The 114,457-nt window shown below is 47.6% G+C and overlaps 3 protein-coding genes and 1 long non-coding RNA gene across 8 annotated transcripts; 3 read left to right on the top strand and 1 right to left on the bottom strand.

Annotated features, from left to right (window-relative positions):
• Positions 1-19,688: 19,688 nt before the first annotated feature.
• LOC120941786 (tyrosinase-like) lies at positions 19,689-55,741 on the top strand. Its single transcript, XM_040355470.1, has 5 exons — positions 19,689-19,729; positions 30,167-30,958; positions 36,184-36,397; positions 41,869-42,007; positions 51,827-55,741. Exons 2-5 carry the CDS (start codon positions 30,173-30,175, stop codon positions 52,005-52,007), a joined length of 1,320 nt encoding a protein of 439 aa, XP_040211404.1. The 5' UTR covers positions 19,689-19,729; positions 30,167-30,172; the 3' UTR covers positions 52,008-55,741.
• LOC120941785 lies at positions 52,359-55,741 on the top strand. 2 transcript variants are annotated; one of them, XM_040355469.1, is made up of 2 exons: positions 52,359-53,455; positions 53,547-55,741. In XM_040355469.1, exons 1-2 carry the CDS (start codon positions 52,385-52,387, stop codon positions 53,763-53,765), a joined length of 1,290 nt encoding a protein of 429 aa, XP_040211403.1. In that variant the 5' UTR covers positions 52,359-52,384; the 3' UTR covers positions 53,766-55,741. The 2 variants fall into 2 exon arrangements, with proteins under 2 accessions (XP_040211403.1, XP_040211400.1); XM_040355466.1 differs by having other exon boundaries at positions 52,359-52,989; positions 53,235-55,741.
• Positions 55,742-86,500: 30,759 nt separating this feature from the next.
• Positions 86,501-91,704, top strand: LOC120941787. Its single transcript, XM_040355471.1, has 5 exons — positions 86,501-86,887; positions 87,120-87,289; positions 87,424-87,492; positions 89,067-89,126; positions 91,036-91,704. Exons 1-5 carry the CDS (start codon positions 86,646-86,648, stop codon positions 91,410-91,412), a joined length of 918 nt encoding a protein of 305 aa, XP_040211405.1. The 5' UTR covers positions 86,501-86,645; the 3' UTR covers positions 91,413-91,704.
• LOC120941788 lies at positions 86,959-95,210 on the bottom strand. Of its 4 annotated transcripts, XR_005749601.1 has the most exons (7): positions 94,234-95,210; positions 94,037-94,144; positions 93,485-93,642; positions 90,577-90,699; positions 90,056-90,127; positions 89,033-89,139; positions 86,959-87,283 (listed from the first exon to the last, which is right to left on the bottom strand). It is a non-coding gene; the product is annotated as an uncharacterized LOC120941788 (long non-coding RNA). The 4 variants fall into 4 exon arrangements; XR_005749599.1 differs by having other exon boundaries at positions 94,037-95,210; XR_005749602.1 differs by lacking the exon at positions 90,577-90,699 and having other exon boundaries at positions 94,037-95,210.
• Between the last annotated feature and the right edge of the window lie 19,247 nt (positions 95,211-114,457).

A 114,457-nucleotide genomic window follows, 5' to 3' on the forward strand; every position in this document is an offset into this window, starting at 1 on the left:
CTTCTTCACCTCCATCTTCACCTCCTTCTTCACCTCCTTCTTCACCTCCTTCTTCACCTCCATCTTCACCTCCTTCTCCACCTCCTTCTTCACCTCCATCTTCACCTCCATCTTCACCTCCTTCTTCACCTCCTTCTTCACCTCCATCTTCACCTCCATCTTCACCTCCTTCTTCACCTCCATATTCACCTCCTTCTTCACCTCCTTCTTCACCTCCATATTCACCTCCTTCTTCACCTCCTTCTTCACCTCCTTCTTCACCTCCATCTTCTCTTCCATCTTCACCTCCATCTTCACCTCCTTCTTCACTTCCATCTTCACCTCCTTCTTCACCTCCTTCTTCACCTCCATCTTCACTTCCATCTTCACCTCCATCTTCACCTCCTTCTTCACCTCCATCTTCACCTCCATCTTCACCTCCATCTCCACCTCCTTCTTCACCTCCATCTTCACTTCCATCTTCACCTCCTTCTTCACCTCCATCTTCACTTCCATCTTCACCTCCTTCTTCACCTCCTTCTTCACCTCCATCTTCACTTCCATCTTCACCTCCTTCTTCACCTCCTTCTTCACCTCCATCTTCACTTCCATCTTCACCTCCTTCTTCACCTCCTTCTTCACCTCCATCTTCACCTCCTTCTTCACCTCCATCTTCACCTCCATCTTCCTCTTCACCTCCATCTTCACCTCCTTCTTCACCTCCATCTTCACCTCCTTCTTCACCTCCATCTCCACCTCCATCTTCACTTCCATCTTCACCTCCATCTTCACCTCCATTTTCACCTCCATCTCCACCATGGTGAAATATCCATTACTTTCCTAGAATGAGGAACATTCTTCACGTTCTCCAAGAATCCAACCAAGAACAGCAAGAGTGGCCAGATAGATAGACTCTTGTCCGCGGATTGCTGGTGGTCTGAAGACTCTATGATGGACATCATTATTCTCAGATCAAAAAAACACAATCCTCTTCTCTCTGAAATACAATGTCTGTACTTTGCTAACAGAATAAAAATACAAATGAATGTGTTGCAGAAGTTTATAATTTTACAATACAGACGTCTCATGGCAGCAGATTGTATTCCTTTCATCCATTTCCTCTACGTGTGACATATAGTTATTCCTATGCAGGGTCTGGGGCCTTCATAACATTTCCTTAATACTCTCATTAGGACCAAATCTACATTTCCGGTGATACAGAAACCAATTGTCCAAACCATTCCTAAAAACCGCGCCTGCATGGAAGACTTGGATGTTGTGGGATAAGCCTAACCCATAAAATAACATAAGGGGGACTTGATGCCCTTAATGCAGTTATGTATTCATTGTGTACAAAATATTCATTAAAAATCATGAAAAGTATTTTTGAATGTGTAACTATCTAAATGTGGCGACGTTTCCACCTCTTATATTTATCAAATAACCCAAGGCTGGGGGTGGGAGAGTCACCAAGATGGACCAGGGGGAGGAGCTGAGGGGGAGATTATTTACAAATAACAGAACTCCATATATGTCATAAAATAATGTTTGTATCTCTAATCAGAGATTTTTAAGGGCTGATCAGTGAATTGTGGGGATTATCTAGAGGATTGTTTGGATAATAATATGTCATTTTTCCATTTGTATAGAATTCAGAATTAATTCAAATTTTCCAATGCTGAAGTCCCATTACCACATCATTGGGAGAAAATATTGAAACAAAACTTTCAATTCAGATTCATGAAAACGTATTCAAAAATAAATTTTCTGCGACCTTCTTATAAAATATATTAAATCTGAAGCAGATTTACCAAAAATAGAAGATCTTCAAAAATCAAACTACGTATTCAAGGCAAGGCCTGGTCCCTAGAGGAGAGACACCACCTGGAAATAACCCGAGCAGCACACGCTCATAGGGGTCTGTAACAGAACCCCCACAATCCGGGGAACACAACCCATACGAATTCCCCCATTAACGAGACACACAGCTCTCTATGAAGTTCAAGCAGGTCTGACAATCTTTATTGAGAAAGCAGGCTCTTATATACACAAAAAGAATACTGCAGTAGCCAAATGAACAATGACCCAACTCCACCCACAACATCATACAATGCTTACCTAATGAGCCCCAATACACATCTTTTAGTAGACATCCTGACTCTGACTCTGGCTCTGACCTAATTTACATGAGCTAATTAACTACAGCTAATAATTCAACCACCTGACCTTTAGGCTGTCTGTTAACTCACAATACACATTTATCACATTAGCAGACTTAATTACCACAATAGACAATATAATGCAATTACAGCAAGCTTTATAGTACACTACAGCCAACACACAATACAGGGTCAATTAGCACAAGCTACAATGAAAGGTCCTTAGAAGCCATCCTAGATTCATTTACATCACAACAGACGGACAGGTGGGCTGCAGTCCAAGACATATTCTGCATGTCCATTATTTTCTGGTTCAATCTGTGCCCAAAAGTGACTCCCTTTACAGGGTCTATGTATAAACATCCACTCTGTGATTGGCTCATCATTTGTGCCAACAGGACGAATAATACCCACAATGCTTGTAATGTCTCCTAGATTCTTTCCTTCTTTTCACTAAGCAAGTGTAATATTCCTTACCATTCAATTCTAAGAGAAGATTGAATATCGAGTGAAGCACAAGCTACTGACATGGCTCCACATAGGTAACAGATAACAAACAGAGTATACTGGGCCAGATGATTTGAAGGGTCCAAAGATAGGTCTTGATCTCTATGCGTTTTACCAAAAATGTCCTCTTCAGAATTCCAACTTTTGTCCAGAAAAAAAATCACAATTACTTACTGGGACGAACCTATAAATTAACATGAGCTAATTAACGAATTCCTTAAAGCAGCCGATGTGACTCCCTAACTACAATACACATTGTAACGGCACCCAAAATGGGTAAGGGGTTAAAGCTGTTTATGATATTCCCTTTCCGAACACAAGGCAGCTACCGACACTCCACAGTCAGGCAAACGAACCCCATAAGTATTCCCCCCCCCCATTAACGAGACACACAGCTCGGTTTGAGGTTCAAAACAGGGAATGCCTTTAATGAGAAATACAGGCTCTTATATACAATTCAGGATACCACAGGAGATATGGCCCGGATCCACCCACAACATCACACAATGGTTACCTAATAACCCCCCCAATACACATCATCCTCAATACATCTCTTAGCAGACATCCTGGCTCCAGGGCCTGACCTAATTTACATGAACTAATTAACTACAGCTAATGACTCTGAAGCCTGACCTTTAGGCTATCTGTTAACTTACAATACACATTATCACAGTAGCAGAATTAATTACCACAATAGACAATAGAATGCAATCACACCCCACCTCATCACAGCAAGCTTTATAGTACACAACAGCCAACACACAATATATATACAATATACAGTATACAATGTATTCCGCATTAAATCTGACTAGCACAGATCATAGTGGGGTTTTCATTCACCCTGTGCCCCTATTAGAGACACAGGGTGATCTACACATAAGAGGCATCGAAGAAGCTGAAACAGGAGTATCTCATACTTTCTTAGAGCTTCTGGGTCCCACGGGCCCTTCCGTTACATCTATCCCCTTTTGGCAGGAGACTAACACAGGAGGAGACCCCAGACGGGTTGACTCCGAAGTTAGTCCATAGTTCTATTCCTCTAATGCTGGTATCCACACAGTACAAATAAATTGCTCTAAACAGCATTACTCACCCAGCCAACCTCTGCCTCTCTCAGAGAACATACCGGCCGCTGGGGAGAGGCCTGGACTGGCCCTTCTCCCTGGAGTCCTTTCAGCCGCTGGAGAGAAGGCAGGGTGACTGGGCTCAGTCCATCATGCTGTTGGGGATCTGGGCCAACTGGCCCCCATCCCTGGGGTATACAAGTGGAGACTGAAGTCCCATCTACTTGTGGTAGGTGAAAATCCCTCGGTGCTTGCAAAGCATGTTATGGATTATCCATGGACTCAATGTCATCAGTTACTCCTTCCCTAGCCCCACCATCATGCACGGAGGAGTCCCCCAAACTGTTCAACCACAGTGTAGGGTACAGTGTAGGGATGCGCAGCGTTTTGAAAGCTCCGATGATGGTACCCAGGTTGAGGAAGGCAGTAACATGAGCCCAGAGAGAGGGGGTGCCCAAGAAGGACAAGAAACTGGCAGTCATGTTCCCCCAGCTGCAGAATACTGCCAGGTTTGCTCCAGTGACGAGGAGGGAGGGGATGATGAGGTCACTGACTCTAAGTGGATGCCTGATAATAGAGAGGAGGAGGAGGAGGCACATCTCCAACAAGGCAGGATGCCCTCCAGGGGCCAGCTTAAGGGTTAGGCTCTGACTCTGCGCGTTTTTTCAAAAGTTCTTTGGTGTGGGCCTTTTTTGAGACGTGTGCAGCAGATTGCACCGTTGCTGTTTGCAACATATGTCTGAAGCTTATCAAGCGTGGGCAAAACAACAGCCTCTTGGGAACCACATGCTTGACCAGACATATGTTGAGCTCCCATGCAGTATGTTGGCAACAGTACTTAAAAGACCCACACCAAAGAATAAGGCAGACCTCTCCTTGCTCCTCATCAGCTGGGATCTCCAACCCCACTATACCTTCAGTCCTCTCAGAAACCTGCACTGAGAGGAATGAAGGTGTAGAATTAGGTGTGCCAAGTACTTGCGGGCAATCTGCTATCACTACACCAACGTCCAATTGTAGCAGGCAAATTTCCCTACCCCAGTTGCTAAACCGTCAAAAGAAATTCAGTCCCAGCCATCCACATGCCCAGTAGTTGAATGCTAGCTTAGCTAAATTGCTAGCACTCCAACTGCTGCCTTTTCAGCTGGTAGGCTCTGCCCCCTTTCGTGAATTTGTGGAATGTGCGGTACCTCAGTGGCAGGCTCCCAAGCGCAAGGCAATTCCGGCTTTCCGGCATGTGGAAGGCAATGTCTTGGCCTCGTTGGACAGGGCAGTCAGCAGTAAGGTGCAAATAACCACTGACTCATGGTCCAGCAGGCATGGACAGGAACGTTACCTTTCTTTCACGTTGCATTGGATAACTCTGCTGGCAGTTGGGAAGGATGCAGGACAGGGTGCAATATTGTTGGAGCTTGTTCCACCACCACGCCTCCAAAATGCAGGTAGTGGTGATTCTGCCACACCTCTCTCCTCCACCTCCTCTTTTTCTTCCTCTATGGCCTCTTCCTGTGTAGATTTGTCCTCGGAACCAGTGGTGCTCTGTAGGCATTCTAGGGGCTACGCAAGCACTCAGGCAAAAAGATGCTATGCGGTGCTTGAGTTAGTCTGCTTAGGGGAGAGGAGCCACACGGTCACAGAGATTCTGTCAGCTCTGCAGGGGCATGCTCAGAGGTGGTTGACGCCACGCCAGCTTCAGCCAGGAATGGTGGTTTGCGACAATGGCCACCAACCTCCTCTCCACCCTCCGACAGGGACACTTGACCCATGTGCCCTGTTTGGCTCACGACCTTAATTTGGTGGTGCAGAGGTTCTTGTGCAGGTATCCAGGCTTACAGGATCTCCTGAGGCAGGCCAAGAAAGTCTGTGAGAATTCCTGCCAGTCATATAATGCCAATGCTTGGCTGGCTCCAAAAGGAATGCAACCTGCCCAAGAACCACTTCATCTGTGACATGCCCACCCACCAGGTGGAACCCAACATTGGCAATGCTGCAGTGGCTGTACACGCAGCAGAGGGCCATCAATGAGTACCTGTGCGAGTACAGCACCAGGAGACAGGGTCAGGGGAGCTTGTTTTTTTTCGCTAAGCCAGTGGCTCATGATCAAGGATGCGTGCACTGTCCTGTCACCATTTGAGGAGGCCACGAGGATAGTGAGCAGTGACAGTGCATGCATCAGTGATACTGTCCCTCTTGTCTTCCTGTTGGAGCACACACTGCAGGGAATAATGGACAGGGCCCTTGAGGCAGAACAGAGGGAGGAACAGGAGGACTTCATTACCTCTCAAGGCCCACTTTATCCAGACAGTATTCCTGCGGGCCCTCCGATCTCACAGGAAGAGGAGGAGTATGAGGATTGTGTCTGTAACGTACCTGGTGTGTAGAGTTTGATGCAGGGTAGCCTCTCTTACGACTCTGGTTCACGAACCACCAAATGTGGGAACAGCGGACTCGGAGCACAGAGGGGTAGGAGTGCCGAGGTGATGATGGGTAGTTGCAGAAGGACGAATACCTCTGGTGAGTAGATGCTGAACACAGAAGCGGAGGATGGGTCAGCGACCCGCACGGGATCTGCAACTACAGCAGCACATGCAGGAAACAGTTCAGATATAGCAGAGTCAGACAAGCCGGGTCATAACAGGTAAGCGTGCAGGAAGATGGCTGAAGAATAGTCGGTAAAACAAGCAGGTGGATCTGGCAACAGTGAAGTCAAGCAAGCGGATGGTCAAACGGAGCCGGGTCTGGATTGGAGAGGTTCGGGTAGTCAGGCAAGCCGGGTTCAGGTTTCAAACAGGTATTCAAGCAGGATAAACAGGTAACAGGTCTCAGGTATGATCTGGTCAATACTGCAGATCAGGCAGCGAAGACACTGTGCTGCTGAGGAGTTTAAATAGGGCAGCCTGCTGTTAATCACTGAAATCAGTCTGCACCATTAACCCTTAAGTGGCAGATCCATGACAGTGTCAGCATGGAGGTGGAGGACTCCGGACCGAAACCTACGCTGCATGGCCTCCCTGATTCTGCAAAGCCTGCGAAAGGACCCTTGGATTCATGGTATCAAGGAGAGGGACGATTACTGGCTGGCAACCCTTCTTGATCCACATTACAAGGGTAAGGTTGCGGAACTTACCTAGCCGTTGCAGAGGGAGCAGAGGATGAAACTTCTTCAGGAGGCCTTGCAGAAAGGTCTGTGCAATGCATTCCCAGAACCTGGGGGATTACCAAATCCTGGTCCTGGACAACGTGTTGCTGAGGCTTCAGTCAGTCACAGTGGAGAAGGTGGCCATCTGACCGATGTGTTCAGACAATTTTTTTGTCCGCAGCCCCAAGGTATGACCGGTTCCAGCAACCATTGCCAGCGTCTGGTTTACATGGTGCAGGAATACCTAGGGGAAAGATCAGACTTGGATACCTTTCCCACCGAAAATCCTCTGGGTAACTGGGTCTTGAGGATGGATCACTGGCCAGAGCTTGCACAGTACGCAATTAAGCTACTGGCCAATCCTGAATCCAGTGTTCTTTCGAAACGCACATTCAGTGCTGCTGGAGGCTTTGTACCCGATCACAGAATGCACCTGTTCACAGACTCGGTTGATCGGCTCACCTTCATAAAATTTATCAGTCTTGGATCACCAGCTACCGAGCACCTGATGTTGATGTAACAGATGATTTTTTTTATAAATGTCAGATCCCTTGAAGACTGCCTATGTTGATGCTGTGTGACTATCCTTTTATGCTGAGTGACTATCCTATTCTTCCTCAATGTTCATGTTGATAGCTTGTAAGAACATTTTTGGTTCTGGGCACCAGTGGAGAAGGCCCAATTTTTCTGCCCCTGTTTAACAGGGGTGTGTAATTACATTTTTTGCTGTAATATTTCGCTGCAGGGCTCGTGTTGCTGCGCTCAACTATAGTATCTGAGATGGGTTGTAGTGTTGTGGCACCAGCACCAGTGCCTAAGTCCCAATTTTTCTGCCCCTGTTTAACTGGGGCGTGTAATTAAGAGTTTTGCTGTAATATTTCGCAGCAGGGCTTGTTCCTCTGCTCAACAAGAGTATCTGGGGGAGATTCAGATAGAGATACGACGGCGTATTTCCTGATACGCCGTCGTATCTCTGAGATCCGACGGTCGGATCTATGCGACTGATTCATAGAATCAGTTACGCATAGATCTCCCTAAGATCTGCCAGGTGTAAGTGACTTACACCGTCGGATCTTAGGCTGCAATCTCCCGCTGGCCGCTAGGTGGCATTTCGTGTTTTACTCACGACAAATATGCAAATGAGGAGATCCGCCGATTTAGAAACGAACGCCCGCCCGTCGCTTTTTTTTTACGTCGTTTGCGTTCGGCTTTTTTTTCCGGCGGATAGTTACCCCTGCTATATGGGGCGTATCCTATGTTAAGTATGGCCGTCGTTCCCGCGCCGAGTTTTGAATTTTTACATTGTTTGCGTAAGTCGTTCGCGAATACGGATGGACGTAATTTACGTTCACGCCAAAACCAATGACGTCCTAGCGACGTCATTGGAAGCAATGCATGCCGGGAAAATTTGAGGACGGCGCATGCGCAGTTAAATGGGCGCGGGGACGCGCCTGATTTAAATACTACACTCCCCCTAGCCGCGGAATTCGAATTCCGCTGGGGGATTTACGATACGCCGCCGCAAGTTTTGAGGTAAGTGCTTTCTGAATACAGCACTAGCCTCACAAACTTGCGCCGGCGGATCGTAAATCAGATAGATTATGCGGATCTAAAGAACCGCTAATCTATCTGAATCTACCCCTGTAAATTTAACTAAACTGACTAGCCTGCCTGCTCTATCTATCTATCTAGTAAAAAAGATACTGGCCCGGATTCAGAAACGAGATACAACGGCGTATCTCCTGATACGCCGTCGTATCTCTGAGTGCGGGCCGTCGTATCTATGCGCCTGATTCATAGAATCAGTTACGCATAGATTTCCCTAAGATCCGACTGGTGTAAGTGTCTTACACCGTCGTATCTTAGGCTGCATATTTACGCTGACCGCTAGGGGCGCTTCCCTAGACTTCCGCATAGAATATGCAAATTAGGTAGTTGCGCTGATTCAGAAACCAACGTCCACCTGGCGCATTTTTTTTACGTTGTTTGCGTTAGGCTTTTTCTGGCGTAAAGTTACCCCTGCTATATGAGCGGTATATGCGGCGTATCCTATGTTAAGTATGGCCGTCGTTCCTGCACCGAGTTTTGAAAATTTTACGTTGTTTGCGTAAGTTACGTTCACGTCGATACCAATGAGGCTTTGCGGCGTAATTTCGAGAATGCGCACTGTGATTTTTTCACGAACGGCGCATGCGCCGTTCACAAAAAACGTCAAATACGCGGGGTCAAGTGAAATTTAAATAAAACACGCCCCCAACATCCCCTATTGAATTAGGCGGGCTTACGCCGCCACACATACGTTACGCCGCCGTAACTAAGGGCGCAAGTTCTTTCTGCATACGGAACTTGCGCCCAAAGTTACGGCGGCAGAAAGATCCGGTGATCTTTCTGAATCCGGGCCACTGTCTCTCTCTCTCTCTCTATAGGACTGATCTTCTCATTAGCAACGCCGCAACACACTACACGAGGCCGACTGGCAGGCGGCCTTTTATAGTGTGGGGCGTGTGCTAAAGCCCTGAGCCATAATTGGCCAAAGCCACCCTGGCTTTGGCCAATTATGGCTCTCCGTTTTTTGCACGCTGTGATTGGCCAAGTATGTGGGTCACAGTGCATGCTTGGCCAATCATCAGCGCGCAATGCCGCAGTGAATTATGGGCCGTGACGTGTCACTCGAATTTGGCGCGAATGACCCGTTTTGTTTGAATTTCGACGAATAATCGAACAGGCAATATTCTAGTCGAACATGGGTTTGAGTTGAACGCGAAGCTCATCCCTAGGTGTGGGGCAGAGGTCTTTGACCCTCTGTCTGGTGGCCAGCGCTTTAGCTGGAGGAGTCTCTAGTAACTCCACAGATGCCGCTGTTGGTGATGGGCAGAGCCCAGTGAAGTGTGGCCCTGATACCAGCTCTCCTGCTGGAGGCTCATCAGGTTGTTCTTCCTCAGTAGAACAGTCTATCAAATCCCCAATCTCTATAACTGGTGTCTGGGGATAGAGATTTACCATCTCCTGTCCGTAGAACGAAGAAGAGGTTACTGGTGCTGGGCAGAGCTCAATGATGTCTGGCCCGAAACGCGTCAGTGTTGTGATCTCTTTGGTTAACCGGAAGTGACGATTGTGCTCCATGGACTGCTGAGGTGTCAGGAAATAGATCGGGAATGGCTGCTGTACACAGACGTCTCTGTCTACTATCTCCGGTGACCGGGTGAATAACGCTTGCACTTGCACTTTATTACGGTACGTATATATTGTATGGGGGTTTTGGGCGATAATAAAACTTTTTGAATCAGTATCATGCTATGTGGACAATTCATTTTTTCACATGAGTTTACTGGATCCCTAACAAACGTCAGTAAAGTTTGGTGGAAGGTCAGCTGGAGCGGGGGAGGATCAGGCTTTGATGTGAGGCGTATTATACTCATAATTGTGGTGAGCGCGTCGCCAAAGGGGCGTTTTTCCTCGTGGTGAAGCGTTTGGTGATTGGTGGTCCACTCAAAATCAATCACAACACAAAGCCACAATTGAACTCCTTTATTTTTCCTTTATGAGCTACAGAAGAAAACTTGCCAATTTGGATCCTTTGACAAGAGCGCTGCTACAATATTTATCAAGATATTTTATTTAGGAGTGTTTTTTAACCACTTAAGCCCCGGACCTTTAGGCAGCTTAATGCCCAGGCCAGGTTTTGCGATTCGGCCCTGCGTCGCTTTAACTGACAATTGCACGGTCGTGCGACGTGGCTCCCAAACAAAATTGGCGTCCTTTTTTCCCCACAAATAGAGCTTTCTTTTGGTGGTATTTGATCACCTCTGTGGTTTTTATTTTTTGCTCTATAAACAAAAATAAAGCGACAATTTTGAAAAAAATTCAATATTTTTTACTTTTTGCTATAATAAATATCAGTTTAGGTCGATACGTATTCTACGTATTCTTCGACCTATTTTTAGTAAAAAAAATCGCAATAAGCGTTTATCGATTGGTTTGCGCAAAATGTATAGCTTTTATAAAATAGGGGATATTTTTATTGCATTTTTATAATTTTTTTTTTTTTTTACTACTAATGGCGGCGATCAGCGGACACTTCAGACAATTTTGACACATTTTTGGGACCATTGTCATTTTCACAGCAAAAAATGCATTTAAATTGCATTGTTTATTGTGAAAATGACAGTTGCAGTTTGGGAGTTAACCACAGGGGGCGCTGTAGGAGTTAGGGTTCACCTAGTGTGTGTTTACAACCCCCCTCTCTGTCAGCCCACCCCTCCTCTATCAGCCCATCCTCCCTTTGTCAGCCCACCCCCTCTCTGTCAGCCACAGCAGGGAGCCAGGCTAGCCACCTGCAGCAGGGTGCATTGTGCCAGCCACCCACCGACCCACAGCAGGGAGCCAGGCCGGACACCCACCCACCCACAGCAGGGAGCACCTTGCAAGCCAGCCACTGACCCACAGCATGGAGCCAGACCAGCCACCCACAGCAGGGTGCACCGTGCAAGCCAGCCACTGACCCACAGCAGGGAGCCAGGCCAGCCACCCACAGCAGGGTGCACCGTGCAAGCCAGCCACTGACCCACAGCAGGGAGCCAGGCCAGCCACCCAACCACAGCAGGGAGCACCATGCAAGCCAGCCACTGACCCACAGCAGGGAGCCAGGCCAGACACCAACAGGTGCCAGCTAGCCACCCACAGGAACCAGCCACAGAGGATGTGGAAGCCAGCCACAGCTACAGCACCCACAGTTAAGGTAAGAGTAGCGCTACAATTTTATTTCTACTTTGTGAGAGGTTGGGCAGGGGTGAGAGTCATGGCACACAGAGGGGGTCCCATTAGACTCTGTTGTAGTCTTTAATGGGGCCTAGAGGGGACACTTTCTAATAGACTGTCCATGGGACACTGTTAGAAAAAGACCCCCTCCAGGTCCCATTAGATTCTGCTGTTAAACATTTTTTTTTTTTAAGGTAGTACTTTGTACAAATTGAAGTCCAACATGCCTGTCTGCCTGATGCCATTGCCAAAAGCCCCCTCCTGCTGCGGCCTGCAATAATTTGATCAATAACAGAGCTTCATGATCTATACCCTCAGGGCTTTCAGCATGTAGGGGGTTAAATGATTAATCCAGTGTAATGCATCCTTCAGGGCTTTCAGCATGTAAGGGGTTAAATGATTAATCCTGCAATAATTTAACCCCTTACATGCTGAAGGCCCTGAAGGATGCATTACACTGGATTAATCATTTAACCCCCTACATGCTGAAAGCCCTGAGAGGGATACATTACATAGGATTAAGGATGAGCTCCAGAGTGTTCGCACAGTGCACGTGCAGAGCCCATTTTGTTCAATACCCTTTTGCACATTTTATTTATGTTCAGTAGCTCTTTCTACAGTAGCTCTTTTTCAGGGTACTTTCTAAGGGTATTTTCATGTTCAGTATTGGGGGGGGGGGGGAGCACCGGCGCCTAATAGAGTACCGGCACCTCTTTTGGCCCACTTAAAGCACTGAGCTCCGGGGAGCGATCGCGACGGAGCGGCTATAAACAAATAGCCGCGCCGTCGTCCCGGATCGCTCCCCGAGGAAACCCGTCCGCCGCATGTACCGGGGGGGGGGGGGTCCCGATCAGACCCCCGACCCGCGGAAAGGCAAGGACGTACATGTACGCCCATTTGCCTGTACGTGCCATATTGTGGACGTACATATACATGCGGGCGTCGGGAAGTGGTTAATATTGTTTTTCTCCAATATATGATTTTCTTCACAGCAGCTGCTGTTTTATGTGATTTTACGATGAGTATTGTATTTTTATATTTATTTATGGCACATCATATTGCATAAAGATCCTGATTGCTTATTCCTGAGCGGTCTTTACATTGGAGGGTTGTTTAAGCATTTTTTACCATATAAAAGGCTTTGTCTAGAAGACTAGCAGTATCTACTGTATGTGTAGCACTACCCCCAAAGGAGCGGCTGGATTGTTTTGGGCGGCATGTTACCTCGTGTTTCTCTGATGTCCAGGGGTGTTTGGTGAAAGTTGTAGTAACGGAATGTCCACGATAGGTGTCTTTTCTGTGCTCTTTATTACCCAGCCGGGGGAAAACAATAAAACTTGGTGAAGAGTAGAGGTTTAGAAGAAATGAAGATAGCAGATCCAGATGTCAGTAATAGGGAAACAGTCCGGCTCCCACGTGTAATGTCTCTTTCACCACTCCAGCCTGAGTGGGTACAGTGCACCCGGACAGGCCCCTCCCACTGACCCGGACAGGCCCCTCCCACTGACCCGGACAGGCCCCTCCCACTGACCCAGACAGGCCTCTCCCCCCCGGCCTGGCAGCCAGAATGTCACTCAAACCTTAGGAAAAAGTCTCTGCCACAGACCCTCCAGCGGGGATAATCCTCCTTAGCAGACTTGGCACCTGGATCTCCTTCAGGTAGTTTTGAATTAGGGTCCCGACCCGACTGACAGGCGGCCAACATCCAGCCTCCCAGTGTCCGGTTCCTCTGGTCCCTGATAGATAGTCAGGCCCCTATCGGAACACCAGCCTCTCTTGTTACTCCTCAGGCAGACTCTCCACCGTACGCCCTCCTCCAACTGGACGGACAGCCCAGGACCTCCTTAGGTGGGACCCAGTCAATTACTGAGTCCCCAAGCGGCAGATCAATTGCTCCGGGCCAACGTGGTCTCGAAGCCAGGATCCTTGCGTTGAATGCGCACCCCGGCCCGGAAGGCCATTTGCTGGGGCGGCGTAAAGTGGTTACCCTAAAGGTGAGCGCCACATGAGGAGAGCCCAGGAAGATGGCGTCTGCCTCATAAATACTCTCTCCCAGCATGCACAGCAAAGCCAACCCCCTCTGATAGGCTGCTGGGCAAGAGCACCCAATCCTTGACTCCACTGCTGCCACCTGAATGCTACCTGCCCTGACCTTGGCCTGTCTCTGGACTTTTACACAAAAGAGGGTCGCACTGGGACTTTAAATGAAGTGGTCACAGTTAGCCACTAAGTAACAAGAGTAGTAGCAGTATAAATATTTATTAAAAATAGATGTACATACATAAATATTGTAACATAATAGCTCAGCCAATGGATCAGCGCATGAAGAAGAAGAAGAAGATAAAATAAATAAAATTGATACAGACGTAATACATGAAGTTTATACATATGCAGGCATCAGAATAACCCGACGCACGTTTCTCGATATCAATGCTCGCTCATCGGGGTGGATGTATATATATCACAGTGGTGAATGTATAAACAATGGTAGAAGGGGCCAAACAAAGTCTCTGGACTTTGTTCTGCCTTCTGTCCCTCTGTTTGATCTGGCCAACCTCTGCCTGTATCCTGACAATTCCCTCTGCCGTCTATGTCTGTACCCGACTGTCTGTTGCTGACCTAGCTTGTCTGACTTCACATTCAGTCTCTCGCCTGGCCTGCCTGTGCCTGCCTTGCTCTTGCTGGAGCTTCCTCTACTGTGGGCCATCCGGTCTTCCTGCTCTTGCTATCAGCTGCTGTCTACTGCTGTCTGCTGCCCACCAGCCCAGGGCCTGCTGTTCCTGCTGTTATCTGCGGTTCCAGATATCTGGCCCACGCACCTGCTTCGCATCAATACTTCCAGCAGAAGACTACACAGGCACTCATTCCTCACCGCACTCTCGTGGCCATTGTCGCCTTGCTCTCGCTGGAGCTTCCTCTACTGTGGGCCATCCGGTCTTCCTTCTCCTGCTATCAGCTGCTGTCTACTGCTGTCTGCTGCCCACCAGCCCAGGGCCTGCTGTTCCTGCTGTTATCTGCGGTTCCAGATATCTGGCCCACGCACCTGCTTCGCATCAATACTTCCAGCAGAAGACTACACAGGCACTCATTCCTCACCGCACTCTCGTGGCCATTGTCGCCTTGCTCTCGCTGGAGCTTCCTCTACTGTGGGCCATCTGGTCTTCCTTCTCCTGCTATCAGCTGCTGTCTACTGCTGTCTGCTGCCCACCAGCCCAGGGCCTGCTGTTCCTGCTGTTATCTGCAGTTCCATATATCTGGCCCACGCACCTGCTTCGCATCAATACTTCCAGCAGAAGACTACACAGGCACTCATTCCTCACCGCACTCTCGTGGCCATTGTCGCCTTGCTCTCGCTGGAGCTTCCTCTACTGTGGGCCATCCGGTCTTCCTTCTCCTGCTATCAGCTGCTGTCTACTGCTGTCTGCTGCCCACCAGCCCAGGGCCTGCTGTTCTTGCTGACATCTGCTAGTTCCAGATATCTGGCCCACGCACCTGCTTCGCATCAATACTTCCAACAGAAGACTACACAGGCACTCATTCCTCACCGCACTCTCGTGACCATTGTCGCCTTGCTCTCGCTGGAGCTTCCTCTACTGTGGGCCATCCGGTCTTCCTTCTCCTGCTATCAGCTGCTGTCTACTGCTGTCTGCTGCCCACCAGCCCAGGGCCTGCTGTTCCTGCTGACATGTGCAGTTCCAGATATCTGGCCCACGCACCTGCTTCGCATCAATACTTCCAGCAGAAGACTACACAGGCACTCATTCCTCACCGCACTCTCGTGGCCATTGTCGCCTTGCTCTCGCTGGAGCTTCCTCTACTGTGGGCCATCCGGTCTTCCTGCTCCTGCTATCAGCTGCTGTCTACTGCTGTCTGCTGCCCACCAGCCCAGGGCCTGCTGTTCCTGCTGTTATCTGCGGTTCCAGATATCTGGCCCACGCACCTGCTTCGCATCAATACTTCCAGCAGAAGACTACACGGGCACTCATTCCTCACCGCACTCTCGTGACCATTGTCGCCTTGCTCTCACTGGAGCTTCCTCTACTGAATGAATGAATGAATGAAAAAATTTATATAGCGCGGCACATGCGAACTGAATCGCCTCTGGGCGCTTGTTGTTTGTGTCTCATGCCTATCAGAAAAGCAGGGTTTTGATCTGCCTTCTGAAGGACAGGTGGTTTTGCTCCAACCGAATGCTGGTTGGTAAAGCATTCCAAAGCCTGGGGCCCTGGAAAGCAAACCTTCTTTCTCCTTTGGACTTGTATTTGGTTTTAGGAACCTTGACCAGATTTTGGTCGGTGGATCGCAGAATGCGGTTGCAATTGTGCGGTTTGATCTTGTCGCATAGATATCTAGGAGCCTTCCCATGGATGCACTTATGTGTCAGGCAGAGTGCTTTAAATGCAATTCTGTCTTTCACTGGCAGCCAGTGAAGGGATCTCAATGAAGGTGAGATTGATTCCCAAGATTTTTTCCCAGTCACCAGTCTAGCGGCCGTATTCTGTACGACTTGAAGACGAGCGATTTGGTACTTGGGTAGCCCGAGATAAAGGGCATTTGCATAGTCCAGTCTGGAATTCACGATTGTTCCCACCACGACTGCTACGTCTTCTTTGGGGATAAATGGAATCAGTCTGCGTAGTAGGCGCATCAAATGGTGCGCCCCGCTGACTACTGACCCTATTTGTGCGTCCATTGTCATGAAGGTGTCAAACGTGACTCCCAGACTTTTGACTTTGGAGCTAGGGGAGATGATTTGTCCCAGGATGGGAGATGGTGTCCAGTTTGTTGTCGGTTGTTTCTTCAAACTGGCATCGAAGATAAAGAGTTCAGTTTTAGCGCTATTGAGTTTGAGATAACTCTTAGTCATCCAGTTTTCTATTGAAGAGAGACATTTCTCTAATCTGAGATGATGATCCTTTTTATGGCAGATGCGAAAATACAACTGCGTGTCGTCTGCATAAGAGTGATAGAGTAGTTCTTGGCTACCGATAATATCAAAGAGAGGACGAAGATAGATATTAAACAGCACCGGTGATAGGGGGGATCCTTGGGGGACCCCACATGGCACCGTGCGTTTTTCTGAGGTGAAGGATCCCAGTTTCACTGTTTGTAATCGGTTTCCGAGAAAAGAGGAGAACCATGGTAAGGCATCTTCTGAGACTCCGGCGACTTCTGTTAGTCGTCTCAGTAGCAATTTATGGTCTACTGTGTCAAAAGCTGCGCTTAGGTCCAGCAGAACCAGGAGACACGATTCTCCTTCGTCTGCGGCCTCGAGCGCATCGTCCCATATTTTCAGTAAGGCCGTTTCTGTACCGTGTCCGGGACGGAACCCGGATTGAAATGGATCGAGTAGGTTGTGGGTGTCCAGATGCTGTTGCAGCTGATTTACCACCACTTTCTCCATTATCTTGGACAGAGCATTTAGACCTGTTATGGGACGGCGGTGAGTTGGGTCCATAGGATCCAAATTAGGTTTTTTCAAGATCGGCAGGATTGTGCCCTCTTTCAGCAGGGAAGGCACTATGCCTTCCTTAAATGACTGATTTATAAGCTGCGTGATCGGAGGCGCCAGGATGTCGGCACATTCCTTCAGTAGCTTGGTGGGAATGATGTCATTGGGTGCTGTGCTGTTGCGCAGTGCACCAATGAATTTTTTTGTGGTATCGATGGAGATGGGTTCCAAAGTGAACTTAGTTGATTGTAGAGGCTTTCTGTCGGTGTATTGATTGAAGAGGGGGCTGAGTGGAGTATTGTTTTGCCGAATACTTACCCGAATTTTTTCAATTTTGTTGATGAAGAAATCCGATAGTTCATTGCAGAACTCTTGGGTGTCTGAAGTGGGAACTTCAAGACATCCCGGATTCATGGTCTGGGTGACCATCCTGAAGAGTTCGCGTGGGCGATTCCTTGCGCTGTTAATTACCATAGAAAAGTGCAGTTTTTTGGCTTTGAAAATTTCCTTGTGATATCGTGTTGTTACTGCTTTGTAGAAGTTGAGGCGGTCTTCTGAAGGACTTCTTTTCCAGGCGGCTTCCGCCCTTCTGCGCTCTTGCTTCAATAGCGACAGCTGGTTATTGAACCAGCTGGACTTTTTTGCCCGGCTGCGGAGTTTGCGCTTTGGTGCTGCTAAGTCGGCTGACTGTAGCAGAGCTGCATTTATGGCATCCAAAGTATCTGAGGCTGCTAGCTGAGGAGGAATAGCCCCAATTCGGTTTCCCAGGGTAGATCTGAAGAGTTCCGAGTGGAGCTTCTTCTGAGATCTAGCCCAGTGTGTTGTCACCGGCTTGGGTACTTTCATGACTAGTGAAGTTCTGGGAATTATGAAGCTAATTGCATGGTGGTCTGTCCATGGCAAAGGTTCATTTCCCAAAATGTTTATTTTCAGATTTTGTCTGAAAATTAGGTCGAGTGTGTGACCTGAGGCATGCGTGGGACCGCATACAAGTTGCTGAAGTCCTAATCCTTCCAGGTGGTCGATGCAGGCCTCCGCGATGGGATCCTGTGAGGAGTTGGCCCACAAATTGAAATCCCCGAGCAGCAAAAGATGATTGCTGTTAAGGGAGTAAGTGGAAATGAACTCCGTTAATGCTGGAATCAACTGCGATTTGGGCCCAGGGGGCCTGTAGCAGAGGAGAATGTGAACGGTCTCCTGAGAGTGAGCTTGAAGTTGAAGCGTAAGGGTTTCCATAAAAGGTAGAGGATTTTGAAGGACCGGTTTAGTGATTGCAATATGCGACTTATGAATCACCGCCAGGCCTCCTCCTCTTTGCCCTATTCTATTTTCCGTTAGGATGCGATAATTTTCTGGCACCAATTCTCCGAGAATGGTGTTGCAGTCGTCTGACAGCCAACTTTCTGTAATAAAGAGGCAGTCTAGATCGTTTTGTAGTAAGAAATCATGGATTTCTGAGCGGTGTTTAACTGCCGATCTAGTGTTAAGCAACGCACATGATATGTGCTTGAGCTGTGTTGAATGGTTGAAATTTTTGATGATCGATCGTCGATCGATTCTCAAAAGTTGATCCGATTTTAAGGCTTTTGTGGTGACGGCAGGTAATATTGTTGCGAATTGTCTCAGACCCCAAATGGTTTCCGCAGAGTATCGCAATTTAACCATTGTTGCCAGTCACCGTGAGGGGGGGGTGCGGGTGTTTGGTGAGAGAGGATTCAGGGAATCCTCGCTCTCAGCAATCCTTGGTCCAGAGGAAGGCAAAAAAACCCTGGGCCATCCGGTCTTCCTGCTCCTGCTATCAGCTGCTGTCTACTGCTGTCTGCTGCCCACCAGCCCAGGGCCTGCTGTTCCTGCTGACATCTGCTAGTTCCAGATATCTGGCCCACGCACCTGCTTCGCATCAATACTTCCAGCAGTAGACTACACAGGCACTCATTCTTCACCGCACTCTCGTGGCCATTGTCGTAGCATCAGTGGTCCCCGAGCCAGGGTTGTACGAGAGACCTCCCTCTGAACGTCAGGCTCAGCCGTAAGGTACATGATTGATTAGCTCTACACATAATAGTCCAGATACCTGGGAATGAAGTGCTATCCTGCGGAAAATTCCTTCTCCTAACTGGATTTTATATTATATCCGCTAGTCATTTGTGGAGGACATATGGATAGGGAAGGAATCAATTTTCTTCTATTTTATGGATACAAAGGAAGTAAAAGTCATCTTGGATTTCTGTGCTGAGATGGAAGGTCTGTAAAATGGAAGAGATTCAGTTTCCTTCCAATAAAACAGTAATCCCTGAGAAGCCATAAAACACGGGAACAAGGCTTTCCCTCATATAATTGGAGCGTCACGGCGCACATTAAACCAATCAAAGACACCTTCACACCATAAAAACACAAAGATAATCCGGCAAATCCAAACTTTCATCTGATTTAAGTGTCCCGAGAAAAGCGTTTGAAGTGAAATTTCTGTAAAGCAATAACTCTCTGAAATGGGCTTGTTCCTCATAATTAGATTTCCCAATGTTCCCTCTGCTTCTTAGAGGTGGTGGGCAACTTTGGACACACCCGGCACCTCCCAGTCCAACATCTTATAAATTCAAGTGTCTCACCATTGTTATCTTCTGACAAAAGGATTGCAGAGGCTCGAAGGTCCATCAAGAGCTTGCAGGTATAATGAGTGGATCTCTTTTTTAATTTTTTCGTCACTTTAAGGGTTTTTGACGATCAGATACGTTTCATTTGTATAAGTCCCCTGCAATGGTCCCTAAATGTGTTTTTTTTCTGATGTTTATTATGTGCAAGGCATAGGGGTGGGGCTAGGACTAGGGATAGAGGGAGGGGTAGGGAAAGGGGTAGAAGTAGGGGTAGGGATAGGGATAAGGGTAGGGGTATGGATAGAGGTAGCAGTAGGGATAGAGGAAGGGGTAGGGAAAGAAGAACCGGTGGGGAAAGGGGTAGGGCTAGGGCTAGGACTAGGGATAGAGGAAGGGGTAGGGAAAAAGGTAGAAGTAGGGATAGGGATAGAGGTAGAGGTAATGATAGAGGAAGGGGTAGGGGTAGGGAAAGAAGAACGGTTGGGGAAAGGGGTAGGGATAGAGGAAGGGATAGGGGTAATGATAGGGATAGGGGTGGGGGTAGGGATAGGGGTAATGATAGGGATAGGGGTGGGGGTAGGGATAGGGGTAATGATAGGGGTAAGGATAGGGGTAGGGGTAATGATAGGGGTAGGGGTAGGGATAGGGGTAATGATAGGGGTAGGGGTAGGGATAGGGGTAATGATAGGGGTAGGGATAGGGGTAGGGGTAGGGGGTAGGGATAGGGGTAGGGGGTAGGGATAGGGGTAGGGATAGGGGTAGGGGTAGGGATAGGGGTAGGGGGTAGGGATAGGGGTAAGGATAGGGGTAGGGGGTAATGATAGGGATAGGGGTAATGATAGGGGTAGGGGTAATGATAGGGGTAGGGGTAGGGATAGGGGTAATGATAGGGATAGGGGTAATGATAGGGGTAGGGATAGGGGTAATGATAGGGATAGGGATAGGGGTAGGGATAGGGGTAATGATAGGGATAGGGGTAATGATAGGGGTAGGGGTAGGGATAGGGGTATGGGTAGGGATAGGGGTAATGATAGGGGTAGGGATAGGGATAGGGGTAGGGGTAATGATAGGGATAGGGGTAATGATAGGGGTAGGGGTAGGGATAGGGGTAATGATAGGGGTAGGGATAGGGGTAGGGGGTAGGGATAGGGGTAATGATAGGGGTAGGGGTTAGGGATAGGGGTAATGATAGGGGTAGGGGTAATGATAGGGGTAGGGGTAGGGATAGGGGTAATGATAGGGATAGGGGTAATGATAGGGGTAGGGGTAGGGATAGGGATAGGGATAGGGGTAGGGGTAATGATAAGGGTAGGGGTAATGATAGGGGTAGGGATAGAGGTAATGATAGGGGTAGGGGTAGGGGTAGGGATAGGGGTAATGATAGGGGTAGGGATAGGGGTAATGATAGGGGTAGGGGTAATGATAAGGATAGGGGTAATGATAGGGGTAGGGATAGGGGTAGGGGTAATGATAGGGGTAGGGGTAATGATAGGGGTAGGGATAGGGATAGGGGTAGGGATAGGGATAGGGGTAATGATAGGGATAGGGATAGGGGTAATGATAGGAGTAGGGATAGAGGTAATGATAGGGGTAGGGATAGGGGTAGGGATAGGGGTAAGGGTAGGGATAGGGGTAGGGGTAATGATAGGGGTAGGGATAGGGGTAGGGGTAATGATAGGGGTAATGATAGGGGTAGGGGTAGGGATAGGGGTAGGGATAGGGGTAATGATAGGGGTAGGGATAGGGGTAATGATAGGGGTAGGGATAGGGATGGGGGTAATGATAGGGGTAGGGATAGGGGTAATGATAGGGGTAGGGGGTAGGGATAGGGGTAGGGGTAGGGATAGGGGTAATGATAGGGATAGGGGTAATGATAGGGGTAATGGTAGGGGTAATGATAGGGGTAGGGATAGGGGTAGGGGTAGGGATAGGGGTAGGGATAGGGGTAATGATAGGGATAGGGGTAATGATAGGGGTAGGGATAGGGGTAGGGGGTAGGGATAGGGGTAGGGGTAGGGGTAGGGATAGGGATAGGGGTAGGGGGTAGGGATAGGGGTAATGATAGGGGTAAGGATAGGGGTAGGGGGTAATGATAGGGGTAGGGATAGGGATAGGGGTAATGATAGGGGTAGGGGTAATGATAGGGGTAGGGGTAGGGATAGGGGTAATGATAGGGATAGGGGTAATGATAGGAATAGGGGTAATGATAGGGGTAGGGATAGGGGTAATGATAGGGGTAGGGGTAGGGATAGGGGTAATGATAGGGGTAGGGGTAGGGATAGGGGTAGGGGTATGGGTAGGGATAAGGGTAATGATAGGGGTAGGGGTAGGGATAGGGATAGGGGTAGGGGTAATGATAGGGGTAGGGATAGGGGTAGGGATAGGGGTAGGGATAGGGGATAGGGGGGTAGGGGTAGGGATAGGGGTAGGGGTAGGGGTAATAATAGGGATAGGGGTAGGGATAGGGGTAATGATAAGGATAGGGGTAGGGGTAATGATAGGGGTAGGGGGTAGGGGTAGGGATAGGGGTAATGATAAGGATAGGGGTAGGGGTAATGATAGGGGTAGGGGTAGGGGTAGGGAGAGGGGTAGGGGTAATGATAGGGGTAATGATAGGGGTAGGGGGTAGGGGTAGGGATAGGGGTAATGATAGGGATAGGGGTAATGATAGGGGTAATGATAGGGATAGGGGTAATGATAGGGGTAGGGGTAGGGATAGGGGTAGTGATAGGGGTAATGATAAGGGTAGGGATAGGGGTAGGGGAAGGGGTAGGGGTAATGATAGGGGTAGGGGTAATGATAGGGATAGGGGTAATGATAGGGGTAGGGATAGGGGTAATGATAGGGGTAGGGATAGGGGTAGGGGAAGGGGTAGGGGTAATGATAGGGGTAGGGGTAATGATAGGGGTAGGGGTAGGGATAGGGGTAATGATAGGGATAGGGGTAATGATATGGGTAAGGATAGGGGTAGGGGAAGGGGTAGGGGTAATGATAGGGATAGGGGTAATGATAGGGGTAGGGGTAGGGGTAATGATAGGGGTAGGGGTAATGATAGGGATAGGGGTAATGATAGGGGTAGGGATAGGGGTAGGGGAAGGGGTAGGGGTAATGATAGGGGTAGGGGTAATGATAGGGTTAGGGTTAATGATAGGGGTAGGGGTAGGGGAAGGGGTAGGGGTAATGATAGGGGTAGGGGTAATGATAGGGGTAGGGATAGGGGTAGTGATAGGGGTAATGATAGGGATAGGGGTAGGGGAAGGGGTAGGGGTAATGATAGGGGTAGGGGTAATGATAGGGATAGGGGTAATGATAGGGGTAGGGGTAATGATAGGGATAGGGGTAATGATAGGGGTAGGGGTAGGGCAAGGGGTAGGGGTAAAGATAGGGGTAGGGGTAATGATAGGGGTAGGGGTAGGGGGTAGTGATAGGGGTAGGGATAGGGATAGGGGTAATAATAGGGATAGGGGTAGGGATAGGGGTAATGATAAGGATAGGGGTAGGGGTAATGATAGGGGTAGGGGTAGGGATAGGGGTAGGGGGTAGGCGTAGGGGTAGGGATAGGGGTAATGATAAGGGTAGGGGTAGGGACAGGGATAGGGGTAGGGGTAATGATAGGGATAGGGGTAGGGATAGGGGTAATGATAGGGGTAGGGATAGGGGGTAGGGATAGGGGTAGGGGTAGGGATAGGGGTAATGATAAGGGTAGGGGTAGGGATAGGGGTAGGGGTAATGATAGGGATAGGGGTAGGGATAGGGGTAATGATAGGGGTAGGGATAGGGGTAGGGGTAGGGATAGGGGTAATGATAAGGGTAGGGGTAGGGATAGGGGTAGGGGTAATGATAGGGATAGGGGTAGGGATAGGGGTAATGATAGGGGTAGGGGTAGTGATAGGGGTAGGGGGTAGGGGTAGGGGTAATGATAGGGGTAGGGGTAGTGATAGGGGTAGGGGGTAGGGGTAGGGGTAATGATAGGGGTAGGGATAGGGGGTAGGGATAGGGGTAGGGGGTAGGGGTAGGGGTAATGATAGGGGTAGGGGTAGGGATAGGGGTAGGGGGTAGGGGTAGGGGTAATGATAGGGGTAGGGGTAATAATAGGGGTAGGGATAGGGGTAGTGATAGGGGTAGGGGTAGGGGGTAGGGGTAATAATAGGGGTAGGGGTTCAGCAGTGATATAAAGTGGTCTTTAGACAAAACATTATTGAAGATAGTACGAACCTGTAACACTGCAATATCTTCCAGGGACTTGGAAGGTCGGGCCGTCCAATGGGGACCTTTCATTTTTTTATAGATGTTGGAGAGAAAATATCCCATAAATTTGTTTTAGCTTTCGGGACTTTTCATGTTTACTCATTTATCTAATATATTACAAAATGTATTTTATCAATGCCATAGCCTTCAATCTGAGTGGTGAACTGGGCACAGACAGAGGCGGCTCTCTAATTAGGCAAAGAAGGCTGTCGCCTAAGGCCTCGCGCTTTCATGGGCCTCGCCGCCGCCTAATTTTCCTGGTGTATGTGATAGAATGGGAGGGAATGTGTCCGCAAGCTGGCAGGGGGAGAGGGTGTGACGGAATATGACCGGACACCGCGGTGGTGAATCTCAACCCACTGATTCTACCTGTAAGTGAAAGATCAAACACCATTGTGTATACATTTTGGCAAGTCTCATTATGAAGAGTTTCTTTCCATACCACCACCCTGCCGTGTTCCTGCTGTGTCCCTGTCGTGTTCCTGCTGTGTCCCTGCTGTGTCCGTGTCGTGTTCCTGCCGTGTCCCTGCTGTGTCCCTGCCATGTCCCTGCCATGTCCCTGCTGTGTCCCTGCCGTGTTCCTGCTGTGTCCCTGCCATGTCCCTGCCATGTCCCTGCTGTGTCCCTGCCGTGTTCCTGCTGTGTCCCTGCCGTGTTCCTGTCGTGTTCCTGCCATGTTCCTGCTGTGTCCCTGTCTTGTCCCTGCTGTGTCCCTGCCGTGTTCCTGCTGTGTCCCTGTCGTGTCCCTGCTGTGTCCCTGCCGTGTCCCTGCCGTGTTCCTGCCGTGTCCCTGCTGTGTCCCTGCTGTGTCCCTGCCGTGTTCCTGCTGTGTCCCTGTCGTGTTCCTGCTGTGTCCCTGCTGTGTCCGTGTCGTGTTCCTGCCGTGTCCCTGCTGTGTCCCTGTCTTGTCCCTGCTGTGTCCCTGCCGTGTTCCTGCTGTGTCCCTGCTGTGTTCCTGCCGTGTTCCTGTCTTGTCCCTGCTGTGTTCCTGTCGTGTTCCTGCTGTGTCCCTGTTGTGTCCCTGTCTTGTCCCTCCTGTGTCCCTGCTGTGTCCCTGTCGTGTCCCTGCTATGTCCCACCTTACTGCAGTTCTTGCCGTTATGGTGGATTCTTCAATAAAATCTTCTTAGCAGGAAGCCACCTCAGATGACGATGATATATTCTTGGTACATTAACAAGCCCTATTTCTATTTCTATTTGTTAATCCATTGATATGGGGAACCCCTAAGTTGTCTTGTTGGCTGACATTGAGGGGTCTGAGTGGCCATTCAGAATACAATCTTTCCGAGATTAGAGTTCTGCCTTACTGGTCAATTTTCCAGTATTTTTGGAAATCATCCAGACACTGACTAGGGCTAGGATTGGCGTCCATAACCCTAACCCTAACACTAACCCTAACCCTAACCCTAACACTAACACTAACCCTAACCCTAACCCTAACCCTAACCCTAGGATTGGCGTCCATAACCCTAACCCTAACACTAACCCTAACACTAGCCCTAACCCTAACACTAACCCTAACACTAACCCTAACACTAACCCTAACACTAACCCTAACACTAACCCTAACACTAACCCTAAAACTAACCCTAACCCTAACCCTAGGGCTAGGATTGGCATCCATAACCCTAACCCTAACCCTAACACTAACCCTAACACTAGCCCTAACCCTAACACTAACCCTAACACTAACCCTAACACTAACCCTAACACTAACCCTAACACTAACCCTAACCCTAACCCTAACCCTAACACTAGGGCTAGGATTGGCGTCCATAACCCTAACCCTAACCCTAACACTAGGGCTAGGATTGGCGTCCATAACCCTAACCCTAACACTAACCCTAACACTAACCCTAACCCCATATAACCCTAACCCTAACCCTAACACTAGGGCTAAGATTGGCGTCCATAACCCTAACCCTAACACTAACCCTAACCCTAACCCTAACCCTAACCCTAACCCTGATTTGCATCCATAACCCTAACCCTAACCCTAACACTAACCCTAACCCCATATAACCCTAACCCTAACACTAACCCTAACCATAACACTAACCCCATATAACCCTAACACTAACCCTAACACTAACCCTAACCCTAACACTAACCCTAACACTAACCCTAACCCTAACACTAACCCTAACACTAACCCTAACCCTAACACTAACCCTAACACTAACCCTAACACTAACCCTAACACTAACCCTAACCCTAACACTAACCCTAACTATAACCCTAACCCTAACACTAACCCTAACACTAACCCTAACCCTAACACTAACCCTAACACTAGCCCTAACCCTAACACTAACCGTAACCCTAACACTAACCCTAACACTAACCCGAACCCTAACCCTAACACTAACCCTAACACTAACCCTAACACTAACCCTAACACTAACCCTAACCCTAACACTAACCCTAACACTAACCCTTACACTAACCCTAACCCTAATACTAACCCTAACCCTAACCCTAACACTAACCCTAACCCCATATAACCCTAACCCTAACACTAACCCTAACCATAACACTAACCCCATATAACCCTAACACTAACCCTAACCCTAACACTAACCCTAACACTAACCCTAACACTAACCCTAACACTAACCCTAACCCTAACACTAACCCTAACACTAACCCTAACACTAACCCTAACCCTAACACTAACCCTAACACTAGCCCTAACCCTAACACTAACCGTAACCCTAACACTAACCCTAACACTAACCCGAACCCTAACCCTAACACTAACCCTAACACTAACCCTAACCCTAACACTAACCCTAACCCTAACACTAACCCTAACACTAACCCTAACACTAACCCTAACACTAACCCTAACACTAACCCTAACCCTAATACTAACCCTAACCCTAACACTAACCCTAACCCTAACCCCATATAACCCTAACCCTAACACTAACCCTAACCCCATATAACCCTAACCCTAACCCTAACCCTAACACTAACCCTAACCCTAACACTAACCCTAACCCCATATAACACTAACCCTAACCCTAACCCTAACCCTAACCCTAACCCTAACCCTAACCCTAACCATAACACTAACTCTAACCCCATATAACCCTAACCCTAACCCTAACACTAACCCTAACCCTAACACTAACCCTAACACTAACCCTAACACTAACCCTAACACCAACCCTAACCCTAACACTAACCCTAACCCTAACACTAGCCCTAACCCTAACCCTAACACTAACCCTAACACTAACCCTAACCCTAACCCCAACCCTAACCCTAACCCTAACCCTAACCCTAACCCTAACACTAACCCTAACACTAACCCTAACACTAACACTAACCCTAACACTAACCCTAACACTAACCCTAACACTAACCCTAACACTAACCATAACCCTAACACTAACCATAACCCTAACACTAACCCTAACACTAACCCGAACCCTAACCCTAACACTAACCCTAACACTAACCCTAACACTAACACTAACCCTAACACTAACCCTAACCCTAACACTAACCCTAACACTAACCCTAACACTAACCATAACACTAACCCTAACCCTAACACTAACCCTAACCCTAACCCTAACACTAACCCTAACCCTAACCCTTATTGACATCCCTAACCCTAACCCTAACACTAACCCTAACCCCATATAACCCTAACCCTAACACTAACCCTAACCCTAACCCTAACACTAACCCTTACCATAACACTAACCCTAACCCTAACACTAACCCTAACCCTAACCCTAACACTAACCCTAACACTAACCCTAACCCTAACCCTAACACTAACCCTAACACTAACCCTAACCCTAACCCTAACCCTAACCCTAACCCTAAAATCCGAGCATTACTTACCGTTGTAGAGAGCGATCTTCTCCGTCGCTTCCGGGTATGGGCTGTGGGACTGGGCGTTCCTTCTTGATTGACAGGCTTCCGACGGTCGCATCCATCGCGTCACGAGTAGCCGAAAGAAGCCGAACGTCGGTGCGGCTCTATACTGCGCCTGCGCACCGACGTTCGGCTACTTTTGGAAAATCGTGACGCGATGGATGCGACCGTCGGAAGCCTCTCGGAAGACTGTCAATCAAGAAGGAACGCCCAGTCCTGCAGCCCATACCCGGAAGTGGCGGAGAAGATCGCTCTCTACAACGGTAAGTAAACCTCCGCTTTAAATGTGACAATCAGAGGTGTTCTGTCGCATTAGCAGCCATGTGAGGTCAGCAGGTTTGCCGCTGCTTTAAAAATGTAACATGTAAACAGTCCGTCGGATTTCCAAACACTGTAATTAAGCAAATAAGCTCAGTTTTGTGTTGAAAATAAGTGTGAAATGTAAAACTCAGATGGGTGTAACAAGATGTCCGCTTCCCCCTTCACACTCTATCATTACTGTGCAGGAGTGTGGGGTGTAACAAGATGGCGGCGACAGAACGTCACTTCCGGGGCATTCTGTGATGGGGAGCCGAATGTGACAAGACACCACCCCAAAAGAAAAAACACCAGCCGCCACTATTTGCACCGCTTCCGGTTTCTGGTGTCATTCAGTGGGAGGAACAACATCAGATCCTCTCCAGTCACATCCCTACCAGGCTCCCCGATTGGGATCCCCTTCCCCCGCCTGTACCGGTACTTTCACACAGGGGCGGTGTTGGCGTCAGTGGTGAAGTGACGCTAGTTTTAGTGGCGCTTTACCGTTGTTTAGCACTCCGGTTTTCCCACTGGGATGGCATGGGAGGCGTTTTCCAGGTGCTTTACAGGTGCTACTTTTAGCGCTAAAACACCTGAAAACGTGTGAAAGGAGTCTAAAAGTAAAACCGACGCTCAGATTACTTTTACATTGTAAGGAATCGTCTGCTGAAAAGATAGCGAGATCATGGTTGTAACCTTCACCTTGATCCCGGTATAACCGCTTCATTCTTAGGCTGTTTATAAACGGCTGAGGACAGGAAGTGGTTAACTATTAACACTTTGTGTTATTCAGATATAAGTGACGCTGCAATGCACAAGTTTAGTAGCGGCTGACCCTCTTCCCCCACTCTATATACCTGATGAATGGTACAAGCTATTGGCCTTCCTTTGGAGTTACTATTTGTATTAGAACGTCCCACACTCCGCTTGAGTGCTTCCATCATATACCGCTTCCTATCAGTCTGGATATGGATATTGGATATTCCAGCTGCTCACAACACACAACGAGACGAGACTTGTCTGTGTGCTGAACATGGAGTGTTTAATAGAACCAAGAATACAGCCTTATATACAGTTTAAAGAGGAGGTAACAGAACATAAATTAACATGAGCTAATTAACTAATCATTTACCCAGACGAGGTGACTCCGAGATATAACCTTTCAGGGTAGACATCCCGTCTCTTCGCTCACCTGCTATACAATCCACATTATCATAAGTGTAAACACAGGACATCTTCACACAATATCAGGGTCAATTAGCACAGAGAACAGACAGATGGCTGGAGGTGAGGGCATTAGCATCTAACAGTATGTGTCCCAACAGTATGAAAGAGTTGTTAAAGGTAATACCGCCACCCAGGTGTACTTCAGGTAAATGCAGGATACATTTCAGTAACCCCCGGAATTCCGTGAGAAATCACAATGAGACACAAGAAAGCATTTGAGTGTTCATTAGATCTCTAAAGTTTATTCTCTCAGAGGGACTTATATGCAGAAGAAAAATAGGATGGGCTGCATATTATTGCATATGTCTGTAGATTTCATACAAACTTAGTATTTTCTTATCAAGATTTAAACCAGCTGAATTTAGTTTTAACAATGGCTAAAAGATGACTTTGCTTATACAATCAGGCTGTTCCATGAATTTAACCACAATGACTCAGCAGAAGCAGGGTGTGACTCTATGCAAACTGTTAGCTAATGTACAGTAAGTATGTCAAAACACATATAGAGAAGTTAATTTCTACTTAAAAATAAAGTCAGTTATTTATACATTCTATTACAAGAGTCACTCTTACAATTAACCCGTTGAGTTCAGAATCAACAAACAGTAAATAGTTCTTTACAGATATCCAGGAATATATTGTGAATAATAATTACATAATAATCCCATCTCAGGTAGTCCAAGATATCATTCCTCAGTCATCCTATGCCCCTAGTGGACATAGGATGATTTTAGACATGAGAGGGTCCGGGGATGTCCCGGGTGAGCCTGTCACACTAATATTATCTGCCATTAGAGATACTTGTAGACTTTGACCCTTAGATAATCTTTGTCCTCCATCCATAGGAAGTCATGGTGATCCTCCTCGTCCTCCTGGCGTTCTGCCTCTCTGCTGTGGACGGACAGTTCCCACGAGTCTGCTCTACGGAAGCCGCCTTTCACACCAAGACTTGCTGTCCTCTTTGGAGGGACAAAAGCCTGTGCGGTTCTTTGTCAGGCCGAGGAAGATGTAGAAACTGGTCGACTTTATATGGAAATAAGATTCCCCTGAATAACGATGATCGTCTAGACTGGCCAAGGTACTACTATGAAAATACGTGTGAGTGCCATGGAAACTACAGCGGCTTTGACTGTGGAGACTGTAAATTTGGCCATCATGGAGAGAAATGTGACCGGAAAAAAGTGGTGGTGCGGCGGGAGCTCCGGGAACTGACCTTTCTAGAGCAGAAAAGATTATTCAGTTACTTGGCTCTAGCAAAGACCACCAAATGCAGTGACTTTGTTGTCCTGAGCACCGGAGACCGCTTCCACCGGGAGACTTACCGCTTTGTAGATGCCTCTCTCTATGATGTCTTTGTGTGGATGCATTATTATTCCATGAAAGCCATCCTTATAAATGGTACATTTAACCCTAATAAAAACTTTGCCCACCAAGGCCCAGCATTTCCAGGGTGGCATCGCCTCAATCTCCTCTTCCTGGAGAGACAAATTCAGCTGATGACGGGAGATGAAGATTTCGCTATTCCATATTATGACTGGCGGGGAGAGAAGAACTGCTCCATCTGTACAGATGAACTGCTGGGCACCAATGATGCTCAGGGGGTCCTAAACCCATATTCCCACTTCTCTTTCTGGAAGGTAAGTTGTCTGCCAACATACCTGCACTGTAATGGTGGAAGTTCATCCACAATCCAAATAATCACTAAAGAAGTTCCAGCCAAGATCGCAATGACAGCGCACTGCTCACTCCTTCCCAAAGCCACGCCCTCAACAAGTTTCACCTTCAACACAGCTTAATCATGGGGATAGTGACTACTGAAGAGGAAGAAGTTTAAAGTGATTGTAAACTTTTTTATTTTTTTATATAATAAACATGTGATACTTAGATAAGAGAGAGACTTAGGCACAGAGCAACCCCAATCCTCTATAGACACAGACAGCATGGCTCGGCCCCGCCACCTGCTACTGCAATGGTGCCCACTGCTATCAATCTTCCCTGTGATGAGGGTGGGAATGGAGAGCACCGCTGCTCTTGGGCACAAAGCTGGATGGAGAGTGGGTTCAGGTAAGTATAGGGGGGCTGGGGATCCTGCGGCACAGAGCTGTATGGAGAGCAGGCTCAGGTAAGTATAGGGGGGCTGAGGATCCCATGGCACAGAGCTGGATGGAGATCAGGCTCAGGTAAGTATAAGTATAGGGGGCTGGGGAACCTGCAGCACAGAGCTGGATGGAGATTGGGCTTTGGTAAGTATAGGGGGGCTGGGGATCCTGCAGCACAGAGCTGGATGGAGATCAGGCTTAGGTAAGTATAGGGGGCTGGGGATCCTGCAGCACAGAGCTGGATGGTGATCGGGCTCAGGTAAGTATAGGGGGGCTGGGGATCTTGCGGCACAGAGCCGGATGGAGATCAGACTCAGTTAAGTATAGGGGGGCTGAGGATCCCGCGGCACAGAGCTGGATGGAAATCAGGCTCGGGTAAGTATAGGGGGGCTGGGGATCCTGCAACACAGAGCTGGATGGAGATCGGGCTTTGGCAAGTATAGGGGAGGTGGGGATTCTGCAGCACAGTGCTGGATTGAAATCAGGCTCAGGTAAGTATAGGGGGGCTGGGGATCCTGCAGCACAGAGCTGGATGGAGATCGGGCTTTGGCAAGTATAGGGGGGCTGGGGATCCTGCAGCACAGAGATGGATGGAGATCGGGCTTTGGCAAGTATAGGGGGGCTGGGGATCCTGCAGCACAGAGATGGATGGAGATCGGGCTTTGGCAAGTATAGGGGGGCTGGGGATTCAGCGGCACAGAGCTGGATGGAGATCGGGCTCAGGTAAGTATAGGGGGCTGGGGATTGTGCGGCACAGAGCCGGATGGAGATCAGACTCAGGTAAGAATAGGGGGGCTGGGGATCCTGCAGCACAGAGCTGGATGGAAATCAGGCTCAGGTAATTATAGGGGGCTGGGGATCATGCAGCACAGAGCTGGATAGAGATCGGGCTTTGGCAAGTATAGGGGGGCTGGGGATCCTGCAGCACAGAGATGGACGGAGATCTGGCTTTGGTAAGTATAGGGGGGCTGGGGATCCTACGGCACAGAGCTGGATGGAGAACAGGCTCAGGTAAGGATAGGGGGGCTGGGGATCTTGTGGCACAGAGCTGGATGGAGATCGGGCTCAGGTAATTATAGGGAGGTGGGGATCCTGCAGCACAGAGCCGGAAGGAGATCAGACTCAGGTAAGTATAGGGGAGGTGGGGAACCTGCAGCACAGAGGCAGAGAAAGCATTAGGGTAATAAACCTTGAGCCTTTAGAACCACTTTATGTACTATCAGAGTGCTAAATTAGACACAGCCATGCCCCATCCTAAAACTGACCCTTAAAAATATTCAAGAAAGCTTGGGAGTAATATAATAATCTGCCGGTGTTCATGACTTAGCGCAAAGACGTAGACCAGGGGTGTCCAAACTTTTTTCAAAGAGGGCGTGATTGTATGAAGTGAACATGGGTGAGGGCCGATCATTTTGCCTGACATTTTTTGAACCATTAAAATAAATGCAAATCAACTAATACACGGCCCAACAAGAATTCTGTGTGTGGTCAGGAGTCTAAGGATGAGGATAATCCAAATCACCAGGGGGGCCGCATTAAACCGGAACGCGGGCCGCAATTGGCCCCCAGGCCGGACTTTGGACATACTTGACGTAGACCAATGGCTCAGCATCCTCAATGCATCCCACTTATAAAAATAATCTTTATTCAACAATAAAAGATTAAAAGTGTCAACCGCAAATAGGTAACAATACAAATAAAATCTTCCCTTGTGTAATAGTGATGTCCCATCCAACTGTTACATTGACGTCCATGTTCTGCATACAGATTCTCAATACTTGTTATCTAATTGTTGTGAGTGGTGTGTCCAGGGATCTGTCCAGGGATCTGTCCAGGGATCTGTCCTGGGCTCTTTCCTGGGCTATGTCCATGGATCTGTCCAGGGATCTGTCCAAAGATCTGTCCATGGATCTGTCCTGGGCTCTGTCCTGGGCTCTGTTCAGGGATCTGTCCAGGGATCTGTCCTGGGCTCTTTCCTGGGCTATGTCCATGGATCTGTCCAGGGATCTGTCCAAAGATCTGTCCATGGATCTGTCCTGGGCTCTGTCCAGAGATCTGTCCAGGGATCTGTCCAAAGATCTGTGCATGGATCTGTCCTGGGCTCTGTCCTGGGCTCTTTCCTGGGCTCTGTTCAGGGATCTGTCCAGGGATCTGTCCTGGGCTCTTTCCTGGGCTATGTCCATGGATCTGTCCAGGGATCTGTCCAAAGATCTGTCCATGGATCTGTCCTGGGCTCTGTCCTGGGCTCTGTCCAGAGATCTGTCCAGGGATCTGTCCAAAGATCTGTGCATGGATCTGTCCTGGGCTCTGTCCATGGATCTGTCCTGGGCTCTGTCCAAAGATCTGTCCATGGATCTGTCCTGGGCTCTGTCCTGGGCTCTGTTCAGGGATCTGTCCAGGGATCTGTCCTGGGCTCTGTCCAGGGATCTGTCCAGGGATCTGTCCTGGGCTCTTTCCTGGGCTCTGTCCAGGGATTTGTCCAGTAATCTGTCCTGGGCTCTGTCCAGGGATCTATCCAGGGATCTGTCCAGAGATCTGTCCATGGATCTGTCCTGGGCTCTGCCCAGGGATTTGTCCATTAATCTGTCCATGGATCTGTCCAGAGATCTGTCAATTAATCTGTCCATGGATCTGTCCAGAGATCTGTCCATGGATCTGTCCAGAGATCTGTCCATGGATCTGTCCTGGGCTCTGTCCAGTAATCTGTCCATGGATCTGTCCAGAGATCTGTCCATGGATCTGTCCAGGGATCTGTCCAGTAATCTGTCCTGGGCTCTGTCCAGGGATCTATCCAGGGATCTGTCCAGAGATCTGTCCATGGATCTGTCCTGGGCTCTGTCCAGGGATCTGTCCAGTAATCTGTCCATGGATCTGTCCAGAGATCTGTCCATGGATCTGTCCAGAGATCTGTCCATGGATCTGTCCTGGGCTCTGTCCAGGGATCTGTCCAGTAATCTGTCCATGGATCTGTCCAGAGATCTGTCCATGGATCTGTCCAGAGATCTGTCCAGAGATCTGTCCATGGATCTGTCCAGTAATCTCTCAAGTAATCTGTCCTGGGCTCTGTCCAGGGATCTGTCCAGGGATCTGTCCATGGATCTGTCCAGGGATATGTCCAGAGATCTGTCCAGTAATCTGTCCAGTAATCTGTCCAGGGATCTGTCCAGAGATCTGTCCATGGATCTGTCCTGGGCTCTGTCCAGGGATCTGTCCAGAGATCTGTTCATGGATCTGTCCTGGGCTCTGTCCAGTAATCTGTCCTGGGCTCTGTCCAGGGATCTGTCCAGTAATCTGTCCAGTAATCTGTCTAGAGATCTGTCCAGGGATCTGTCCAGTAATCTGTCGAGGGATCTGTCCAGGGCTCTGTCCAATAATCTGTCCATGGATCTGTCCTGGGCTCTGTCCAGTAATCTGTCTAGGGATCTGTCCAGGGATCTGTCCAGTAATCTATCCAGTAATCTGTCTAGGGATCTGTCCAGTAATCTGTCCAGAGATCTGTCCATGGATCTGTCCTGGGATCTGTCCAGGGATCTGTCCAGTAATCTGTTTAGGGATCTGCCCAGTAATCTGTCCAGGGCTGTCCTGGGATGGGGTATTTCTGTGTCTATTTATTCTGAGAGAACCTTCAGTAACCAATCTCCCCATGATTAAACCAACATGTTGGGGGCGTGGCTATTTGTGGAAGTGAGCGATGTGCTTTCATTGCAATGACTGGAGCAGAACATCTTTGGTGGGTGGCCCGTTATTTGAATGGTGGGCCTTGGCACCAAGCTGATCTCCAGGAGGATACAGGCTGGTCTGTGAGCGGTGAAGGGGGGAGGGGGACACTTTAGTCCAATATGAAGAAATTTACGAATACATTCTGTAACGGAATGACCCGTGACAAACAGAGACTTTTGAAGGATGGGGGGTACTCCTGTGCCAGCGTCACTAATAACTCTTGTGTCTAGGGTCACCCTGTGCCCCTTTTGGGCATAGGGTGACTGAGAAATATTAATTATAAATTACATGAGATGGGACATTACTGATAGTTCATATTGCAGGAGATATCGCAAAGTGTTGGTTTATTCTGACCCTACCGGCCAATAGAATGACTCTTTCAATGGTTAGCCCAGGCTATTGAGTTGTTAAATGAGGCTGGCTCCTGAAAGGCCTCTCATTGGGTGATAACACTGTGTAAAGCCTATTGAAGCTCAGATGTGTGAATACCTTTCTGTCGGAGACGGACCGTCTGTCTAAAGATGTGGATTGAGGGGAAATCATTGTGTGATGGTGTTTTGTTTGAATTCTGTTGATAAAGGAATGTGACTTCTCAGGTGTAGTGATTAGGTCATGTTAGTTATAGACCGGCGCCGAAGTGTCTCTCTAAAATCTGTATGGAAGCCCCCAGTGTGTGATGAGGGGGGTGGAGAGTTCTTTGTTCCTGTGATTACTGTAATATGTTGTAGTGTTTATATAAGCAAGCTAAGATACCATACGGGGTCTTACATTTTGACCAGAGAACAGAGCTGTGCTTGTCTCGTTATTCTGGGAAATTGGATGTCTGCTGGATTGTGGAGTGTCAGATGAGCTGTCATGACTGATGGAAGGGAAATCGTAAACGGTGGTGACCGTTACACATTCTATAAATCATCTGAACTCGTTTCCTCAAACCCTTATCAGAACTCTGGGAAATGTTCTCTAAGAAATGGGTGGAAAAGCTCAGCACCTGGTGCCTGAAATGCGGAGATCATTTGATGAAATGTCTGGAACTTTCTTTGTAGGCGATCTGCAGCGGGTTTAATTTCCCCGATGAATATTGTCCATTGGCCGATTATGAACAGAAAATGGAGAGAGTCCATAGGAAGCCCGGAGCCACGCCCTCTGCGCCCAACCTGCCCTCCTTCCAAGACGTGGAGAACATCCTGAAACTCAGCAGCTTTGACACCCCGCCGTACAACGACACGTCCCGACTCAGCTTCAGAAACGCCCTGGAAGGTGAGTTCAGACGCTTCTTGTCAGTAAATGTTGAATGAAATGCCCTGGAAGGTGAGTTCAGACGCTTCTTGTCAGTAAATGTCAAATGAAACACCATGGAAGGCGAGTTCAGACGCTTCTTGTCAGTAAATGTCAAATGAAACACCATGGAAGGCGAGTTCAGATGCTTCTTGTCAGTAAATTTTGTATGAAACACCCTGGAAGGTGAGATCAGACGGTTCTTGTCAGTAAATGTTGAATGAAACGCCCTGGAAGGTGAGTTCAGACGGTTCTTGTCAGTAAATGTCAAATGAAACACCATGGAAGGCGAGTTCAGACGCTTCTTGTCAGTAAATGTCAAATGAAACACCATGGAAGGCGAGTTCAGATGCTTCTTGTCAGTAAATTTTGTATGAAACACCCTGGAAGGTGAGATCAGACGGTTCTTGTCAGTAAATGTTGAATGAAACGCCCTGGAAGGTGAGTTCAGACGGTTCTTGTCAGTAAATGTCGAATGAAACGCCCTGGAAGGTGAGTTCAGACAGTTCTTGTCAGTAAATGTTGAATGAAACGCCCTGGAAGGTGAGTTCAGACGGTTCTTGTCAGTAAATGTCGAATGAAACGCCCTGGAAGGTGAGTTCAGATGGTTCTTGTCAGTAAATGTCAAATGAAAAGACCTGATAGAAAAATATAAGCTGCTGGGTGGACGTCCTGGTCAGAGGAGGAAGGAGGAGGGATATCTGTGAACTAGAACTCGGCTAATGGTCAGCAATTGGTAGACAGGGGCCCATTTCATGTCAGCCGGGTCCTAATAGACACAATTTTCCTCTGGAGTCCAAACGTCAGAAGAAAGTGATCGAAATTCTCTTCAGATATCTTTTTCCTAAATCTTCCAGCTGTGTTTGTTTGGCTGATCAGGCTGGTTGTGGCCGACCCTTCCGTAGATAACATAATCCTGTGGTTGCACCTACTCTGTACCCAACCACCACACCTACTCTGTACCCAATCACCACCTCCACACCTACTCTGTACCCAACCATCACCTCCACACCTACTCTGTACCCAACCACCACCACCACACCTACTCTGTACCCAACCACCATCTCCACACCTACTCTGTACCCAACCACCACCTCCACATCTACTCTGTACCCAACCACCACCTCCACACCTACTCTGTACCCAACCACCACACCTACTCTGTACCCAACTACCACACCTACTCTGTACCCAACCACCACACCTACTCTGTACCCAACCACCACACCTACTCTGTACCCAACCACCACCTCCACACCTACTCTGTACCCTACCACCACACCTACTCTGTATCCAACCACCACCTCCACACCTACTCTGTACCCAACCACCTCCACACCTACTCTGTACCCAACTACCACCACCACACCTACTCTGTACCCAACCACCACACCTACTCTGTACCCAACCACCACCTCCACATCTACTCTGTACCCAACCACCACCTCCACATCTACTCTGTACCCAACCACCACACCTACTCTGTACCCAACCACCACCTCCACATCTACTCTGTACCCAACCACCACACCTACTCTGTACCCAACCACCACACCTACTCTGTACCCAACCACCACATCCACACCTACTCTGTACCCAACCACCTCCTCCACATCTACTCTGTACCCAACCACCTCCTCCACATCTACTCTGTACCCAACCACCACACCTACTCTGTACCCAACCACCACCTCCACACCTACTCTGTACCCAACCACCTCCTCCACATCTACTCTGTACCCACTACCACCTCCACATCTACTCTGTACCCAACCACCACCTCCACATCTACTCTGTACCCAACCACCACACCTACTCTGTACCCAACCACCACCACCACACCTACTCTGTACCCAAACACCACCTCCACATCTACTCTGTACCCATCCACCTCCACACCTACTCTGTACCCAACCACCACCTCCATACCTACTCTGTACCCATCCACCATCACACCTACTCTGTACCCAACCACCACCTCCACACCTACTCTGTACCCAACCACCAGCTCCACACCTACTCTGTACCCAACCACCTCCACACCTACTCTGTACCCAACCACCACCTCCACATCTACTCTGTACCCAACCACCACCACCACACCTACTCTGTACCCAACCACCACCACCACACCTACTCTGTACCCAACCACCACCTCCACATCTACTCTGTACCCATCCACCTCCACACCTACTCTGTACCCAACCACCACCTCCATACCTACTCTGTACCCATCCACCACCACACCTACTCTGTACCCAACCACCACCACCACCACTCCTACTCTGTACCCAACCACCACCTCCACATCTACTCTGTACCCAACCACCACCTCCACACCTACTCTGTACCCAACCACCACACCTACTCTGTACCCAACCACCACTACCACCACACCTACTCTGTACCCAACCACCACCTCCACATCTACTCTGTACCCAACCACCACCTCCACACCTACTCTGTACCCAACCACCATCTCCACACCTACTCTGTACCCAACCACCACCTCCACACCTACTCTGTACCCAACCACCACACCTACTCTGTACCTACTCTGTACCCAACCACCACCTCCACATCTACTCTATACCCAACCACCTCCACACCTACTCTGTACCCAACCACCACACCTACTCTGTACCCAACCACCTCCACACCTACTCTGTACCCAACCACCACACCTACTCTGTACCCAACCACCACCTCCACACCTACTCTGTACCCAACCACCTCCTCCACATCTACTCTGTACCCAACCACCTCCACACCTACTCTGTACCCAACCACCACCACCACACCTACTCTGTACCCAACCACCACCTCCACATCTACTCTGTACCCAACCACCTCCACACCTACTCTGTACCCAACCACCACCACCACACCTACTCTGTACCCAACCATCTCCACACCTACTCTGTACCCAACCACCACCACCACACCTACTCTGTACCCAACCACCACCTCCACACCTACTCTGTACCCAACCACCACCTCCACACCTACTCTGTACCCAACCACCTACTCTGTACCCAACCACCACCACCACACCTACTCTGTACCCATCCACCACCACCACACCTACTCTGTACCCAACCACCACCTCCATACCTACTCTGTACCCAACCACCACCACACCTACTCTGTACCCATCCACCTCCACACCTACTCTGTACCCAACCACCACCTCCATACCTACTCTGTACCCAACCACCTCCACACCTACTCTGTACCCAACCACCACCTCCACACCTACTCTGTACCCAACCACCACCTCCACACCTACTCTGTACCCAACCACCTCCACACCTACTCTGTACCCAACCACCTCAACACCTACTCTGTTTTCAACCACCACCACACTTACTCTATACCCAACCACCACCACCACACCTACTCTGTACCTAACCACCACCTCCACACCTACTCTGTACCCAACCACCACCACCACCACACCTACTCTGTACCCATCCACCTCCACACCTACTCTGTTCCCAACCACCTCCACACCTACTCTGTACCCAACCACCACCACCACACATACTCTGTACCCAACCACCTCCACACCTACTCTGTACCCAACCACCTCCACACCTACTCTGTACCCAATCACCTCCACACCTACTCTGTACCCAACCACCTACACATCTACTCTGTTCCCAACCACCACCTCCACACCTACTCTGTACCCAACCACCACCTCCATACATACTCTGTTCCCAACCACCTCCACACCTACTCTGTACCCAACCACCACCACACCTAATCTGTACCCAACCACCACCTCCACACCTACTCAGTACCCAACCACCATCACCACACCTACTCTGTTCCCAACCACCTCCACACCTACTCTGTACCCAACCACCACCTCCACATCCACTCTGTACCCAACCACCACCTCCACACCTACTCTGTACCCAATCACCACCTCCACACCTACTCTGTACCCAACCACCACCACACCTACTCTGTACCCAACCACCACCTCCACACCTACTCTGTTCCCAACCACCTCCACACCTACTCTGTACCCAACCACCACACCTACTCTGTACCCAACCACCACCTCCACACCTACTCTGTACCCAACCACCTCCACACCTACTCTGTACCCAACCACCACCACCACGCCTACTCTGTACCTAACCACCACCACACCTACTCTATACCCAACCACCACCACACCTACTCTGTACCCAACCACCACCTCCACACCTACTCTGTACCCAACCACCACCTCCACACCTACTCTGTACCCAACCACCACACCTACTCTGTACCCAACCACCACCTCCACACCTACTCTGTTCCCAACCACCACACCTACTCTGTTCCCAACCACCACCTCCACACCTACTCTGTACCCAACCACCACCACCACACCTAATCTGTACCCAACCACCTCCACACCTACTCTGAACCCAACCACCACCTCCACACCTAGTCTGTTCCCAACCACCTTCACACCTACTCTCTTCCCAACCACCTCCACACCTACTCTGTTCCCAACCACCTCCACGCCTACTCTGTACCCAACCACCACCTCCACACCTACTCTGTTCCCAACCACATTCCACACCTACTCTGTTCCCACCCACCTCCACACCTACTCTGTTCCCAACCACCTCCACACCTACTCTGTACCCAACCACCACCTCCACACCTACTCTGTTCCAAACCACCTCCACACCTACTATGTTCCCAACCACCTCCACACCTACTCTGTTCCCAACCACCACCACCACACCTACTCTGTACCCAACCACCACCACCACACCTACACTGGCCACACATGTTCTGTTCCCGATCAACTTGTGTAAAATCAGCCTGTCCATACATGGTTCGAATCTCAGCCAGTCTGTCTATAGTTGGCTTTAGATTTAGGGTTTGACAAAAACCATGAACTTCTTTGAGGTTTGTCTACCATAGGGTTATGGTTAGATTAAACTCCTAGACTTCTATGGGGCTTGTCTACCTAGGGTGTTAGGTTTATATGAAACTTATAGACTTCTGTGAGGCTCATCTACTTTTAGGATTAGGGTTTGATGAAACCCATAGAATACTATAAGGCTCATTTACTTTATGGTTAAAGTTAGATGAAACCCATAGACTTCTACAGACCTGTAATATGCCATTGGAGAGAATACTTGCGGTGTGGGATGCAGATAAACAGCCAAGACCACGGTAGGAATAACGCATGATCTCTGTGAGTGGCTTTCACTTGATTGGGAGAGCGCTGCTGGCTACAGTCATAAATAGAGACCCAGTGTTGTCTGTGACAGTACAGAAACCACGGCCAACATGGACGCTTATGTGTGGAGTTTTGTCCTGAAATCCCACCCTCTTTGTTGCCATACATATGCGTTTCTTGGTTGGCAAGAGTTTAATAATGTAAACAAATCATTAGGACATGTGAAGAGGTATTAACGTTACTCTTTGTCTTTTAGGGTTTTTGTCACCAGATGGGGTGACACTGAAAAGAAGTTTACACAACCTGGTCCACATATATCTGGGGGGCACCATGTCTCAGATCCCCATCTCCAGCAATGACCCCATCTTCATCTTTCATCACAGCTTTGTTGATAAGTAAGATTGTACTGCCCCATTCTTCTATAATATACTGAAACTTTCCTTATTATTATAATACAGCATTTACTTGTATAAGTCACCAGCAGTGTGCACAGCGCTTTATAAAATAAATACAGACTGTACAGTTACAATACAATTATCTAAACGTGGGCTGGGTAGGACATAGCCCATGGGGTGGGGTGAGGCATTCCAGAGAATAGGAGAGGTTTTGGAGAAGTCCTGGATGTGAGCCCAAAGAGATGACAAGGGAACTGGAGATTAGGTGTTGGGTGGAACAGGAAGGACAGTTTGGTGATATTGTGAGATGAAGTTGGTTATGTACTTTGGGGCAGGACTGTTCGGTTCTTGTTAATATTTGAAATGTTTTAAGTTGGATGAGCAGAAGCCAGTGGAGGGATTGGTAGAGAGGGGTGGAGGACACTGAATGGAGGTCAGTGGAGGGATTGGTAGAGAGGGGTGGAGGACACTGAATGGAGGTCAGTGGAAGGATTGGTAGAGAGGGGTGGAGGACACTGAATGGAGGCCAGTGGAGGGATTGGTAGAGAGGGGTGGAGGACACTGAATGGAGGTCAGTGGAGGGATTGGTAGAGAGGGGTGGAGGACACTGAATGGAGACCAGTGGAGGGATTGGTAGAGAGGGGTGGAGGACACTGAATGGAGGTCAGTGGAGGGATTGGTAGAGAGGGGTGGAGGACACTGAATAGAGACCAGTGGAGGGATTGGTAGAGAGGGGTGAAGGACACTGAATGGAGGTCAGTGGAGGGATTGGTAGAGAGGGGTGGAGGACACTGAATGGAGGTCAGTGGAAGGATTGGTAAAGAGGGGTGGAGGACACTGAATGGAGGTCAGTGGAGGGATTGGTAGAGAGGGGTGGAGGACACTGAATGGAGGTCAGTGGAGGGATTGGTAGAGAGGGGTGGAGGACACTGAATGGAGGTCAGTGGAAGGATTGGTAGAGAGGGGTGGAGGACACTGAATGGAGATCAGTGGAGGGATTGGTAGAGAGGGGTGGAGGACACTGAATGGAGACCAGTGGAGGGATTGGCAGAGAGGGGTGGAGGACACCGAATGGAGACCAGTGGAGGGATTGGTAGAGAGGGGTAGAGGACACTGAATGGAGGACAGTGGAGGGATTGGTAGAGAGGGGTGGAGGACACTGAATGGAGGTCAGTGGAGGGATTGGTAGAGAGGGGTGGAGGACACTGAATGGAGGACAGTGGAGGGATTGGTAGAGAGGGGTGGAGGACACTGAATGGAGGTCAGTGGAAGGATTGGTAGAGAGGGGTGGAGGACACTGAATGTAGACCAGTGGAGGGATTGGTAGAGAGGGAAGGAGGACACTAAATGGAGGACAGTGGAGGGATTGGTAGAGAGGGGTGGAGGACACTGAATGGAGACCAGTGGAGGGATTGGCAGAGAGGGGTGGAGGACACCGAATGGAGACCAGTGGAGGGATTGGTAGAGAGGGGTAGAGGACACTGAATGGAGGACAGTGGAGGGATTGGTAGAGAGGGGTGGAGGACACTGAATGGAGGACAGTGGAGGGATTGGTAGAGAGGGGTTGAGGACACTGAATGGAGGTCAGTGGAGGGATTGGTAGAGAGGGGTGGAGGACACTGAATGGAGGTCAGTGGAGGGATTGGTAGAGAGGGGTGGAGGATACTGAATGGAGACCAGTGGAGGGCTTGTCAGAGAGGGGTGGAGGACACTGAATGGAGACCAGTGGAGGGATTGGTAGAGATCAGTGGAGGACATGGAATGGAGACCAGTGGAGGGATTGGTAGAGATCAGTGGAGGACACGGAATGGAGACCAGTGGAGGGATTGGTAGAGATCAGTGGAGGACATGGAATGGAGACCAGTGGAGGGATTGGTAGAGAGGGGTGGAGGACACTGAATGGAGACCAGTGGAGAGATTGGTAGAGATCAGTGGAGGACACGGAATGGAGACCAGTGGGGGGATTGGTAGAGAGGGGTGGAGGACACTAAATGGAGGTCAGTGGAGGGATTGGTAGAGAGAGGTGGAGGACATTGAATGGAGGTCAGTGGAGGGATTGGTAGAGAGGGGTGGAGGACACTGAATGGAGACCAGTGGAGGGATTGGTAGAGAGGGGTGGAAGACACCGAATGGAGACCAGTGGAGGGATTGGTAGAGAGGGGTAGAGGACACTGAATGGAGGTCAGTGGAGGGATTGGTAGAGAGGGGTGGAGGACAGTGAATGGAGACCAGTGGAGGGATTGGTAGAGAGGGGTGGAGGACAATGAATGGAGGTCAGTGGAGGGATTGGTAGAGAGGGGTGGAGGACAGTGAATGGAGACCAGTGGAGGGATTGGTAGAGAGGGGTTACACAGCGTAACTCGACGTAAACGACGTAGATTTAGCGCGACGGGCCCGTCGGAACGTTCGTGGATCGCCATAAGTGTTCATTTGCATATTCTAGGCCGGCCGCAATGGCCTCGCCACCTAGCGGCCGGCCTAGAATTGCATCCTTAAGATCCGACAGTGTAATTCAATTACACATGTCGGATCTTCTGTCTATCTATGGTAAACTGATTCTGTGGATCAGTTCCATAGATAGAAACAGGGATACGACGGCGTATCAGTAGATACGCCGGCGTATCTCTTTTGTGGATAACCCCCTAGATACGCCTGAAAATAGGCTTCATCCGACCGACGTAACTTTCCTACGCCGGCGTATCATGGGCGCCCATTTAAAATATGCAAATGAGGGAGATACGTCGATTATCGAACGTAGTTGCGTCCGGCGCATAATATACGCGGTTTGCGCAAGGCTTACGTCCGGCGTATAGTTATTCCCCATCTATGAGGCACAAATCATGCAAAGGTATGGACCAGGAAACAGCCGTCGTATTTTACGTCGGCATAAATATGCGCCAATGTATGTGAATCCGGGCCTATGAGGTTATTGCAGACAGATGTTATCTAATGGTGACCTTTGATTTGGTTATTATCGTCACCATATCTGACCAAGAGCCTCAGACCGGCCCCCGCAGGCAGAGGAATACAGGGCCTGCCTTACCTGACCAACAGTATAAGAGCACATTATACAGCCCTAATTCTGAAGCCGCGTACACACGATCGGTCCATCCGATGAGAACAGTCTGATGGACCGGTGTCATAGGTTAACCGATGAAGCTGACTGCTGGTCCGTCGTGCCTACACACCATCAGTTAAAAAACGATCGTGTCAGAACGCGGTGACGTAAAACACAAGGACGTGCTGAAAAAAATGAAGTTCAATGCTTCCGAGCATGCGTCGACTTGATTGTGAGCATGCGTGAATTTTTACATTTTTAACCTGTGACGAGATCCTTTCTCGCCCAGTTCTGCTCTCCCGACACTCCTCTGCTACCAGTGAGTCAGCTTGCAGATTGCAACGTCCGATGGTCCAGTCATCCAAGGTTCCGGGGTCCGAACTACAGCTATGTGCCGTTCAGACCCATTAAGAACAAACACCAGGCAGGCTGTATGTAAGTTCAAACAGGACTCTTTATTTTCCAGTACACAGCACACTTTTATACAGAATTTTGGAACATCCCACTCCCAACAACCGCTTTCCTATTGGTCAATTGTAAAGTATGCAGTCTTCACTCAAGTCCTCCTTGACCATGCAAATGAGGACTTGAAATTGTCAACAGGGATTGGTCCAATAGCTTGGATAGAAAGACTTGTGTATTGAGACAGAAGCCCCAGGGGGTAATCAATGTACACAATAACCCGGTCTACTTAATTACTACCTCTGAGAGGTTACATTGCTTTAGACAATAGAATGCTAATTCAATACAGCTGACAGGAGGCTTCTGACCTTTAGAACAATAAACACATACATCTTCACACATACATTCTAGATTCAATTAACCTTCCATTCATAGTTTTTAGCCAGACGGAGTGTCTCCGACACCCGCTCTTAACCTGCAGAACACAATAAAAGGTATTTCACAAGCTGGTTCCACTTAGCATTTCAATAGCCGGTGTCCTTGCATTGAATGTCCCTCTCCTGTGTAACAGATGTCAAGTAGAAACACTTTAATATCTCAAGATCCATGACATAACCTATGGATAAATAACCGATGGGGCCCACACACGATCGGTCTGGTCCAATGAAAACGGTCCATCAGACCGATCGTGTGTACGCGGCATTAGCCTCACTCTATGGGCAGTCTACAATCTGGAGTGTTTTAGGGTTACCTGGTCATGGCTCCTGCAATCTCCTTCTGGCTGGAAAACCTTCATCTGAACTTTAACCCTTAGGGGATATCCCACAAGTCCTAACCCTCCCCCTATAGGACAGTCCACAATGTAAAGTTATGTACTTGGGGATAACATACTAGGGGGAGTACAACTGCGGGAATCAATGGCTCCCTAGTGGAGAAGGATCTGGGGGGATCCGTAGTGGAGAAGGATCTGGGGGATCCATAGCAGAGAAGGATCTGGGGGATCCATAGTGGAGAGGGATCTGGAGGATCCGTAGTGGAGAAGGATCTGGGGGGATCCATAGTGGAGAAGGATCTGGGGGATCCATAGTGGAGAAGGATCTGGGGGGATCCATAGTGGAGAAGGATCTGGGGGGATCCATAGTGGAGAAGGATCTGGGGGGATCCGTAGTGGAGAAGGATCTGGGAAATCTGTTGTGGAGAAGTATCTGGGGGGATCCGTAGTGGAGAAGGATCTGGGGGATCCGTAGTGGAGAAGGATCTGGGAAATCTGTTGTGGAGAAGTATCTGGGGGGATCCGTAGTGGAGAAGGATCTGGGAAATCTGTTGTGGAGAAGTATCTGGGGGGATCCGTAGTGGAGAAGGATCTGGGGGATCCGTAGTGGAGAAGGATTTGTAGTGGAGAAGTATCTGGGGGGATCCGTAGTGGAGAAGGATCTGGGGGATCCGTAGTGGAGAAGGATCTGAGGGGATTTATCATTTTGGGATTTTAGATTATTTATTTACTAATTATTATTCTTAATTAGCGAGCGCCCCAACACATTACCTTTTAACTAACTTGCCCTGTACCACCCCAACCTTTCCCATGCCATCCCAACTTGCCCAATGCCACCCTAACTTGCACTATACCACCCCAACCTGCCCTGTGCCAACTTGCCCTATGCAACCCTAACTTGCCCTATACCACCCCAAACTACCCCATATCACCCCAACATGCCCTATACCACCTTAACCTGTCCTATACCACCCCACTACACCAACCTGCCACTATACCACTCTATACTACCCTAACCTGCCACTATACTGCCCTATACTATCATTTACAGGGGCTGGTTTGCATACCTCCCAACTTTCTGAGATGGGAATGAGGGACACCTATCAGCAAAAGTAGGTAGGCCTAGGACACACCCCTTGCCACACCCCCTTAAAGGAGAATTGTACAAAAAAAGATTGGTTAAACCCACAAGTGCTTTTTTTTACCACTACTATTTCTTTATATTGGCTTTTGGAATTTACAAATGCAGCAATTTAGAAATCAGATGAAAAGTTTAGCTCTTTGATAGCTAAAAAGTGCATTTTATATACATCTATATAGATCAGACCAAAATGAGGGACACATGAGGAGAATGAGGGACAGAGGGACATTGCTCCAAATCAGGGACAGTCCCTCGAAATCAGGGACAGTTGGGAGGTATGGGTTTGGGGTGTGCTCCGTGCTCGTGCGCTGCCTGCTTGGTGCTGGGCAGCCTAGACAGAGGGGGGGTGACACCATGTTTTACCTCAACGGGTGACACCAACCCTAATGATGCCACTGAGCACAGGGGTGAGGGTTGGAGAGTGATGGGGGGGAGAAAGAACAGGGGTGGAGAGTACTGGGGGGAGTAGAGAGCACTGGGAGGGGGGATGGAGAGCACTGGGATGGTGGCTGGAGAAGGATGGGGGAGAAAGAACAGGGGTGGAGAGTACTGGGGGGGAGTAGAGAGCACTGGGAGGGGGGATGGAGAGCACTGGGATGGTGGCTGGAGAAGGATGGGGGAGAAAGAACAGGGGTGGAGAGTACTGGGGGGAGTAGAGAGCACTGGGAGGGGGGATGGAGAGCACTGGGATGGTGGCTGGAGAAGGATGGAGGAGAAAGAACAGGGGTGGAGAGTACTGGGGGGGAGTAGAGAGCACTGGGAGGGGGGATGGAGAGCACTGGGATTGTGGCTGGAGAAGGATGGGGGAGAAAGAACAGGGGCGGAGAGTACTGGGGGGGGGGTGGCTGGAGAGTGTGGTGGGGGAGGAGAGCACTCGGATGGTGGCTGGAGAAGGATGGGGGAGAAAGAACAGGGGTGGAGAGTACTGGGGGGGAGTAGAGAGCACTGGGAGGGGGGATGGAGAGCACTGGGATGGTGGCTGGAGAAGGATGGAGGAGAAAGAACAGGGGTGGAGAGTACTGGGGGGGAGTAGAGAGCACTGGGAGGGGGGATGGAGAGCACTGGGATGGTGGCTGGAGAAGGATGGGGGAGAAAGAACAGGGGCGGAGAGTACTGGGGGGGAGTAGAGAGCACTGGGAGGGGGGATGGAGAGCACTGGGATGGTGGCTGGAGAAGGATGGGGGAGAAAGAACAGGGGCGGAGAGTACTGGGGGGGAGTAGAGAGCACTGGGAGGGGGGATGGAGAGCACTGGGATGGTGGCTGGAGAAGGATGGGGGAGAAAGAACAGGGGTGGAGAGAACTGGGGGGGGGCTGGAGAGTGTGGTGGGGGAGGAGAGCACTGGGATGGTGGCTGGAGAAGGATGGGGGAGAAAGAACAGGGGTGGAGAGAACTGGGGGGGGGGCTGGAGAGTGTGGTGGGGGAGGAGAGCAGGGGGGGCAGGGAGCATAAGGAGAACTGGGAGGGGCCAGCAAAAGAAGTTGGATAGGAGGAGAAGCAGGGCGGCTGCATATGGAGGAATTGAGCTGTCTATATTCCTCCATGCAGCCGCTGAATGCTTGATGTGTCCTCTCCCTCCGGCAAGCATTCAACGGCTGCATGGAGGAATATAGAAAGGTGATTTCCTCTATATGTGGCCCCCCTGCCGATCCTCCTATCTAGACACACAGGGCGGGCTGTACGGGCGGGCACGTGTATCACTGTGCTGGCTGGGTCTGTGTTCGGCGGCGGCGCTGTAACAAGGTCCCGCCCCCCTAGACCGGCTCATGTGATAGGCGGAACACTGATTCTATATCTGATCTCCCCAGCACTCTGCAGTCATTATATCTGATCTCCCCAGGACTCTGCAGTCACTATATCTGATCTCCCCAGGACTCTGCAGTCACTATATCTGATCTCCCCAGGACTCTGCAGTCACTATATCTGATCTCCCCAGGACTCTGCAGTCACTATATCTGATCTCCCCAGGACTCTGCAGTCACTATATCTGATCTCCCCAGGACTCTGCAGTCACTATATCTGATCTCCCCAGCACTCTGCAGTCACTATATCTGATCTCCCCAGGACTCTGCAGTCACTATATCTGATCTCCCCAGGACTCTGCAGTCACTATATCTGATCTCCCCAGGACTCTGCAGTCACTATATCTGATCTCCCCAGGACTCTGCAGTCATTATATCTGCTCTCCCCAGCACTCTGCAGTCATTATATCTGCTCTCCCCAGCACTCTGCAGTCACTATATCTGATCTCCCCAGGACTCTGCAGTCACTATATCTGATCTCCCCAGCACTCTGCAGTCACTATATCTGATCTCCCCAGCACTCTGCAGTCACTATATCTGATCTCCCCAGGACTCTGCAGTCACTATATCTGATCTCCCCAGCACTCTGCAGTCACTATATCTGATCTCCCCAGCACTCTGCAGTCACTATATCTGATCTCCCCAGGACTCTGCAGTCACTATATCTGATCTCCCCAGGACTCTGCAGTCACTATATCTGATCTCCCCAGGACTCTGCAGTCACTATATCTGATCTCCCCAGGACTCTGCAGTCACTATATCTGATCTCCCCAGGACTCTGCAGTCATTATATCTGCTCTCCCCAGCACTCTGCAGTCATTATATCTGCTCTCCCCAGCACTCTGCAGTCACTATATCTGATCTCCCCAGGACTCTGCAGTCACTATATCTGATCTCCCCAGCACTCTGCAGTCATTATATCTGCTCTCCCCAGGACTCTGCAGTCACTATATGTGATCTCCCCAGCACTCTGCAGTCATTATATCTGCTCTCCCCAGCACTCTGCAGTCACTATATCTGATCTCCCCAGGACTCTGCAGTCACTATATCTGATCTCCCCAGCACTCTGCAGTAACTATATCTGATCTCCCCAGGACTCTGCAGTCACTATATCTGATCTCCCCAGGACTCTGCAGTCACTATATCTGATCTCCCCAGGACTCTGCAGTCACTATATCTGATCTCCCCAGCACTCTGCAGTCACTATATCTGCTCTCCCCAGGACTCTGCAGTCACTATATCAGATCTCCCCAGGACTCTGCAGTCGCTATATCTGATCTCCCCAGCACTCTGCAGTCATTATATCTGATCTCCCCAGGACTCTGCAGTCACTATATCTGATCTCCCCAGGACTCTGCAGTCACTATATCTGATCTCCCCAGCACTCTGCAGTCATTATATCTGATCTCCCCAGGACTCTGCAGTCACTATATCTGCTCTCCCCAGGACTCTGCAGTCACTAGATCTGCTCTCCCCAGGACTCTGCAGTCACTATATCAGATCTCCCCAGGACTCTGCAGTCGCTATATCTGATCTCCCCAGCACTCTGCAGTCATTATATCTGATCTCCCCAGGACTCTGCAGTCACTATATCTGATCTCCCCAGGACTCTGCAGTCACTATATCTGATCTCCCCAGCACTCTGCAGTCATTATATCTGATCTCCCCAGGACTCTGCAGTCACTATATCTGATCTCCCCAGGACTCTGCAGTCACTATATCTGATCTCCCCAGCACTCTGCAGTCACTATATCTGATCTCCCCAGCACTCTGCAGTCATTATATCTGCTCTCCCCAGCACTCTGCAGTCACCATATCTGATCTCCCCAGCACTCTGCAGTCACTATATCTGATCTCCCCAGCACTCTGCAGTCACTATATCTGATCTCCCCAGCACTCTGCAGTCATTATATCTGATCTCCCCAGGACTCTGCAGTCACTATATCTGATCTCCCCAGGACTCTGCAGTCACTATATCTGATCTCCCCAGCACTCTGCAGTCATTATATCTGATCTCCCCAGGACTCTGCAGTCACTATATCTGATCTCCCCAGGACTCTGCAGTCACTATATCTGATCTCCCCAGCACTCTGCAGTCATTATATCTGCTCTCCCATAGTACACAGAACATGGAAATGCAATTATTTTAGTAAATATAAACTGCTAAATACCTTTTCTCGGGCAGCAGTCTTGTGATTTCTATCAGATCCTGGTGAAGCTTGTAGGAGGAGTTTCCATACTGCACCAAGCTGTCCTATGAGGGTGCAGGTCTCCTGACCCTCTGTCTAGACAGTGCTGATTGGCCCTGTGCTGATCACATGCACTCTCCCAAAACAAAAAACCTCTCTAGCAATACACACCAAACTGAGCATGTGCAGCCCGACTCCAAAGGCTCTGTCTTATCCGGACTTGTCCAGTGGGACAGTGCAGGGAGGGGATAATCTGTGCAGACAGGATCAAACAGGTCCCACAGTGAGTATAACAAGCATGCTTTACTGCACATACACACCGATTTCACTGTTGTGGGCTATGACAAATATTTTCATCCAAGACTTTACAATGGAGGTTTGTAGGAGCGGGGGTGGTGTGTCTGAGAATTATTAGATGTGGCTTTTATAATAATATTGATCATTTTCATTCTGCAGAATCTTTGAGACGTGGGCCGCCAGATATGAGGCATCTCCAAGTTTATATCCTGACAACAGTGAGATTGGCCACGGTCCAGATGACTGCGCCACGCCATTCTTCCCGTGTTTTAAAAACCGAGATCTCATCCACAGGGCGATGACATTTGGGTACCAGTACTCCTCCTTCCCGGTGAAATAGCGCGGGAGAAGATCGGACAGTTCCTGTACAGATATGACATAGTGATTTATAATGACTCTTCTTCCATATTATGTCCCTCATTGTAATAATCTCCCAAATATCGCTTATTAAGTCCAGAACGTTGGGACCAAGCACCGCGCTGTTTGTAGGTCAATTTTCCACATAAAGCCACCGCAGAATCCAATCAGCAGCCAGGGACATGAAATGCAATGTGAGGAGAAACATGTTTAACACAGACTCCGGACACCATGATTGTGGTAACAGGCATCCTATTGGACGCTTCTGATCAGCTGGTATATTACCCCCATCCACATAGGACATTGGGGAAGGTGGGGGAGAATTGTAGTACAGGCAGGGACTGTCAGTAAAACAAAGTTATGTTCATCATTATTGTCTATAATAAGCAATACTTCATAGCAAAACACTTCATATTAGAGCAGGCATTGCTTTACAGTATTGCCATAAACTACCTTCTACTGTTCATCATTGCTTGGTGGGGCCCATTGGACTTCATCTGCAGGATATCACACCATCAGTGCTTGGTGGGGCCCATTCCACTCCATCTGCAGGATATCACACCATCAGTGCTTGGTGGGGCCCATTCCATTCCATCTGCAGGATATCACACCATCAGTGCTTGGTGGGGCCCATTGGACTTCATCTGCAGGATATCACACCATCAGTGCTTGGTGGGGCCCATTCCATTCCATCTGCAGGATATCACACCATCAGTGCTTGGTGGGGCCCATTGGACTTCATCTGCAGGATATCACACCATCAGTGCTTGGTGGGGCCCATTCCATTCCATCTGCAGGATATCACACCATCATTGCTTGGTGGGACCCATTCCACTCCTTCTGCAGGATATCACACCATCATTGCTTGGCATGCCCATTCCATTCCATCTGCAGGATATCACACCATCAGTGCTTGGTGGGGCCCATTCCATTCCTTCTGCAGGATATCACACCATCAGTGCTTGGTGGGGCCCATTCCACTCCATCTGCAGGATATCACACCATCAGTGCTTGGTGGGGCCCATTCCATTCCATCTGCAGGATATCACACCATCAGTGCTTGGTGGGGCCCATTCCACTCCATCTGCAGGATATCACACCATCAGTGCTTGGTGGGGCCCATTCCATTCCATCTGCAGGATATCACACCATCAGTGCTTGGTGGGGCCCATTGGACTTCATCTGCAGGATATCACACCATCAGTGCTTGGTGGGGCCCATTCCATTCCATCTGCAGGATATCACACCATCAGTGCTTGGTGGGGCCCATTGGACTCCTTCTGCAGGATATCACACCATCATTTCTTGGCGGGCCCATTCCATTCCATCTGCAGGATATCACACCATCATTGCTTGGTGGGACCCATTCCATTCCTACTGCAGGATATCACACCATCATTGCTTGGCAGGCCCATTCCATTCCATCTGCAGGATATCACACCATCATTGCTTGGCAGGCCCATTCCACTCCATCTGCAGGATATCTGACGTCATTGCTTGCTAGGGGCCATTCCATCTGCAGGATATCACACCATCATTGCTTGGCAGGCCCATTCCACTCCTTCTGCGTGATATCATGCCATCATTGCTTGGCAGGCCCATTCCACTCCTTCTGCGTGATATCACGCCATCATTGCTTGGCAGGCCCATTACACTCCATCTGCAGGATATCACACCATCATTGCTTGGTGGGGCCCATTCCACTCCTTCTGCGGGATATCACACCATCATTGCTTGGTAGGGCCCATTCAACTCCTTCTGCAGGATATCACACCATCATTGCTTGGTGGGACCCATTCCATTCCTTCTGCCGGATATCACACCATCATTACTTGGTGGGGCCCATTCCACTCCTTCTGCAGGATATCACACCATCATTACTTGGTGGGGCCCATTCCACTCCTTCTGCGGGATATCACACCATCATTGCTTGGTAGGGCCCATTCAACTCCTTCTGCAGGATATCACACCATCATTGCTTGGTAGGGCCCATTCCATTCCTTCTGCGGGATATCACACCATCATTGCTTGGTAGGGCCCATTCCATTCCTTCTGCGGGATATCACACCATCATTGCTTGGTAGGGCCCATTCCATTCCATCTGCGGGATATCACACCATCATTGCTTGGTAGGGCCCATTCCATTCCTTCTGCGGGATATCACACCATCATTGCTTGGTAGGGCCCATTCCATTCCATCTGCGGGATATCACACCATCATTGCTTGGTGGGGCCCATTCCATTCCATCTGCAGGATATCACACCATCAGTGCTTGGTGGGGCCCATTCCATTCCATCTGCGGGATATCACACCATCATTGCTTGGTGGGGCCCATTCCACTCCTTCTGCGGGATATCACACCATCATTGCTTGGTAGGGCCCATTCCATTCCTTCTGCAGGAGATCACACCATCATTGCTTGGTGGGGCCCATTCCATTCCTTCTGCGGGATATCACACCATCAGTGCTTGGTGGGGCCCATTCCATTCCTTCTGCAGGAGATCACACCATCATTGCTTGGTAGGGCCCATTCCATTCCTTCTGCGGGATATCACACCATCATTGCTTGGTGGGGCCCATTCCATTCCTTCTGCAGGAGATCACACCATCATTGCTTGGTAGGGCCCATTCCATTCCTTCTGCAGGATATCACACCATCATTACTTGGTAGGGCCCATTCCACTCCTTCTGTGGGATATCACACCATCATTGCTTGGTGGGACCCATTCCATTCCTTCTGCAGGATATCACACCATCATTGCTTGGCAGGCCCATTCCACTCCATCTGCAGGATATCTGACGTCATTGCTTGGTGGGGCCCATTCCACTTAATCTGCAGGATATCACACCATCATTGCTTGGCAGGCCCATTCCATTCCATCCACAGGATATCTGACATCATTGCTTGGTGGGGCCCATTCCATTCCTTCTGCAGGATATCAGAAGTCATTGCTTGGTGGGGCCCATTCCAATCAATCTGCAGGATATCAGACTCCATTGCTTGGTGGGGCCCATTCCACTCCATCCACAAGATACCAGACGTCATTGCTTGGTGGGGCCTTTTCCATTCCTTCTGCAGGATATCAGACGTCATTGCTTGGTGGGGCCCATTCCACTCCATCCACAGGATACTAGACGTCATTGCTTGGTGTGGCGTATTCCATTCCTTCTGCAGGATATCAGACATCATTGCTTGGTGGGGCCCATTCCACCCAATCTGCAGGATATCAGACGTCATTGCTTGGTGGGGCCCATTCCACTCCATCCACAGGATATCAGATGTCATTGCTTGGTGGGGCCCATTCCACCCAATCTGCAGGATATCAGACATCATTGCTTGGTGGGGCTCATTCCACTCCATCCACAGGATATCAGACGTCATTGCTTGGTGGGGCCCATTCCACCCAATCTGCAGGATATCAGACGTCATTGCTTGGTGGGGCCCATTCCACCCAATCTGCAGGATATTAGACATCATTGCTTGGTGGGGCCCATTCCACTCCATCCACAGGATATCAGATGTCATTGCTTGGTGGGGCCCATTCCACCCAATCTGCAGGATATCAGACGTCATTGCTTGGTGGGGCCCATTCCACTCCATCCACAGGATATCAGACGTCATTGAGCACCAGCTGCATGCTCAGCACACTATAGCCGTGTTGTAACTTGCTGTATATGTTCATTGCTGTGAAAAATAAAAGCAGATTCCTTATTTATATGATTTGTAGTCCATCCAGTTATGAAGGGTGTCTGTCATTTCTTTTGTGTCTGATTTGTCACAGTGTTACCATTAATAAAAAATGTATTGAACTGCAGGACTCTTGGTGGCCATCCTATTATTTTAACTCATTCATGCTACCCCATGTAGTGGTGTGAAGAAGTCTCCTGTTCTCTTTGTATTGCTTCCTTTGTGTGAAATCCCCAATCCTGCCAGTCCCTCTACTTTCCTATTGCAAACTGACCACATTGGCAGAAGAGCACAGCTTGGTCAGTTGTCTAGCTGTGCTGGCAATTCAGCCGGCTCTCCTCCAATGATCAGACTTATCCTGACATGCTACTCCTGCACAGCCATTCACTGAGAGGATCGGTGTAGTGATGTTCTCCTCTCCCCCAGCTCCTATGCATTTAAGAAATAAGGGAATGTAATAAAAAGTATTCCACTAAAGTAAGTGGCTGTCCTAACCCTAGACCATGAAGGAAGTGAGTGTCCTAACCCTAACCCTAGAAGTGAGTGTCCTAACCCTAACCTGTGACCATGAAGGAAGTGGGTGTCCTAACCCTAACCCTAGACCATGAAGGAAGTGAGTGTCCTAACCCTAACCCTAGAAGTGAGTGTCCTAACCCTAACCTTTGACCATGAAGGAAGTGTTTGTCCTAACCCTAGAAGTGAGTGTCCTAACCCTAACTTGTGACCATGAAGGAAGTGGGTGTCCTAACCCTAACCCTAGACCATGAAGGATGTGAGTGTCCTAACCCTAGACCATGAAGGAAGTGAGTATCCTAACCCTAACCCTAGAAGTGAGTGTCCAAACCCTAACCTTTGACCATGAAGGAAGTGTTTGTCCTAACCCTAACCCTAGACCATGAAGGAAGTGGGTGTCTTAACCCTAACCCTAGAAGTGAGTGTCCAAACCCTAACCTTTGACCATGAAGGAAGTGTTTGTCCTAACCCTAACCCTAGACCATGAAGGAAGTGGGTGTCCTAACCCTAACCCTAGAAGTGAGTGTCCTAACCCTAACCTTTGACCATGAAGGAAGTGTTTGTCCTAACCCTAACCCTAGACCATGAAGGAAGTGGGTGTCCTAACCCTAACCCTAGAAGTGAGTGTCCTAACCCTAACCTTTGACCATGAAGGAAGTGTTTGTCCTAACCCTAACCCTAGAAGTGAGTGTCCTAACCCTAACCTTTGACCATGAAGGAAGTGGGTGTCCTAACTAGGGATGAGCTTCGCATTCGATACGAACGTATGTTTGACTCGAACATCGGTCGTTTGATCGTTTGTCGAAACTCGAACAAAACGGGTCGTTCGCGCCAAATTCGAATGACGCAAAACGTCCCATAATTCACTGCGGTGTTGAGCGCTGATGATTGGCCAAGCATGCTGTATGTCCCGCATGCTTGGCCAATCACAGCGCGCAAAAAACGAAGAGCCATATTTGGCCAAAGCCAGGGTGGCTTTGGCCAATTATGGCTCAGGGGGATTAGTACACGCCCCACACTATAAAAGGCAGCCTGCACGGCGGCCTCGTGTAGTGTGTTCCGGCTTTGTGAAAGAGAGGAGCAGTCAGACAGTTAGAGAGAGAGAGATAGATAGAGACACAGGGGCTGATTTACTATTGTCAGTGCGCTGCGCTGGTTCATGCCTTAATTAGTGCGCCGGGTGAAGCCTTAATTAGGCGCATGAACCTGGGTAGCAGCCGGCGCATTGAAAGTAATATGTAAAGCCACGCCGAACCCCCTATAGAAGTCTATGTGAGAAATCAAAAGTGTTCATTTTAAAGGCTAATCTGCAAGTTTTGTCCTAAAAATCTGCAGGATATCAGACATCATTGCTTGGTGGGGCTCATTCCACTCCATCCACAGGATATCAGATGTCGTTGCTTGGTGGGGCCCATTCCACCCAATCTGCAGGATATCAGATGTCATTGCTTGGTGGGGCTCATTCCACTCCATCCACAGGATATCAGACGTCATTGCTTGGTGGGGCCCATTCCACCCAATCTGCAGGATATCAGACGTCATTGCTTGGTGGGGCCCATTCCACCCAATCTGCAGGATATTAGACATCATTGCTTGGTGGGGCCCATTCCACTCCATCCACAGGATATCAGATGTCATTGCTTGGTGGGGCCCATTCCACCCAATCTGCAGGATATCAGACGTCATTGCTTGGTGGGGCCCATTTCACTCCATCCACAGGATATCAGACGTCATTGCTTGGTGGGGCCCATTCCACCCAATCTGCAGGATATCAGACATCATTGCTTGGTGGGGCCCATTCCACTCCATCCACAGGATATCAGACGTCATTGCTTGGTGGGGCCCATTCCACCCAATCTGCAGGATATCAGACATCATTGCTTGGTGGGGCCCATTCCACTCCATCCACAGGATATCAGACGTCATTGCTTGGTGGGGCCCATTCCACCCAATCTGCAGGATATTAGACATCATTGCTTGGTGGGGCCCATTCCACTCCATCCACAGGATATCAGACGTCATTGAGCACCAGCTGCATGCTCAGCACACTATAGCCGTGTTGTAACTTGCTGTATATGTTCATTGCTGTGAAAAATAAAAGCAGATTCCTTATTTATATGATTTGTAGTCCATCCAGTTATGAAGGGTGTCTGTCATTTCTTTTGTGTCTGATTTGTCACAGTGTTACCATTAATAAAAAATTTATTGAACTGCAGGACTCTTGGTGGCCATCCTATTATTTTAACTCATTCATGCTACCCCATGTAGTGGTGTGAAGAAGTCTCCTGTTCTCTTTGTATTGCTTCCTTTGTGTGAAATCCCCAATCCTGCCAGTCCCTCTACTTTCCTATTGCAAACTGACCACATTGGCAGAAGAGCACAGCTTGGTCAGTTGTCTAGCTGTGCTGGCAATTCAGCCGGCTCTCCAATGATCAGACTTATCCTGACATGCTACTCCTGCACAGCCATTCACTGAGAGGATCGGTGTAGTGATGTTCTCCTCTCCCCCAGCTCCTATGCATTTAAGAAATAAGGGAATGTAATAAAAAGTATTCCACTAAAGTAAGTGGCTGTCCTAACCCTAGACCATGAAAGAAGTGAGTGTCCTAACCCTAACCCTAACCCTAGAAGTGAGTGTCCTAACCCTAACCTGTGACCATGAAGGAAGTGGGTGTCCTAACCCTAACCCTAGACCATGAAGGAAGTGAGTGTCCTAACCCTAACCCTAGAAGTGAGTGTCCTAACCCTAACCTTTGACCATGAAGGAAGTGTTTGTCCTAACCCTAGAAGTGAGTGTCCTAACCCTAACCTGTGACCATGAAGGAAGTGGGTGTCCTAACCCTAACCCTAGACCATGAAGGATGTGAGTGTCCTAACCCTAGACCATGAAGGAAGTGAGTATCCTAACCCTAACCCTAGAAGTGAGTGTCCAAACCCTAACCTTTGACCATGAAGGAAGTGTTTGTCCTAACCCTAACCCTAGACCATGAAGGAAGTGGGTGTCTTAACCCTAACCCTAGAAGTGAGTGTCCAAACCCGAACCTTTGACCATGAAGGAAGTGTTTGTCCTAACCCTAACCCTAGACCATGAAGGAAATGGGTGTCCTAACCCTAACCCTAGAAGTGAGTGTCCTAACCCTAACCTTTGACCATGAAGGAAGTGTTTGTCCTAACCCTAACCCTAGACCATGAAGGAAGTGGGTGTCCTAACCCTAACCCTAGAAGTGAGTGTCCTAACCCTAACCTTTGACCATGAAGGAAGTGTTTGTCCTAACCCTAACCCTAGAAGTGAGTGTCCTAACCCTAACCTTTGACCATGAAGGAAGTGGGTGTCCTAACTAGGGATGAGCTTCGCATTCGATACGAACGTATGTTTGACTCGAACATCGGTCGTTTGATCGTTTGTCGAAACTCGAAAAAAAACGGGTCGTTCACGCCAAATTCGAATGACGCAAAACGTCCCATAATTCACTGCGGTGTTGAGCGCTGATGATTGGCCAAGCATGCTGTATGTCCCGCATGCTTGGCCAATCACAGCGCGCAAAAAACGAAGAGCCATATTTGGCCAAAGCCAGGGTGGCTTTGGCCAATTATGGCTCAGGGGGATTAGTACACGCCCCACACTATAAAAGGCAGCCTGCACGGCGGCCTCGTGTAGTGTGTTCCGGCTTTGTGAAAGAGAGGAGCAGTCAGACAGTTAGAGAGAGAGAGATAGATAGAGACACAGGGGCTGATTTACTATTGTCAGTGCGCTGCGCTGGTTCATGCCTTAATTAGTGCGCCGGGTGAAGCCTTAATTAGGCGCATGAACCTGGGTAGCAGCCGGCGCATTGAAAATAATATGTAAAGCCACGCCGAACCCCCTATAGAAGTCTATGTGAGAAATCAAAAGTGTTCATTTTAAAGGCTAATCTGCAAGTTTTGTCCTAAAAAGTGTTTGGGGACCTCAGTCCTGCCCCAGGGGACATGTATCAATGTTTTTTTTATTTTTTTAAACGGCCGTTTTTTCGGGAGCAGTGAAATTAATAATGCTTAAAGTGAAACAATAAAAGTGAAATATTCCTTTAAATTTCGTACCTAGGGGGGGTGTAATGTCAGCATGTGAAATAGCGCATTTTTCCCGCACTTAGAACTGTCTCTGCAAAAAATGACATTCTGAAGGAAAAAAGCCATTTAAAATTCACACGCGGCTATAATGAATTGTCGGCTCCCGGCAATTCTAAAGGGAATCATTCATAAAGGGAAAAAAATGTAGGGGGGTCCCCCAAATTAAATTACCAGGCCCTTCAGGTCTGATATGGATATTAAGGGGAACCCTGCCGTAAAAAAAAAAAAAAAAAGACGTGCGGTTCCCCGCAAATATCCATACCAGGCCCTTCAGGTCTGGTGTGGATTTTAAGGGGAACTCCACCCCAAATTAAAAAAAAAATGGCGTGGAGTCCCCCTAAAAATCCACACCAGACACTTATCCGAGCACGTTAACCTGGCCGGCCGCAGAAAAGAGGGGGGGACAGAGTGCGGCCCCCCCCTCTCCTGAACCGCACCAGGCCACATGCCCTCAACATGGGGAGGATGTCCCCATGTTGATGGGGACAAGGGCCTCATCCCCACAACCCTTGCCCGGTGGCTGTGGGGGTCTGCGGGTGGGGGGCTTATCAGAATCTGGAAGACCCCTTTAACAAAGGGGACCCCCAGATCCCGGCCCCCCCCTATGTGAAATGGTAATGGGGTACATTGTACCTCTACCATTTCACCCCAAAAAAAATGTCAAAGTGTTAAAAATGACAGTAGCCGGTTTTTGACAAATCTTTTAATAAAATCTTCTTTTCTTCTTCCATTCGGGTTTCTTCCTCTGCTTCTTTCTTGGGTCTTCTCGTCCACATCTTGCCCAACGTCTTCTTCTATCTTCTCCGTCCTTCAGCCTCCTCGTCCGCATCTTGCCCGGTGTCTTCTCCTGTCTTCTTCTCAGTCCGCCAGCCTTCTCGTCCACATCTTTTTCTTCCCCGGACACAGCACTTGAATTTGAATTGGCCGCCGTGTTCCGCTCCTGTGACCCGCCCCCTCTGACACCACAAGTAAACTCCTTAAAGGGTCATGTGCGTCAGAGGGGGGCGGGGTCACAGAGCGTCACACGGTGGGGGAATTCAATTTCAAGCGCGTCGTCCGGAGAAGAAGAAGCCGCCGCAGCTTCCAATTGAAGTTCCCGCCGTGTCACACTCATGTGACCCCGCCCCCCTCTGACGCACATATGCAACACGCGGACTTTTATATGAGTTTACCTGTGGCGTCAGAGGGGGGCGGGTCCCAGGAGCGGGAACACGGCGGGATCTTCAATTTCAAGCGCAGCACCCAGAAAATCAAGAAGATGCGGGACGAGAAGGTCGACGGACAGAGAAGAAGATGGGAGAAGACGGCAAGATGTGGACGAGAAGACAGGAAAGAAGCAGAGGAAGAAACCCGAAGGAAAGAAGAAGAAGAAGGAACCGCAGAAAGAAGATTATATTAAAGGAATTGTCAAAAACCGGCTACTGTCATTTTTCGCACTTTTGTCACTTTTTTTTGGTAAAATGGTAGGGGTACAATGTACCCCATTACCATTTCACACAGGGGGGGGGCGGGATCTGGGGGTCCCCTTTGTTAAAGGGGTCTTCCAGATTCTGATAAGCCCCCCGCCCGCAGACCCCCACAACCACCGGGCAAGGGTTGTGGGGATGAGGCCCTTGTCCCCATCAACATGGGGACATCCTCCCCATGTTGAGGGCATGTGGCCTGGTGCGGTTCAAGAGAGGGGGGGGGCTGCACTCTGTCCCCCCTCTTTTCTGCGGCCTGCCAGGTTAACGTGCTCGGATAAGGGTCTGGTGTGGATTTTTAGGGGGACTCCACGCCATTTTTTTTTAAATTTGGGGTGGAGTTCCCCTTAAAATCCACACCAGACCTGAAGGGCCTGGTATGGATATTTGGGGGGACCCCACGCCTTTTTTTTGGTTTTTACGGCGGGGTTCCCCTTAATATCCATTCCAGACCTGAAGGGCCTGGTAATTTAATTTGGGGGGACCCCCATACATTTTTTTTTTTTTTTTTTAGTTTTAATGAGCAATGACTGTATTCTTTATAGCCATGAGTACTTTAAACTTACTTTTTTTTCACTTCAGAAATGACATCTTGTACAGGGACAGTTCTAAGCACGGGAAACATGCGTGTAAACCCCCTCCCCCTGTATGAAATTTAAAGGAATATTTCACTTTTATTATTTCACTTTAACCACTTCCATACCGCGCCTATTCTGGCACTTCTCTCATTCATGTAAAAATTATATTTTGTTCCTGGGAAATTACTCAGGACCCCCAAACATTATATATAATTTTTTAGCAGACACCCTAGGGAATAAAGTGGCGGTCATTTTTTATTTGATTTCCAACGGTATTTGCACAATAATTTTTCTAACGCCTTTTTTTTTAGCCCAAAAAAAAAACACGGTCCATGAATTAAAAAATAACAAAACAGTAAAGTTAGCCCAATTTTTATGGATAATGTGAAAGATGATGTTACACCGAGTAAATAGATACCAACTTGTCACACACTCATGGAATGGCGCCAAACTTCGGGACATAAAAATATCCATAGGCGATGCTTGTTTATTTTATACAGGTGACCAGTTTAGAGTTACAGAGGAGGTCTAGGGCTAGAATTATTGCTCTCGCTCTAACGCATGCGTCAATACCTCACATGTGTGGTTTGAATGGTGTTTACATATGTGGGGACTTACATGCATATTCGCTTCTGAGTGCGAGCTTCTAGGGACAGGGGCGTTTTTTTTTTAGCTCATATTTTTCTGCTTGCAATTTTTTGTCACTTTTTTGATTTTGGATCACTTTTCTTCCTATTACAAGGAATGTAAACATCCCTTGTAATAGGACTAGTGTGTGACAGGTCCTCTTTATGGACAGAGGCAGGGTCAATAAGGCTGGAAAGCATGGTATTGGAAAAAATAAAGATCTCATGCTTTCAGCTGCAATCATGTTCGTTCAGCACAGTGGTGTAGTGTATAGCACTTTGACCTAGCAGCAAAAGGGTCGCTGGTTCGAATCCCGCCCGTGACACCATCTGCATGGAGTTTGCATGTTCTCCCTGGGCCTGCGTGGGTTTCCTCCCACAATATAAAAACATGCTGTACATCGGATCCGGTCTAAATAAGCCCGAATATGCAGTAGTATATTTAGGTTTTGTGCTGCCCTAGGCCTGACTACATTTCTGCACCTCCTAATAGAAAAAAGACCCACCCCTTCCTGTCAAAGCCACACCCTGTTTTTGTATCACCCGCCCAGGAATTTTCAGGGCACACACACACACTAGTTCTGGGGGGGGTTACTGGACTCCCTTAATTTGCATAGTTTTTCTCTCACTTCCTGTTTGGCTATGGGGCAGGAAGTGAAGGCAAATCTCCCCGATTGGACACAGATAATACAAAATAAACTGACAGGGCCTATACCCTCCCTCCCTCCATCCAAAATTAAAGAAAATAAAAAGTGTTGATTATAGTTCTAGTCAGGGGCAGACTGACCATTGAGTCACTCGGGCACTGCCCGAGGGCCCCATGCCACTAGGGGGCCCCATCAGGGTTGCCAGGCTCAGTAAAACCAGGGACAGTATGTAAAAATCTTTTATTTTTTTGGATCTGTCCCTGATATGTCCGAAAATGACATGCTTTTAATGTGAAGATCCCATGATTTTAGCTGCCCTGCCTCTGCACTGCCTCCTGGCGTGGTGGCCATCTGTAAGCCAGAGGGGCCCCATAATCTTCTATTGCCCAGGGGCCCCATGAGTTGTCAGTCCGCCCCTGGTTCTAGTTTAAGCACAAATTTCATAGAGTTTTATTGAGAGGCCTAAGAATATATAACCATGCCAATAGGCCAGGATACAGCGTTGCTAATATGTATGAACGTGTGTGTTAGGGCACCCCACAAACACCACCCAATGTTAACTAAAAAATTATTAATTTGCAAATAAGTATTATCTGCTCATTTTTTGGGGATGTCTGCACCCCTGATAGTGACAACATTTGTGAGGTGTCTTCACCCTTTCTAATTCAAATTCATTCACTTCCTGTCACATAGCCAAACAGGAAGTGAGGGTAAAACCTTACTAATATCTTTTCTTGGGGACACAGAGATCAATCTAAATAGTTTCCCATTATGTAAATTGCACTCTAGCATTTTGCGGTGTACACCCCAAATTATTAGGGATCTTGGACTTTGGGGTCCATTTACTAAAGGCAAATCCACTTTGCACTACAAGTGGACAAGCAAGAAAGAAAACAAAACAACATTGCTTCTACAGGATTGGATGTTAAAACCATCAGTGCTTCCTCTCTGATTTTCAGCAACTATGCTTGTACTTGCAGAGTGGCTTTGCCTTTACTAAACCCCAAACTAAATAATCATTTGGGGCAGGGATCCTCAAACTACGGCCCTCCAGCTGTTGTAGAACTACACATCCCATGATGCCTTGTAACGCACTGACATTCACAGACATGACTAGGCATGATGGGAATTGTAGTTCCTGAACAACTGGAGGGCCGTAGTTTGAAGACCCATGATTTGGGGTGTACACAGCAGTGCTGGAGTGCAATTTGCTTAATGGGGACACTAGTTAGATTGACCTGTGTCCCCAAGAAAAGACACTGGTAGGGTTTTAACCTCACTTCCTGTTCATCTGTGTGACAGGAAGTGAAGCCAATTTTAAGAAAAGGGACACAAAGCTCAACCCAAAAAAACACAAAGCAGGGGTTCTAACACTCACTTGGCTTCCCTCAAACACCCACAATTAGAATAGGATTGCCTTGCGCTAGATTTAAGCACAGTGCTGTAAATCAGCACGTCAAGCCTGTCCACCAATAGCAACCCCCCCCCCCAACAGGCCATGTTTGCAGGTTTTCCTTCATCTTGCACATGTGCTTTAAAAGACAGTCTGGACAGCAATTCTTGATAAGAGAAATCCACAAAACATGTCCTGTCGGGGGTACTTGAGGGCTGAGGACCACTGCAGTAAAAAGAAAATACTTACCACTTTGATTTAAAGTCATGGAGAATAAACATGGCAAACATTTCATGATAACACACCAGGAAAGAAGCTTAGACAAAAATCACACCTAATTTGTTAGGCCCAAACCTATTTCAGCTGCAGCTGTCAAAATATGTAGCATGAAAAAGTAACAAAAAACAAACTTCAAAATTTTAAAGTAATTTTTATTGGTCAACAAAACAAGGAAAGCAAAAAAAGACAAACAAACACACACACACACACACACACACACACACACACACACACAAAAATACATTTAAAAATTCAAAATAAACATAGGTTTAACGTCGCAACATCTTCACAAATTTTTCATAAAATAAGGCAGCAGAGACAAATACATCAAAGTGAACATCATTTAAAAATAAACAAAAACCATTGGCAAAATAAAACAAAAACATGCAACAAACCACATTTGTGTTTGGCAACAGCATTTCTGCCTGCCTGCCCCTATAAGGGCAGCTGAGGACTGATCGATCTACGCTTTTTATAACAGTGCTAGTAATGAAGCAATTGAAATCACATGAACAAATTGCAGTCTCTAGTTTGGGTGGACTTGCGTAAGTCCCGCCCACACATGTAAACACCGTTCAAACCACACATGTGAGGTATTGACGCGTGCGTTAGAGCGAGAGTAATACTTTTAGCACTAGACTTTCTCTGTAGCTATAAACTGGTAACCTGAAAAAAAAAAAAAGGTCGCCTATGGGGATTTTCAAGTAATGAATTTTGGCCCCATTCCAGGAGTGTTTGCATTAGTAAAGCGTGACATGTAAGGTATCTATTTACTCGGTGTAACATCATCTTTCACATTATCACCAAAAATTGGGCTAACTTTAGTGTTTTGTTAATTTGTAACCACTTGAGCCCCGGACCATATTGCTGGTCAATGACCGGGCCAGTTTTTGTGATTCGGCACGGCGTCGCTTTAACTGACAATTGCGCAGTCGTGCGACGTGGCTCCCAAACAAAATTGGCAGCCTTTTTTTTCCCACAAAGAGAGCTTTATTTTGGTGGTATTTGATCACCTCTGCGGTTTTTTATTTTTTAGAGCTATAACCAAAAATAGAGCGACAATTAAAAAAAAAAAAATAATTTTGACTTTTTGCTATAATAAATATCCACAAAAATATATATTCTAAAAAATAAAAAAATCCCTCAGTTTAGGCCGATACATATTCTACATCTTTTTGGTTCCAAAAATCGCAAAATAGCGTTTATTGATTGGTTTTGGCAAAAGTTATAGCGTCTACATAATATGGCATTTTGGTTATTTATTTTTTTAACTAGTTATTGCGGCGATCAGCGACTTTTATCGGTACTGCGACATTATGGCGGACACATCGGACAGTTTTTTGGAACCATTGGCATTTTTCTAGCGATCAGTGCTATAAAAATGCATTGCTTACTATAAAAATGCCACTGGCAGGGAAGGGGTTAACACTAGGTGCGAGGGAGGGGTTAAATATGTTCCCTGGGTGTGTTCTAACTGAAGGGGGGTGGGACTGACATGGGTAAATGACAGATCGCTGTTCATGAAGGGGAACTCCAGACCAAAAAAAATGGGGTTCCCCTCCAGGTGCATACCAGGCTCTTAGGCTTGGTCTGGAACATAAGGGGTTAAACCCGCGCAGAAAACCAGCGTGGGGTTCCCCCCAAGATCCAAACCAAGCCCTTATCCCAGGCACGCAGTCTGGCTGGACAGGAATGGGGGTGGGGACGAGCGAGCGCCCCCCCTCCTGAGCCGTACCAGACCACATGCCCTCAACATGGGGGAGTGTGTGCTGTGGGGGAGGGGGGCACTGCCCCCCACCCCAAAGCACTCTTGTCCCCATGTCGATAGGGACAAGAGCCTCTTCCCGACAACCCTGGCCGTTGGTTGTCGGGGTATGCGGGCGGGGGGCTTATCAGAATCTGAGAGGCCCCTTTAATAAGGTGGCCTCCAGATTCCGGCCCCCCACCCTATGTGAATGAGTATGGGGTACATTGTACCCCTACCCATTCACCTGGGGGGAAAAAAATGTAAATAAATAAAACACCACACATTAATAAATGAATTTATTAGTCAGCCGGGGGTCTTCTGCCGGGGCCCCCTTCACCATGAGGCTCCTTGTTGCCTATGGGGGAGGGTCCCGGGCTTCGTCGGTTTCTGTGGGGGGGTGCACCTGCCCCCCGTCTTCTGCGCCGTATTTCACCGGGACCCCTTCACCATGAGGCTCCTTGTTGCCTATGGGGGAGGGTCCCGGGCTTCATCGGTTTCTGCGGGGGGTGCACCTGCCCCCCGTCTTCTGCGCCGTATTTCACCGGGACCCCCTTCACCATGAGGCTCCTTGTTGCCTATGGGGGAGGGTCCCGGGCTTCATCGGTTTCTGCGGGGGGTGCACCTGCCCCCCGTCTTCTGCGCCGTATTTCGCCGGGACCCCTTCACCATGAGGCTCCTTGTTGCCTATGGGGGAGGGTCCCAGGCTTCGTCGGTTTCTGCGGGGGGGTGCACCTTCCCCCCGTCTTCTGCGCCATATTTCACCGGTACCCCCTTCACCATGAGGCTCCTTGTTGCCTATGGGGGAGGGTCCCGGGCTTCGTCGGTTTCTGCGGGGGGGTGCACCTGCCCCCCCATCTTCTGCACCGTATTTCGCCGGGACCCCCTTCACCATGAGGCTCCTTGTTGCCTATGGGGGAGGGTCTCGGGCTTCGTCGGTTTCTGCGGGGGGGTGCACCTGCCCCCCCGTCTTCAGCACCGTATTTCACCGGGAACCCCTTCACCATGAGGCTTCCTGCCTATGGGGGAGGGTCCCGGGCTTCTACGATGTTTTCCGCCGGGGGGCGACACCCGCGGGCTTCTGCGGTGCCTTCCGCTTCTGCCTGTCTCCTCTGTGGAGCACAGGGCTTTCTTCCGCCGGAGGGCGCCACCCTCCGGGCTTCTGCGGTGCCTTCCGCTTCTGCCTGTCTCCTCCGGGAGCCCAGGGCTTGTCTTCTTTCTTCTCTTCCATTCGATGTTGACACGACGAGTTCTGGCGCTGGAATGCCGTGTGAGCAGTGGGCATTGACTTATATAGGGCAATGCCACCATGTGACCTCAACCCATGTGACATCACATTCCCATCATGCCCAGGGAATGTGATGTCACATGGGTTGAGGTCACATGGTGGCATTGCCCTATATAAGTCAATGCCCACCGCTCACACGGCATGTCAGCGCGGAACCTCGTCGTGTCAACATCCAATGGAAGAGAAGGAAGAAGACAGCGGAAAGAAAGCCCTGTGCTCCCGGAGGAGACAGGCAGAAGAAGGAACAGAGAAGAAAGAAGCGGAAAGGAAGCCCTTGCTCCGCGGGGGAGCCAGGCAGAAGAGGGAGCAGAGAAAAGACAGGGGAGTTGGCGCACCCCCGGCAGAAGACCAGGAAGACCGGAACCCTGGCGGAAGGCACCGGAAAGACCGGGGGATAGGCGCCATCCCCCGACAGAAGTCGCCAAAGTCCGGATGCCCCCCCTAATGTAAAATAGCTTAAATGGGGTGGGGGCCCCCGGCGGAAGGCTCCGGAGAGGACCGAGGGATGGCACCCTACCCCGGCAGAAATCACCAAAGCCCAGGGTCCCGGCAGAAGATTGGGAGAGAAGAAACCCCCCGTTGTGAAAGAGCTAAAGAAGAAAGGGGGGGCTCCGGAGCTGATTAATAAATTATTTTATTCTGTGTGGTGTTTTATTTTACTTTACACTGTTCCCCCAGTTGAATGGGTAGAGGTACGATGTACCCCATACTCATTCACATAGGGTGGGGGGCTGGTATCTGGGGGCCCCCTTATTAAAGAGGGCTCGCAGATTCCGATTAGCCCCCGCCCGCATACCCTGACAACCAATGGCAAGGGTTGTCGGGAAGAGGCTCTTGTCCCTATCGACATGGGGACAAGAGTGCTGTGGGGTGGGGGGGCAGTGCCCCCCTCCCCCACAGCACACACTCCCCCATGTTGAGGGCATGCGGTCTGGTACGGCTCAGGAGGGGGGCGCTGGCTCATCCCCACCCCCATTCCTGTCCGGCCAGACTGCGTGCTTGGGATGAGGGTTTGGTTTGGATCTGGGGGGGAACCCCGCGCCGATTTTCGGCGCGGGTTTAACCCCTCACGTTCCGGACCAAGCCTAAGAGCCTAATGTACCCCTGGAGGGGGACCTGCGCCGATTTCAAGTTTGAAATTTGGCGCGGAGTTCCCCTTCATGGCTGAAAACAGGTCAGAGATTCCTGTGCGGCGCGTTATGCAGCTCAATCATGGGTACGCCGCTTGGTATTTACCAAGATTTTCTCAGCGTACTGACAAGGCGCACGGGAATCCCTGGCATTTCTCTCTACGCATGCCCAGTATGCAAATGAACCTCCCTGAGGTTCAGGCGCACTGTGTAAGCGTACAGGATCTGTTTTCAAAAAACACTTTCACTTTCAATTCGGCCCGCCAAACACTTTAAAACACATGTCACTTCACTTCCCCTGCATCCCCCCACCTCCCCCCTAATAAACTCCCGCCCAAACCCCTGCAATTTACATTTCAATGTGCCGTGCGCCAGGTCTATCAGGTGCACCATGCGCCCTCTCCTGCTAGCACTGAGCACATTAGTAACTAGGGAAATACACTGCACTAGCAGCGTATTTCTTTAGTAAATGGCAAAACGGCTGCTACTCCTGCTTTTACTCCATGAGTCATGGAGTAAAGGCTTGGTAAATCAGCCCCAAAGTGTCTTTTCTACCAGATAGATAGATAGATAGATAGAGTAGGAAGTGTAGTCAGTATAGTTAAATCTACAGTTTGTAGAGAATATATTCACATCCCTAGGAGTTGTCAATATATTTATAAACTGTATAGCTCAGCTAGATCTGCTATTAGTATCTGTCAGGCAGGAGATTATTCTTCATGCAGTGCTCTAATGTGTTGTATTGCCTGCATTAGGGATTAGCTTAAACATAGTACTCCGTGTTATTCAACGTGTGCTAGTTAATTGCACATACACGCATTACCTGTTACTGCACGTGTGCAATTTATTTGCACAGAAACGCAGTCTCTGTTAATGCAAGTGGGCTATTGAATTGCACAGAAACGCAGTCGCTCTTACTGCGTGTGTGCTGTTTAATAGCAACTAAACACAGTTGGTGTCACTGCGTGTGTGCTGTAACATAGCACCTGAACGCAGTCGCTCTTACTGCGTGGGTGCTGTTTAATACCACCTAAACGCAGTTGGTGTCACTGCGTGTGTGCTGTTACATAGAACTTGAAAGCAGTCGCTCTTACTGCATGTGTGCTGTTTACTAACACCTGAACGCAGTCGGTGTGACTGCGACTATTTTGTTACATAGGACCTGAACGCAGTCGCTCTTACTGCCTGTGTGCAGTTTATTAACACCTGAAATTAGTCGGTGTCACTGCGTCTATTTTGTTACATAGCACCTGAACGCAGTCGCTCTTACTGCGTGTGTGCACTGTGCAGTTTACTAACACCTGAACGCAGTCGGTGTGACTGCAACTATTTTGTTACATAGCACCTGAACGCAGTCGCTCTTACTGCATGTGTGCAGTTTACTAACACCTGAACGCAGTCGGTGTCACTGCGACTATTTTGTTACATAGCACCTGAACGCAGTCGCTCTTACTGCGCGTGTGCAGTTTACTAACACCTGAATGTAGTCGGTGTCACTGCGACTATTTTGTTACATAGCACCTGAACGCAGTCGCTCTTACTGCGTGTGTGCAGTTTACTAACACCTGAACGCAGTCGGTGTGACTGCGAATATTTTGTTACATAGCACCTGAACACAGTCGCTCTTACTGCGTGTGTGCAGTTTACTAACACCTGAACGCAGTCGGTGTGACTGCGACTATTTTGTTACATAGCACTTGAACGCAGTCGCTCTTACTGCGTGTGTGCAGTTTACTAACACCTGAACGCAGTCGGTGTGACTGCGACTATTTTGTTATATAGCACCTGAACGCAGTCGCTCCTACTGCGTGTGTGCAGTTTACTAACACCTGAACGCAGTCGGTGTGACTGCGACTATTTTGTTACATAGCACCTGAACGCAGTCGCTCTTACTGCGTGTGTGCAGTTTACTAACACCTGAACGTAGTTTGTGTCACTGCGACTATTTTGTTACATAGCACCTGAACGCAGTCGCTCTTACTGCATGTGTGCAGTTTACTAACACCTGAACGTAGTCGGTATCACTGCGACTATTTTGTTACATAGCACCTGAACGCAGTCGCTCTTACTGCATGTGTGCAGTTTACTAACACCTGAACGTAGTCGGTATCACTGCGACTATTTTGTTACATAGCACCTGAACGCAGTCGCTCTTACTGCATGTGTGCAGTTTACTAACACATGAACGTAGTCGTTGTGACTGCGACTATTTTGTTACATAGATCTGCTATTAGTATCTTTAAGGCAGGAGATTGTTCTTCATGCAGCGCTCTAACGTGTTGTATTGCCTGCATTAGGGATTAGCTTAAACATAGTACTCCGTGTTACTCAACGTGTGCTAGTTAATTGCACATACACGCATTACCTGTTACTGCACGTGTGCAATTTTTTTTGCACAGAAACGCAGTCGCTGCTAATGCAAGTGGGCTATTGAATTGCAGAGAAACGCAGTCGCTCTTACTGCGTGTGTGCTGTTTAATAGCAACTAAACGCAGTTGGTGCCACTGCGTGTGTGCTGTTACATAGCACCTGAACGCAGTCGCTCTTACTGTGTGTGTGCAGTTTACTAACACCTGAACGTAGTTGTTGTGACTGCGTCTGTTTTGTTACATAGGACCTGAACGCAGTCGCTCTTACTGCGTGTGTGCAGTTTATTAACACCTGAAATTAGTCGGTGTCACTGCGTCTATTTTGTTACATAGCACCTGAATGCAGTTGCTCTTACTGCGTGTGTGCACTGTGCAGTTTACTAACACCTGAACGCAGTCGGTGTGACTGCAACTATTTTGTTACATAGCACCTGAACGCAGTCGCTCTTACTGCGTGTGTGCAGTTTACTAACACCTGAACGCAGTTGGTGTGACTGCATCTGTTTTGTTACATAGCACCTGAACGCAGTTGCTCTTACTGCGTGTGTGCAGTTTACTAACACCTGAACGCAGTTGGTGTGACTGCGACTATTTTGTTACATAGCACCTGAACGCAGTCGCTCTTACTGCATGTGTGCAGTTTACTAACACCTGAACGTAGTCGGTATCACTGTGACTATTTTGTTACATAGCACCTGAACGCAGTCGCTCTTACTGCGTGTGTGCAGTTTACTAACACCTGAACGTAGTCGTTGTGACTGCGACTATTTTGTTATATAGCACCTGAACGCAGTCGCTCTTACTGCGTGTGTGCAGTTTACTAACACCTGAACGTAGTCGGTATCACTGCGACTATTTTGTTACATAGCACCTGAACGCAGTCACTCTTACTGCATGTGTGCAGTTTACTAACACCTTAACGTAGTCGTTGTGACTGCGACTATTTTGTTACATAGATCTGCTATTAGTATCTGTCAGGCAGGAGATTGTTCTTTATGCAGCGCTCTAACGTGTTGTATTGCCTGCATTAGGGATTAGCTTAAACATAGTACTCCGTGTTATTCAACGTGTGCTAGTTAATTGCACATACACGCATTACCTGTTACTGCACGTGTGCAATTTATTTGCACAGAAACGCAGTCGCTGCTAATGCAAGTGGGCTATTGAATTGCAGAGAAACGCAGTCGCTCTTACTGCATGTGTGCTGTTTAATAGCAACTAAACGCAGTTGGTGTCACTGCGTGTGTGCTGTTACATAGCATTTGAACACAGTCGCTCTTACTGTGTGTGTGCAGTTTACTAACACCTGAACGTAGTTGTTGTGACTGCGTCTGTTTTGTTACATAGCACCTGAATGCAGTTGCTCTTACTGCGTGTGTGCAGTTTACTAACACCTGAACGTAGTTGTTGTGACTGCGTCTGTTTTGTTACATAGCACCTGAACGCAGTCGCTCTTACTGCTTGTGTACAGTTTACTAACACCTGAACGCAGTTGGTGTGACTGCGCCTGTTTTGTTACATAGCACCTGAACGCAGTCGCTCTTACTGCTTGTGTGCAGTTTACTAACACCTGAACGCAGTCGGTGTGACTGCGACTGTTTTGTTACATAGCACCTGAACGCAGTCGCATTTACTGCGTGTGTGCAGTTTACTAACACCTGAACGTAGTCGGTATCACTGCGTCTATTTTGTTACATAGCACCTGAACGCAGTCGCTCTTACTGCGTGTGTGCACTGTGCAGTTTACTAACACCTGAACGCAGTCGGTGTGACTGCGACTATTTTGTTACATAGCACCTGAACGCAGTCGCTCTTACTGCGTGTGTGCAGTTTACTAACACCTGAACGCAGTCGGTGTGACTGCTACTATTTTGTTATATAGCATCTGAACGCAGTCGCTCTTACTAAGTGTGTGCAGTTTATTAACACCTGAACGCAGTTGGTATGACTGTGACTATTTTGTTACATAGCACCTGAACGCAGTCGCTCTTACTGCGTGTGTGCAGTTTACTAACACCTGAACGCAGTTGGTGTGCCTGCGCCTGTTTTGTTACATAGCACCTGAATGCAGTCGCTCTTACTGCGTGTGTGCAGTTTACTAACACCTGAACGCAGTCGGTGTGACTGCGACTATTTTGTTACATAGCACCTGAACGCAGTCGCTCTTACTGCGTGTGTGCAGTTTACTAACACCTGAACGCAGTCGGTGTGACTGCTACTATTTTGTTATATAGCATCTGAATGCAGTCGCTCTTACTAAGTGTGTGCAGTTTATTAACACCTGAACGCAGTTGGTATGACTGTGACTATTTTGTTACATAGCACCTGAACGCAGTCGCTCTTACTGCGTGTGTGCAGTTTACTAACACCTGAACGCAGTTGGTGTGCCTGCGCCTGTTTTGTTACATAGCACCTGAATGCAGTCGCTCTTACTGCGTGTGTGCAGTTTACTAACACCTGAACGCAGTTGGTGTGACTGCGTCTGTTTTGTTACATAGCACCTGAACGCAATCGCTCTTACTGTGTGTGTGCAGTTTACTAACACCTTAACGCAGTCAGTGTGACTTACGACTATTTTGTTACATAGCACCTGAACGCAGTCGCTCTTACTGCGTGTGTGCAGTTTACTAACACCTGAACGTAGTTGGTGTCACTGCGACTTTTTTGTTACATAGCACCTGAATGCAGTCGCTCTTTCTGCGTGTGTGCAGTTTACTAACACCTGAACGTAGTCGGTGTCACTGCGACTATTTTGTTACATAGTACCTGAACGCAGTCGCTCTTACTGCGTGTGTGCACTGTGCAGTTTACTAACACCTGAACGCAGTCGGTGTCACTGCGACTATTTTGTTACATAGCACCTGAACGCAGTCGCTCTTACTGCGTGTGTGCTGTTTTCTAACACCTGAATGCAGTCGGTGTCACTGCGTCTATTTTGTTACATAGCACCTGAACGCAGTCGCTCTAACTGCGTGTGTGCAGTTTACTAACACCTGAACGCAGTCGGTGTGACTGCGACTATTTTGTTACATAGCACTTGAACGCAGTCGCTCTTACTGCGTGTGTGCAGTTTACTAACACCTGAACGCAGTTGTTGTGACTGCATCTGTTTTGTTACATAGCACCTGAACGCAGTCGCTCTTACTGCGTGTGTGCAGTTTAATAACACCTGAAAGCAGTCGGTGTCACTGCGACTATTTTGTTACATAGCACCTGAACACAGTCACTCTTACTGCGTGTGTGCAGCTTACTAACACCTGAACGCAGTCGGTGTGACTGCGACTATTTCGTTACATAGCACTTGAACGCAGTCGCTCTTACTGCGTGTGTGCAGTTTACTAACACCTGAACGCAGTCGGTGTGACTGCGACTATTTTGTTATATAGCACCTGAACGCAGTCGCTCCTACTGCGTGTGTGCAGTTTACTAACACCTGAACGCAGTCGGTGTGACTGCGACTGTTTTGTTACATAGCACCTGAACGCAGTCGCTCTTACTGCGTGTGTGCAGTTTACTAACACCTGAACGCAGTCGGTGTGACTGCGACTATTTTGTTACATAGCACCTGAACGCAGTCACTCTTACTGCGTGTGTGCAGTTTACTAACACCTGAACGCAGTTGGTGTGACTGCGTCTGTTTTGTTACATAGCACCTGAACGCAGTCGCTCTTACTGCGTGTGTGCAGTTTACTAAAACCTAAACGTAGTCGGTGTCACTGCGTCAATTTTTTACATAGCATCTGAACGCATTCGCTCTTACTGCGTGTGTGCACTGGGCAGTTTACTAACACCTGAACGCAGTTGGTGTCACTGCGACTATTTTGTTACATAGCACCTGAACGCAGTCGCTCTTACTGCGCGTGTGCAGTTTACTAACACCTGAATGTAGTCGGTGTCACTGCGACTATTTTGTTACATAGCACCTGAACGCAGTCGCTCTTACTGCGTGTGTGCAGTTTACTAACACCTGAACGTAGTCGGTGTCACTGCGACTATTTTGTTACATAGCACCTGAACGCAGTCGCTCTTACTGCGTGTGTGCAGTTTACTAACACCTGAACGTAGTTTGTGTCACTGCGACTATTTTGTTACATAGCACCTGAATGCAGTCGCTCTTACTGCTTGTGTGCAGTTTACAAACACCTGAACGCAGTCTGTGTCACTGCGACTATTTTGTTACATAGCACCTGAACGCAGTCGCTCTTACTGCGTGTGTGCAGTTTACTAACACCTGAACGCAGTCGGTGTGACTGCGACTATTTTGTTACATAGCACCTGAACGCAGTCGCTCTTACTGTGTGTGTGCAGTTTACTAACACCTGAACGCAGTTGGTGTGACTGCGTCTGTTTTGTTACATAGCACCTGAACGCAGTCGCTCTTACTGCGTGTGTGCAGTTTACTAACACCTGAACGCAGTTGGCGTGACTGCGACTATTTTGTTACATAGCACCTGAACGCAGTCGCTCTTACTGCGTGTGTGCAGTTTACTAAAACCTGAACGTAGTCGGTGTCACTGCGACTATTTTTTACATAGCATCTGAACGCAAACGCTCTTACTGCGTGTGTGCAGTTTACTAACACCTGAACGTAGTCGGTGTCACTGGGACTATTTTGTTACATAGCACCTGAACGCAGTCGCTCTTACTGCGTGTGTGCACTGTGCAGTTTACTAACACCTGAACGCAGTCGGTGTCACTGCGACTATTTTGTTACATAGCACCTGAACGCAGTCGCTCTTACTGCGCGTGTGCAGTTTACTAACACCTGAATGTAGTCGGTGTCACTGCGACTATTTTGTTACATAGCACCTGAACGCAGTCGCTCTTACTGCGTGTGTGCAGTTTACTAACACCTGAACGCAGTCGGTGTGACTGCGACTATTTTGTTACATAGCACCTGAACACAGTCGCTCTTACTGCGTGTGTGCAGTTTACTAACACCTGAACGCAGTCGGTGTGACTGCAACTATTTTGTTACATAGCACTTGAACGCAGTCGCTCTTACTGCGTGTGTGCAGTTTACTAACACCTGAACGCAGTCGGTGTGACTGCGACTATTTTGTTATATAGCACCTGAACGCAGTCGCTCCTACTGCGTGTGTGCAGTTTACTAACACCTGAACGCAGTCGGTGTGACTGCGACTGTTTTGTTACATAGCACCTGAACGCAGTCGCTCTTACTGCGTGTGTGCAGTTTAATAACACCTGAACGCAGTCGGTGTCACTGCGACTATTTTGTTACATAACACCTGAACACAGTCGCTCTTACTGCGTGTGTGCAGTTTACTAACACCTGAACACAGTCGGTGTGACTGCGACTATTTTGTTACATAGCACTTGAACGCAGTCGCTCTTACTGCGTGTGTGCAGTTTACTAACACCTGAACGCAGTCGGTGTGACTGCGACTATTTTGTTATATAGCACCTGAACGCAGTCGCTCCTACTGCGTGTGTGCAGTTTACTAACACCTGAACGCAGTCGGTGTGACTGCGACTGTTTTGTTACATAGCACCTGAACGCAGTCACTCTTACTGCGTGTGTGCAGTTTACTAACACCTGAACGCAGTCGGTGTGACTGCGACTATTTTGTTACATAGCACCTGAACGCAGTCACTCTTACTGCGTGTGTGCAGTTTACTAACACCTGAACGCAGTTGGTGTGACTGCGTCTGTTTTGTTACATAGCACCTGAACGCAGTCGCTCTTACTGCGTGTGTGCAGTTTACTAAAACCTAAACGTAGTCGGTGTCACTGCGTCAATTTTTTTACATAGCATCTGAACGCATTCGCTCTTACTGCGTGTGTGCACTGTGCAGTTTACTAACACCTGAACGCAGTCAGTGTCACTGCGACTATTTTGTTATATAGCACCTGAACGCAGTCGCTCTTACTGCGCGTGTGCAGTTTACTAACACCTGAATGTAGTCGGTGTCACTGCGACTATTTTGTTACATAGCACCTGAACGCAGTCGCTCTTACTGCGTGTGTGCAGTTTACTAACACCTGAACGTAGTCGGTGTCACTGCGACTATTTTGTTACATAGCACCTGAACGCAGTCGCTCTTACTGCGTGTGTGCAGTTTACTAACACCTGAACGTAGTTTGTGTCACTGCGACTATTTTGTTACATAGCACCTGAATGCAGTCGCTCTTACTGCGTGTGTGCAGTTTACAAACACCTGAACGCAGTCGGTGTCACTGCGACTATTTTGTTACATAGCACCTGAACGCAGTCGCTCTTACTGCGTGTGTGCACTGTGCAGTTTACTAACACCTGAACGCAGTCGGTGTCACTGCGACTATTTTGTTACATAGCACCTGAACGCAGTCGCTCTTACTGCGCGTGTGCAGTTTACTAACACCTGAATGTAGTCGGTGTCACTGCGACTATTTTGTTACATAGCACCTGAACGCAGTCGCTCTTACTGCGTGTGTGCAGTTTACTAACACCTGAACGCAGTCGGTGTGACTGCGAATATTTTGTTACATAGCACCTGAACACAGTCGCTCTTACTGCGTGTGTGCAGTTTACTAACACCTGAACGCAGTCGGTGTGACTGCGACTATTTTGTTACATAGCACTTGAACGCAGTCGCTCTTACTGCGTGTGTGCAGTTTACTAACACCTGAACGCAGTCGGTGTGACTGCGACTATTTTGTTATATAGCACCTGAACGCAGTCGCTCCTACTGCGTGTGTGCAGTTTACTAACACCTGAACGCAGTCGGTGTGACTGCGACTATTTTGTTACATAGCACCTGAACGCAGTCGCTCTTACTGCGTGTGTGCAGTTTACTAACACCTGAACGTAGTTTGTGTCACTGCGACTATTTTGTTACATAGCACCTGAATGCAGTCGCTCTTACTGCGTGTGTGCAGTTTACAAACACCTGAACGCAGTCGGTGTCACTGCAACTATTTTGTTACATAGCACCTGAACGCAGTCGCTCTTACTGCGTGTGTGCAGTTTACTAACACCTGAACGCAGTCGGTGTGACTGCGACTATTTTGTTACATAGCACCTGAACGCAGTCGCTCTTACTGCGTGTGTGCAGTTTACTAACACCTGAACGCAGTTGGTGTGACTGCATCTGTTTTGTTACATAGCACCTGAACGCAGTCGCTCTTACTGCGTGTGTGCAGTTTACTAAAACCTGAACGCAGTTGGTGTGACTGCGTCTGTTTTGTTACATAGCACCTGAACGCAGTCGCTCTTACTGCGTGTGTGCAGTTTACTAAAACCTGAACGTAGTCGGTGTCACTGCGACTATTTTTTACATAGCATCTGAACGCATTCACTCTTACTGCGTGTGTGCACTGTGCAGTTTACTAACACCTGAACGCAGTCGGTGTCACTGCGACTATTTTGTTACATAGCACCTGAACGCAGTCGCTCTTACTGCGCGTGTGCAGTTTACTAACACCTGAATGTAGTCGGTGTCACTGCGACTATTTTGTTACATAGCACCTGAATGCAGTCGCTCTTACTGCATGTGTGCAGTTTACTAACACCTGAACGTATTCGGTGTCACTGCGACTATTTTGTTACATAGCACCTGAACGCAGTCGCTCTTACTGCGTGTGTGCAGTTTACTAACACCTGAACGTAGTTTGTGTCACTGCGACTATTTTGTTACATAGCACCTGAATGCAGTCGCTCTTACTGCGTGTGTGCAGTTTACAAACACCTGAACGCAGTCGGTGTCACTGCGACTATTTTGTTACATAGCACCTGAACGCAGTCGCTCTTACTGCGTGTGTGCAGTTTACTAACACCTGAACGCAGTCGGTGTGACTGCGACTATTTTGTTACATAGCACCTGAACGCAGTCGCTCTTACTGCGTGTGTGCAGTTTACTAACACCTGAACGCAGTTGGTGTGACTGTGTCTGTTTTGTTACATAGCACCTGAACGCAGTCGCTCTTACTGCGCGTGTGCAGTTTACTAAAACCTGAACGTAGTCGGTGTCACTGCGACTATTTTTTACATAGCATCTGAACGCATTCGCTCTTACTGCGTGTGTGCACTGTGCAGTTTACTAACACCTGAACGCAGTCGGTGTCACTGCGACTATTTTGTTACATAGCACCTGAACGCAGTCGCTCTTACTGCGCGTGTGCAGTTTACTAACACCTGAATGTAGTCGGTGTCACTGCGACTATTTTGTTACATAGCACCTGAACGCAGTCGCTCTTACTGCGTGTGTGCAGTTTACTAACACCTGAACGTAGTCGGTGTCACTGCGACTATTTTGTTACATAGCACCTGAACGCAGTCGCTCTTACTGCGTGTGTGCAGTTTACTAACACCTGAACGTAGTTTGTGTCACTGCGACTATTTTGTTACATAGCACCTGAATGCAGTCGCTCTTACTGCTTGTGTGCAGTTTACAAACACCTGAACGCAGTCTGTGTCACTGCGACTATTTTGTTACATAGCACCTGAACGCAGTCGCTCTTACTGCGTGTGTGCAGTTTACTAACACCTGAACGCAGTCGGTGTGACTGCGACTATTTTGTTACATAGCACCTGAACGCAGTCGCTCTTACTGTGTGTGTGCAGTTTACTAACACCTGAACGCAGTTGGTGTGACTGCGTCTGTTTTGTTACATAGCACCTGAACGCAGTCGCTCTTACTGCGTGTGTGCAGTTTACTAACACCTGAACGCAGTTGGCGTGACTGCGACTATTTTGTTACATAGCACCTGAACGCAGTCGCTCTTACTGCGTGTGTGCAGTTTACTAAAACCTGAACGTAGTCGGTGTCACTGCGACTATTTTTTACATAGCATCTGAACGCAAACGCTCTTACTGCGTGTGTGCAGTTTACTAACACCTGAACGTAGTCGGTGTCACTGGGACTATTTTGTTACATAGCACCTGAACGCAGTCGCTCTTACTGCGTGTGTGCACTGTGCAGTTTACTAACACCTGAACGCAGTCGGTGTCACTGCGACTATTTTGTTACATAGCACCTGAACGCAGTCGCTCTTACTGCGCGTGTGCAGTTTACTAACACCTGAATGTAGTCGGTGTCACTGCGACTATTTTGTTACATAGCACCTGAACGCAGTCGCTCTTACTGCGTGTGTGCAGTTTACTAACACCTGAACGCAGTCGGTGTGACTGCGACTATTTTGTTACATAGCACCTGAACACAGTCGCTCTTACTGCGTGTGTGCAGTTTACTAACACCTGAACGCAGTCGGTGTGACTGCAACTATTTTGTTACATAGCACTTGAACGCAGTCGCTCTTACTGCGTGTGTGCAGTTTACTAACACCTGAACGCAGTCGGTGTGACTGCGACTATTTTGTTACATAGCACCTGAACGCAGTCGCTCCTACTGCGTGTGTGCAGTTTACTAACACCTGAACGCAGTCGGTGTGACTGCGACTGTTTTGTTACATAGCACCTGAACGCAGTCGCTCTTACTGCGTGTGTGCAGTTTAATAACACCTGAACGCAGTCGGTGTCACTGCGACTATTTTGTTACATAACACCTGAACACAGTCGCTCTTACTGCGTGTGTGCAGTTTACTAACACCTGAACACAGTCGGTGTGACTGCGACTATTTTGTTACATAGCACTTGAACGCAGTCGCTCTTACTGCGTGTGTGCAGTTTACTAACACCTGAACGCAGTCGGTGTGACTGCGACTATTTTGTTATATAGCACCTGAACGCAGTCGCTCCTACTGCGTGTGTGCAGTTTACTAACACCTGAACGCAGTCGGTGTGACTGCGACTGTTTTGTTACATAGCACCTGAACGCAGTCACTCTTACTGCGTGTGTGCAGTTTACTAACACCTGAACGCAGTCGGTGTGACTGCGACTATTTTGTTACATAGCACCTGAACGCAGTCACTCTTACTGCGTGTGTGCAGTTTACTAACACCTGAACGCAGTTGGTGTGACTGCGTCTGTTTTGTTACATAGCACCTGAACGCAGTCGCTCTTACTGCGTGTGTGCAGTTTACTAAAACCTAAACGTAGTCGGTGTCACTGCGTCAATTTTTTTACATAGCATCTGAACGCATTCGCTCTTACTGCGTGTGTGCACTGTGCAGTTTACTAACACCTGAACGCAGTCAGTGTCACTGCGACTATTTTGTTATATAGCACCTGAACGCAGTCGCTCTTACTGCGCGTGTGCAGTTTACTAACACCTGAATGTAGTCGGTGTCACTGCGACTATTTTGTTACATAGCACCTGAACGCAGTCGCTCTTACTGCGTGTGTGCAGTTTACTAACACCTGAACGTAGTCGGTGTCACTGCGACTATTTTGTTACATAGCACCTGAACGCAGTCGCTCTTACTGCGTGTGTGCAGTTTACTAACACCTGAACGTAGTTTGTGTCACTGCGACTATTTTGTTACATAGCACCTGAATGCAGTCGCTCTTACTGCGTGTGTGCAGTTTACAAACACCTGAACGCAGTCGGTGTCACTGCGACTATTTTGTTACATAGCACCTGAACGCAGTCGCTCTTACTGCGTGTGTGCAGTTTACTAACACCTGAACGCAGTCGGTGTGACTGCGACTATTTTGTTACATAGCACCTGAACGCAGTCGCTCTTACTGCGTGGGTGCAGTTTACTAACACCTGAACGCAGTTGGTGTGACTGCGTCTGTTTTGTTACATAGCACCTGAACGCAGTCGCTCTTACTGCGTGTGTGCAGTTTACTAACACCTGAACGCAGTTGGCGTGACTGCGACTATTTTGTTACATAGCACCTGAACGCAGTCGCTCTTACTGCGTGTGTGCAGTTTACTAAAACCTGAACGTAGTCGGTGTCACTGCGACTATTTTTTACATAGCATCTGAATGCAAACGCTCTTACTGCGTGTGTGCAGTTTACTAACACCTGAACGTAGTCGGTGTCACTGGGACTATTTTGTTACATAGCACCTGAACGCAGTCGCTCTTACTGCGTGTGTGCACTGTGCAGTTTACTAACACCTGAACGCAGTCGGTGTCACTGCGACTATTTTGTTACATAGCACCTGAACGCAGTCGCTCTTACTGCGCGTGTGCAGTTTACTAACACCTGAATGTAGTCGGTGTCACTGCGACTATTTTGTTACATAGCACCTGAACGCAGTCGCTCTTACTGCGTGTGTGCAGTTTACTAACACCTGAACGCAGTCGGTGTGACTGCGAATATTTTGTTACATAGCACCTGAACACAGTCGCTCTTACTGCGTGTGTGCAGTTTACTAACACCTGAACGCAGTCGGTGTGACTGCGACTATTTTGTTACATAGCACTTGAACGCAGTCGCTCTTACTGCGTGTGTGCAGTTTACTAACACCTGAACGCAGTCGGTGTGACTGCGACTATTTTGTTATATAGCACCTGAACGCAGTCGCTCCTACTGCGTGTGTGCAGTTTACTAACACCTGAACGCAGTCGGTGTGACTGCGACTATTTTGTTACATAGCACCTGAACGCAGTCGCTCTTACTGCGTGTGTGCAGTTTACTAACACCTGAACGTAGTTTGTGTCACTGCGACTATTTTGTTACATAGCACCTGAATGCAGTCGCTCTTACTGCGTGTGTGCAGTTTACAAACACCTGAACGCAGTCGGTGTCACTGCAACTATTTTGTTACATAGCACCTGAACGCAGTCGCTCTTACTGCGTGTGTGCAGTTTACTAACACCTGAACGCAGTCGGTGTGACTGCGACTATTTTGTTACATAGCACCTGAACGCAGTCGCTCTTACTGCGTGTGTGCAGTTTACTAACACCTGAACGCAGTTGGTGTGACTGCATCTGTTTTGTTACATAGCACCTGAACGCAGTCGCTCTTACTGCGTGTGTGCAGTTTACTAAAACCTGAACGCAGTTGGTGTGACTGCGTCTGTTTTGTTACATAGCACCTGAACGCAGTCGCTCTTACTGCGTGTGTGCAGTTTACTAAAACCTGAACGTAGTCGGTGTCACTGCGACTATTTTTTACATAGCATCTGAACGCATTCACTCTTACTGCGTGTGTGCACTGTGCAGTTTACTAACACCTGAACGCAGTCGGTGTCACTGCGACTATTTTGTTACATAGCACCTGAACGCAGTCGCTCTTACTGCGCGTGTGCAGTTTACTAACACCTGAATGTAGTCGGTGTCACTGCGACTATTTTGTTACATAGCACCTGAATGCAGTCGCTCTTACTGCATGTGTGCAGTTTACTAACACCTGAACGTATTCGGTGTCACTGCGACTATTTTGTTACATAGCACCTGAACGCAGTCGCTCTTACTGCGTGTGTGCAGTTTACTAACACCTGAACGTAGTTTGTGTCACTGCGACTATTTTGTTACATAGCACCTGAATGCAGTCGCTCTTACTGCGTGTGTGCAGTTTACAAACACCTGAACGCAGTCGGTGTCACTGCGACTATTTTGTTACATAGCACCTGAACGCAGTCGCTCTTACTGCGTGTGTGCAGTTTACTAACACCTGAACGCAGTCGGTGTGACTGCGACTATTTTGTTACATAGCACCTGAACGCAGTCGCTCTTACTGCGTGTGTGCAGTTTACTAACACCTGAACGCAGTTGGTGTGACTGTGTCTGTTTTGTTACATAGCACCTGAACGCAGTCGCTCTTACTGCGCGTGTGCAGTTTACTAAAACCTGAACGTAGTCGGTGTCACTGCGACTATTTTTTACATAGCATCTGAACGCATTCGCTCTTACTGCGTGTGTGCACTGTGCAGTTTACTAACACCTGAACGCAGTCGGTGTCACTGCGACTATTTTGTTACATAGCACCTGAACGCAGTCGCTCTTACTGCGCGTGTGCAGTTTACTAACACCTGAATGTAGTCGGTGTCACTGCGACTATTTTGTTACATAGCACCTGAATGCAGTCGCTCTTACTGCGTGTGTGCAGTTTACAAACACCTGAACGCAGTCGGTGTCACTGCGACTATTTTGTTACATAGCACCTGAACGCAGTCGCTCTTACTGCGTGTGTGCAGTTTACTAACACCTGAACGTAGTTGGTGTCACTGCGACTTTTTTGTTACATAGCACCTGAATGCAGTCGCTCTTTCTGCGTGTGTGCAGTTTACTAACACCTGAACGTAGTCGGTGTCACTGCGACTATTTTGTTACATAGTACCTGAACGCAGCGCTCTTACTGCGTGTGTGCACTGTGCAGTTTACTAACACCTGAACGCAGTCGGTGTCACTGCGACTATTTTGTTACATAGCACCTGAACGCAGTCGCTCTTACTGCGTGTGTGCTGTTTTCTAGACATGTGCACAGCAAAAATTTTCGTTTATTTCTGTTTCGTTTCTGTTCGTTTATCGTGATTCGTAACGAGTCGTAATTTCGTAAGACGTTAGTTATCGTATTCGTACTCTTTAGTATTTTCGTAACACTCTTTTTTCCGTTTCCGTTTTTTTTTGTTAGTTTATTTTTCGTTGAATCGAGATTCGTATTTTCGTTATGTTTTGTATTCTGCTTCGTTCGTATTTTTTGAATGAATTTATTTGTTTATTCGTTTTTACGTTGGTATATTTTTCGTTTTTTTAGATTCGTATTTACATTATATTTACCATCGTGCCGCATTCGTATTTTCGTAGGAAATAGATCTTCGTTGTTTTATCATCATTCGTATTTTCGTGTCTTGTTTCATTCGATTGTAAAAACGTGCTTTAGTAGATCTTAGTGCATTCGTAATTCAGTTAAAATACATTTTACGTTGATTCAACACACTACTCATTGTAATTTTGTAAATCTAACTTGGCTGCGATAGACTACTTGACGGTCTTACTGATACTGACTGATTATTACTTTCGTAAGATTGTTTGAGTAAATTTGTAATCGGGCCTTAATTCGTTATTTTACGCAATGTGTCAGAATTGCTCCGCTAACGCTGCTAATGTGTGTTGTAAATCATTCGTACTTTCGTAAGTACATCGCAGCAAATCTTAACCATTCGAAAATGTCATACTTTACTTTCGTTTTCGATGCGCGGCTTATAGCCTCCGCCCCTGGACTCCATTTTGAGACGGTGTATGAGTGCGTGGTTTGGCGAGGGAGGAACAGAGAGCAGGGCAGAGGTGGGCTTGTCGAATTTCGACTTGTTTTTGTGTGGTGGTTTCACTGGTTTGCTATCTTTTGGGCAATTAAAATCATGTATAGGAGTGAGAATGGACATGTGAGTGTTGAGACTGAGAGTGAGAATGTTGGTGTTAGTCAGTGTGTTGATGTGAGACTTGTTGGTGTGACTGAGAGTGAAGTGGAGGAGAGGTGTGGAGCAGATGAGATGAGTGTGGTGGAGGAGAGGCATGGAGGGGAGAAGAGGCATGGAGGGAAGAGGAGGCGTGGAGGGGAAGAGAGGAGTGGAGTGGAGGACAGGTGTGGAGGAGAGGAGAGGAGTAGAGTCGAGGAGAGGCATGGAGGGGAGAGTAGGCATGGAGGGAAGAGGAGGCATGGAGAGAAGAGGAGGCATGGAGAGAAGAGGAGGCATGGAGGGGAAGAGAGGAGTGGCGTGGAGGAGAGTAGTGGAGTGGAGGAGAGGAGCGTAGTGGAGGAAAGGCGTGGAGGAGAGAGGAGGCGTGAAAGGGAGGAGAGGAGGGTAGTGGAGGAAAGGCGTGGAGGAGAGAAGAGGCGTGAAAGGGAGGAGAGGAGGGTAGTGGAGGAAAGGCATGGAGGGGAGAGGAGGCGGGGAGGGGAGGATTGGTGTGGAGTGAAGCCGAGGCATGGAAGGGAATGTGGAGGTGTAGTGGAGCGGGAGCATGGCAAAGAAAGGAGACATGTGGCCCCTCCTATGTCAGATAGTGCGGACTCAGATGTGCAGCAGAACAAGCGAACCAAGAGACAGAAATCAAGGGGACCCATATATACCAAAGAGGAGAATGCTGCATTGGTTGCTGCAGTATCAAAAGAAAAAGTGACACTCTTCTGCCAATCCGTGCCAGCATCTGAGAAGTCAGCAGCCTGGGAACGAGTCCGGGACTCCGTGAATGCGGTCTCCAAGTTTCACAGGCCCACCAATGGCGTCAGACACAGGTAATTAATATTAAAATATTCTTTCACTCTTGTGTAAAAAATACACAGTTTTGTAGTCAATAACAAAAAAGTAACAGTTCAACGTAACCAAAAAATTTATTTGTCACAGCCACATGCTGAACAGTATACATATAACCATCACAATGTGAAAAGAAATGTGGTTTTCAAAAAACATTAATCTAAGTATTTGTTTTTTTATTAATGTAATTGTAATGTTTATGTACATTTGCAGGTTCTATGATTGTCGGGCAACGGTTACAAAGAAGATGCAGAGGCTTCGACTAGGACAAAACCGAGGAAAGCCTATCAAGTTGCGAGAGTGGGAGGCGGAGCTAAGAGATGTCCTTCTGGCAGAGGATGTCCCTGGATTCAGCAGCAGGGGTCAAAATCATAGAGCTGGTGGTGAGGAAAATTAAATATATCATTATAATTTATATATATTGCAGTTATAATATATTTGTAAAGCTATCTTATTGTTTATGATGACTACACATGTATGACTTTTATTTTTATTTTTTTACATTCATGTTTTCCAGATCAAGAAACATCATCCTTGGAAGGATCAGCTCCAACTCCAAGTACATCCTATCAACAACATTCTGGTGGTGAGTACCCAACACAAAGGATATCTAATGAACTGCTATTTACTACTTGGACCAAGTCACTGTGCCATGCAGACCGTCACAGTTGAGACAATTAGGTGCCGTTTCTGTCTCCCTGGCTACTCAGCTTTCACTATCACAGTCGAGAGCAGAAGGCTCGTGAGCCGAAAAAATAGCAATGCAAAATAGTGGGCAGCAATAGAGCAGCTGAAGAGAACTTTTTAAAATTAACCAGCAGGTGATTGGTTGGTTGCTATGCGGCCCTAACAAACAACATTATGCTGGATAACTTCAGCAACTTCTGCTCCACCCACTATAGTATTTATTGTGTCTACGGTTCTGTGTGCCCAAGCAAGGTAGCAAGGTCAGAGCTGTGGATGCTGAATTGTGACGGGGGCAGAGCTGCGTGGGGCTGTTAGGTGAAGGTGGGTCAAGTTGCAGGGTGGGACAGAGAACACAGCTGTTCACATGTGCTGTGAAGGTGGGTGAAATTTACCACTGTGAAGGGGGTTCAGATCAGAACATAATTGTGAAGGGGAAACTGTCATGTGAAGGTTCTGATCAGGTTCTGAAGGTTCTGAAGGTTACATCAGCTTCTGAGGAAGCTGATGTAAGAAATGTGATTTTTAAATCAAAAGGTGGGTATAGTAGTAGTATGTATGCACCCTTCCAAATTCAAACTTGCCTGCTTTCATTTTGTGACTAGATTTTGAGGGATGCCGAGAAAGGGGTGAGAGCTCCGCCAACAGCATAGTTTGAAAGGGAGTCCTTCTCTCATCGATCACAGGGGGGGAAGAGAGAGGAGAACACATCGATAACAGCTTTGATTTGACATTGCCGTGTTCCCCGCCGCTTGCTGCCACATACATCCCCTCCTCCGGGACTTTTATCCTGTCCAATCCCAGGACGGGCGATCTGTAAATTAAAGTTTCCTGGCCATGGGGCAGGGCTGTTTAGTAGCGGGAAAACATCAATTGAAATGAAAGCGTTTATCGCTCTTTACCTGCAGCACATGTAGGCTGCATGGTGGGCACAGGGTGCATTGGTGGGCACAGGCTACATAGGTGGGCACAGGCAGGCTTCATTGGTGGTTTTGGATAAAGTTGGTGTTAATATTTTTTTTTAATATTTTATTCTGCATAAAACAATTTTGTGTCATTTAATGAGATAATTTATGAGGGCGTGTTTAGGGGTTGAATTAGGGGTGGGGCAAGCTAAGGGTTGGGTGTGGCAACTAACTGTTGGCTAGTAACCCTTGAGGCCTGGCTAGTAGCTAATTTAGCCCTGGTACTATGTATATGGGGGTTGTAGTAAATGATATGTAGATACTTGATAGCATATTTTACATATATTTTGTTAATCTTAAAAATTGCCAGAAATGTAACATCTGTTTTAACACATCAGCAACTTCTGATTATATTTTACATTTCCTCAGTCCATTTTTGGTTGAATATTTGATTTCATAGTAGAAAATATTGTAGTTATACGACATATCTCAGGCAAAAATTGTAAATACAGCTGTTGACTTTTTCATGAACATTACCTTGACTCTTCACTCTTTCTTCCGTCTTTAACAGAAAGCTGCATTCAAGACCCTCCAGCATCGGCTTCTGGCAGGACCATTGCTCCTCCTCAGGGTAAGTGCATGATCTGGGAAGAAACAGGACACAGCACTAACTCCATTATCATCATGTACCCTATTTACACATAGGCATTTTCATGTAATACACCTAAAAGTTCAATTTAAAAATTCGTACAAAAATGACACCTCATACCTTTAGAACGTGAAAGTGAAAGGGACACTGTGATTTGAAGGGGGATTGATATATCAAGGAGGACTGCGCAAACTGTGGAAATAAATGAGAGTGGCTGTGATGTCAGAGATTCATTCCTATCACAAAGATTTTTTGCTGAACTCCACCGTGTTGAAATTTTTTTTCTGCCTTTGGTTCTTTTAATGATTTTGAATTTAGTAGCCCTTATTGAAAGGTGTTCAACAGCTCTTTTGCGCTTTTTTTTTAAACTACCGTTAAGCCTATAATATCTATACATAATATCTCTATAACCTGTATGGTTTAGAAGATATTCGCCCTGCAAACCTAGCACGGCACACTAAATTACTTACAAGGTTATTAGCTCATAATGAGCTAGTATGCTGTGCATACTAGCTCATTATGCCTTTGCTTTACAGGTATTTTTTTATCTTTTAGTGGGTATAAAAGCGCTACAAAGGTTTTTGCAGTAGGATATCAAAAATACTACGATAATAAATTTAGAAGACATATGCCCTTTTTACCTGCAACCTACTGGGACCCTTTAAGAACTTTATCTTCAACATTATCTTCACTCTTTCTTCCGTCTTTAACAGAAAGCTGCATTCAAGACCCTCCAGCATCGGCTTCTGGCAGGACCATTGCTCCTCCTCAGGGTAAGTGCATGATCTGGGAAGAAACAGGACACAGCACTAACTCCATTATCATCATGTACCCTATTTACACATAGGCATTTTCATGTAATACACCTAAAAGTTCAATTTAAAAATTCGTACAAAAATGACACCTCATACCTTTAGAACGTGACTGTGAAAGGGACACTGTGATTTGAAGGGGGATTGATATATCAAGGAGGACTGCGCAAACTGTGGAAATAAATGAGAGTGGCTGTGATGTCAGAGATTCATTCCTATCACAAAGATTTTTTGCTGAACTCCACCGTGTTGAAATTTTTTTTCTGCCTTTGGTTCTTTTAATGATTTTGAATTTAGTAGCCCTTATTGAAAGGTGTTCAACAGCTCTTTTGCGCTTTTTTTTTAAACTACCGTTAAGCCTATAATATCTATACATAATATCTCTATAACCTGTATGGTTTAGAAGATATTCGCCCTGCAAACCTAGCACGGCACACTAAATTACTTACAAGGTTATTAGCTCATAATGAGCTAGTATGCTGTGCATACTAGCTCATTATGCCTTTGCTTTACAGGTATTTTTTTATCTTTTAGTGGGTATAAAAGCGCTACAAAGGTTTTTGCAGTAGGATATCAAAAATACTACGATAATAAATTTAGAAGACATATGCCCTTTTTACCTGCAACCTACTGGGACCCTTTAAGAACTTTATCTTCAACATTATCTTCACTCTTTCTTCCGTCTTTAACAGAAAGCTTTTCAGGAGTTAAATGTGCGTGTCATATGCTGATAAATATGTTATCTAATAAAGAAAAAAGATTTTCTGTTTAAGGCATTTTCTGTTTCTGCAATTTTTATATTGTATTTATTTACTTCTATAAAGGTTATTTTATTAAATAACCTTTTAAATTTTTTTAACTTTAGGATATAAATGCAATGTGTAGATTTACCTAAATAAGTTTAAATTGATTTTTTGTTTTCTCTCAATCATTAATACAACTTATCCCCCCTCCCCAACTCAATCTTTCATTTGCTCCATTATTCAATATTACTACTACATAAAAGTCTAATCTGAATAAATTCATTACTATGAACGCTTTCATCATTCATCAAACTTTGCCTATCTTATCTATTTCAGATCAGCAATACCACCCTGAGAGGAGAGTACAGTGCAGCCCGCACTCTCCTGTTCTTCTTTTGGAGAGGCTGGAGATTCAGCCAGAGATTACCCCTATCATTCCCCAGACTCCTGATTTCTCCCCCGGCCCAGAGGAGGAGCACAGAGGACAAGGTTCATTCATTCAGCCACCCCATGCCCTGATGCCACCTACTGCTGTACCGCCTTTCCCAACTGTGCAGGAGATCATTCTGAGGGAGCTTATAGAATTAAGGTGTGACAACCGAAAACTACAACGAAAGGTCAAAAGGCTTACCCGGCTTACCCATCAGTTGAGCAGGCAGCAAACTGAGAGTTTTGAAATAATTTTGGCCCGGGCAAGCCAACAACACAATTAGGCATTGGACAGAGTATATTTTGTTTACTTGAAGATATTTCCAGACACATTGCTCCAATGCCTGGGAGCTACGATGAACATATAACCAACAAAGACGTTTTGAAAAATGAAGGCTAGACCTTCCTCTGCCCATCTCATCGCAAATTATTATGCAGAATCGATCTTTTTACTGTTCCTTGATTTTGGTAGAAACGTTTTCTTATGCTGCCAAGTTACACCTACCCAGCATGTGTGTTTGTAATTTCTATGAAAATATTTTTTTTTTTGTGAATATAAAACTATTTTTGGTCTAATATTATTATTATTATTATTATTTATTTATATACATCATCACATTATCTGCTAAATTATTATGTATTCATTTCCCACACACAATAGTATTTTATTCCGAACTTCAAACTCTAAGGGCCAGATTCACAGAGTAGATACGACGGCGTATCTGCTGATTCGCCGTTGTATCTGTTGTTCTATCTATGCTATAGATAGCCATAAGATCCGACAGCTGTAATTGTTTTACACTGTCGGATCTTAAGATGCAATACCGCGGCCGCCGCTGGGGGGGAGTTTGCGTCGTAAACCAGCGCCGGGTATGCAAATTAGGAGTTACGGCGATCGACGGCGGTTTTTCGCGTTACATAGTTACATAGTTACATAGTTAGTCAGGTTGAAAAAAGACACAAGTCCATCCAGTTCAACCACAAAAAATAAAAAAACAAAAATAAAAAACACAGTAAAATCCTATACACCCAACTCCATTCCCACAGTTTCACGTCGCAAAGTTAGTCTTTTTTTTTTGGTGCCCTAACTTTAGTCAGCAAGCGTATTGCTGTCTAAAAGTATGGCCGTCGTTCCCGAGTTGAAATTTTAAAAATAACGTCGTTTGCGTAAGCCGTCCAGTAATACGGAATTACGCTACGCGCGTCGCCGTTCGAAAAAATTACGTCACGGCGCGCAATGCACGACGGGAGTTCGGAAACGGAGCATGCGCGGTAGGTCCGGCGCGGGAGCGCGCCTAATTTAAATGGCACACGCCCATTTAAATTGTCCCGCCTTGCGCCGGAGGCCGCCGGCGTAGGTTTGCATCGCAAGTGCAAGTACTTGCGATGAAAAATTGCGGCGGTGTAACGTATCTATGATACGTTACGCCGCCGCTCTTCTATGTGAATCTGGCCCACACAGTCTACCTTAAACTATTCATTTATATTTTAATGTTTCCCCACTGTTAGTGGACACTGGACAGTAAAACAACACAGGAAGCAGGGGGGGGGGGATACTAACAGCAGTGGGAGTGTGGATACTGGAATAAGATAGCCAGGGTGAAAAATTATAGACCGAGGGGCTAGGGAGGTAGCGGAGGACAATATAAGTAGACATTAGGGAAAAACATGTATCCCACTATCACATCTTGTAAAGACACGTGGAGGCATTTTGCAATTTTGTATCTTCAAATGGTATGCAGCAGAGCTGAGTTAGGCAGAGAATGTACCCGATCGGCAGGGATGGACTGGGACAAAAATTTGGCCCTGGACTTCATCCAGACTGGCCCACTTTGACAGGACAACTCCCGCAACCCCCCCCCCCCCCGGCCACCCAAGCCCCCTCTCCCCCTTCACTAGCCCCTAGCCGTTCTACTTTATTAGGCAGTACCACTGGGGAAGCTAGACATTATTTCACCCGGGGCAAAGAATCAGTTTGGTGCCCCCCCCCTTATGGGACAAGATTAGGCAGAAGTGAGAAACTCCCAGGCCATAGCTGTTAAATCAGCTGTCCGTCCCCTCCCCCATGCTCCTCTGTCGTCCCCCCTTGCTCCTCTGGTCCTCCCTCTGCTTCTTTGTTCCCCCCCAGGTGAGCGCTGTGGGTAGGGAGAGACAGAGGAGCTGAGGGGGGCGGCGGTCTGCTGTCACTGAAGCCGGCCCACTGAGCCATCGGTCCACCGGGAAACTCCCTGTAGTCCCAATGGCCAGTCCATCCCTGCCGATCGGTAAACTAATGAGAAAATATCTGCTTTCGCTGCAATGGAATTTTAATCACTATTCCAAAAGATAATACAGTTCCCAGTCTCCCTGTTCTTACCTTGCATGGAGCTGAGCAGCATTCAGATCCCTGGTGGTCAGAATGGAATCAAAATACCAGGGCCAAGATAAAGCATGAGTTTAGATTTGTAGCTCTGGGAAGTGTGGAGGTGATACACTGACAATGGCATAGAAGAAATTATTTCGATGTCAAAAAACCTAAAATAAGTAACACAACTGTATTCCATATATACATCAAAATAACATTTTTGCACATTATGCATTCCATGACACACACCAATATACTTACTCACACCCACTTAAAATATACATATACACAGTGACACACACTGACCCATAAAGACGACACACACTTTAACTGACAGACACACTGGCCAATAAATGAAGTGCCTTGTAAACAAAGCCAGACTGACCCAGACACTTAATCACAGAAAAACACAGACATACTCACATTGACCCTTAAACACACAGACTAACCCCATACTCACTCACACACAATGACAAATAAATGTGATTTATTTAAAAAAAAAAGTCATACAAGTATATCATTATAACATCCTAAGTGGGGTTTACTCTTAGTCTTAATACTTACTATGAAGTGCTGAAAAAACCTCATGTGTTTTTCTATTTGCTTCCTCCTCATCCACATCCAGGTCCAATGTTAGGCATGCATGTGAGACATGACGTCAGTAAATTGCAACTGCAAAAAAAGAGAGAGGGATATAAATTAGAAGAAATAATTAATGGAATGATGGAAGGTGAGTAGGGGAAAATTGATAAGCCACTCACGTGTTTAAGGGTGCCACAGGCAACATACTTAACCAGGATTAAATCCATAGTGTGGTGAGATGTCTTCCAAACGTGAACTGTAATATTTCTTCTTTGAGGGCAGGTGGCAGCAGTCTGCACTGCAGCAAGAGCACAGTAGGAGGAGAGCCCCAGTGTTTGTGGGAGTATTGCGAGCCGTGGAATTGTGGAGTAGGTTTCTTTATGGAATGGTAGCTTTTTTTTTTTGTGGCTTAATTTCAGAGCCAAGGAGTCAAAACATTACTCCAAAAACGAATGAAAAATAAACAAACTAACCCCAGCTTGGGTTGATAACATTCTTGCAAACGGTGGTAGTAGATATTGGATTTGTGAATGTAAACAAAAACTATTATTATTTATTAATTATTATTATTATTATTATTATTATTATTATTATTACCCTTATGCATAGATCTACTTCAATTCAAACGTTTGCAAGTTGTAAGATGTGATGGGAAATAATAAAATCAACAAAAACAAACATAGTGCATGTCAGGATTCAAAATAGATATATCAACAGAAATGAATAAATATATAGTACTTTTAGCTACCTGGAAGACTATATTAATGCTTACCTGTATGTAGGTGCTTGAAATACCTCCATTCATGGTTTAGGGGATAATTTAGAACGATCGTGCATTTTCTTAAGGTGGTCATGCCAGGACTGGCAGACCTGCGTGCATAGCATAGAAGCTGATTATGTAATACTCACCTGCGATCAAAGCCCCCGCTGCAGTGGCCGACACATCATCGGGCAGCAGCATGTAGGCCCGGAGTTACTTCCGGGTTTTGCGCTGTGATTGCCCAGAGACGCTAAACCTGCACGTTTAACAGCGGGATTACATGTCGCCAGCCGTTGTGTCGGCCACCGCAGCGAGGTTTTCGCCGATCAGTGGTATTACATAATGAGCTAGTATGCTATGCATACTAGCTCATTATGATATAGTATGCAGGTATTTGCCTTTGTCTTGCACGTATTTTATTTTTGTATTTTATTTAAAGTGGGCTTGCAACCACATTATTAAATATTTGTATTTCAAAAGCTAAAATCTCAAAGTTAGAGATTGAGAGCCTAACAAGCTAGGATCACCCTTACAGTATAAACTCTTTTTTCATGTTTACAACCTCTGAATTATTTGGGGGGGGGCCTGGGGTCAGGAAATTATAAAAAAAAATAGTAAATAAAATGTTGAGGTAATCAATGTTGCCCACCCAACAAAAAATAAATCTTTGAATTATATAGACTGTGGCTGATCACAGCTTCTCATGCTTGCTGTATCTACATTGTGATTGATACTTTATCGTATATTGTATTCATGTAACATTACTTTTGGTACATACAGTATATCATGACATGCACTATATTTGGTTTTGTTGTATTTATTTTTTGGCATCGCCATCTATACTTGGAACAGGTAAATTATTAACAATATCTTTATCGATTTGATAAACATAAGAACTTAAGAAGTAGTATAATTAGAATTATTCTGTTGTAAAGCTTAGTTCTGGGTAGCCCAGCTTTGGAAGATTGACTTTCAGAAATGCCATCTGCTCCATCAGCTGTGGGGCCAGCTGGGACCTCTGTGGGCACAGAATATTTCCTGTGATAGAAAATACACGCTCACTTTGCACAGAGGTCGGGGGGCAAGAAAGTAGCTCTTGTGCCACCACAGAAAGAGCAGGCCAAATACCCCTTTTCTCATCCCAATACTCTAATGGATCTATAGTGGAGGCCAAATGGGGTTCAGACAAGTATAATTTAACATGATCTGACACAATGCTTCTTTTCATGGTGGGCATTTTTGTGGGTCCAACTAAAGTATGTAATGCCAAACTCCAAACGTCAGGTCTTCTAGTGGAATGCTCAGCAGTGGTTGTACTAATAACAGTAGGTGATGGTGGCACAATGTCACTATCAGGCTCCTCCTGATCTTCTTCCTCTTCACCCTCTGCCGGCCTAAACAATTTTCGGTGACTGTCAAAAACCCTCTGAATTAATAGATCCCTATAGGTGGTAAGGGAACTCTGAATTATTGCCATTTTTCCTTTAATGCGTGGATCGCACATAGAGGCAAGCATTAGCTCAGGGCATGCCTCTATGAGCTCGTTCATCCTTCTATTCAATTGTCCCCTCAGTCTCTTTATAATTGCAGCTACATCTTGAACTATGCCGCCAGGCAAGGGCTCGCTTTTGTTTAGAAAGCCATCCATCTTAGTGATAAGATAGATGTAGAGAGGGATTACTTGAGCCAGACTTGCATTCTCTAGGCTCAATTTTTCTGTTACATCTCGGAAGTGGCTAAGCACAGCCACCACCTGACTAATTATTTTCCACTCCTCCCTGCTTATTGGCCTTGCTACACCAATAACATGTTCATTTGACATGGCGTGTATTGGCTTTTGCTGTTCCATGATACGTTCGAGCATCTCCAAAGTGGAGTTCCAACGGGTGGCTACATCTACCTTCAAGCGGTGCTGTGGAACGCAAGCCTTACTCTGCTCAAGTCTGAGTATGTGACTGTCTTTCACACTACGATGAAAATGGGCTGCTATTTTTCTACAACTGTCTAAGATAGCAGACAATTTTGATGTTTCACTTTCATCGTCCAAAGCAGACTTCACAACGAGATGCAGGGCGTGTGCAGAGCAACGAATGCCAACAAATCTGCCATCTCGCACTGCCTTGAGCATGTTTGCTGCAGCATCAGTGACTATAAAGCCCATCTTTGCCCGTGTGCCTGACTCCTCCCCAAGCCACTGCGCCACCATTTTCTGAAGTGCACGTAAAATATTTACAGCAGTGTGCTGGTCGTCCATGACTTCAGCATGCAACAAGAATGTGCGTTGCCCATGCTCAGGAGGTTCTGCTGCCTTAGCACCTGTGCTTCTCATTCCTGCTTTTGGTTTGTTTGGTTGTGACTCCTTGGGCTGCCACCAGTGAGCCGTCAATGACAAAAAGGCATGTTGCCCACTGGGAGCGCTCCACAAGTCTGTAGTAAAATGGACAGACTGGCCAGCTGCTCTGCCCAGCTCCTCTTTCAGTAATCCAACACAGGAATTATATAAAGAGGGTACAATTTTCCTACTAAAGGTAGTACGGCAGGGGAGAACATAGTGAGGTGCAACCACCTTCATGAGGTTTTTAAATGTATGTCCTTCAACTATATTAAAGGGTGCTCCCCCAACTGCTATAAGTTCCCCTATCAGACGGGTGATTTTAAGGGACTGTTGACGAGACATACCCCTTGATTGGAAACTGGGAAATTGTTGCAGCGTGGGCTGCTGTAAAGGAATGGGGCGACATGTGTCAACTACACAAGAAGTCCCTTCATCTTCCTGCCCCTTGTTGAGCCTTTTGGGGTTAATGGCAGCAGTAGTGTTGCTGCTTCCTCTCTTTTTACTAGGTGGAGCTGCAACTCCACTTTCTTCTCTCAGCAGCACCGGTGTATGGTGTGCACGGAAATGGTAATTCATCCCGGCATTGGTTAAATGGGCTATGTCTCTCCCACGGCTCACTTCCCTGCCACATAATTTGCATTTCACCATGCGCCCGTCACCAACAGTAACAAAATGTTCCCATATTTTTGATCTGCGGTTCCCAGTGGCCGGTGAGGATTGTTTTACAATTGCCTCTGGCTGATGGGTATGTGCAGCTTCCGTGTCTTTGGAGGAATTTGGTGGACTAACAATGGTGGCAGTTGCACTACTTGGATATGAAAGACATTTAGGCAAAACAACTAAGCCTGAAGAGGTTTGTAATGGTGCAGGCAATTTTTTTTTTGAAGGTGAGGAGTCGGGAAATAACAGAGGGGACTCAGGGGCAGAGGAGTAAGGACTCATAGATATAATATCCTCATGAATTTGGTTTACAAGTTGTGCATTATCCTCTATATTAAAATCTAAATCAATTCCTTCAAGGTCAAGGCCTTCAAGGGTCAGACTCTCAGGTAATTCTACTTTAGCAGCATCCTGTTCTGCCAGGTGCCTACTTGGATTAGGATTAGATACTGAACTATGAGAATGAAAAAAGATGCTGCTATTATCTGTTTCCAATATATTGTGTGCTGTTTTTACATCTGGAGGCTGAGCAATTTGCTCCTCCTCAAGCTGTAAAATTTCAAGTTTTGGCTGCCTAAAATTATGGACACTAGCAACAACCTTTGCAGGAACTGCCCGTGACCGGCATGTCTTGTAAAAAACATCTGGGGTTACAGTTGGCCTATATTCAGAAGTTGTTGTTGCTGTGTCACACTCAACTTTTTCCTCTGTTGCTTTCCTCATGGTGAGAATGTGAGAATAAGTGGGAAAAGTACAAAAAATTTTTATATTAGAAATATTATTATTGTGTTTTTTTTCAGAAAAAAATACAAATGATAATGTATTCTGAAAAATAAAGGTATTGAGGACGGAGTATGATTGTTGATTTATCAGGCCTTACACAATTGGTCAGGATTAAAATGCAACAAAGCTCTACTAATCAACTTCTACCACCACCATTTATATCTTAGTAGAGTACTGGCTGCTGCCTGGGCTGGCCTAGTACTAGACTATAATGGCACTGGTGGCTATGCTAAAGTAAAAAAAATATATAGGCAAGATAATAAAACACAGTCCTACACTGTCTCACAAAAGGGGAAAAAATAACTGCAGAAAATATGAGAAAAAATGAATAGTAATCAGTGAGCACTGCATAATAAGTATAAATGTATAATTTCTAAGTGTCACCAATGAGTGAGTCACTGAGTCACAAATCCAACACCACACACACCCTGTCTAGAATGCAGTCTGACGTAGGAGAAAACTAAAATATGTCAGAGATATTTACAATTACAAATCTAGGAATGAGAATCTAGAGTATGCTTAAGAAGTTCTCTATAACAACTACAAATTAGCTCTAAGATCCACAAAACCGGTGCAACCTACCCAAAGACACCCTATCTGGACTCTGGATGGAATGAAATGCAGTCTAGCCTAGAAAAAGACACAAGGTCAAGGAGCCACTAGATAATGAGAAAGAAGCTCATTGGGGGAAGGAACAAACCTCTTCAGGGGAAGGGACAGGGCTTAGTGGCTATTGGTCAATGTCCAGAAGTATTTTAGGAGAAACGAAACTGAAATTACCTTATTTATTAAAATTCGTTGTTTTCATTTACGTTTTACGAAGATTCGTAAGTTATTTTTCGTTAGATTCGATTTTCGTATTTTATTCTTTGTTCGGCATTTTAGTTGTTTTCATTTCGTTATTCGACTATTAGTAATAGTAAGTTTGCATTTTCGTTTATTTTTTCGTAATTATGATTTTATGGGGGGTGTTCGGTGTTTTCGTTAATTCTGTGTTTTCGTTCATTTTTTCTTTCGTTGTTTCTGCTTTTTTACATTTAACAGTTTCGTATATTCGTTGTTTTCCATATTCGTTAACTAGGGAAATATCGTTATTCGTTATAATTTTAGCTAAGCCGTTCGTTCATTCGTTGGTTACCGAATCAACGAAAATAACGAAAAATAACGGAAAACGTATTCGTAACTTAAAAAACTGCACATGTCTACTGTTTTCTAACACCTGAATGCAGTCGGTGTCACTGCGTCTATTTTGTTACATAGCACCTGAACGCAGTCGCTCTAACTGCGTGTGTGCAGTTTACTAACACCTGAACGCAGTCGGTGTGACTGCGACTATTTTGTTACATAGCACTTGAACGCAGTCGCTCTTACTGCGTGTGTGCAGTTTACTAACACCTGAACGCAGTTGTTGTGACTGCGTCTGTTTTGTTACATAGCACCTGAACGCAGTCGCTCTTACTGCCTGTGTGCAGTTTACTAACACCTGAACGCAGTCGGTGTGACTGCGACTATTTTGTTACATAGCACCTGAACGCAGTCGCTCTTACTGTGTGTGTGCAGTTTACTAACACCTGAACGCAGTTGGTGTGACTGCGTCTGTTTTGTTACATAGCACCTGAACGCAGTCGCTCTTACTGCGTGTGTGCAGTTTACTAACACCTGAACGCAGTTGGCGTGACTGCGACTATTTTGTTACATAGCACCTGAACGCAGTCGCTCTTACTGCGTGTGTGCAGTTTACTAAAACCAGAACGTAGTCGGTGTCACTGCGACTATTTTTTACATAGCATCTGAACGCAAACGCTCTTACTGCGTGTGTGCAGTTTACTAACACCTGAACGTAGTCGGTGTCACTGGGACTATTTTGTTACATAGCACCTGAACGCAGTCGCTCTTACTGCGTGTGTGCACTGTGCAGTTTACTAACACCTGAATGCAGTCGGTGTCACTGCGACTATTTTGTTACATAGCACCTGAACGCAGTCGCTCTTACTGCGCGTGTGCAGTTTACTAACACCTGAATGTAGTCGGTGTCACTGCGACTATTTTGTTACATAGCACCTGAACGCAGTCGCTCTTACTGCGTGTGTGCAGTTCACTAACACCTGAACGCAGTCGGTGTGACTGCGACTATTTTGTTACATAGCACCTGAACACAGTCGCTCTTACTGCGTGTGTGCAGTTTACTAACACCTGAACGCAGTCGGTGTGACTGCAACTATTTTGTTACATAGCACTTGAACGCAGTCGCTCTTACTGCGTGTGTGCAGTTTACTAACACCTGAACGCAGTCGGTGTGACTGCGACTATTTTGTTATATAGCACCTGAACGCAGTCGCTCCTACTGCGTGTGTGCAGTTTACTAACACCTGAACGCAGTCGGTGTGACTGCGACTGTTTTGTTACATAGCACCTGAACGCAGTCGCTCTTACTGCGTGTGTGCAGTTTAATAACACCTGAACGCAGTCGGTGTCACTGCGACTATTTTGTTACATAGCACCTGAACACAGTCGCTCTTACTGCGTGTGTGCAGTTTACTAACACCTGAACGCAGTCGGTGTGACTGTGACTATTTTGTTACATAGCACATGAACGCAGTCGCTCTTACTGCGTGTGTGGAGTTTACTAACACCTGAACGCAGTCGGTGTGACTGCGACTATTTTGTTATATAGCACCTGAACGCAGTCGCTCCTACTGCGTGTGTGCAGTTTACTAACACCTGAACGCAGTCGGTGTGACTGCGACTGTTTTGTTACATAGCACCTGAACGCAGTCACTCTTACTGCGTGTGTGCAGTTTACTAACACCTGAACGTAGTCGGTGTGACTGCGACTATTTTGTTACATAGCACCTGAACGCAGTCGCTCTTACTGCGTGTGTGCAGTTTACTAAAACCTAAACGTAGTCGGTGTCACTGCGTCAATTTTTTACATAGCATCTGAACGCATTCGCTCTTACTGCGTGTGTGCACTGTGCAGTTTACTAACACCTGAACGCAGTTGGTGTCACTGCGACTATTTTGTTACATAGCACCTGAACGCAGTCGCTCTTACTGCGCGTGTGCAGTTTACTAACACCTGAATGTAGTCGGTGTCACTGCGACTATTTTGTTACATAGCACCTGAACGCAGTCGCTCTTACTGCGTGTGTGCAGTTTACTAACACCTGAACGTAGTCGGTGTCACTGCGACTATTTTGTTACATAGCACCTGAACGCAGTCGCTCTTACTGCGTGTGTGCAGTTTACTAACACCTGAACGTAGTTTGTGTCACTGCGACTATTTTGTTACATAGCACCTGAATGCAGTCGCTCTTACTGCGTGTGTGCAGTTTAGAAACACCTGAACGCAGTCTGTGTCACTGCGACTATTTTGTTACATAGCACCTGAACGCAGTCGCTCTTACTGCGTGTGTGCAGTTTACTAACACCTGAACGCAGTCGGTGTGACTGCGACTATTTTGTTACATAGCACCTGAACGCAGTCGCTCTTACTGTGTGTGTGCAGTTTACTAACACCTGAACGCAGTTGGTGTGACTGCGTCTGTTTTGTTACATAGCACCTGAACGCAGTCGCTCTTACTGCGTGTGTGCAGTTTACTAACACCTGAACGCAGTTGGCGTGACTGCGACTATTTTGTTACATAGCACCTGAACGCAGTCGCTCTTACTGCGTGTGTGCAGTTTACTAAAACCTGAACGTAGTCGGTGTCACTGCGACTATTTTTTACATAGCATCTGAACGCAAACGCTCTTACTGCGTGTGTGCAGTTTACTAACACCTGAACGTAGTCGGTGTCACTGGGACTATTTTGTTACATAGCACCTGAACGCAGTCGCTCTTACTGCGTGTGTGCACTGTGCAGTTTACTAACACCTGAATGCAGTCGGTGTCACTGCGACTATTTTGTTACATAGCACCTGAACGCAGTCGCTCTTACTGCGCGTGTGCAGTTTACTAACACCTGAATGTAGTCGGTGTCACTGCGACTATTTTGTTACATAGCACCTGAACGCAGTCGCTCTTACTGCGTGTGTGCAGTTTACTAACACCTGAACGCAGTCGGTGTGACTGCGACTATTTTGTTACATAGCACCTGAACACAGTCGCTCTTACTGCGTGTGTGCAGTTTACTAACACCTGAACGCAGTCGGTGTGACTGCAACTATTTTGTTACATAGCACTTGAACGCAGTCGCTCTTACTGCGTGTGTGCAGTTTACTAACACCTGAACGCAGTCGGTGTGACTGCGACTATTTTGTTATATAGCACCTGAACGCAGTCGCTCCTACTGCGTGTGTGCAGTTTACTAACACCTGAACGCAGTCGGTGTGACTGCGACTGTTTTGTTACATAGCACCTGAACGCAGTCGCTCTTACTGCGTGTGTGCAGTTTAATAACACCTGAACGCAGTCGGTGTCACTGCGACTATTTTGTTACATAGCACCTGAACACAGTCGCTCTTACTGCGTGTGTGCAGTTTACTAACACCTGAACGCAGTCGGTGTGACTGTGACTATTTTGTTACATAGCACATGAACGCAGTCGCTCTTACTGCGTGTGTGCAGTTTACTAACACCTGAACGCAGTCGGTGTGACTGCGACTATTTTGTTATATAGCACCTGAACGCAGTCGCTCCTACTGCGTGTGTGCAGTTTACTAACACCTGAACGCAGTCGGTGTGACTGCGACTGTTTTGTTACATAGCACCTGAACGCAGTCACTCTTACTGCGTGTGTGCAGTTTACTAACACCTGAACGCAGTCGGTGTGACTGCGACTATTTTGTTACATAGCACCTGAACGCAGTCACTCTTACTGCGTGTGTGCAGTTTACTAACACCTGAACGCAGTTGGTGTGACTGCGTCTGTTTTGTTACATAGCACCTGAACGCAGTCGCTCTTACTGCGTGTGTGCAGTTTACTAAAACCTAAACGTAGTCGGTGTCACTGCGTCAATTTTTTACATAGCATCTGAACGCATTCGCTCTTACTGCGTGTGTGCACTGTGCAGTTTACTAACACCTGAACGCAGTCGGTGTCACTGCGACTATTTTGTTATATAGCACCTGAACGCAGTCGCTCTTACTGCGCGTGTGCAGTTTACTAACACCTGAATGTAGTCGGTGTCACTGCGACTATTTTGTTACATAGCACCTGAACGCAGTCGCTCTTACTGCGTGTGTGCAGTTTACTAACACCTGAACGTAGTCGGTGTCACTGCGACTATTTTGTTACATAGCACCTGAACGCAGTCGCTCTTACTGCGTGTGTGCAGTTTACTAACACCTGAACGTAGTTTGTGTCACTGCGACTATTTTGTTACATAGCACCTGAATGCAGTCGCTCTTACTGCGTGTGTGCAGTTTACAAACACCTGAACGCAGTCGGTGTCACTGCGACTATTTTGTTACATAGCACCTGAACGCAGTCGCTCTTACTGCATGTGTGCAGTTTACTAACACCTGAACGCAGTCGGTGTCACTGCGACTATTTTGTTACATAGCACCTGAACGCAGTCGCTCTTACTGCGCGTGTGCAGTTTACTAACACCTGAATGTAGTCGGTGTCACTGCGACTATTTTGTTACATAGCACCTGAACGCAGTCGCTCTTACTGCGTGTGTGCAGTTTACTAACACCTGAACGCAGTCGGTGTGACTGCGACTATTTTGTTACATAGCACCTGAACACAGTCGCTCTTACTGCGTGTGTGCAGTTTACTAACACCTGAACGCAGTCGGTGTGACTGCGACTATTTTGTTACATAGCACTTGAACGCAGTCGCTCTTACTGCGTGTGTGCAGTTTACTAACACCTGAACGCAGTCGGTGTGACTGCGACTATTTTGTTATATAGCACCTGAACGCAGTCGCTCCTACTGCGTGTGTGCAGTTTACTAACACCTGAACGCAGTCGGTGTGACTGCGACTATTTTGTTACATAGCACCTGAACGCAGTCGCTCTTACTGCGTGTGTGCAGTTTACTAACACCTGAACGTAGTTTGTGTCACTGCGACTATTTTGTTACATAGCACCTGAATGCAGTCGCTCTTACTGCGTGTGTGCAGTTTACAAACACCTGAACGCAGTCGGTGTCACTGCAACTATTTTGTTACATAGCACCTGAACGCAGTCGCTCTTACTGCGTGTGTGCAGTTTACTAACACCTGAACGCAGTCGGTGTGACTGCGACTATTTTGTTACATAGCACCTGAACGCAGTCGCTCTTACTGCGTGTGTGCAGTTTACTAACACCTGAACGCAGTTGGTGTGACTGCGTCTGTTTTGTTACATAGCACCTGAACGCAGTCGCTCTTACTGCGTGTGTGCAGTTTACTAAAACCTGAACGCAGTTGGTGTGACTGCGTCTGTTTTGTTACATAGCACCTGAACGCAGTCGCTCTTACTGCGTGTGTGCAGTTTACTAAAACCTGAACGTAGTCGGTGTCACTGCGACTATTTTTTACATAGCATCTGAACGCATTCACTCTTACTGCGTGTGTGCACTGTGCAGTTTACTAACACCTGAACGCAGTCGGTGTCACTGCGACTATTTTGTTACATAGCACCTGAACGCAGTCGCTCTTACTGCGCGTGTGCAGTTTACTAACACCTGAATGTAGTCGGTGTCACTGCGACTATTTTGTTAGATAGCACCTGAACGCAGTCGCTCTTACTGCATGTGTGCAGTTTACTAACACCTGAACGTATTCGGTGTCACTGCGACTATTTTGTTACATAGCACCTGAACGCAGTCGCTCTTACTGCGTGTGTGCAGTTTACTAACACCTGAACGTAGTTTGTGTCACTGCGACTATTTTGTTACATAGCACCTGAATGCAGTCGCTCTTACTGCGTGTGTGCAGTTTACAAACACCTGAACGCAGTCGGTGTGACTGCGACTATTTTGTTACATAGCACCTGAACGCAGTCGCTCTTACTGCGTGTGTGCAGTTTACTAACACCTGAACGCAGTTGGTGTGACTGTGTCTGTTTTGTTACATAGCACCTGAACGCAGTCGCTCTTACTGCGCGTGTGCAGTTTACTAAAACCTGAACGTAGTCGGTGTCACTGCGACTATTTTTTACATAGCATCTGAACGCATTCGCTCTTACTGCGTGTGTGCACTGTGCAGTTTACTAACACCTGAACGCAGTTGGTGTCACTGCGACTATTTTGTTACATAGCACCTGAACGCAGTCGCTCTTACTGCGCGTGTGCAGTTTACTAACACCTGAATGTAGTCGGTGTCACTGCGACTATTTTGTTACATAGCACCTGAATGCAGTCGCTCTTACTGCGTGTGTGCAGTTTACAAACACCTGAACGCAGTCGGTGTCACTGCGACTATTTTGTTACATAGCACCTGAACGCAGTCGCTCTTACTGCGTGTGTGCAGTTTACTAACACCTGAACGTAGTCGGTGTCACTGCGACTATTTTGTTACATAGCACCTGAATGCAGTCGCTCTTACTGCATGTGTGCAGTTTACTAACACCTGAACGCAGTCGGTGTCACTGCGACTATTTTGTTACATAGCACCTGAACGCAGTCGCTCTTACTGCGTGTGTGCAGTTTACTAACACCTGAACGCAGTTGGTGTGACTGCGTCTGTTTTGTTACATAGCACCTGAACGCAGTCGCTCTTACTGCGTGTGTGCAGTTTACTAAAACCTGAACGCAGTTGGTGTGACTGCGTCTGTTTTGTTACATAGCACCTGAACGCAGTCGCTCTTACTGCGTGTGTGCAGTTTACTAAAACCTGAACGTAGTCGGTGTCACTGCGACTATTTTTTACATAGCATCTGAACGCATTCACTCTTACTGCGTGTGTGCACTGTGCAGTTTACTAACACCTGAACGCAGTCGGTGTCACTGCGACTATTTTGTTACATAGCACCTGAACGCAGTCGCTCTTACTGCGCGTGTGCAGTTTACTAACACCTGAATGTAGTCGGTGTCACTGCGACTATTTTGTTACATAGCACCTGAACGCAGTCGCTCTTACTGCATGTGTGCAGTTTACTAACACCTGAACGTATTCGGTGTCACTGCGACTATTTTGTTACATAGCACCTGAACGCAGTCGCTCTTACTGCGTGTGTGCAGTTTACTAACACCTGAACGTAGTTTGTGTCACTGCGACTATTTTGTTACATAGCACCTGAATGCAGTCGCTCTTACTGCGTGTGTGCAGTTTACAAACACCTGAACGCAGTCGGTGTCACTGCGACTATTTTGTTACATAGCACCTGAACGCAGTCGCTCTTACTGCGTGTGTGCAGTTTACTAACACCTGAACGCAGTCGGTGTGACTGCGACTATTTTGTTACATAGCATCTGAACACATTCGCTCTTACTGCGTGTGTGCACTGTGCAGTTTACTAACACCTGAACGCAGTCGGTGTCACTGCGACTATTTTGTTACATAGCACCTGAACGCAGTTGCTCTTACTGCATGTGTGCAGTTTAATATCACCTGAACGCAGTTAGTGTGACTGCGACTATTTTGTTATATAGCACCTGAACGCAGTCGCTCTTACTGCGTGTGTGCAGTTTACTAACACCTAAAAGCAGTCAGTGTGACTGCGACTGTATTGTTACATAGCACCTGAACGCAGTCGCTCTTACTGCGTGTGAGCAGTTTACTAACACCTGAACGCAGTCGGTGTGACTGCGACTATTTTGTTACATAGCACCTGAACGCAGTCGCTTTTACTGCGTGTGTGAAGTTTACTAACACCTGAACGCAGTTGGTGTGACTGCGTCTGTTTTGTTACATGGCACCTGAACGCAGTCGCTCTTACTGCGTGTGTGCAGTTTACTAACACCTGAACGCAGTTGGTGTGACTGCGACTATTTTGTTACATAGCACCTGAACGCAGTCGCTCTTACTGCGTGTGTGCAGTTTACTAACACCTGAACGTAGTCGGTGTCACTGCGTCTATTTTGTTACATAGCACCTGAACTCAGTCGCTCTTACTGCGTGTGTGCACTGTGCAGTTTACTAACACCTGAACGCAGTCGGTGTCACTGCGACTATTTTGTTACATAGCACCTGAACGCAGTCGCTCTTACTGCGTGTGTGCAGTTTACTAACACCTGAACGTAGTCGGTGTCACTGCGACTATTTTGTTACATAGCACCTGAATGCAGTCGCTCTTACTGCGTGTGAGCAGTTTACTAACACCTGAATGTAGTCGGTGTCACTGCGACTATTTTGTTACATAGCACCTGAACGCAGTCGCTCTTACTGCGTGTGTGCAGTTTACTAACACCTGATCGTAGTCGGTGTCACTGCGACTATTTTGTTACATAGCACCTGAACGCAGTCGCTCTTACTGCGTGTGTGCAGTTTACTAACACCTGAACGTAGTCGGTGTCACTGCGACTATTTTGTTACATAGCACCTGAATGCAGTCGCTCTTACTGCGTGTGTGCACTGTGCAGTTTACTAACACCTGAACGCAGTCGGTGTCACTGCGACTATTTTGTTACATAGCACCTGAACGCAGTCGCTCTTACTGCGTGTGTGCAGTTTACTAACACCTGAATGCAGTTGGTGTGACTGCGACTATTTTGTTACATAGCACCTGAACGCAGTTGCTCTTACTGCATGTGTGAAGTTTACTAACACCTGAACGCAGTCGGTGTGACTGCGACTATTTCGTTACATAGCACCTGAACGCAGTTGCTATTACTGCATGTGTGCAGTTTACTAACACCTGAACGCAGTTAGTGTGACTGCGACTATTTTGTTATATAGCACCTGAACGCAGTCGCTCTTACTGCGTGTGTGCAGTTTACTAACACCTGAAAGCAGTCAGTGTGACTGCGAATGTATTGTTACATAGCACCTGAACGCAGTCGCTCTTACTGCTTGTGAGCAGTTTACTAACACCTGAACGCAGTCGGTGTGACTGCGACTATTTTGTTACATAACACCTGAACGCAGTCGCTCTTACTGCGTGTGTGAAGTTTACTAACACCTGAACGCAGTTGGTATGACTGCGTCTGTTTTGTTACATAGCACCTGAACGCAGTCGCTCTTACTGCGTGTGTGCAGTTTACTAACACCTGAACGTAGTCGGTGTCACTGCGTCTATTTTGTTACATAGCACCTGAACTCAGTCGCTCTTACTGCGTGTGTGCACTGTGCAGTTTACTAACACCTGAACGCAGTCGGTGTCACTGCGACTATTTTGTTACATAGCACCTGAACGCAGTCGCTCTTACTGCGTGTGTGCAGTTTACTAACACCTGAACGTAGTCGGTGTCACTGCGACTATTTTGTTACATAGCACCTGAATGCAGTCGCTCTTACTGCGTGTGAGCAGTTTACTAACACCTGAATGTAGTCGGTGTCACTGCGACTATTTTGTTACATAGCACCTGAACGCAGTCGCTCTTACTGCGTGTGTGCAGTTTACTAACACCTGAACGTAGTCGGTGTCACTGCGACTATTTTGTTACATAGCACCTGAACGCAGTCGCTCTTACTGCGTGTGTGCAGTTTACTAACACCTGAACGTAGTCGGTGTCACTGCGACTATTTTGTTATATAGCACCTGAACGCAGTTGCTCTTACTGCATGTGTGCAGTTTACTAACACCTGAACGCAGTCGGTGTGACTGCGACTATTTCGTTACATAGCACCTGAACGCAGTTGCTATTACTGCATGTGTGCAGTTTACTAACACCTGAACGCAGTTAGTGTGACTGCGACTATTTTGTTATATAGCACCTGAACGCAGTCGCTCTTACTGCGTGTGTGCAGTTTACTAACACCTGAAAGCAGTCAGTGTGACTGCGAATGTATTGTTACATAGCACCTGAACGCAGTCGCTCTTACTGCTTGTGAGCAGTTTACTAACACCTGAACGCAGTCGGTGTGACTGCGACTATTTTGTTACATAACACCTGAACGCAGTCGCTCTTACTGCGTGTGTGAAGTTTACTACCACCTGAACGCAGTTGGTGTGACTGCGTCTGTTTTGTTACATAGCACCTGAACGCAGTCGCTCTTACTGCGTGTGTGCAGTTTACTAACACCTGAACGTAGTCAGTGTCACTGCGTCTATTTTGTTACATAGCACCTGAACGCAGTCGCTCTTACTGCGTGTGTGCAGTTTACTAACACCTGAACGCAGTTGGTGTGACTGCGTCTGTTTTGTTATATAGCACCTAAACGCAGTCGCTCTTACTGCGTGTGTGCAGTTTACTAACACCTGAACGCAGTTGGTTTGACTGCGACTATTTTGTTACATAGCACCTGAACGCAGTCGCTCTTACTGCGTGTGTGCAGTTTACTAACACCTAAACACAGTCGGTGTCACTGCGACTATTTTGTTACATAGCACCTGAATGCAGTCGCTCTTACTGCTTGTGTGCAGTTTACTAACACCTGAACGCAGTCGGTGTGACTGCGTCTGTTTTGTTATATAGCACCTGAACGCAGTCGCTCTTACTGCGTGTGTGCAGTTTACTAACACCTGAACGCAGTTGGTGTGACTGCGTCTGTTTTGTTACATAGCACCTGAACGCATTCGCTCTTACTGCGTGTGTGCAGTTTACTAACACCTGAACGCAGTTGGTGTGACTGCGACTATGTTGTTACATAGCACTTTAACGCAGTCGCTCTTACTGCATGTGTGCAGTTTACTAACACCTGAACGCAGTCAGTGTGTCTGCGACTATTTTGATATATAGCACCTGAACGCAGTCGCTCTTACTGCGTTTGTGCAGTTTACTAACACCTGAACACAGTCGGTGTGACTGCGACTGTTTTGTTACATAGCATCTGAACGCAGTCGCTCTTACTGCGTGTGTGGTTTACTAACACCTTAACGCAGTCGGTGTGACTGCGACTATTTTGTTACATAGCACCTGAACGCAGTCGCTCTTACTGCGTGTGAGCAGTTTACTAACACCTGAACGCAGTCGGTGTGACTGCGACTATTTTGTTACATAGCACATGAACGCAGTCGCTCTTACTGCGTGTGTGCAGTTTACTAACACCTGAACGCAGTTGGTGTGACTGCGTCTGTTTTGTTACATAGCACCTGAACGCAGTCGCTCTTACTGCGTGTGTGCAGTTTACTAACACCTGAACGTAGTCGGTGTCACTGCGTCTATTTTGTTACATAGCACCTGAACGCAGTCGCTCTTACTGCGTGTGTGCACTGTGCAGTTTACTAACACCTGAACGCAGTCGGTGTCACTGCGACTATTTTGTTACATAGCACCTGAACGCAGTCGCTCTTACTGCGTGTGTGCAGTTTACTAACACCTGAACGCAGTTGGTGTGACTGCGTCTGTTTTGTTATATAGCACCTGAACGCAGTCGCTCTTACTGCGTGTGTGCAGTTTACTAACACCTGAACGCAGTTGGTGTGACTGTGTCTGTTTTGTTACATAGCACCTGAACGCAGTCGCTCTTACTGCGTGTGTGCAGTTTACTAACACCTGAACGCAGTTGGTGTGACTGCGACTATTTTGTTACATAGCACTTGAACGCAGTCGCTCTTACTGCATGTGTGCAGTTTACTAACACCTGAACGCAGTCAGTGTGATTGCGACTATTTTGTTACATAGCACCTGAACGCAGTCGCTCTTACTGCGTGTGTGCAGTTTACTAACACCTGAACACAGTCAGTGTGACTGTGACTGTTTTGTTACATAGCACCTGAACGCAGTCGCTCTTACTGCGTGTGTGAAGTTTACTAACACCTGAACGCAGTCAGTATGACTGCGACTATTTTGTTACATAGCACCTGAACACAGTCGCTCTTACTGCGTGTGTGCAGTTTACTAACACCTGAACGCAGTTGGTGTGACTGCGTCTGTTTTGTTACATAGCACCTGAACGCAGCCGCTCTTACTGCGTGTGTGCAGTTTACTAACAACTGAACGCAGTTGGTGTGACTGCGACTATTTTGTTACATAGCACCTGAACGCAGTCGCTCTTACTGCTGAAGCCTGGAATGGTGGTCAGCGATAATGGCACCAACCTCCTCTCTGCCCTGCGACAGGAAAAACTCACCCATGTGCCCTGTTTTGCTCATGTTCTGAATTTGGTGGTGCAGCGGTTCTTGGGCAGGTACCCGGGCTTACAGGATGTCCTGAAGCAGGCCAGGAAAGTCTGTGTGCATTTCCGAAGGTCATACAATGCCACTGCTCGGCTGACAGACCTCCAGAGGGAATACAACCTGCCCAAGAACCGCCTAATCTGCGACATGCCCACCAGATGGAACTCTACTTTGGCCATGCTGCAGCGGCTGCACACGCAGCAGAGGGCCATCAATGAGTACCCATGCCAATATGGCAGCAGAACTGGGTCAGTGGAGCTTGTTTTTTTTCCCCACACCAGTGGGCCTTGATTAGGGATGCATGCACTGTCCTGTCACCATTTGAAGAGGCCACGAGGATGGTGAGCAGTGACAGTGCATGCATCAGTGAGACTGTCCCGCTTATTCACATGTTGGAGCACACCCTACGTGGAATAATGGACAGGGCCCTTGAGGCAGAACAGAGGGAGGAAGAGGAGGACTTCCTTACCTCTCAAGGCCCCCTTTATCCAGACACTGTTCCTGCTTGCCCACCTAGAACACAGGAAGAGAAGGAGGAAGAGGAGGAGGAGGAGGATTGTATCAGCAGCATGGAGGTGGAGCCTAGCACACAGCATCAACAGCAGCAGTCTTCAAGGGATCATTTACAGTCCCAAGGAACACATGGACTTTTACGTGGCTAGGGTGAGGTGACTGCGGATCCTGTCATCCTCAGTCACCCAGAGGACTCTGCCCCGAATGCCTCTGCAAACCTACGCTGCATGGCCTCCCTGATCCTGCAAAGCCTGCGTAAGGATCCTCGTGTACGTGCTATCAAGGAGAGGGATCATTACTGGCTGGCAACTCTCCTTGATCCACGTTACAAGAGTAAGGTAGCGGATCTTATGTTGCCATCGCAGAGGGAGCAGAAGATGAAACTTCTGCGGGAGGCCTTGCAGAAGGGTCTGTGCAATGCGTTCCCAGAACTGGGGGAATTACCAAAACCTGGCCCTGGACAACGTCTTGCTGAGGCTTCGGTGAGTCAGAGAAGGAGCGGTGGAGAAGGTGGCCGTCTGACCGATGCTTTCAGACAATTTTTTAGTCTGCAGCCCCAAGGTCTGACCGGTTCCAGCAACCATCGCCAGCGTCTGCTTTACATGGTCCGGGAATACCTAGCGGCAAGATCTGACTTGGACACCTTCCCCATGGAAAATCCTCTGGCTTACTGGGTCTTGATGATCGATCACTGGCCAGAGCTTGCACAGTACGCAATTAAGCTACTGGCCTGCCCTGCATCCAGTGTTCTTTTAGAACACACATTCAGTGCTGCTGGAGGCTTTGTGACCGATCACAGGGTGCGCCTCTCCACCGACTCTGTTGATCGACCGACCTTCATCAAAATGAATCAGGCTTGGATCAACACCAGCTACCAAGCACCTGATGCTGATGTTACTGAATAATAATTTTTTGTTAAAATGACAGATCCCTTTGAGACTGCTGATGCTGAGTGACTGTCCTGTTATGCTGCTGATGGAATATCCTTCTCCTCCTCACTTTTCATGCTGTTAGCTAGTAAGAAATGTTGTTTTTCTGTGCTCCGCCACCAGTGCCTAAGGCATAATTTTTCTGTCCCTGTTTAACAGGGGCGCCTAATAACAATTTTTGATGCAATACTTTGCACGTGGCCTAAGGCCTAATTTTTGTGCCCCTGTGTAACAGGGGCGTCTAATAACAATTTTTGATGCAATACTTTGCACGTGGCTCCTTGTTGCGCTCCAATTACAGACATTGGGAGGGGTTGCAGTGTTGTGTTGTGCCTACGGACACATTTTTGTGCCCCTGTGTAACAGGCACGCCTAATAACAATTTTTGATGCAATACTTTGCACGTGGCTCTTTGTTGCGCTCCAATTACAGTATGTTTGAGGGGTGCCCTTTTTTCTACAATTTTGCTTTCACAAAAAAATAATGGCCCCCCCCACCACCCCTAAAATAATCGAGATATTGTTGCCACACAGCAGGTGCGCAAGCAGTATTAAATTACTTTGTTCTTATAATAATTTCATGTTGTGCAGGGACATTTCTAAACACGTGCCACTACAGACACACAGCAGGTGTGATATTTGAAGGAATTTTTCACTTTAAGCATCATTAAAATCGCTGCTCCTGAAAAACGGCCATTTTTAAAAAAACACATTTCCATTGATACATGTTCCCTGGGGCAAGACCCGGGTTCTGAAAGACATTTTCCAACATTAAATTGAATATTGGTCTTTAAAATGAGCGTTTTTGAATTCAAACGTTCGAGTCCCATAGACTTCAATGGGGTTCTAAATGTTCGCGCGAACCCGCGGTCTGTTCGAACGTTCTGGTGTGAACAGAACCCGGGTATGTTCGGTTCATCCCTAGTCCTAACCCAAACCCTAGAAGTGATTGTCCTAACCCTAACCTTTGACAATAAAGGAAGGCCCAGATTCACAAAGCATGTACGTTTGTACGTAGGGTTAGGGTCAGGGTTAGGGTCAGGGTTAGAATTAGGGTTAGGGTGTTAGCGGTACAGATAGTGTTAGCGGCGCAGGGTTAGGGTTAGGGTTAGCGTTAAGCTCAGACTCAGGGTCAGTGTACCGCCTACCCCAACCAAGTCAGGGAATGAACAAGTTGGGGAATGAACATGGTCAGTGATCTTTCTCGTCTATCATTCTTCTCTTCACTGCTCCCTCAGAGGGTTAGGGTTAGGGTTAGGGTGTTAGCGGTACAGATAGTGTTAGCGGCGCAGGGTTAGGGTAAGGGTTAGCGTTTGGCTCAGACTCAGGGT

Source organism: Rana temporaria, chromosome 5 (genome assembly GCF_905171775.1).
Source record: "Rana temporaria chromosome 5, aRanTem1.1, whole genome shotgun sequence".
NCBI lineage: Eukaryota > Metazoa > Chordata > Amphibia > Anura > Ranidae > Rana > Rana temporaria.

Excerpts from the sequence above, each read along its gene's own strand:
- LOC120941787 (XM_040355471.1), top strand. The coding sequence starts at position 86,646 with ATGTCAGATAGTGCGGACTCAGATGTGCAGCAGAACAAGCGAACCAAG. Across the intron at positions 87,493-89,066 it reads CTATCAACAACATTCTGGTG|AAAGCTGCATTCAAGACCCT; the intron begins GTGAGTACCCAA and ends CGTCTTTAACAG. Across the intron at positions 89,127-91,035 it reads GACCATTGCTCCTCCTCAGG|ATCAGCAATACCACCCTGAG; the intron begins GTAAGTGCATGA and ends TATCTATTTCAG.
- LOC120941786 (XM_040355470.1), top strand. The coding sequence starts at position 30,173 with ATGGTGATCCTCCTCGTCCTCCTGGCGTTCTGCCTCTCTGCTGTGGAC. Across the intron at positions 30,959-36,183 it reads CCCACTTCTCTTTCTGGAAG|GCGATCTGCAGCGGGTTTAA; the intron begins GTAAGTTGTCTG and ends CTTTCTTTGTAG. Across the intron at positions 42,008-51,826 it reads CATCACAGCTTTGTTGATAA|AATCTTTGAGACGTGGGCCG; the intron begins GTAAGATTGTAC and ends TTCATTCTGCAG.
- LOC120941785 (XM_040355466.1), top strand. The coding sequence starts at position 52,385 with ATGTTCATCATTATTGTCTATAATAAGCAATACTTCATAGCAAAACAC. Across the intron at positions 52,990-53,234 it reads TATCACACCATCAGTGCTTG|GTGGGGCCCATTCCATTCCA; the intron begins GTGGGGCCCATT and ends CATCAGTGCTTG.